Source organism: Phytophthora infestans, genomic scaffold (assembly GCF_000142945.1).
Source record: "Phytophthora infestans T30-4 supercont1.2 genomic scaffold, whole genome shotgun sequence".
Classification (NCBI taxonomy): Eukaryota; Oomycota; class Peronosporomycetes; order Peronosporales; family Peronosporaceae; genus Phytophthora; species Phytophthora infestans.
Window position 1 is genome coordinate 5,382,523 of NW_003303757.1, and position 143,458 is coordinate 5,525,980.

Here is a 143,458-nt window from a genome sequence, read left to right on the forward strand (position 1 = left end):
TATCCTATAAGTACTAAAGTTTCGATTGAGGCCGAAATATAAGTCACCAAAGCCTAAACTTTTTTTCAGCAGCTCCTACGACGATATAGTACGTGTGTGCGTATTGGCGCCTTCTACCAATGCTAACTAACGCGCACACAAACAGCGCCCTTTGCGTCGAGAGGCGCTCCGCGGCTGAATATGAGAGCAAAATGAAATTTGAACGGTGCATATAAGTACGATGTGTAGACCACATATAATATGTACACCACATATTGCGATTTTAGTGAATCGAGGCCGCCTCCGCTGCGCTCGGCAGCCAGTAGAACGCGCGTTTTAGCGTGAGGATTATTAACCCTAGCCCGTTACGGACGTTACAGACGGACAACACACTCCACTAGGGGGGTAAGACTAGCCGTTCGCCGCCGCTACGCGGCGGAGTGGCATGGTTTGTTGGAGATGAGGTGGCCGCAAATATAGTGCTTCTTGGTGTCGCGTGCTTTGTTGGCGTCGTTCAACCTAGTACGTCGTGGTTTCGTGTAGTCAACCACTTAACTATCCGTAATCTCATGTGGCTTTGTACAATATCGTGGTTTGATACGTTTCCGTTACCCCGTACTACAGGTTGAATGTCGTGTTCTTCAATGGTCTGTGCTCTTCCGTGTTCTTCTTGGTTTCGTGGCTCTCTGTTCACCCGTGGTCCACGCTGTTTGTGGATATGCGCTCTCTTTCGAGCTTATGCACTTTAGTACGACCTCTTTCGTGGCTCCTAACTATTCCCTGTTCTCAAACATTTACGCGGGCTGTACCGCTTTCGTGATACATAGGCATTCGTGGCCGTTGGCCTCCCATCACCGGTACTCTAACCAAAGGGTGCTATTCCGTGCTTTGGTGCCTCCATGCAGTCGTGTGGTTCCGTCGCCCGTGCATCGTGATCTCCTGATGAAGTGTCATCGACCGCGGTATCACGCTATCGTGCAATCACGGTGTCGTAATGCTGTCTATGGTATTGTGCTACGCAGTGTATCTGCGTTGTCCGTGTTATCGTGTTCTACTATGGCATCGTGCTCCACAGTGTTCAGTCGTGGTCTCCCCAAGCGCCCACCTCCCCGTTTATTTCGTGGCTGGTCCGCCGTCCGTGCAATCTAGTTCTAATGTAGTACTGTCCTCCGTGGCTCAGTAAGCTCAGGTTAAACACTGGTATCGTTCTCCGCGGCGCTGTGATTTTCCGTGTATAGCTCCGCGACTGCGTTCTCCCATGGCTTAGTGGCACAGTCCATGCTATCGTGCTAACTTGTAGTGTCGCGGTTGGTCTTTCGTCAATGCAATCGCTAGTTACCGTAGTATCGTGCTGTGATACTCGGTGAGCTCCGGTTCTAATCTTATATCGTGTCCTAATACCCGGTGATATCCCGCTTATGGTCTCCCGCGGGCTCATGTTTGGTCTGCTGACTGTGCTCCGTGTTCAACCGTGGTGCTACGGGAGACTTTCTGTCCGTGCACTATTACCGTTACGTGTTCTACCGTGGCTTCGAGCGTGCGTGCTCTTTCGTAACCCGTGCTTTTCAGCATGCTGGGGTGTCTATGGATTTAGTTCCCTTCTGTGGCCCGTACGCTCCCGTCATATTCTTGTCGTTCTGTCCTGTTGATGGCTGCGTGCACTTCCATATTTCACGCTACGTAAAACACTTCGTGGTTTGCATCGCCTAAGGCTTCTATCTTTCGTGCTTCGTGTTGCTCTTCTATCCCATCGTCTACATAGGGTGGGTCGATGTTCCTTCGGGCTTCGTGCTCTTGCTTAGTCACGTGCATCCGCGCTACCTTAAACACAATAGCTGTTCCCATTTTTTATGTACGCTACATATATTGTTGGAAAGTTTGCAGAATATCTGAAGGTCGCACACTACGCGCGCAAATACAAAGGAAGATGACACTTTTTTCCGGAGGCAGTGTGGGGTGCAGGGGTGTAAGCCACAATAGTCATATTTTAAAGCTTTCACATTATTATTAATAGTAGTACAAATGCTATTTATTATTAAACGCTGATATAATTATTATGTGTACTACTACTACAAATGACTGCAAGCAAAATATGAAATGGCTCGATAATAGTAATATGAAAAATAATATTGTAAGTTAAATTAGTACAGCAGTACTACGAAGCCTAAAACATCATTATATATCCAATAAGTACTAAAGTTCGATTGAGGCCGAAATATAAGTCACCAAAGCCTAAACTTTTTTCAGCAGCTCCTACGACGATATAGTACGTGTGTGCTCATCGGCGCCTTCTACTAATGCTAACTAATGCACACACAGGCAGCGCCCTTTGCGTGGCCTTGCGAACCGCAGCTGAAAATGAGAGCAAAATGACCATTGGGGGCCGCCTTCGCTGCGCTCGGCAGCTTTTTAGCCTATCGACGCCGCCTTCGCTGCGCTCGGCAGCCAGTAGAACGCCCTCATTAGCGTGAGTTTTATTAGCCCTACCCTCGGACGGACTTACGGACAGACAACACACTCCACTAGAGAGGTAAGATTAAAGCTGCCATGTCTCTTTCGTTCACCAATGAGAATCAGGATCAAACTCGAGTACGGCAAAGAGCGCTATCATGCCCTTCTGGACAGTGGTTGTTCACGGAGTATTATCAGCCGCGAGTCTATGCAGACAGTGAAAGAACAAGGAGTACACTGGCAGCCTCAAGTGTATCGTTGATTTGATAAAAGGTAGTACCGCAACTGAAGGGTCCATTACTGATCGCTTCCGGATACCCCAGTTCCAGCGTGATTCCATGATTACCCAAACATTTTAAATTCTCCCCACTCTTCGGGATGATATGGTCATTGGGCGAGACCGTATACCGGCCTAAGCCTGGTTGTGGATTTTGGTGCTGGAACCATGAGCTGGAATGGCAGCGATATGTCTATTGACACTGATGACGGCATCGAGGGCTCACCCAGCGCGCGTGGACTAGTTGAAGTAACGAAGCAAGAAGTTGATGAGCGCAAATAGGAGAAGAATTAGACATCAATTCCGCAGACCTTTTGCCAGAGCATCTTGACACAGCACTAAAGCACTGCTATTTAAAATTACTTGAAGAAACCTACACCCTGTACAGTGGACGACTAGAAATAATTCGGCTCCACGACTACATTTTGCCTTCAAGTAACGACTATCTGCCCTCGCATTCTAAATCGTACTTTGAACCGCGCAGTTAAGAGGATGCAGCACGATAGGAAATGGAACGTCTACTAAGGCTTGACGGGGCGAACAGATCTACACGACGCTGAGTCTGCGGCATCAGCTTTTTTCCCTGCTAAAAGTTAATACTCGTGGCCTTTCGTCGCCTAAACAAGTATCTTCGTCGCTCTCCGTTTTCTGTGCAAAAGACGCATGAAATTCTCCTGCGGCTCGGAGAAGGCACAGTGCATTTGCACTCTCGATGCAAACTGTGGCAGCATTCTGCCCTCCGTTCGGCTAATTCCAATTTAATTAATTGTCGATGTTTTTTTTACTGCACCGGACGAATACCAGGCGTGTATGTGCGTATTCTGTAAGATTTACCGTTATGATTTTCTACCTGTGTGGCATTCTCATTTCTTCAAGTACGAGACCGACCATTTGTAGCACCTAGACATTGTCATTATGCGTATGTGCAAGTTTGACGTGACCCCAACGCGAATAAATCTCCGCGATTCTGTGAATTATTTGGGGTTTACGCTGGCATCAGAAGGGATACGGCAAAAGCCAACAAAATCGAGGCGATACCGCAAATGGCCGAGCTTGTAAGGAAGAAAGAGCGTCGACGAATTCTAAGAATGATATCATACTATCGCGAAATGGTCCCGAATAACTCTCACGTCATGTTTTGCCTGATCGCGAAAAATGTGCCGCTTGTGTAGACGCTCGAAGTCGCAGCAGAGATTGTCAGCATGAAAGCAGCACTGACTCGCAAGGTGTGGCTAGTACTTCTTAGACTATTCGCGTACTTTTCACGTGTTTGTTGACGTAAGTGGTGGACCAATTTGGGGCCTGGTTGCTAAAACAAAAGGTGGACCATTGCGTGTTTCTCTCGATATCTAACCGGAAGTATTCTTTAACGGAGTAAGGACTGCTATCGGCTGTCGAAATATTGAAGGACTATTACACAATGCTTCTCGGCTTCCGTTGTCCACACCGATCATTGAAATATGTTGTACCCACAAGAGACTTCTTTACGGATAACCGATGGAAACTGTTGTTTGAGAAATACTGACTGTCTGTCAAGTACCCTATATTGGCGCAGATGCTTTCACACGGCTTTACCAAGCAAGCCACTGAAGACGAACTATTGCCAATTGAGGGAGAAGATGTTGCAGCTGCTGGACGCGTCGTGAAGCATTACCAACTGGAAGATGCAATCTGCAAGAATTCATTGGTCGGCTTAATGAAAACGAGACATATATTCGCTACGAACCGCTGTACGTGTGGAGTTGTGTTGTCAGAATAAAAGAATGTGTTTTGTTTTGGTACCAGAAGCGCTACGACAGAATATAGTCAAAATATATCACGACAAACGTTTTCACCCTGGTCCTGAGAAGCAGTACCAGTCAATGGCTACGTTTTGATGGCCAGGTATGGCGTCGGCTGTGCTGAAATATGTCAAATCGTGCATGGTGTGCAAGCGAGCGAAGTTTCATGGAGGACAGCAAAAGTATGGACGCATTCCAGCAGCTCCAGTATCAAACACTGACCGGTCGTTCGACGTTGTGCATGTGGATCTTGCTGGACCAGTATCTGGAAATTTCTTTTGCTTGACAGCAACTGAGCAACGTTTTCGCTAGCTTGAAGTGACAAAGCAAAAAAAAACATGGTGTAGGATAATGCGTCCTACAAATGTCCTAAACTGTCCTATTGATCCTTAAGTGTTTTTCATTAATTCGCAGCTCTGTCCTCAAAATGATATAATACTGTCGTTTATATTACGTCCTCAAACCTGTTGTGCGTAATATTATGTGTGCTACACCAAACTTTAGAAACACACCTTAGCCACCCAAACCAAAACAAGCTGCCGAGGACGACCATCTCACTCGAACTATGGAGAACGGAGAGTATTCGCTCTGTGCGAAGCGCACATGTACTGAAACGAGCACTATCTACTACAGTTGCAAGAAATTTCGACAAGGATGCAAAGCTTAAGTCATTGTGAGAGAGGGGGCTATAGTTGCCGACAAAAGCATGCGCACTTGCGCAGTGCGTCGGCCTGAGATGTTTACAGACGTGCGCCAGGAGGTGCGGCTGCAGCTCCAACACCGCAGCGTTCTAGACAGAGTGATGCCTCTCCCGGTTATCTCGCAGGAGGTGTACGACGGGTTGAGAGAGAGTTACATTGGAGACAAGACAGCGTTGACAATTATCCCGTGCTCTGCTGCCGTCAGCATTGTTAAGCACACGCACCAAGACAGCTCTGACGGCGACGTCTTTGAGACCATCGCCACGGAGCCTTTGTGCTGTGTCAGCGACGTGGAACGTCCAGGAAATGGTGCGGTACGAAGTTGATATCATGAACCGTACTAATAACCCATTGGAAAAGTACAACCGTGATTTTGCATCGCGGCTCGGTACTCATCCAAGCCTTCTTGCTTTTATTGAAGGAGCCAAGAAGGAGGCAGAACGCTACATTCGACTGATCGACGACATCAAGCACGGTCGCCAATCGGCTTCGCATCATGCACCACGGGTGAAACCGGCTGTTCCGACCAGCTATGCTTCTTTCGTCTAGAAACTGTAGTCGACGCGTGCCAGATAATGCGAAATCGCAATACAGTGTCAGGCCTAAACACATTCATGTAGAGGATATCCCATTAATAGTATGTCCTATTAGGACAGTGGTGCTGTCCCGTTAAGCCAAATAGATTTCGACAGAATTGTCCTACAACTGTCTTATTAGCAAACATAAATTTCGACATGATTGTCCTAAAACTTGTCGTAACGTCCTAAACTTGTCACTTTTTTGTTTGTCTCCAAGTAATCTATAGTCCGGTTATAGAACAAATAGGACGGTTAAGGACATTTGTAGGACGCATTGTCTTCTACCGAAAAAATCAGCGCAACAGCATTGAGTTTTGAATGATTGTGTCTATGACCCTTGCCCGAAGTTTGCTGTTATAACGGGGCTGGAGCAAGCGTTACTGACTTACATTATTAATATGAGGAAGCTCGCAATACTAGACTTAAGTGCTTATATTAAGGTAAATTCAACTTTGAAGTAGATTAGGTCCAGGGCGGAAAACCTGGCCTCATTTGAACTACTCAAGTGTTTGTCAATTTCTAATAGGCTGAAAGTCCCCCTTTCGAGCCAATCAGATATACACAAGGCAGCACGCGCTATCCGCGTGCTTTGCACCTACTTTTGTATATCAAACTATGTAGCTCTATCTACGTAACTTAAATGTTCACCCTCTGAGCTGCGCTTACGGCGTCGTGAGCGCAAGCGCAGTATTCTTCGAGGTAGATGACCTGTCGGGACCATGGGGCCAACGTTGAAGCCACTCGGCAAGACGCAACCGAGCGAGTACAAGTCAAGTACCAGCAACGGCGCCATGAGTACTTGCAAAAATGCATGGTGTATTCGAGGTCGTAGTCGGTGTCGCTTGTGTCGCGACAGCTCCCACGAGTTGTGTTTCAAGATCGTCAGCATTTCAGGTGTCGCCTAGGCGTCTTAGTCGTTGAAGTCGTCTTTAAATCCGTTGCCACGCGGTCTACATCATTTCTGGGCGCGTACACGCGAGCGAGGGTACTTGCGGAGCTGATCGCGACATTTGGACTTCACACACCGACACCATTGCAAGCGAGGCTTTGAACTCGTTCTCCACGTCTCAAACATCATGTACCAGACGACTACCCGGCTCCCACGTATCCTCTGCTGGTGAATATTCCAGTCAGCGGACCCGGTAGTGCCCCTCGGTCACTCGTTCTCGACGGCCGCTCGACGCCGGCGCATACACAGACCGCGTGTCACGGTCGACGATGTGCTCGATTATCCAGCGCTAAGCGCTGAACGCGTCAATCATTGGCGGCGGATCATCAAGGTGGAAGGCCTGATTGCGTGGCTGAAGCGTCGCTTCAAGGTCGGACTATTGAAGAGTCGCCGATTTCGTCGGCTTCGAGGGCTGACGAGGAGCCTTAGCGCTACGGTGTGGTACTGCACTCGGAACAGGCGGCGAAGAATACACGTTGGCTGTATGCGTGGGCGAGTGGGGCACCGCGTGCCGCACTGGGTGATCAGGAAGTGAAGGGAGGCACTCGCGATGATGCGAGTGCGCTGGCGCTCTCGAAGGATCGATGGAGATACAGATGAGACAAAAGGCGAGTGCGCTCAGCATTCCACAGCTGAACACGTCACAGCGCGACCAGCGATGTCATGAGCCAAGCCGTCGTTTTATCGTGGCGTCGGACCACGAGGTTATGATTTCAGCTCCGGAATATCTGCGAGGCAGTATGGCTCGAGACGTCCGACGTAAAACGTTGGGTAAAGCCGCATTGCAAAGGGGATATCAATCATAAAGGCGTCGCCGTGAGCTTGTATAACCTTAAATGGGCCAATAAATCTCGACGTCATTCGCTAAAATTAGAGTGTTTCGGGTATTTGGTCACGTTTTTCGCGGCTCGAATATACGGCTTTCGGTTCAGAGGGTCGTAATAGAATATTCTCTTGGACGCCAGCTTCAAAACAATGCAGCACCAGTGTGCATTACTGAGGTTCAGTGGCAGCAGTAACGCACCAATATCCACCTCATTCGTGTACGAAATAATACGAGCAAAAATCGTACTGGACAGCATGACTTCTCCGTTGTCCCTTGCGCATGACGGCATTGCAGTCACCGTCTGATTTCTAGCAAAACGGCAAGCTGGGTAACGGACGTGAGTCTGTCGCACAAAGTTTGGACTAATGTGTCTGTCAGCCATGACGGAGGTATGGCTCGGTGCGGCATTGTGTGCATATAGTTTGGTGCATTCGCAAGTTCCTCTATGTTTGTGTGGGGGTACGCATTGACAACGTCTCGGCAACTTTCCTTGTCTCGTTGTGATACTCAGCACCGAGCGCAGGAACTTTTAGCCAACGCAACCTACCACTTTCATTCTGTGAGGGCCGCGAAGTAAGACGGTAATGTTATATTTTGTTGTATTATATTTTCTTACAACGCAAGTTATCCTACGGTTTCCTTATGTTAATTAATAGCTGGATCTTTGTCAGTTACTTCAACCTCGATCCCATCTAAGCGTTACGCGCTGGACGGGGTGGTGGTGTCAGTCGAGCGTTCAATTGCATCGGAGCTCCCCGAACATTTTTAGCTAATGCTCGACCTGGTTCCCCCTACGTCGCCGTGTTTGCCAGCTACGAGTTAGACGGTAAGCTGAACCCCCTAGTGGAATGCGCGAGCCACCGGCTCAACTTCGCTGTTCAAGGCAATCTGGCAGCGCATGGAGACAAACCCTGGCAGCTGTGCAAGCGCTAATGATCAAGTTGCGCACCAACCCAATCGGCCAAACTGCGGTATGTACAATCTCTGTAAAATGATGTGGTCAAAAGTAAAAGACATTTTTTACTAATTATAATTTTGTCCTCTATCCCTTTTTTTACTCAGGCTAAAAACCATTTGCGACCGGTAATTCGCCAAGAGACGAAGTGGGGTCGGCCTTTGCGATGGTCAAGCGTTACTTCGATTAATCGGCATTGATGACGATGACATCATGGAGCTGCTTCCAGCCCCTGCAGCAAACAAACGCCTCCGCGGTCTCTGGCAAGAATTGCGGGACATCGGATCAGTAGCTAAAGCACTGCAAGGCCCTGAGGCTAACCTGCTGGACGAACGAGAGTGGTTTGACGAGTCAAGCCACAGTACGCATGATTCATTGGTAAGTTTATTTGCTACTTTATTTTTTATCTATATCAAATATTTGGTACCTTTTTTACGGAAGGTCCACGAGCGATTATTGTACACAGCCCAGACTTAGAGTCTTGGTGTGTTCGTTTGCTACGAGGCAAGGCCGAACGTCTGACGTCGGCTGAAAAGGCGGCGCTGTTACCGTTTGCACCTACTACGTAATATGATACGCAGACGAAGGCCAAGAGTCCTTTGTGGAGCACCTCCGCTAGCGACGCTGACACCAGGAAGATCAAGCTGAGTATGAGCAGCTGAAGAGCATCCCGCCGACCTCTAATGTCGCAAACGCTTCTCCAGCGTCGCCCGGGTGACGTTTGACCATCAACGGCAAGGGCGATTGCCACGCACCCTTCAAAACATTTTGTTCCTTTGCAAGAACTGGGCCTACTGGGATGCAAGCACCGTAGACATTTTGCAGTAATTCGTAGGTGCTGTAATTGGTCGTTCTAATTAGCAATTTTTTCATTATGGCATTATTTATTGTGGCTGGCTCAGGAATGTCGTTATTTATTGCTACAGAAGCAGAAGCGACATCGGATAATTCATTGGTCATTCTTGCTTCCCATAAATGTAAAAGCTATATTCGGAGGCCCTGTCGCGGACGTATGTGTAACCGCCGAGCGTATCCTTCAGGAAGGGTGGTTAAAAGCTGTTGTGTTACCGTGTGAGGTGAGCTCGACGTTAATGTACCGCTACGTTCTCGTTGTACATGCCTACAGACATTCCGATTATAGCGTTGCAATAGTATTGCTACTTTTCAGAGGAAAAAAAATGCGAAAATAAACTATTGGTGTGAGCTACATACTTTTTATGTGAAATATATGTTTTTGCCATAACCATCACAGAACTTCAGTAGATTACTTTCAGAGGTTCTTAGTCAATATAGTCTTTCTTTATTTTTGCATTTGCTGTTAAAGAAATCACTTTCGGAAACACTGGAATTCAGAATTACAACAATAAAATTTGTTCAGACTTGTACTTGATTGCAATTAGGATTTTTCCAGGATCGGTAATATACGGGGAACCAATTCGGCGTATATTTTTAAAAACGACGAGCGATAGGGAGGTGACACCGGGGACGCATCAGGAAGCATTGGCGATGGCGCACCGCACGAACGCGGCCACCGAGAAGGATCGGCCTGGCGCCGATAGCATCGCCCGATGCACATGCAGCTCGCGGCAGTGTTCCCGCGAGGAACTCGCTCCACTAACCCGCGAAGACGTAAGAAAAGGGGTATTGCGTCTAGCGGGGCAGAGATAGGCCTTAAAGCTCAAAACTACCGGGGAGAGGACGTGAAAGAGGCTTAAGCAGGTGCTACACAGGACGGCAACTAGCTGGACACAAACTCAGCCAGCGAGGAGAGGTACGACGAGCAGGATGCGATCATAGAAATTGCCCAGATCGAAGCAGATGAAGACGGCGACAACATCGCTGGTGACCATGACGAAGCTGAAGACGTGGACGATGCGACCGACAAGCAGTGCGCTGCAGAAGAAGAAGACACTGTTGGTGGGCAGGACGCTCAGGAAGAAGCTGCTGATGCGCTGGACTCAGAAGAGGAAGCGGTCAGCGATCACGAACCAGAGGAAGGAGCTGTCAGCGATCACGAAACAGAGGAGGAAGTGGATGACGAGGTGGGGGGGGGGAGAATGTAAGAAAGAATTGGATGAAGAAAGTCGAGAACAGGTTGGGAATGGAGAAACGGATGGCGCTGTGTCCGTCCAGGATTCCGTCCAGGCTCTTGTAATCACCAGCAGATCGCGTGCTCCTGCAGATGCGATTTAAGAAGTTGAGGTTGCACAGACTACGTGGCACAACGATTGGCAGGCGTTGTAGAGGTACTTCACCGAATAATAGGACCAGACACTGCAAGTCATCTCCTTCGATGAGACAATGGGACGTGCGAAGCGCAATATACGTTTAAAAAAGACGAAGAAGGGGACTGACGACTCGGCTCAAGTTCCAGAGGGGCATGGTCCTTCTCAGCGCACATACATCTGTACGCACGGATGGTCTCAAAGGAAGGCGCGAGGATCGGGGAAGCGTCTTCACCAGCACATTCGAGAGACGGACTGTCCATTTTGGTTTATGAATCAGTGGCAATGGCGTAAAGGCGTTTGGTAGCCAGGCGTCAATCTCGGCAGATTCTACCACAACCACGAGGATTCAAGAGAGACGTATGCTACGTATTCATGTACTCGTGATGTCTCTTATTTTGTGGTTGGTGCGCGTGTGGAAGGGATGCTTGTGGTTGGAGCGGTACGCTCTAAAATTTACGACTTCTTGGTCGAGCACGACCAGAACGTAATTAAAGCAGGCGTTGACAATATGGTGCAAGTTTTCGCGTCGCCGGTGTCTCCTCTGGCCGACAAGATCCTACTGCTGTTGAGGCTGACGCTTTAGCTGCTGCTGAGGTTGGAGCTTTAGCAGCTGCTGACCCGATGAAATGTACGAGTATTGCTGAAACTAAAATCGGAGAGACTGGAGTTATTTATTTTTGCACTGCGATTATGCGTTGAACGATCAATCGCTTCGTGGAAGTTCTGCTCGTCGACTGCACGCACAAAACGAACAGGATGCTGTTTGATTTTCCAGGGCTCTCGCGTATTTATAACAGGATTAATTCAGGGTTATGCTCAATGAACAGCAGCACTTAACGTTCATGACTTTTAAAGACTTTGGAGGAGGTGTAGTCGTGCAGCATTCTATGCTGGAAGCAAATGGAGACTGGCACATGGACTGTGCAATCGATCATTTCAAAGGCGCACACTCAGACGGCTTGTAACTGTTGCGAGCGATCGCTGTGAACAAGGATATGAACGAAGCTCGTTAACTGCAGTCTAACTTTCAAGAGGTGCGTGTATCAATAAGTCAGTTTTATGTGATTAAATGCCTGAAAGAGAAGAGATCGATACCTGAATTTGGCAAATTATCTGGTAACGACGCGTCACAGATCGAAGCAGCAGTGCTCAAACCGGTTTATGCGGTAAGTAAAGATGAATACGACCCCACTCGTGATTCACTGCGTCGTCTGAGCGCATGGATTGGACTCTCTGGTTTTGTGATTTTTTTACACGTTACTGGGGCTCGTGTCAAGAGATGTGGGTAATGCATGTTGCATTTAAGGTCCAAGCTACCTCACTTCCGGAACCACACTAATATTCGATTGGATGTTTATCTCGGGAAGCTGAAAGATTCCATTTACAGCAGCATAAGTACGGTATGGCGCAATGTGATGAGACAGTAGTTGCGAGTGATCGACGCGCTGAAGGTGAGTACAAGTACAAGTTGATGCGTGTTAGTAAACTAGTGAACACGAACTACGATGGAGAGATGACGAACTCTTTCTCTTTACAACGCACTACGTGGCCGAACAAATTGAGAACCAGTATGCTGAAGCACTGAGGCGGGGAGCTACTAATACGATACTCAAGACGATGAACCTGACGTTGTTGTCCTGTGTGGAGCAACCAGATCCCACCGCTTGTACTTCAATGATTGGAGATGCTCTTGTGAATGTGTGGTGTCGATGTGCCTCGTCAGTCGTTATGCAATTGCTTATCGTAAGGATATTCGTATCTCCGGGCCGCGTGCTGTGTTGACGTGAGGTTGGTAACACATGCTAATTGCTCGGGATTCTAAGGGCATCTCCAGCGGTAAGTTTTAACGTTGAGTTTTATAGGGAAAAATAAGGGGCTTTAATTACATAAGACTTCGCATTTCACCACCTACTTGCAACGGCAATTTTTATCACGGGTCCTACGCGAGGCGTTTCGACCAATCAGTAGCGATCGATCGCTGAGAGAAGCATGGAAGGTCTCCCCGTTTGCCACGGCCTACTGGATGCTGCCACTGGAAGCGACTCTGACGACGAGTTCTACCGGCGCGCGTATCGGCTCCCAGCCCAGAAGAGAGCAAAGCACAAGCATGGAGGCTCCAGTGAGGGAAAGCGTGCGGACAGGGCGCGAGGTCGGGAGCAGTGGGGAGCGAAACTGGTAGCCGATTATTTGGCGGACAAACCCACCTACAATGCTGGTAAGTTCACAGCACTCTCGTGGAGCTCTCATCCGTCTGACAGGTTGTATAATCTATTGCAGATTAGTTTAGAAGGCGCTTCCGTATGCGCAAAAGTCTTTTTGAGACTATCGTTGCTGCCCTTGTTGCCGACGATAGCTGCAACTACTTCCAGCAGAAGCTGAATGCTACGGACTTGCCTTGTTTTCTACCAGAACAAAAAGTGACGTGTGCGCTACGAGTGCTAGCTTATGGAGCATGTGCAGACCAGTTAGATGAGCTGATTAGCATGGCCGAATCGACTGTGTTGGAGACAATGAAAATATTTTGCAGCAGCATCAGACGATTGTTTGGGCCGGAGTACTTACGTAAGCCGACACAGCACGACCTGGAGACATTGTTAGACGAGAACGCAGCACGCGCCTCGCACTGGGTCCAGGGACGTCGCCAGCCAAGACCTGCGCAGCTGTACGGTCTCAGCGGCACTCCATTCAGCTCCCTTCCCCATGAGATCTTTGTACTGGTGTGTTGCGTGCCTTTGAAATGCTCGAATCTTCGCGCTCTTGTCGAAGTGTGTGAGCCACACAATCCTATAGAACTGAAGTCTTAACTTGAGACCTCGAGGAAGACTTTTGGGACCTGGTGAAGTTAAGACTCTCGTTAGGACCTGCCGCTGTGGACATAAGACTCGAGCTAAGTCTCAACTGCGCTACATTTGGCATAAAACCGCCTTTAAGACCTGCCGCTGGAGATGCCCTAACGGGACTGTAACATGATTGCAGATGGACCATCCAATCATGAAGCTACAACCTGTGCGCCAGCTTCGGTACAATGCATTTAACGAAGGATAAACCGCTACATCTCGTAAGAAGCTGCGTACAGATGCAGATCGTTACAGGGAGGCCGCAAGGGCAACACATTTGATTGTACCCGAGCTGGCGGATATGGAGGATGATATTGAATTCAATAATGTTGAGGTTAGGGCCCGTCACAGGGACCGCCTCTCCATCGTGCTCTCTATAAACTAATAATGAAGAGACACGGTATTTTTGACTCTAATAAATAATATACTAAAATGTCTGGAACATTTTAGTACGATGAATGGTAGCGGCAATTCTAGACTATGTTTCTGAATGCCGCATACTAATTTCTTGTTAGTAGCCCGCTACTTTCTTAAACATTAATCTTACTTCTTCATTTACCGAGTCCACCACATGCTCTTCTTCATTTACCGAGTCCACCACATGCTCTTCTTCTTTTACCAAGTCCACCACAAGCGTCTTCTCCTTCTACACTCAAGACTTCCTCTCCACTATGGCCGCCTAGACCACTCTACTTTTGTCCTCACTCCGTACTGTACTACCCTAACAACTCTGCGCATATCATCCCTCCAACAAATAAGATGCTTAGGTTCGTGCTCGAGCAATGGTGATCCGTTCGTCAAAAGCAGCTGGCACCTCTTATGAATACAGTACGCAACACAGTCAAGATCGTGAAGAAGATACAGAGACCAAATCTGGTGACAATGGAGCTCCTGATTTTAGAAGTGGAAGCTCTAGCAATAATGTTTTCCCTGCCACGATCAAAGTGCGTATTATTCCGAAGGCCCGAAAGATGGGGCGTCCGAAAATCAGAGGAGGACAACGGCTGCTAGCGAGAAGGCTGATCGCAAGTGGTACAAGACCGCCAAGAAAGGTCGTGCCACTATTACATTCAAGGTGTTTTGCTGTCAAAATAAATGTTAATTATTATTTACATAAATAATGTTATTGACCACGCTATGTTCGGAGGCCTTGGTCGGCGAAGTGCACAGAGTTGTACGGAATGCACGCAGCAGCTTTAGACCTGCATGTATTGTGCTTTGCAGATATAATGTTCATCCGTTTTATAGCCTTGGTCGAGCATGGTCGGAGCATAAAACCATGCGTAAAATTGAGATGGGAAGAGGCTGGCATCGATTTGTTTTATCTGGGATCAGATTACCATTTCAAAACGGCAAAAAGGTCCGATTTACAGTTATCGATGTGGATTTGGCGGTTGATCGATCCCGAGCGGTCGATTTGGCTGCCGTAGCTCAGCCAATCTAGCTAGATCGATTCGTACTTTTTATAGACCTCGATTTAATAAAACGACCTCTTTTTATTATAAATCGAGCATCAGGCTAAGTGATAAGGACAAAAGCAATGAAATGCACAACACGAATGCAGGATTGAGCGCAATATTTCTCATTGAACCACTCTTCATAACCACGTATTCTTTGAAAAAAAACAAATAACGAGACGCAGATCAAATATTTCTACCTATTTAAACTTGTTTCTAAAAAAGAATTTACAGGTGTTTTTTTGGCAAATCTACAGCCCATGATTTCTACACTATGATTTATACATGATTTGGTCCATGGCTGACCATGTTTGTAATTTAAAATATTTTCCCGTTTTAAAATACAGGCGGGAAAGCCAGTCATTTGTCTGACACGTGTCACGAGAAGGCGAACCGCTCGCCACTGCTGCCCCGCGCGTCCTGGCAAGACTCCGAGACCCCCGCCAACCGTCAGCGGCCTCTCTGCGCCTGTGACGACTGGCGAGAGCACGGCGCAGAGGAACAGCGACGAGGAACGAGTCGCGTGGCGAAGAGCGAAGCGGAGGGGGCGGCGAGAGTCCAACGATGGGGACTCGAAGGTAAGGCGTAGGAAGCAGCTGATGTGCCTCGAAGAAGGTAAATTGGAAAGTGAGATTGAAATGGTTAGCTGTTTGTCGGCTACGCGGAAGTGCTTGTTACCATTCCCTTGGTATCCTATGTAGGTATATGCATTTCACTATACTAGATTCTAAGTAGTCCTTGAGTCGAATCTTAAAGTAGCGTAGCGTAGTAGTGAACCGCGGTTCATTTGAACCGGGTCAGAATCTCCATAGTGAATTCAAATGAAAAAGATTGACTGTCATTGAAGTTCCATATTTGGCAATACTCGTCCAAACATGGTGATTGCCTTCCGGGTCAGGCGTGTCCGCTCATTGACAGCGTAAGAAGACAGTTGGCAGTCAGCATTGACAAGTAGGAAGAAAATAGAAGAAAGTAGGACGCATTGGTACCAACGTCATGGCCATCGCTGGCTGTGACGTTGGTGCGTCGTTACATCCTCCCGGACTTGACTGCTCGTTGACGCTTGTTGAAGTCGGAAACGAGAACCTTGCAATGCGACACATGGCGGATGTCTTTTTTGCGCTTCCAGGTTGCTTCGTGATCTGACAATCCGTGTTATTTCACAAGCCATTCAGGTTTGCGATTGCATTGAAGCTTGCGAAGATGCTTCTCGATGATGTGCATCGTTGCGCCAGTGTCGTCGTCAATAATCAGTCTTGAGGCCTTTGGGATAGAGCGAGTCTTAAACTGCGACAAGTTTTTAACGTAACGACTCAACACGTCCACATTGAACGTGGAATTTAGACGACTCATGCTTCGCGGAAGATTCAACTTGGCCATTCGGGTTCATCATTTTCACAATCTCGAATGGTCCAATCTTGCGAGCAGCGAGCTTAGCTCGTTTCCCATCAATGTGTTGAGTCACATGGGCGGAAGGAATGCGACGTGTATCCAGCATGACTAAGTCTCCTTCCTTGAACGTGATCGATGATCGCTTCTTGTCATAGTACTTCTTCTGACGTTCTGGGGCTTGAAGAAGATGCTTCTTTGCCAAATCAATGATATATTGGCGTTTGTCTTGGAACTGTTTCGCATATTCAACAATTCCACGCTGAATTTGAGTCATGGTACTGGGATTGCTCAAAGGATTCAGCGGATTCCGTTCTTTGCATCCAGTATCAACTTCAAAGGGCGACATACCGGTAGATGCGCTGACGAGAGTTGCATGAGCATACTCAATCGTTCCGAGATTATCCGACCAATCACGTCCGTGGTACGATATCATGCGGCGTAGAGCGGCTTCCGGGATCAGATTCTGACGTTCGGACTATCCATCGGCTTAGGCACGATAGGAAGTTGTCATGTGCAGACGAATTCCCTTTAGCTTAGCCAAGGATGACCAAAACTTGGAGACGAACTTGAAATCTCGATCGCTGATGATGATCGATGGTAAGCCGTGATGGCGAACAACGCAATCAAAGAAGTGATACGCAGTCTTCTGTGCATCATCAGTCCGGTTGCACGCACGATACTTCGGGCGCTTGGCCAACTTGTCTACAACAGTCAAGATTGCATCGAAACCATTGGAATCAGGTAATCTAGTGATAAAGTCCATAAAGACGACAGACCAGCATTCCTCAGAGATCGGAATGAGAATCATCTTGCCATTCTTGCGAGCATTACTGTGTTTCCGGCGAGTGCAAGTTTCACAACTTTGCACATAATTGCGAACGTCTTGGTCCAAGGTGGGCCTATGATACCATTGCAAACTACGAAGGTACGTTCGATGAGCTCCATGATGAGCAGCAATATTGAAGTCATGGAAGCAAGAGATGATGGAAGTTCGAAGATGATTGTCCTGAGTAAGCGGAACACACAAGCGCATCATCGTATAATACTTGCGGAAACATAAACCATTTTGTTTGACAAATGGTTGTTCCGGGTGCTTAAAACGATCTCCGTAGTCTGAGCAATGCGATATCCAGCAGCGAACTCTCTGCTAGCCGAATCAGACCAACCGAGCGAGCTCCAATTTTGAGCTTGTTGGGTCACCTTGGTGGCCACAACAATATTCTCAGCTGCAGCGACGGTACGTGAAGTTTCCACTGGTACATGTCGGCAAGCTTGAGTTAAGGTCGGAATATGGTGCGTGTAGTAACCAGCAGCAACATCCTCCCCACGAAATTGAGGGCGAGAGGGTGGTCGAACCAAATGTTGGTTAAGACTGCGGTAGTCGGTAATAACGCGTCGATTCGTCAGGTTTCGAGCTGCACGGGTATGGCAGCGCGCGGTACACTGATGAAACGAAACCGTATTGATTGCATGCTCCGAAGATTGACGCGACAACGCATCGGCAACCACATTGAGGTGTCCCTTAACGTGATGCAACTTGAACGTAAACTGTGCGAAAAACGTCAAATAGCGAGCTAATTTCGCTGAGACCTTCGGCTGGTGCAAAAACCATTTGCAAGCAGTGTTGTCCGTGTAGATATTAAATTCACGACCATATAGGTAGTGACGCCACTTGTCCAGCGCTAATAAATTAGGAAAGTTCTTTCTCGTGTGTTGGCCTATCAATATCGTGAGGACCAAGTTTCTTCGAGAAGAAGGCGATCGGATGATCTTGACCTGAAATGACTTGAGAGATAACGCCACCAACACAGTAGCCAGAGGCATCTTTTGTCACGATGAAACGTTCCTCGTAATCCGGTAGCTGCAACACGGGTGCTTCTTGAAGAGCGGATTTGATTTCCTCAAACGAATGCGTCTGTTCTGGATCCCGGCTCCAGACATGTTCTTTCTTGACAAGAGAACCAAGAGGCAACGCAATAATGGCGTAATCACGGATAAAGCGACGGTAATAACCTGCGAGACCCAAAAAGCTTTGTAGTTGCTTTTGGTTTAGTGGCGTAGGCCACTTTGCAATCGCTTCAGTCTTGCGAGTATCAACAGCAAGTCCTTTGGCCTTTGGCAGAAATCGTATGGCCGGGATCAGATTACCATTTCAAAACGGCAAAAAGGTCCGATTTACAGTTATCGATGTGGATTTGGCGGTTGATCGATCCCGAGCGGTCGATTTGGCTGCCGTAGCTCAGCCGATCTAGCTAGATCGATTCGTACTTTTTATAGACCTCGATTTAATAAAACGACCTCTTTTTATTATAAATCGATCATCAGGCTAAGTGATAAGGACAAAAGCATTGAAATGCACAATACGAATGCAGGAATGAGCGCAATATTTCTCATTGAACCACTCTTCATAACCACGTATTCTTTGAAAAAAAAACAAATAACGAGACGCAGATCAAATATTTCTACGTATTTGAACTTGTTTCTAAAAAAGAATTTACAGGTGTTTTTTCGGCAAATCTACAGCCCATGATTTCTACACTATGATTTATACATGATTTGGTCCATGGCTGACCTTGTTTGTAATTTAAAATATTTTCCCGTTTTAAAATACAGGCGGGAAAGCCAGTCATTTGTCTGACACGCGTCACGAGAAGGCGAACCGCTCGCCACTGCTGCCCCGCGCGTCCTGGCAAGACCCCGAGACCCCCGCCAACCGACAGCGGCCTCTCTGCGCCTGTGACGACTGGCGAGAGCACGGCGCAGAGGAACAGCGACGAGGAACGAGTCGCGTGGCGAAGAGCGAAGCGGAGGGGGCGGCGAGAGTCCAACGATGGGGACTCGAAGGTAAGGCGTAGGAAGCAGCTGATGTGCCTCGAAGAAGGTAAATTGGAAAGTGAGATTGAAATGGTTAGCTGTTTGTCGGCTACGCGGAAGTGCTTGTTACCATTTCCTTGGTATCCTATGTAAGTATATGCATTTCACTATACTAGATTCTAAGTAGTCCTTGAGTCGAATCTTGAAGTAGCGTAGCGTAGTAGTGAACCGCGGTCTATTTGAACCGGGTCAGAATCTCCATAGTGAATTCAAATGAAAAAGATTGACTGTCATTGAAGTTCCATATTTGGCAATACTCGTCCAAACATGGTGATTGCCTTCCGGTCAGACGTGTCCGCTCATTGGCAACTTAAGAAGACGGTTGGCAGTCAGCAAAGCCAAGTAGAAAGAAAATTGAAGAAAGTAGGACGCATTGGTACCAACGTCATGGCCATCGCTGGCTGTGACGTTGGTGCGTCGTTACAGCGCCTCCCTCCACGTCTGCCCGCAAGTATGCAGAATCTCTTATGCTCCATCATCTTCACTGACGCGTACAGGACGCAAACTAACTCTTCCTGCTGCTGAATCATGTTGTGTTGGACTATAGAGGCGTCTCATCCGCCCCAGAACCTGATTCCAGGCCTTTAATCGTCTCTGTGTTCGCTTTAAAGGCTCCGAAGTAGAGAAACCTCGAAGAGGTGCGAATATGTTTGTTGATTGGATATGGATGCAGCTGCTGCTGATGAAATGCCTGCAGCTCGCCCAGAATCGCTCATACGCGCAATACACCACCGTGAAGCAGTTGAGAAGCACGACCAGAGTTCTCTACGAAACGGTATGACACATCTTATACGATGTTCCTATGCGATGCATGTTCGATAACTAACTCTTTAACTAACTCTTTGTGAGCTACTGTCACTTAGTAACCACTGCATTACTGTCACTTGGTACTCGCTGGAGTTTCTGTTCAGGTATGTTTGATCCATGACCTTCGTGGCGATGATAGATAGTCAGGCTAAAGAGGTCTTCCATGTTTATTTCATGTTTCTCCCATGTATTGATGTTACACAGCATCATGGTTCGGACAAAGAATACCGCCAGCATCTTAAGAGCCCTGGACATGGAAGTATCGTCAAGTAGCAGTAGCGATGCGGACAATCTGCTCGATGACGATGAGCTGCAAGTCTCTTCTGGGAGTATGATGATGGCCGAGGCTGTGTTTGATGGCGTACTAAATGCTCAGAACACCGATGATATTGCGGGGCCAACCTGAGACGTTGGTGATGATAAGGCTGACCACATTTCAAAGGAGAATAGCGACGAGAATAGCGACGCTGTAGACAGTGGCGATCTTCAATCTTTCCACTGCTGCAGATGTCATCCCGGTGCTTCTCGTTTTAATTGATGGGTGTGCCTCGTTATTGATCGACCAAGAACAACTATCTACAGCTACGATAGTTTTGACAACCGGTCGAACCAGAACCTGCTCGCAGAGTTGGCGGAAGAAATTAAGCGGAAGGCTCTTTCAGTGGAGTACCATGTCGTCTCGGCACACAGCCCGATCCAAAAGGACAGCGATAACTGTGGTCTATTCATCATCTTGCACTTTCGGCGACGATTCGCTTAGGAAATGGGAAGTGATTACACGACAGTGGGATTGCTGCGCCGGCGATTCAATTATCAAGTAGTGGTGCGATAATGTTTAGGCCGTGACCCAACATGGGGAATACATGCTCAAAATAAAATACCTCACTCCGTAATATACTTCGGGGAAATCATGTACTTCCTCTGTCCGAAAATATAAGCGGGGCATCTGTTTAAACCGTGTCCGAAAATAAAAGCGGCATGCTTACAAATTCAAGTCATTTGATAGTACTGTCGAATTCCACCTAAGTACTCCCATACAAATGCTGTTGTTGTTGTCGGCCGCTGCAAACGAGACCGTAGAAATATTTAGGCACTCTACACGTGTGACGGGGTCACACAGCACCTTGCGCTAGAGGAAGTTATCTTCCGAGAGTATACAAACTCTCAGTGAACGGCAGTTCACAGGTCCCCTCTTTAATTAAAGAGAGCGAAGTGACCTAAATAAGGTAGATTGTAAACTGAGTATATTTATAGGTAGGTTAAGTTTGTGGTTAATACAAACTATCAGTTACCTATAGAAATGCAATGTCATTTAACCAATGGTTGGTTTTGAATGACCTTGGTACCTTGTACCAAATATCCCGGAGTATGACATGTCATACTCCTGAAGTGTGAAGTGTCACACTTCATGTAACCAGGGTACACTTAGTGCTACGTACCCCGTTACAACACGGCACCGCTAAACAGAGAATCTCACGTGCTACATCTCTACAGGTTTCTATGACATTCCGTGTAAAATTGACATCCTGGCGAAAGATTTTCAAATATCACATCTTCACCACGAACTTTGCATAACGATAACTTTGCGACCAGGTGGCCGATTTGCTTCAAACGTCGACCAAAACAATTGCCGTAAGCTAACCAGCAATTAAGACCAATCAGCTGCTCGTTTAAAAGTTTTCTGTTCTTAAAATTAATTTTGCCCGCCTATCCTGCTTATTTTTTCGGACGGAGGAAGTAGAAATCATAGTAACCATGGGCAAAATCCATGATTACTGTCCCCTAGCCCAAATGAAAAACATTGGGGGCGTGTTTTTTTGGCTAACGGTGTTTTTGAATCTGGCGGATAAAAAATGTAGGTACAGTACAATGAATTTAGAAGAGGGTTCTCTTATTTGTGGTTTCATTCGTTTTCACCAATGTAGGTTATGCAGTGGCACTAAGGGAATTGAAACTTTAGTGTTGACCGACGTCACTGCAACCTTCCGTCGACGGAGATGTCTTCCACATGACAAATTCATCAAGTACAGCCTGGTTCGAGCTGTTCAAGAACTTCCACGAAAGCATCGATCGATTTGCTTCCAGAGTTGAAAACCCGTAGTCGATGTAGTTTGAGGCTGCATTCCACGTCACGTTATTTGGATCGGGGGCCATGTCAAGACCCTCAACCGTTCCACAAGCACCACTCACAATGTAAACCGGCGCCTGGGGGTTGTCGTAGCGTGTGAAGTCACTCGAGACTCCATCCAGCACTGCAGTGCTGTTACGAATAGGAGTTTGCCGTTCGTAATAATGCTGATGACCCGTCAGCACCACATCCACCTTGTATTTGATGAGAAGGTCCTCAAACGCAGCCTGAATGTTAGCGTTTTTGTCTGCCGGCACTCCGTTCGGACAGCCGGACACATCGTAGAGCGGACGGTGCATACCGACAATGAGCCAAGGCACATTGGCTCGGTTCGCATCAGCTCTCTTGAGATCAGCCTCGACCCATGCCAATTGGTCTCCGAAGTTACCATTGCGAGGTGGGTCAGCGAATTCATTGCTAGGCTCACCCTTGTAGTCCGTCTCAGAAGAGATCGAAGTGAAGTGGATCGGCCCGTGCTCGAAGGAATACCACATGTTAAGAGTTCCACCAACTTCCTTCGACGGCATGTGGAATCGAGTATTGTAAGCCGTGAAATTACGGAGCATGTTCATCCGCTCAGCTGATGCAGCACAGGCAGGTGAGTGGCACTCGTACTCGTGGTTTCCAACCAATACCATATACGGAACTGAGCTCATTACTGGGGCCATCGAGTTCATCCATCCGTTGTAGACCTTCTCGTAAAAGAATCCGTCGAATTGGTCGGGCATCAGCCATGCGTCATCAGCGTAACCAATGTCACCGATGTGATACATCAGGTCCACGTTATCCGCGTTCAACGTGTTCACATAGGCAAGCGTGTCCTTTAACTCGTTGCCAGCCCCAAAGTCTCCGTAGATCACCATGTTGAACGTGCTGTCATCCGACGCACCACGAGCGGTCAAGAACGAATGTACGTCGCTGGTGTACTGCGCGTTGGCCTTGCTTCCCACCTTGTAGTAGTATTTAGTATGCGGTGTGAGACCGGAGACCATTGCATGGTGGTGGAACATGTTGTAGGTAGCATCATGATAGTAACTGGTTTGTGTCACAGTAGTGTCAACCAGCTCTAGGGCGTCTTCGGAACGTCCGACCCAAACGGAGCTGTCGTCGATCTTGGCGTACGTGGACCACGACACTGTCATAGCTGTTCCAGCATTCTTACCGGCGTACGCAAGGTGAAGTTGCTGGGGGTAGTAATCTACGTTGTCCTTGACACGGCATGGTTGAAAACTGTCACCGGTGGATTCGCATAGTGCCGTCGGTAAGCAGGTAATGGAGTCCCAGGTGCAATCGGTGTTGTTGAGAGTGACGGATGCACGCACAGTGGCGGCAGTGAGAGCCGCGAATCCAATAGCGATCACCTTCAGCATCGCAAGGCGTGTGCTCTTCCAGGCAAGTTTCGAAGTGACCCTGCTGACCGACAAAGGACCTTTGTCTCTGTCACCCCACACAGGTAAAGAGTCAGTCACATGATGCAACATTGGATGATGCACGTAATAGGGTTATCGTAAGCAGACAATCCCAGCTTGAATCCTTGCTCGATCGCTTGGTACATAGCCGACCTCGCCTTACTGTTGACTACTCGAAGTATTTGAATACAATGAAATGATGCAATACATGTACGTGTACTGGACGATGCAAACCGGTCCGAATAGCAGAATTTCTCGTTTACGTCGCGACGGTGATCAATGTTTATTCGAATACATCACAATGGACAGTTCCAGAAGTAAACGATGACCTGTCAGTTAGATCGACATCGGATCCTGCGTATTTGAGATCTCCTACTTCAGAGTGATCTCCTAATTCAGACTGCCCTCCAACCAATCACATATCGAGAATGGAACAGCGCACAAGTCTAGATCTCCTAATTCAGAGTACAAAAAACGTGCTAAACTGCAACTATCCACCCAGAAATTCGCAATGGCGCGCACTCCCCTCGAGAAATTCTAAAAAACGGTGTACGCAGCCATTCTCGGAGAATGGCTGCGTACACCGTTTTTTTTTAGGAAGAAAGTCCAATACAGTGGGATGTGTATCCCCTTCCCCGACCAGATGGACTGAGCCATTCCATGACCATCCCTCTGACCAGTGTGGGTTAAAGGCCAAAGGTTTCGGCCATTTGGCCTAAACCCCTATGGCCGATGGGCCTTTTGTCGTGGCAGATGGCCTAAAAGCCAAGAAAAGGCCATACATTTTACGTACTAATATTCAGTGAATTAGATTAATACGTTCAATTTATTACTGAGTAAAAGTGTGCTTCGTCATGTGTTCGAAGTGGTTTGAGAGCACAGCACTACCCGTTCGAGAATGAGGAGAAGCTCGAGGTCGGTTTCCCGGCCAATTCCGTGGCTAAAGATCTCGACCAGATCCGTGGCCGTTTCAACACGCTCATCGTGCTCTCCATGACACTGTTCTACAAGACCTCATCGTGAATGGTCTTGAGCTGGTCGCAAGATGATCAAGAGTCTCAAGAATTTCACGGACGCTGAGGAGATCCTGCAGAAGTACGGAGCTGATGCGCTGCGTCTGTACCTCATCAAGCCGCCTGTGGTGTGTACTGAGCCGCTTGGGTTTCAGTCCCTGTGATTTCATGGCATTTTCCGCGATATCTTTCTCCCGTGGTTAAACTTGGTTCGCATCTGCGCGTAGTAGGCCACTCACTTGCAACTTGAGACTGTAGTTGCCTCCGTTCCTGAACGTGAGGCTGCTCTGGATTCCTCGGTCGTGTTGGACTCGTGGATCATTGCCGGCTTGAACAACCTGATCAAGTTTGAACACAAAGTGATGAATCGACAACCGATGTACCATTCAATAATAATAAATGTCCGCTACTTAATTTGTGTTGGTACGTCTTGCTCTAGCCCCGTTGGCACCAAGCCCTGCGTTAAAACCGTACGGAATGTTCGGTCTGAAATCGACTGGCCAAAAGACTCCAAGCTCTTCCCGGTTAAAGTCTGCAATAAGCCTGTTCAGCAGGTCGTGTTCCGGCTGCCATGTTAGGCGGTCGTAATTCACCCAACTCACTAAATAAAAAACTTCTCCTGCTTGGTTTGTTTTTTTTCGCGTAAAGTGCATCCATCACAAACAGGTTGGGACCCTCTTCGAAATCGGAGCCATTGTCATCTGAGTCGGTATCATCTTCCAGAATTTCCATCGAAGGTGAGCACCACTGAGTTCGACGAGTCACTTCAGCCAGCTCTCCTAGCACCTGACGTCCCGCTTCTTGGGCGCGCTTTCGGCGTTTCTCGTCAGCTAGGACCTTCAGCTGCTTGGTGCGTTTTGTCGGACGCGGCATTTTGGGAAATGGCAACTATTTTATCATTTCAGTTTAATCACTATAATCTTATTTAATAGTATAAACATAATGATTCGTTCGTGTAGGATATAACTGATACTTTGGTAGTTGCCTTACGTAAAATGCTACTACTCCGCCAATATTTGAGCTATGAAGTCGGAGGCTATCATGCTGGTCTATAAAACTACGATCCACTTTACCCCGTTAACCATACTCATTTTGCTAAAATATTTTTACCAAAACAATTGTTATAAGTTCTGAGCATATTACTACGAACTTCAATTCACCCACCACTATCGGACAGCCGCTCCGCTTCCTGCTACGGTTATACAAGCCTTGTGTTCCTCCACGACGAACGAGAAAATAAAATGTTTTCAGTGAACTAGGAGATTAAAAACGAAGTTCAACAAAGAGAAGTTCTCTTAAAAGAGGAAATGTCACTGGTACTCAAACAGCTCTCGGAGGCTGGCTTTTTGACTACGAAACCCGGACAGCTTCTTTTCCTGGGGGAAGAATTTGTCATTCACGTCAGGGAATCGGACTATGACTGGGGCTGGAATTTCTTCAAATTCGTCGTCATTTTCCGGGGGTTGGTATCCGCCATTCCCAGCATGGATGTAAGGAGCTCCTCTTTCTTCTACTTCAGCGTAGCCGGCGGCAATTTCTTCATCCTCTAAAACGATCTTGAGGTATTCGTCCCATTGGGTTATCGTTGCTGGACCATCGACAGAATCACCAGGGTCCTCGTCATCACTCTCGGCATCATTGTTATTACCAGCAGGTTCTGGTTCTCGTTGTGGGGATGGTGTCAAAGGCCCAACGTGTGCATCTCGAAGAATTTCGCGTTCAGCAGGGTTGATAAGCAGCTTTTTACGTGGATCTCGAGCAGCATCTTTTTGCGCGCGCTGTCGCGCATGTTTTGCCACCGTCTGGAAGTCGAGTGCTTTTGTTGCCGACATGCGGTTGCGTTGGGCCGTGTGGATCAGTCCAAGCGCGCTAAAAAGTCTCTCACATGTTGCGGTGTTCACCGCGATGGATAGAATCGCTAATGCTAGTTTTGGAAGAAGACTTTCGGGCTTTTGCACAGCAACATATGTCCAGTATTCCGAAACCGACCCTTTGAATTCGCTTGGTCTCGTCCTCGTGAACTTGCGTTGCATCCAAGCAAACATATCACTTCTGAGAACACCAACATCTTCTGTAGAAAACAATCGTCAGTAATAATACACTGCGATTGCTGGTAGTGTACCAACACCAGAGATGGAAGTATTTGGTAGTGTGCGTGCTTCATCCGCGTAGGTCGGGTGAAGAGCAAATCCAAGCATAAAAAGCGGTTGTTCGCACTCCCTCCACCGTTCTTCGACGCATTTGACGAGCTCGTCGCCATGTCTAGAAAATCCTTTAAAGATGTCGCGGTACGACAGGACCACGTCTCCGACGGTGTTCTCATCACGCTGTAACCTATAGGAAGCGTATGATAGTGGCGAAATTACAGCTTCAGCAATTTTAAGGTCACTCCAAAATTTGGGATCGGTCCAAAGGAAAGTCTACGTCGCTTGCGTACTGCCGGTAGAGCATTTCGAGAGCGGACTGTACACGTAATAGAGACGCGAAACATCCCTGCATGGAGTTCCATCTCGTTTCGCACAATGTGCGTAAGCCCAGTGACCGCCCATAAAATTTCTTCATCAAATTGGTTGCACGCTTGAGCCATTTGGAAGATGAAGCGTTTAGGCACTTCACAGCGTCGGCCGCTTGCCCCGCCACTATTGGAAATGCAGTTTTCAGCACGGATCTGACCAAGTTGTTGACATCATGAGCGAAGCAAATGATAAAAACAATATTTGGCCATCGAATCGCCAAAATGCGCCGAGCTCGACCACATTGACCAGCATTGTCTGTTACACAGGCACCGATACTCCACCCGTCCTTAATAGCTCGTTTGATTATCGTTTCAAGATCTTCAGCAGTTGACAAGCCGTCGTGGCGATCATCACAAGGCTCAAGAGAGTAGGTGAGAACGACACCAAAAAGCGTCAGTTGAACACCTAATAGATGCTCTTTGGAGATATTTTTCCACACGTCAGACAAAATATTGATACGGCCTCCTGTTTCTTCTTGTAAGGCCCGAAGGGTTTCAGTGTCCTTTTCAGCGCAGCGGGTAGCATGTTCCTTTAGTACTCGACCACCTAAGACGCGTCTAGAGGGAAGAACGTCGCGGAGTCCTGGTGAAACTATGTCGAGAAAGCGTAAGACGGATTCTTGTTCGATGAATCGATCAGGAAGATGGTTGTCTGCGTGCATTTCTATCAACGAGAACTCAATCACCTTACGCTCACGTTGCGTAAATTGACGCCTGTGTTTCTTCTTCAATGGGGAGTGGCGCTTGGTGGAAGTAGAGCGTTTGTCTAGGAGTAATGACCGGCGAGCACGTGCACCTTGTGTCGTTCGGAGTTGGACAGTGGCGCTTCGATTAATAGATTGCGAGCGTGTCCTAGACGCAATAGACTCTGGAGTTGGCTGCTGCATAGCTGAGGGAGTCTCAGGTGGACTGGCATCGGTCCCTGCTGATACTGGCGATAAAGGCCGTAGTTGGGTCGCCTTATAGTTGATACATTCAGCTAAATGTGTCCGAAAGTTTCGCGCCCTACCCATTATCGCCCTCAAGAGCGCGGTGGTAACGTCATTATCGTAGGCAGCTCGACAAAACCTGCACTCGTGGTACGTATATCCTCCTTTTGCTTTCTCCAGCTCCCTCAGAGCAATGAAATGCACGCTTTCTGGACATCCTGGCCGTCCGCCGCGCCGACTTGTCATCTTGCACGCCGAGAATCAGGAGGATGTAATGAGTGCTTCGATACCGTCGAGCCTCGACTCGAGGCTACTTGGTGTTGTGTTCCTACTTGGTGGGGGGGATCTGCTGTGCCGCACATCGCAGTCTTCGACGTTGGTCAGGCCGTACCGGCCATGGCCTTTTGGCCTAAACGTCGAGGCGAAATTAGGTTTAGGCCAACTGTGGCCTAAACTGGTTTAGGCCGTCGTGCCAACACTGCTCTGACCGGCGACCCCCTCCTTCCGTTCATTTCAAATTCAATCCACACAGCGAGCACATGGCTTGGGTTTAGCCTCCGGAATGCCGCGCAGACACGCCCGCGCGCCAAAACGGAGCGATGAAGCATCCGGAAGTGAGGCTTCCAGTAGTAACGATAGTGACAGTGCTGCCAAAACTTCTAGATCATCGCTACGCCAGCGAGCCCCGACGCGCAAGAAGAAACGACCGAGCACGCATATTTCGCGTCGTAGAACCCGAAGTGGGGGTAAGCTGCCTAAACCCCGAAAACGTGACCATAGGAAGAGGCGCTCTCGCTCACACAGCCGTGAAATGTCTTCGGACGTCTCTGGATCTGACGCTATCAGCACCAATGACAGCTCCGAATCCTCCGGTGCGTCTGAACCGGACACTACCAGCGGAAACAACGCTACCGTTTCGAATCGTGGCTCTGGGGATGGTGATATCGTCGCTCATGATGATCTGGTTCACGTTTCGAAGATTGACGTGAAGATGTTCGATGACTGGAAGACACTGGAGGCGTACTTACGGAACTACGGTCGCTGAACATACCAGGTTTGGGTGCCAATCTCAAGTTGTGGCACAGTCTGAGACTGTATCACATTATTACAATGCTTATCATTGTATTCTTGTCGATTGATGCTCATTCTGTATTTAGGTTGTGTGATAGATATTTCTGTTCGAACAAATACACCCGTTCGCACAAGAACCAAAGAATCAGCAAAAGCAAAACCCCAGGCACCATTCTGCCAGAAGAAGTGCAGTTCAACAACAAGACCTACGTGTGTACACATTCTGAAAAGCCACGGTCTAACAGAGGTCAAGGCTCGCGCCCTAACCAACATTCAAGAAAAATCGGGTGTCCTGCCCAGGTATGTGAAGTCTTCGAAGTGAAAAATAACTGTAACTGATTTGTTTCGCGGTTAGATTAACGCATGTGTACGAGAAACTGGGAATTGGGAGGTTTGCATCACCGGACAGAAAACCGGGCATAGCCACGACATCAGCCAAGAGATCTATCAGACCTACCACGAAGCACGCAATGTCTCTGAGGGTGAGGTGATATCTACTATTCGAACGCTTCACAGAGCTGGAGCCAGTCGAAAGCGTATTCTCGAATACATAACAGAGAACAGTACCGTGGAACCTTCGATGAAGGATGTGCACAACCTGGTAGCTCGACTTCAGCAAGAAAGCTACGCGTTTCCAACGATTGAGGAGCGTATTCAATCCATCCTAGAGGATTTTTCTTCGCAGAGTGGGAATGTTGCAATGATCTACTTAAACGAAGAGGTACGTGCTACGTCTTCTAACTCTGTTTTACGTCCGCTAACCTCGAAGGTATTGTAATGAGGCAAGAGGGTCGCACAGTGTATATCCATCCAGTTTGTGCACATGCGATCCATGTTCAAGCACTTTCCAGAAGTGTTGCCGATTGACGCGACCCACGATACCAACTCCTCCAACTACAAACTATTTAGTTTCATGATTCATGATGCCATGGGCAAGGGCCAACATGTACAGGTGGGTTGTGCAATTACGCAGAGACTGGTCCACCGTCTAAGATTGTGTGCGATGCTGGGACTGTGGCTTACGATAACATTGATACTTACTATAGTATTGTTTTAATTAAACGCGTTTTTTTTTAACTTCGTAGCACTGCCTAGTCGAAACCGAGAGGAAAGAGACTCTTCGGCTTGGCTGTAGTCAGTTCAAGGAGTGCAATCCATCCTATGATGCGGTGGCAGTCATCATTATCGACAACGACTTTACGGAGCTGCCACTGTTAGAGGAGGATTTTCCTGGGGTCAGGATCTTAATCTGCCATTTCCATGCAGTCAAGGCTCTGCAGGAAGAAGTTTCAAAAGATGCGTACAACCTCGACGCGTGAACCAAGAAAGAGATGAAGAGACTAATCCAACTGGTGGTCAGCGCGCCGACCGAGACAGCGTACGACAAAATCATTTCCACAATGAAAGTGGTATTGAGGGTGGATGAGAAGGGGAAAGCTCTGGTTCAAATACCTCGATGCCAATTGGACGTCCTGTAAAGAGAAATGGAGCTCAGTATTTCGTGGCAACACTCCTCATATGGGAAACCAAACGAATAATAGGTCAGCTTTTGATTTACCAGTGAACTGTTGCTGATACTAACTGTTATCAATATATATAGACTGGAATCTAGCTGGCAGAAGTTGAAGACCCTCGTCAATAGGTCTTCTGCCTTGAATGACTGTGTAGTTTCCATTCTGTTTTGGCAGACGGTAAATGAGAAGATGTGGGCCCGAAATGTCAAGCGCATCGGTGTGTATATGAACGTGGAATACGATGCAGAGATGAACTTACTGCTCACCACCGTGTCTCGACACGCATTGGAGCTTGTGAAGCAGCAGTACGACTTCGCACTCCTCCCGACAACTGAATACCGACACTATCCCATGGGGTCGTATGTGATGATGCAATATTCTGCTGGAAAAGAAGACGACGTGCTAGACGAATACATGATGAATCCCAGCGGCTGGACATGCTCGTGCATTTTTCGTGTTACAAGACTATTGCCGTGCCGCCATATCATCTATTACAGAAAGGTTTCAAAGTGTAACAGTTTGGTTCCAGAGAGCATAATCCACCCACGCTGGTATCGTGAAGAGCTATCGGCGACTGAGACAGGGACAATATCTGGAGGACGATGAATTAACGAGTCCGTACGAAGTGCGCACCGTTCAGAGGCCGTGTATAGGACGGACCAAGACCGAACGTGAGAAGTTCAACGTGCTTTTTGGTCTTGGAAGACAGATTGCAGACGTGGGTTCTCGGTGGGGCACTAGGGCACATGAGACGCTGTCTAAGGCGATGATGCAATTCTTGGATAATGTTAAAGCTGGTCAGTGCCCCACTGTTAGCGTTCTTGAAGATTCAGAAATAAACCTGAATCTACAACGAGATGACGGCGAAGAACAGCGTGAAACAGAAGTGCTGGCGGATTCTCGTATTACGGACACAGCTACAGCTCAGTCTGAAACGGTTCCACAACCTGACTCTGATTCACAGCTTCAGACTGTGTTAGATGCTAACACTGATGATCAGGATATGGAGGAGGTCCGGTTGTCTCCTAAAGGAAGGGCGCTTTTATCGCTTATTGAAGAGATGGAGGATGACTCTACAAACAGTGATCAAGGTACTACTCGCTACGAGTGCGAATCTAAAATCATGTCTCGGGCTATGGACCAGTCTGAAACGGTGCACCAATCGGAAACTGGGTACCAATCGGAAACTGTGGACCAATCCAAAACGCTGTGTCAAGCTGTGAACCCTGATGGAGCTGCGGAGCAGTCAGAAAACGATGATGTATTCAAGAAGCGAACTGTGTCATTTCCAGATAATGATCCATCTAAACCGGAGAGTGTAAAACTAAGCTGGAAGGTGTCTAAAACAGCAAAGAAGTCGGGACGTCCAAAGATAAAAAGAGCAGAGCGAAAGAAGGAGACACTTGAAGAGCTTCGTCAGACGAATCGTCTAGTGGACGCCGTGGCTAATGGAGATACACCTTCGTTGTCAATACTGGAAGAGGCTGTTACAAATGGGACCACATATAAATTCGCGCCTGCGATGCGAGCACTTTCAATTATTCAAACGAAGCGAGCAAAAATTACGGTGATTCACCGGGAAAAAAAGCAGCCAACCTCCACAAAAAATGTGATGACTATGCTACCAAGGCAAATAATTGATGCGTGTGAGGTTCAAGTAGCCCTATTCCTGAATCGTTGGTTCAGCGACCATGAACATCGAATATCGCAACAGGATGAAACCGTGGTGACAGGAAGAGCCGCGTATGATGTGAAAACGCTCAAAGCAATGCGGTCGTGGCATACAGCGGTCTCGCACTTTGATATCATTGATGAAGCCATAAAATGATTGGAAGATTTTGATAACTCTCAATGGCAACCACGTGAAGCTGTGTGGGCTGAAGGAATACTAGAAAAAGACGATATTTGTAAGGGACTGAAGAACGTGGACGTACTTGGCGATTTTTTATGGGCTACATCGCTGTGAGGGAAAACAATGATCGAAGGGCCTTGTCTCGATACTGCGGTGAAAGCAATTGTGAAGCGCAACAGCGACAAAATTATTGTTTTTAGTATTCCTTCCGACGTGCTTCGCTTCCCCAATTTCGACGTCGAATCCATAAAACATCAAGCAGTCTGGAAAGACCTTGAAAATGCCAGAGCCAGTATGGATCTCGACAAGGATAGACTCCTTTTTTTCGCGGCGATAAACTATGGGCTTAATCACTGGTGCGCTGTGACTGTGGATTTAATTCCAACGAGGTGAAGGTTTACGATCCCCAGCAAGCTGGAGATAGGTTCAAGCAACTTCGAGCGTACTTGAAGAGTGAATTGCTTCCTCGGTTACCTCAACTGGAGTCTCCAAAGCGATTTCGATTCACGCGATGTCATTGGCTCACGCAAGTGGATAGCTACAACTGCGGTGTCTTCGTTCTAATGTTTTTTGAGCTGTGTATTCTCGGATATGACTTCGCGCCAAGTGATCTCGAGGGAAAAATTAGTCCTGGGATGCAGATCTATCGCTACCGATATCTTAGCCAGATAATAACTGCTATGTAAGCATGCTTTCTTTTACAAATTGAGTCGCCTTCATAATAAAATACGTCAGCAAACTGGCACGGGGCGAGCACCTTTTCGACTTGGGGACAAACATCATCAAGAATTAGAGGAAAATGACTCTTAGTTCAAAAATCTCACTTGACACCGACATTCACTCCTGTCAGGTGTTTCTATTCTACACGAAGCCGCACCGACTTCGTCCAAAATCGACTTGCTTATGCATGGAAAACTGATAATCAGATGGCGGCACCAACGTTGACTTTCCAGTCCCTTGACCCGGTTATGAACTCAAACTGTGTAAGACGGCTCGGAACGGTGCACCAGGTACACAGCCAAGAAAAAAAACGGTGTACGTAGTCTCTGCCCACTCCCCTCACGCTCGGCCAACGGAAAGGGAAAACCCGTATTTCTGGCACTGGCAAGCCTCCCAAGAAGTTCAAGCGCGTTGCCATTTCATACGCCTACAAGCTTTCGGTTGTGGAGGGAACCTGATTGGGAGCTGCTACGACAGTTGCTGGAAGAAGTGCCCGTAGTGCGCCATGCTGTGGATACGCGTCACGACAGAAAACTTCGTAGTTCCCGAAGAAGAACTTGATAACTAAATTGTTTTGTTTAAATAATACGTGATAGAGATGCGTCGGTACATGTACAGATCTTGTGTATTTTGCAACAATACAACTTCAAAAATATTGGGTCTGAAGTAGGAGATCTCAAATACGGTAATGTCTGGGCTCACATACAAAAAAGAGATTTGTCAAGCTGGACACAATTTACGGCCACCATTAGCTAGTGACACTAGCCTAGTGTCAATAGACCCATCCGCACTTTTTTTTACTATGGCAGACACCGTGTAGTCGTCGCGATCTTACATTTCAAAATTCTCCATCAATATGGATCAAACGGAGGTGCGAGTGCAACACGTTACATATAATACTATTGTGTACACCCCCATTCAACTACTGTGAGCTTTCGCTCTCTAGTGTCCATTTAATCGCCTACAGAAACTCAGCCCTTACAAATTTCTAGTCAGCCAAATGACACATGTTTTATTTTAAATAGGATTTTGTATTGGGCCGATGGTGGCCGTAAATTGTGTCCAGCTCAGACCTCGGAAAAAATAATTGCGGAACTGCAATTATTGTGTTTTGTTTATTATAATAGGTATTATTGCAAGCAGCAGAATCCAGTACAATAATATATTCCAGAAATATTGCAATACAATAATGGGTCAGAAGAAAAAGTCACTCCAACCAACTCTCGGTCAACGGGTTCAAGCAAACACGGAACCGCACGACGATTCAAAGACGGTTTATATATGCATAAGAATGCTGAGTGGTTTTGCAAGCTTCGTTTAACCTTGTGTCTCATGATATATAGCCGTTAGCCGCAGCAGACACTTACTACTCACTTTAAAACTTGAACCATGGTGGCGAGCCGTGACCTCAGCGCCTTCTTCTTCGAGCCTCAAAGCGAGGGGCTTCATCGGTGCAAGCTTTGCGGCACGGATCGAAAGCACCTTCCCGGCACAGGATACTCTAACCTTCTCTCACACCTGAGGAGCCGCCACGAGGACTTTCGTGCTCAGTACGACACCCACCATCGCAATCCTGAGCGCCTGCTTGAATCTTTCGGCTTCGTGTCCGAGGAGACATCCCACCGCTACCACTGGTTGCGGTGGGTTGTCGGGAGGAGCATGCCGCTGAGCGAGGTGGACGACGAGCGAACCAGGGCTATGGCCAAGTGGAGTGCAACCAATTCCAAGGCGGTCAAGGCCGACATGATTACGGTGGCGTCAAAACTGGGCTCTGTAATCGAGGAAGAGATGGAAAACGAGATCGGTATAATGTACGACGGCTGGACGCATGGCACCTTGCACTTCGTTGCGACTTACGGGCTCTATGTCGTCGGCGATCGGCTTCGACGCACGCTACTGGCGCTTTCGCCGCTCGACGGGGGGGGGTCAATATGCAAACGCTCACATTGATTTTTTTCGGAACGTGCTGGCGGTTTATAACAAAACCGTTGATATGATCGTGCTCATGGTTGCTGATAACTGCAACACCAACCGCAGTATCGCTACCAAACTCGGCATCCCATTGGTCGGCTGTGCATCCCATCGATTTAACCTGGCGTTTTAAAAACAAACCTTAACAGAACACGAATCACTGTTACAAAAGGCTAACAACCTCATGCAACAGTTACGTTACCCAAATAACGCCGCGCAACTTTACAAGCTCACCCCCCCCTTCTCGCCAAGACGCGCAATGTGATGCGCTGGTCTTCTACCTACGAGATGCTGAAGCGCTACGTCAAGCTCAGAGCGCACGTCCGCCAGATTGAAGCTGTCGAAGACCTTCTTCCGTCTACCCGCGAGCACAAGAAATTGTGCGCTTTGTTGGTGCACTTGACCAAGCTGGACAGTGTGTACAAGCGTCTGCAGAGCGACACGACCAGTATGGGCGAGGTACGTCTTCTTTTTGATTCGGCTCTCTTGGACTGCCCTATTATGGGGGAATACCTAAAACCAACTCAAAAATTGTCCATTCGCCCATTTTTGAAAATGGTCTGGTGAAGGTCGGCGCTGGGGAGAAGCTGTCGGCTGCCGAAACCGCGGCGCTCAAGTGGTTCGAGGGCCAGCAATCGACGCAGCGTCCATCGGAGACTCGACGCAAGCGCAAGCAGTGCGAGGACAACTAGGCTGCGCAGATCATACAGCAAAACAACCCGAAGAGACGCGCAGGTGGTGCAGTGTACACTACTCTAGTTGGGCAGGTATCGCCGACATCGAATGCGCGTGAGCGCTTGTTTTCCGAGGCCAAGTACGTCCTTACGCCGCAGCGCAGCAGCACGCTTCCAGCCCACTTCGAAATGCTCGCCTTCCTACGTGCCAACAAGGACATGTGGAGTGTCACAAGTCTTCTTTAGGTAAGCTGAGATGGTGTCTTCATTAATGCCTGCAACGAAGATATTGCCAATAATGGCGCCGTACTTATTATTGTTTTCTTGTTTATTGCCGTGATTATTATGGTAACGCCGGAGCGCCAATTTATTATGTAACTGTATTGTCCGAGGTCTGCTCCAGCTTGACAAATCTCTTTTTTGTATGTGAGCCTCCCTATAAAGTGCAAAAACGCGAGCGTTAGCACATCCTTGCTATTTTGAAGCATGTTTTGCAACTTGTGTGAAAACCGCACCGTCAAATAAAACAAATTGACTGAGTTATGGGGGTGGCCGTTTAATTGTGTCCAGGAGTATATTATAAAAGCGCTTTTATTTACTGTAGTATAAACTTTTACTACGTAGTATGTACTTTACTACGTAGTATGTACTTTACGATTATAAGTACCATAATTGCAGCGCCTTCGCTGCCCAAATACGTATTATTCTGATTCTTGAGGTTTTTAACTGATTCGTGAAAAATAGGTTCTATTTTGATAGAGCCTGTTTTCCACGAAGCAGATATTTCGATGGAGCTCCTAAAATTTGGCAGATTTAATGAATTAGCGATTTTTAGCGAAATTACGTTTTTCAACTCGAACACGGCTTTGAAACTTCATGTCAACGTTTTTTTCGCATGTTTACAAGTGTATAACAATTGAGACTTGTTGAACAAGGTTTATAAAGAATTGGAAATGTTTTAGCACAATGGAATGCGATGCTAGCCTATGCATTTGCCTAGCTTGAATGCTCTTGAGGCTATCACTCGCTGATGCTGGGTAAAGCAACTTTCCAAAGCGAAGCTTAAAATCAAGTCCAAAGCACATTAAGCTACGATCTGCGCTCGTACTGGGAGGACGTTACCCAACTATTTCCTCCAATGACAGCTCTACGGGTATATACTGTATAGTGCCAACGGTGGGACTATCAAGGGCCAACATTTACTGTCCGTTGCCGATGAGGACCTCCGAAGAGGCTTTCTTCTATTTTTTTTCTTTCTAGCTCTGCTCCCATATTGAAACTCCGAAGGCCGAGTCTTCGTAGTAAAACTAACATAAAATATCAGTCCACAATTTTCCGACTAAAAATCAAGCAAGCCACCCTCTGCAAGCCACGGTCGGCTGCTATTTGCCTTGAAACACGCCCCTCTCCGAGCGAAGGGCGCGCTACTCAGAACTTGTTTAAAGGCAAGTTCTAGATAAAGGTAAGTAAAAAGCAAGTGAACAAGCAATTAAGAACGTAAGAAGAGAAAAAATGAAGGAACCAAGCTTCTCTAAGAAGACGGTAGTCATCGAGGTGACGACCAAAGCTCAGACGGAAAAGGAATCACGGGAATTCGTAAAGATTGCTATGCCAAGGTTCAGTGGTGGATCGCCGCAAGTGGGCGAATCGTTTCAAGCGCGTAAGCAAGTTGAAGAAGTGTGATGCAGCAACATCTAATCCTCACTTGCGCCTCGTATTGGGCAACGAGGTTTTAGAGCTGTGGCGCACTCTGACGGATAAGAAAGCCATGGCCAAGGACGACGTGTTCAATGCAGCATTTGCAGAATGGGGGCGGCTGTTCGTATCGTGGACGTGCCATGCGCAGCTCGAGGAGGATCTACACATGTTTGCCAAACGTCGGAGCGAGACGGTGGCACGGTGTCGCCAACGCTTTCGCGACATCACTCGCATGCTGAACAATATCCCGTTGAGCGCGATTTGACTGGACGAATCGTCGGTGACACGCTTCTTCAAGCGCGCCATGCCGAACGCATGGAAGACATCGTATGAGGCGGGTGGAATCTTTGACACGATTCGCAAAACTGACGCTTATTTCGAGCGTCTCAACAATCTGAGAGACGCCAGAGCAAGAAACGTGGATCGTCAAAGATAAAGTAGAAATAGTCGAAGAGCCGTGACGAGCTGCACAAATCAATTCAGCAGTCAAAGACGACAAAACCTAAGCCAAAGCGTAACGAGAGTAGTGATAAGTGGTGCAAGCTGCACAAGGCGAGCTCCCACAGCGACAGCGAATGCTTCACGCAGAAGAAGAACTCGGTCGCTTCAAGTTGCTACAAGACCGACAAACGTTAGACAAAGAAAGACGAGTGTACCAGATTCGAGAACGCAAAATCAGACTACACCTACAGTGACGACAAGTGCAAGACCCTAACGAATACATTGTCTACCAAGGAGCTAACGCAACGTCTGATGAGACTTAACTTCCGACTTTCACAAACCAAGAAATATCGAGCTGTATCGGTGGATACGGGCTGTGAGATTATTTACATCAATTCCAGCCTTCTGGGGGCTAACAAGAAGCGGGGCGTTGTGATCATAGCGTCCCAGACACATTACGAGCAAGTCGAAGGAACAGTAAGTTCTGTTGGGTCGATTACAGTGACGTTTCGATTCATGGACCTGAAGGACGGGTGCCGCCTTAGCCACACGTAAGACGTTACCCCGGACGCGACGGACGAGACGGTCATCGGAAGATATATTTTGGCAAGGCTGGGACTGGTGGTCAACTTCCGCGACAGGACCATGAGGTGGACAATGACAAGGTGTCTGTCAGTACAAGTACCAAGTCCAAGGACATGAAGACGGACGAGAGCAACCCATGCCACCTGCATTGAATGCATTGTTCAAGATCGATACCAGGAGCGAGAGCCCCGAGATGCAAGCGAAAGCCGAGGACCAGCCGAATCCGATCATGGCAAGGAGCACTCCGATCAAACATACAGAGGACTGTCAAACAGTAAAGAGCCAAACCCTAGAAGAGGACCAAGTATCACCAACGGCGGAGATCTATGCTGCCGCTGCCGCTACGAGAATTTATTCTGTGATCAAGAAACAGCAAAAGGAGATCGCACACTATACCCACTACACCAAGATAGTTACACCAGCACAGCGCGTATATTCGAGTATGGAGCTGGAGCTCATGACAATAGTGGAATTACTGCGCAAGTATCGAGTGCAGATCCAAGCACTACCGATCGTGTTGAACACGAAGAGCAACAACCTGGATTATCTTGTTGCAAGCTGAAAGCGAATCCAGCATGAGCAAGAAGTGCTGAGGGGGTTCGATACCAAATGTAAGAGCCACAACGTACCCAGGGGATTTTAATTAGAGGTTGTGGATTCGACAGACAAGGCCAACGTCAACAAAGACGACCACATCAGCAAGCGGATTGTTATGCGCTCATCCCGAGCTAACCGCTAACTGGCATGGGAGTGTTTGGCGTGGCTAGTGCCAACGGTTGCAGTATCAAGACCATCATTTACTGCCAGTTACCGATGAGGGCCTGCGAAGAGGCTTTCTTTTATTTTATTTCTTTCTTTGTGACGGGGTCACACAGCACCTTGCACAGAGGAAGTGCTTAAGGGTATTTACTACCCGAGTGAGCGTTAGTCCACGTGTTCCCGGCCTCAGTGGGAATGATTTGCACTTGGAAGAGTAGATGTAAGACATGTATTTGTAAGTAAGCTTATCTTGGGTCCTTTACAAACTAACGGTCAAATATAGTGGATCTATGTACTAATGCCCTGACTGGCTCCTAGGGCACCTGGTACCGTGTACCGGGTATCCACAAGAGTAACGGGTCACTCTTTAAGTAACCTGGGGGTAAACCGTATTGTACACCGGTACATTCTCCCCCACTTAGCTTATTATCACTGATTCTCCAATCAGAAGTGAAAGAATTAAAACACCCAAACGTAAATTCTCACACTGAGCAGCCACGAGACTGTCGCGGCCTCAGTCACACCCATAGTGACTTGTACACTCAAAGCACACTGGAATTTGCATCCCTATGCTCAAAACAGTGTTGGCCACAAAGCCTACACTCAGACATGTCTTAGCGCCTGCGCTAGCGCGCGTATAGTGCTTTGGCACAGGGTGCAATTGCATCCGAACGTGTTACATTCACCCACGGGTCGCACAGGAGGACACGACAGTCCTCGCGAACGTGTCCGGAGCATAGTGTCTCCCGTGAGGGACGACACCGAGAAGTTCAACACCTGATCCAGCACTAGGGAGCTACCTCGGGCGGCTTCAGCAAGGCTCCATCCTTGCGGGGGGATCTTCTGTCACACTTCTCTTCGCGTCTTTGTCGTCATACCAACGGCTCGTAGGTATCCTTCATCGACACCGTGTTCCGTGATGGTACTCAGCTGTGATGCCGGTGTCTCCCAGTGACACCATGTACCTTTTGGTACTAACCTTTGGTGCGGTACGCCCACCACAAGGTTGGCATGTTTGACGGCAACAGCTTCTGCGGTGCTGTCGCCTGAACTGACCCATGGCCAGTGCTTACATCATGCACGACGCACAGTGTACAGGTACATTGACCCGTACACCAGATACGCAGTTTACGACACGTACCACAGCTACCATAAGTGCTCCGTGGACTTAATGTGTGTCATGCACGACGAGTGCACTTCGCGGAGCCCCCGGCAGCCTGCTCGACAGTAACCAGCGCCGATACATCGTACGTGCATTGACTCACAGCGAATACGCATAGAGCAGCATCGGGTCGTCGTATGGCGCATGTCCTTTGCACGCATACTAGTGTCTGTCATAGTCACCATGTACTCGACCGTGGTGGGTCATATCTCTCCACCATGCCACTGCGGTGTCGGTGTCTGGCATTGACACCGAGTACTCATGCGGTACCAAACCATGGTGAGGCAAGCCATCACCATGGTGTCATGCTCGGCGCGGCACCAGCTACGACTGCGTGCGTTGCCTCGACCACCATTTGATCAGTTGTGTGTGCACTCGTGCACCACACTTAGGTTATGGCTCCACGGCCCATTATACCCGGCGCGTTGCGTACATCACGTACCGCAACCGCTTTGTCAGCGAATGAGACGCTCCGTTCACCCTATTCGACAGGTCTTTGATGACCAAGGGACCTGTGCAGTGATTGCCCCAGCCCCCCCCCTTTCGCCTAGTGCGTGGCTGCATGCAGCCACAACACTGCTGATTCGCTCAGCGAATCCGCGGCACCTAGCGCCAGTGGCTTCCGTCGCCACTTTGACTTGTTCGGTTAGAGCTACCGCAGCTCTAACCCGGCTGTTCGCCTCCTGCCTGCAGTCGATGTACATCGATGCCTGGCTCCGTAAGGTCTTTCCGAGCCTCTCCCCCACTTAACTTGAGACAATTGAGTCTCTTGTGGCTTGTGATAGCCACTTGCAGCATGACGGCTACCTGCCTCGTGGGAAGTTAGAGAGGAAAGTTATTTTCGAGCCTTTTTTCACTTAATCTTGAGACTACTAAGTCTATCGTGGCTTGGGTAGCCATTGGCAGGCACGACGGCTATCTGCTTCGTGCACTGCGTCGGGGCTGACGGCCGCGTCGGCCGTGCCGACCGAAAGCATCCAGCCCTGTTCGGAACTATGTTACCCGCTTTAACTGTGGAACACTGTTACCCACCTTGGCTGCGGAACTGTGTTGCCCGCCTTGGTTGTCGAACTGTGTTACCCACCTTGGTTGCGGAACTGTGCTACCCGCCTTGATATGTGGAGCTATGTTACCCACATTGGAAGCGCATACAGTGACTTCCTTATTAGTTATGGTCTGAGTGACCTTCGGTGTTGGGATCGGCTAGTGTGGCAGGCTCACACACACCGGACAACGTTGGTGTCCACCGATCGAATCACTCGGAGTCCAGGGACTGGACTCCGAGTCGCTTGAAGCGACGTCGGCCTGAACAAGGCTCAAACCCAACTTGCGGTGGCTAACGTGACGAGGCACCTCGCTATCCACGTCGTAATGTCTCGTTGACGACATCAGATGCACTCAATATCTCCTGTGGTACTGTGTTACCCACACAGGAAGCATTGTCAATGCCTTCTTCTTCAGTTATAGTTTGAGCGACTGCGTGTGGTACTGTGCTACCAAAAAAGGAAGCGCATCCAGCGTCTTCCTCTTCAGTTAAAATCTGGGTGACCGTGTAGACCTAAGTTACCCATCTGGTTAGCACTAATCACTATCGAACCCCATATGGCGCGATAACCTTCGGCGTTGGACGCTGCTGGTGTAACAGGCTCACGCGCCGGGCATAAGATCCATGCCCGTGGCATTGCCGCTGCGGAGCATGACCTTGTTTTACATAGATCTGTCGGCGCGTCGACAGCTCCGTGATCCAGGCGCGGTCTGTATTAGGTACCCAAGGCATGACAGAGATGGGAACATGGCTCGCCAATACTCCGCCATAGACCTGGACTGACAGGCCCGTCCCAGCCTTGCTACACCAAAGTCCGGTCTGTGCCTTATGTTCTGCACAGCCATGTTGTTCGTGGCGAGAACTACACGCGACACCGCGGTGCGCGAGTTTATCGAGCTAAAACGTTCAGGTCCGTTAAGGACATTGGTACTTCCTTCACTGTACCAAAGGCTAGTCCATCAAGGACCAGCTCACGACAGTCACTCTGACATAGAGTGCAGTCGGGTGTCGCTATGCCAAGCGACGTCCTGGTGGCGCCCTAGAAATCATCATACGCTCAAGGGGTACCATTTATCAGCTCACCGCGTGTATAACCAGCAGCCCATCACTGCACTTCACCGATTTAAGAGAATCACGTCTCTCTGGGCTAAGTCCTGTGGTTTGCACAATCTGCACCCCCATCACGAAGCCTTAGCGCTTTTCAGTAGGGCATACTGCCGCTTCTGGTGGCCGGGGAGCCTTCGTCGACCTGGCCGTGGCCTGTACCACCGGACCTAGGGCCAACGAGCTGTCTGCTTCCCGAGGACTGGCGCGGGGCATACACGCTGGAAGTGTCCATGTCCGCCGCATCCGTAACAGCTGATTTAGCTCTCGGTCGAGATTAAGTTCATGGGCTCAGGCTTGCTGTACGCACCGGTACCAATGGGCTGTGTGATAGCAGAAGCAGCAGCGTCATTGCTGCAATGCTCCGCCTCCCGAGGAACGCCATCCTCATCGTGGCGACGTTCCTCTTCCCATGGAGTACCAGCCTGGTTGTGGCTGTACTTTTCTTGGAGGGCGACTCGTATCCCCTCCTCTATAGCTGTTGCTTGCACCCGAAATGGCTGGGTGCGAGCAGGACCGACCACCAGGCCGTCCATGAAGACTGATGTCTTGATGTCTTCAGGCAGAAGGTTCCCTGTCAGATATCCAACCAACGTGTGCATCTCTTGCACCTACTCATGTAGCTCACGTTTGCCTTGCTTACACGCAAGAAAGCGTGAGTGCTGGCGTAGCTCGTTGTTCGCCGGTAAAACCGCGGCTTAAAGCTGCTCACACAGCTGAGCCCAGGATGCAAAGCATCCGGGCGATGTCGTCTCCTTGGTGTATGCCCAGTGCTTGGCACGTTCACCAAGGTTAGGCAAAGCAAAAGCCACCCGAAGTGGCTCGTCCGAGATGAGACCCGCCTTCATGACGATCTCCACCTCACGGACCCAGAAGTGAAGGTTCTCTTCTTCCTTCCACCCAAACGCGGGGGTCTCGGCTTAGGCCTGGTTGCCTGGGGAGCGGCCATCGCGGCCTCCAAACTCCCGCGGACGTGAGCGATGAGACCACGCTCGTAGGTATCAAACGTAGCCACGCGCTCGTGTTGCTCGGCAGGCGTCGCCACCGCCAAGCTGCGAAAGACATCTTGTCCAAAGATGCCTCTCATCTTCCGAACAGACTCGTACTGTGAGTCGTTCAACCGAGAAAGCTCACTTCGGTCCTTCGTAGCTCAAACGTAGAGCGCACAGAGGGTTCAGGTAGTTTAATCTACCCACGAAGGCGTAGGATTGACTACAAGTGCAACCAAGTGTGACGGGGTCACACAGCACCTTGCACAGAGGAGGTGCTTAGCTATATTTACTACCCGAGTGAACGTTAGTCCACATGTTCCCGGCCTCAGTGGGAACGGTTTGCACTTGGAAGAGTAGATGTAAGACATGTATTTGTAAGTAAGCTTAGCTTGGGTCCTTTACAAACTAAAGGTCAAATATAGTGGAGCTATATACTAATGCCCTGACTGGCTCCTAGAGCACCTGGTACCGTGTACCGGGTATCCACAAGAGTAACGGGTCACACTTTAAGTAACCTGGGGGTACACCGGGCTGTACCCCGTTACATTCTAGCTCTGTTACCAAGTTGAAACTCCACTTCGTAATAAAAACTAACATAAAATATCAGTCCACAAATTTCCGAGTGAAAACCAAGTAAGCCACCCTCTGCATGCCACGATAGGCTGCTATTAGCCTTGAAAAACGCCCCTCTCCGAGCGAAGGGCACGTCAGTACTTTGCCTGCTACCCTGAACGGATGTATTTCCCTGTAGCAACGGAATCCGCTGCATTGAAGCTGAAAAGTGCATTAACCGCTTGAGCCCGAGGTAGTACCGTACCCCCTTGCTGCCTAAACGCTAGGCGCTCTAGCGTGTATCTGCGGGTAAGGGTTAGTAAGCAAAACAATACATAGTCTGGTAACGTGTATATGTGATAGACCCATGCTAAACCTAAACATCGTGAAAGACATCTTTCACTATGGTGTATGGTCCGAACTGACGCCTGAAAGTATACATGTTTGCACTAATAAAATGTATGATGAGAAGCAAAGTGAGTACATAATTGTGACAGAGTCGTTCAATTGCAGAGCGGAGACGTGTCCGGAAAGTGCATAACAGCGCCATCACAAAACATGTTCAGCGGACCAGAATTCTGTTCTATTAGTAATACAAAAATCAAAAGCAAACGACAGACGCAATTGATTTTCAATCCGTCGCCGCTGCGTTGGTTGAGCGACGGGCGCGCTTCTGCTGGCGGGAGTTGCTTACAATAGACTCGCTACTGGAATCCGCATCGCTGGCACTGCCTAGGGCCGGATGTTGCGCAGGAGCCCATGTTCCTGTACATCATGTACATACAAGTTACCAGACAGACCATTATGCCGCGTGTCTTCCTTCGGTTCTTCTTCCACCCCAGCTTTCCCCGGTTGACCCACACTGCTTGTAGACGGATTAAATTCTTTGTCTTCCTCAACTTGGTCACCAGGTTGGTTGTCGGCTTCGAAATGATACGACGCATTGCTGCTCAATTCGGCTTCTTCAAAGTCTGGATCCAAGTTTCTTTGACTAATCGGAGAGTCTTCAATACAATAAGACGCCACATACAAAATTAGTTCAGTTCAAACGTGTATCATACCAGATATTACCTCCTGGGCTTCCGATGGGATGTTCACTATTGCCGCTGGGAGAAAGAGCTGTGGCCTTGGGTGAATCAGCTTGTAGTGGGCTCTTTGGTGGACGTGAAGCAAGATTCAGTGATGTACCGGAAGGCGATGGTGGGGTCTTGTGTAGCGGACTTTCGGCACATAGACGAACTGGGGTGGTCTCGAGTAGTTGCCGTTGAGCCGGTGCGGGTGAATGTAATGGGGGACTGCCATCAGATGAAGAAGTATTCGAATTTAACTTTCAACATACACGATTAGCAAAATGTAAACGTGTATCATACAGCCCACAGTACACGTACGCTTCGCTGTCACAGTTTGGCAGCTTTCGCAGCGCTTCGACGTCCGACAGCATTCGCAGATCCATCACGTCCTGCCTGCTTCTTTGCTCGAAGAGCCGCTGCTCACTTAGCACAGTCAGTACAGATCAAAGACATCCAAAAAAATATTTAGAGCAGCTTAGGTCGATCTTGTCCAGGTACTTCATCAGGGCCTCCTCGCCAATACACACGTCCTCTCCTTCGACATCCTTGATCGTCTTTAGGTAGATAAAGTCGACGGAAAGGCCTGATGGCTTTTTTTAGGTCCAACCATCCTTTTTCATTTCACGCCATCGAGCCCGGAATGATGTGGGGCTCTTTGCTTGAGAGGGGAAATCCAGAAGTGAGCCGCAAAACTGTGCGGTGGGAGACGTCCACCCATGAACAATCATATGTAATTTGCTGCACGTGGACCTTACAAGATAAGGCCAGTTTCTAAACGTGGACCATACAAGCTAAGAAATATTACATTTGTTTTTTGTAAAGGTCTTTACAAGCTCCAACTCAGATAGGGGTAGGTGACGATTCCATGCTTTCCCGACAGATACTCCACACCAACATAAAGATTAGAAAGTGGGTTCAAGGGGTTAGTTTGTTCACAACGCTGATTTTCCAATTTTAATTAACAACGTTAGACTCACTTCAACAGGCAATATGTGTTGTATTAGAGCTGAAATCGTCTAGAAACGTCGCAGCCTGATTTTCTGTACGAGTGAGCTTCCGCCGCTTAAGGTGTTCTCCTTCTTGACGCCACTAGTCAGATTTACACTGGAATACCTGCCATAGCTTTCATTTGTTATAAATAATTTGCCAGAAAAACGAAACTTTTCTCCATGTGCATTGGTCTAAAACCTGCTCAAGTACTCCTGAGTCACACTAGGACAGCACCATTCCTTACGATGTATACATCTTCTCAATCTCTTCCTTATACATCTTCTCCACCACAGAGCGCTTGACTTTCATCGTAGGAGTCAACTCATTACCACCAATGCTAAAGTCACGCGGGATGATGATGAACTTCTGTACGTGCTGAGCCCGCGATGCAGCCCTCATGTTGGCACGCTTCATGCCGTTGCTGATGTACTGGCTGAATTTCTCACATGACTGGGCGTCAGAGACGGTGGTGGCGTCACTTCCGATCTCTTTGGCTACAGCCATTGTCCAGTCTATCGGTAGGTGCTGCAGTAGTAGCGTCCGGTTCTACTCGTAAAGAGCATAAGAAAGTCAAGTAGTTGCGCTTCTCTCCAATGACCATGACATTGGATAACGCTGGTAAATCTGCTTTGACCTCGTTTTCAATGAGCACAGGAGGAATGTTTTCATGAGCTCTTTGAGGCGTCCAGTAATGGAGAGGAACCCGTCCTCGTCGAGCTCGCCAATGTCTCCCGAGTAAAGCCATCCATTCTCATCGACGGTCTTCTTGGTAGCCTCTTCATCGTTAAGGTATCCCATGAAGACGTGGCGCCCAGTGTACTGGATCTCACCTGTGTCCGGATCAATTCGAGCTTGAGTTCCCTCCAGTGGTGGGCCAACAGTTCCCAGCTTCCACTTACTCGGCATACTGAAGGTGAGTGGTCCTGTGGACTCAGTCTGTCCGTAGAGCTCGTACAACGGCATGTTCAGAGAAGCGAAGAAGCGCATGACTTCTGGAGAGGTAGGAGCGGCACCAGTGAGGAAAGTGGTGCACTCATCCAGTCCCAAAGCGTGTCGAATCTTGCTGAGGATCAAATAATCGGCAACGGAGAACCGGATACCAAAGCCACTCGGAGTTGATCCATACTGAGTTTGCTCCAAGTAGGCCCAACTTCGTTCCATAGCCCACGTCAGCACCGACTTTTTGAGTCCTTCAGGGGCTGAACCAAGTTTCTCCTTGAGTGCGTCCATCATTTTCTCCCATACGCGAGGGACGCCACAGAAGTAGTGTGGTCGCACCTCTTGCAGTGTCGCCAACAACCCTCCACGAAGCGCATCTGGACCGGCAAAATACACTTCAGAACCGATGACCAAAGGTACGTGGATATCCAGCAGTTGAGCGGCACTGTGCGAGAGCGGCAAGAAACTCACACTTCGCTTCGCAGCACGTGCTTCTGGGTGGGCATACAAAGCTGCCTCGGTGATCCAAGTCAAGTTGTCGTGAGAAATCATAGCCGCTTTCGGTGGACCCGTCGTTCCAGACGTGTAGATGAGTGAGCAACAGTGGCCAGGCAGTTGGGCCTCCATTCTCTTCTCGACCAGGCTCACGTCAGCCGATTCGCCAAGTTTGAGAAACTGGGGGAACGAGTAGACTGGAACACGGTACTTGGTGTCGTTGGGTGCGTCATTGTCGCTCCACACCACTAGAGCCTTCAGCTCTGGGAGTTAGTCCAAGACCGACAAGTACTTGTCCAGTTGCACCTTGGCCGACACCACCACTACCTTGGCTTCGCAGTGCGATGAGATGTGCTGACATGCCTCGGCGTTGCTAGTGCCGTAGATGCCGGCAATCACGGCGCCGGCCAGAACTGTACCCATGTAGGTCAAAAGCCATTCGGGACAGTTCTCGCCCAGCACATTGACGGCCTCATGAGGCTGGACGCCTACTTGAATAAGGGCTCGTGCGAATTGGTGACTGGTGTCGTAGTACTGTTGCCAGGTGTGGGAGACCCACTCGCCGTCCTTCTTGATGCTGAGAGCTTTATCGTTCGGACATCTCGCGACGGTGGACTTGACGGTGTTGATGAGGGTGGTCGGCTCACGAGAAGCTTGGTCGATTTTACCGTTCGTGGGGCTGGGTACACGCACGGTAGCGAGTTCGTCGAGTCTCCAAACTCCAACCATTCTTGTGGAATGGGTCGGTGTTGGCGAAAGTGGAAGTGATCGGGTTGATTAAAATCTCCTGGATGGTTACGAAGAGAACTATAATAATCGATGACGTTGACGGGACCCAGGACGTAAACGAGTTGTGATGGTGAGTGGTTGTAAACAACAAATGAAAACCCATCTTGTTCATGACCATAGAGCCTAAACTTGTGTTGCGGTAAGCGAGTGTAATGCAACGGAGGTGAGATGCGAAGTGGTACAGTAGGGAGAGTATCGATGCGGATACACCGAACACCCCGTAACTCAAACAAACAATAAATAAACAAGTTTGCGAATCTTCTCGTACAGACAACAACTGGAGTTCGTGGTTACAGATTGGTCTTCGCCCCGTTCGTGTAGGTCACCTCTGTGGTTTTAATATATGATGCTTGGAGCGCCACTGGTACTGCTGCGATTGCTGACGGCGGGCTGCGAGGGTCCGTTCGACGCCAGTAGTTGTTTTGATCTACGTGCTCGCCCCGCTCCACATCGCGCTCGTGTCGCCGCATCAGCGCGTCACGCATCGCTTGTCGATATCCTCGCCAGGCCCAGTAGGCGTAGCCGACCACCAGCAGCATCGCCAGCACGACCAAACAGTACACAGCGATGTACACGCTCGTCATGGGCCGGTCTCCTTTGTTCTTGGAAAGTTTTCTTAAGCTGCGTTTCTTTTGTACCTACACAATATTTCCAAGGCTATTTGTTTTCCGAGTACTTCCCAAATATGAGGAGATGAATATTGACAGGTCCATGTATATGAATCGTCGATTGACAAAAGTGGACAACTTCAACATCGTTGGTCATATGAGTAACAAGTATCCGACAGTTGACGACTTGGCAGACAACAAGCAACCCTCAGCATGGCGAGGGCAGTCTGGACGCTGGAGGAGCTGTGGTGGCTGGTCCAGGCCTGGGAGGGGGTTGTAAATGAGAGAAGGAATGCTGGTGGGAAGAAGAAGAAAATGGGCAACATGGAGTTCAACCGCTTGATTCACGAACGCTTCGTAGCACTCGCAGGTGGCTCCAGTCCCCGCAGTATTTCAACAATTATGAATAGGAAGGATGTTCTCCAGAGCTCTTTCGAGTTCATCCGATCGTTCGTAGGCAATAAGGAAACAAGTGGGGGGTTGGACTGGTTTGCGTTGCCCACAAGCAACCAGCGCGAGTTGATGAAAACCGCTGGGGGTAAGCGAGTGCAGCCTATCGAAGAGCGTGTATTCAGCACGCTGAATAAAATTCTGAAGAACGAATCGGCTATGGCGGAGCAGAGCGGCGAAAGTGACAGCGAGGGCTACGATTATTCCAGTGAAGGTGACAAGTTTGAGAAGGGCATGAGAGCGAAGAAGAAACCAGCCCCTAAGAAAGTAACCAAGCATAGATCGAGTGGTGGGAAGCGCGTTCCAGTGAGTAAGAGTGCTCTGGAAGATGAAACGGGGGTTATGTTAAGCCAAAAGGAAGAGAAGCATTCAAAGGAAAAGCGTCGACGCGTTTCCAGCAAACTTGCGTCATCGAAAGTTGGAATGAAGGACGTTTTGGAACGTCAAAGCGATGTGCTGGCAGGATTCCTTGAAAAGCGCGCGGATGAGCGCTCTTAAGAGCACGAACGAAGTCGTCAAGAGCGAGAAATGGACCAGAAGTTCTGGGCAGCCGAGACCGCAAAGGACCGTGCTCTTCTGCGCGAACTGTTCTCGGCCAAGTAAGCTTCGTAGGCCGTAAGTAACTCTTCGTCTTTATAAGATGCCCTTTCTTCTTTATGCTCTTAGTTGCCGTCTAATGCTCATTTTTAAAAAAAATTAAGCCTCATAGTAGCAGCGATCGCAGACGCGAACTGGCACATTGATCCCAAATTCTGGAATTGACTTGAACTTCTGCGAGCAGCCTTCACACACGAGAGCGCCGCAGCGTCGACAGTTGTGCTGGTCTCGGTTCTGCTGCGCCTCACTAGAAGACGTCGAGTTCCACGTGAACGGCGAGTCGCAGCACATACAGCGAGTCTTGGTGCTAAAAGGGACCCACTCCGGCAGCGCAGGCTTGGCACGACGTGCGTCACGCACAATACGCAGAGCACTTAAATAGTTGCACCCCAAGTGGTCACTCAGCATGTTCTGCTGCACTGGGATATGAGAGAGTTCTTCACACTTGCGGTCCACGTGGACAGCTTCGTAGATGCCCTTATAGAAGAAAATGTGCGTCACCTTGCCAGGGATATACAGCTCCTTGGGGTCATCCACCAAAGTCGTCACCAACTCTGCAGCCACTTTTTTTTCTTCTTGACGCGCCTTGTCTGAAGGCTCGAGTTGTTCGTCTTCAGAGCTTTTGTCGCCAGCCTTATCGAGTTGATCAATCAAATTTGTCCGCGTAAGAGTCCAGGACGAGACGCCTTCGTCTTTATCGTCGTCCTTAGCTTTCTTCTCTGCCAAAGTGGGTTTATCTGTCGGAGAGATGGCCTTGTCTCGATTCGCAAGCTTCCCTTTTCTCTGATCAGCAGCTTCCGTCGCCCACTCGCGCTTTCTGGGCGCCCACAGCGTCTTTGCGCGGTCTTTGAACGCTTCCAAGTCCTCCGACGCAGTGCCACGCCAACATCCTTTAAAGTTCTTGAGTTCTTCGACCAATTTCATCACATTCGACGCTTTGGCGCGAGGCACAATATCATCTCGAAGCACGATGGAGTGGACGAAGGTGTCGCACGACTCAGCCACACCCAAGTTTACACACGCAGGGACAGCGTACGCAAAGCATTCGAGATCTACGAACTCCTTCTGCAGCATCACCGACAGCAACGCCGCACAACCAGCTCCGAGAGAGTGACCAGCGAACACTATGTGATATCCTTCATTATGCAGTACACGAAGAGACTTGACGATGCGGTCCTTGATCCACATGACAGCTTTCAACATGCCGTTATGCGCGAAGGCGTCTACAAAGCCTCCGGTCGCCTCGCTCTGCGGTGCACCTGGCGAAGACAGGCCGATTTCCTCTGGACACGCCTGGATATCGGTCAGTGCGTCTTGAACAGACTTGGAGCCGCGGATCAGCACGAGAGCTGTCTTGGTCTCCTTACTGCCCAGTAGAGCGAACGACGGGTGACGGACATCTTGGTCCTGGACGTGTGCATAGATCAGCGAGAATCCCTGCAATCGACTGATGCGCTGTATATCCAGAACATCCAGCTCGTAGATGCCATGCAGCGCTAAGGGCGCGTACTTCAGCACCTTCGTCAAGAACTCGTCCGAGACTGGTTCGCATCCGTTGTGGCTTGTCTTCTCTCCTTCCGGCTCCGCTCCACGGTCTCCTCGGTTCATCGCCATGAAATAGTAGGTACCAATAGCTGCATCTTGGAAGCCAAGGTCGTCCAAGTCGCCCAGCAAGCCTTTCAGCGTTGAAAAGGACTGCATGAACTCGTTACGCAGAATAAAACCAATCAAGCCAGCTCGGCCGTATTTGCGTAAGAAATCGGCGCTCACGACTGCCATTTTCGCTGCGGCACCGATCGGAGCGGACTTTGCAGCGACGAGTGTTCCTCCAGCAGCACGCATGATCTTGTCGACTGCTGTGTCGGTGGCTGTGTTGTAGTACACGATGAGCTTGTCGTCCAGGTAGTCCTTCACACGTTCAATGCGCCACTGTACGAGCTGCTGGTCGATCTTCTCCATCAAAATGTAATGGCAGTTCTTGCACAGCTTGGATGGAGTTGTGTGGCCGTACGCGCGAATGATCGCAGACTCGGGTAAATGGTCTCGACAGAAGGACTCGGAGCAGTAGCCGCATTGATACCGGAACTTGGTCATTCCAAACTCGACGTCGCATTCTTTGCACTGTTTTGACTCGGTGAGCTCCGGAGGAGACAGATACTTCGGGATGCTGTCTTGACAGCATGTCACCAGTGATCTCTCGACAGGAGACAAGTCTGGGAATCGCTTGGACAGCATTGATAGCACCTCCGTGTCGTCCTCGTCCAGACTCTTCGTACCGTTCTTGTGTCCTTTGCGTGTCGGTAGAGTTTGAGGCTCCGCGGAAATGGCAGCTGCAGTGGCTGCTTGGGCCATCTCCAATCCAAAGAGTGACGCCTCTCTAATTGACTGTACAGTGCCATACACTGCCTGCTTCGACGATGACCCGGCTAAATTAATGGCCGACGACGGCAAAGACACGACTGCAGACGAGAATCGGCCGAAGAATCCAGAAGATCTAGCCGGCTCGCTGCGTTTTGCCGAGGTGTTTCTCTTACTGTCTTCTCCGTCAGGCGGCGGGAACAACACGTTGTCTTTCTCATCAGCTTCCTTAGCTGATGAAGCTGTGCTTACGTGGTCCTCTCGTTTCTTCACTTCAGTCGAAGCAGATTTTGCGTCTTCTTTACTTTCGTCTGCGTTCTCTTCCTCCTTCTTGTCGGACGGGAAGAGCGTCTGCCACTCGCCCGTTTTAGAGGCTTCTTCCCCTCCAGAAGTGGCGTTCTCGGTCTTAGAGCTCGCAGATTCGGCTTCTTTCTGTTCGTCTTGTTTGTTTCCCATCCAGACTCGAGTGCGAACGGCACTGGAGCGCGTCATGGGGCCTAGTGTGTCGTTGAACTTCTTCCCATAGAGCCAGCCTTCATCGTCGTAGTCTTCGCCCTTGTAAACCGTCCATACGAACTCCTTCTGCTCGTCTGTACTGGAGCAAGCCTCTTGGTTGGTTGTAGACCAGGCGGGAGGGTCCTCCGCGTACAAACGCGCCGACCACCCCTAAATGATACGAACAGGATAAGGATATGAGCACCGTGTATTTCTCTGGAAAAAGAAAAATGGGTTTGGGAGAGGCGAAGAAGGATTGAGGAAACGTATACACACCACAATGGGGTACCACCGCTGATTCTCGATCACCTCCGGCATGAAGACACAAGGCGCTACGGAGCCAATTCTTCAGTGGTTTCTTCGACGAGTCACTGCCATCGGCGGTGGAATCAGAAATGCCTTACTAAGGCCAAGTGTTGCGAGAATGATTGTAGCTCGTGCTTCGTCCCACATCGGTTGCACGAAAGTTGTGCTTCACTGGTGCAACATTTATTACAAACTTGGAATTTGTAGGGAATGTTAAACGGGATGCTATTGGCCACAGACGCGAATCCTCCATCTAGCTAGCAATGGTGTCGTCGTCGTCCGTGCTGCGTCTGTACCGTGAGATGCTACGCAATGCAGCCAATTTTGAGGTCCGTGTCCTGCAACCCTGCGTCCTCTCTCTCGGTTGCAATATTTATCTGCTGCTTGTAATTTCGAGGCTTCGATTGAACTAAACCAGACTTGTGCTGCCCATGACCTAAACAGAACTACAACTTCCGCGCCTACGCCACGCGCCGCGTCAAGGAGGAATTTCACAAGAACAAAGTACTGAAAGTCGGCAGTCCTGAACAGGAGAAAGCGCTCCAGCTCGCGCGTGAGCAGGCCGACGTATTGTGCCGCCAGGTCGTCGTTTCCAAGCTGTATCCACCTCATGTCAAGAGTGTTATGGAGACACTGGGCAAGTAAGGGTAGATAAACACGGAATACTCTTTTCAGGTGTACCGGTATATGCAAAATGACAGTCCAAGTTGTAAAACTACTTTGGCACCATTGCGGACTCTGCATTGTTAAAGTGACCGCCACGCTCCATTGATGATAATACTACGTAGTATAAAGCGGATGATCGACTGCTTAAGTTTGGAGCAAACTCGGTAAAGCGGCTGCAGCGAATCATCCTTGCGATATCTTGGTGGTTTTCATCGTAGCGTGAGATGGACGCAAAAACCTCTCCCAATCAGGTCAGGCTCATCAGCGATGAGGTGATCTGCCCGCGTTTCGTTAACTCGTGACGAGCCTGGCTGCATGTTTGATAAAGAAGTCATTAAAATAACACCGAAGATACGGGCGCCGTAGCTTTTCGTGAGAGCAACCCACGAATTCGCGTACCTCGTGGACTCGGCTAAAACTAAGTCTCGTGCAGCTTACCTATTCAGTCGCGTACCGATAAGTCGTATCATTCATCGTTTGCGTGAGAATACACGAAAGTTACCCGGTACCAATCGCGGGTCGATTTGCTCAAGCTACAGTATCGGTACAAAAACTATTCTGAGATGATCACTGATGGTGGCGGATCGCAAACGCGTGCCGTGGTGAGTGCCGTGACGGCACTTGCGGACGGCATCCAGAAACCAAGTTGATTTCATCACGGAAAGAATAATTTTTTGAAGGACGGGTCAACATTGTTTTGCTCTGCAAAGACAAATTTTGCATATCACAGTCAGTAGTACTGAGTCAGTACCGAGAATTGGTGAGGTTATATCATTGTTGTCGAGATTATTTCTTCCCGTATTGCATGCACACTACTACAGTCCAATTGATTGGGAATACTGTTAAAGTGTATTAGTCCACGTTCGATCAGCCAGAAGGCCACCCAACAAGATGCTTGCGCGACCATGTTTCGTTTGTCTGCAGTGTCTGGAGCACGCGCTCCAACGCACAAGTACACTTGACAAGAGGCTCTCAGCCGGACTCACTTAATGCTGCAAGAAGGTATCACCTTTCGAGTTGTGGTCCCAGACTCCCACTCATGACAAGACCACCACATTCCGTGGTGGTGGCCATTGCGCTTAATCGACACAAGCATTTTCATTCTTGGTTTTGCGCCCTACATCTCAAACCATGGCCTTCCAAACCCCAACTCCAACAGCGGCATCCAAGGTCAAGTCGCCTGACAACTACTTCGACCTCAAGACTCCGGAAGACACCAACGCGATGAACGCGATACTCCAGCCGATGATCATGTAAGGGCGACGACGGTACCCGAAGATCGGATAAATGTCCGAGAAAGCTGATAGGAAAACGCGTAGAACTCGAGGAATCCGCACCAACGCCCTGGCTGTTGCCACGAGTAGGCCGGACATGTACAGGTAGTTGTTCATGACAGCGTACAGGATGCTCAGACTCATTCCGTAGACGATCGTGACGCAGCAGAAACTGACCAGGACACCAATGTTGCGAAGCGACCAGATAGACGGTACGCCTCCAGCGCGTAGAGCTCCACTCTCGATATCGCCATATTCCTGCACTTGTTCACGTGGGCCATGGTACATGATACGTCCGTCGTTCATGATCAAGATATCGTCAAAGAGATTGAACACTTCCGGTGGCGGTTGTAGGAGAGAAACAACGATGTTTGCTTGCTTCATCATGGCCGTGATTCCCCTCGGAGATCCGTACTACGAAGACGCCTCGCTGCAAGACATCGACCTCGCCGATATGACTCCAGAACAACTGGCGCTCGTGCACACGGACGCTCCACACCGCGGCAACAAGTTCATTTTCCTCTTCATGCTCGCCAATTTGGGCGCTGTGATTGCCTATGGTCCGACATACGGCATCTTCATTGAGCTCTCACAACGCGAGCCTGAACACATCCGTGGTCGTCTCCAGACGAACGTCTTCATGGTGCGCAACGCTCTGGCGATCGTGACTGCTTTCTTGACCGGCTTGTGCCTGAACAGCACTGAGTACGGTGGCACTTTTTCCTGGACGATCGGGTTTAACGGCATCATGTGGATCTGCACCGCTGCGACGGTCATCACCATCCCCTTCTGCTGGTTCTGCGTCACCGAAGAGAAGGTGGAGCAGGCCAAGTCCATCGGCACCTTCTACAGTACAAGGAGATCTTCGAGACGATCCAAAAGGAGCCGTTTTATCGCCTCTTCATCTTCCGCTACTTCACCAAGATCTTCGCTGCAGTGTCGGTCACAGCATCCAGCAACATCCAGTCCATTTACGCGGGCGTCACACCACTCAACGATGGCATTGCGGCTTGTATCAGTCAAGTCTTGATCGTGGCTGGGGTCTTCTCAATCAAAAAGTGGGGTCGACAGCTACTTCGAGGTCGGCCAAAAAGCTCTCAAGAAAGACGACCATGCTGTCCATATGGACCTCACATACGCCTACCTCATCGCATACGTGTTTAACACTGCGGCGGTGGCGTTCGCGTTCTTGTTGCCTCGACAGAAGCACGAGGCTCAAGCGATGAAGCAGACTGGGTACAATAGCAAGCTGATCGGGGCAGCAGCCGTCGTGATCTTCCTCTTCTCCGTGGCTTGGGCTATCATGACCAATCAGCTGTCGCTCTGGAGCTCGACCTCGTGTCTGCGTATTGCTGGTGGTAGCGGGTGCTAAGATCTGCAGTTGGTGTTGCGCGAGCCACCTCTAACCAGATTTGAGATAGTTTAAAATCTTGCTTCTGTGAGAGAAAAAAAAAACAATTGCTGGTTGTGTCCGCTGCACTGTTTGATAGATATCACTTCACGGCAACGTACAGTAGACGTAGTGTTAGCCCAGCAGTAGCGAGAACGTTCACCGGCCTTGTTCGTAGAAGATGCAACACGTTGCATTTAGCATTAAGGAGGAACAAATGTGGCCATCTACAGGTCATCGTCGATGTCATCAAAAGCTTCGTCGATCCTGCCCCACAGCGCATTGGCAGCAGTGAAATGGTCTGTTGCTGGGTCGATCTCGAACCGAGCGATCCGTTGTTTAGCTGGTACGTGGATATCTGATGTCGCCACCGTCATATACGGTTATCACTATCATCAGTGTCTAATAGCTCAGCACAGTTCAACAGCATCTCCGTACCGCCAGCAATTTGCGAGCTACTAAAGTCCCATCGAATGCCCGTCACTGACGCGTAGAGGCTCATCTGGTTCCTGGTCATCACAAAGACACAAAAGGTCAGCCGACGTCTTCTGCATGTACAGTAGTCAGCTGTCTTCGCTTCGCACTTTGCTACGGGGATGTCGTTTTGGTGTTCAGCGTTGTACTGCAGCAGCTCTTGTCGTGCCTCTTCGTACTTGTCCAGCAGCACGGCCAGCGACTCCTTCGACGTCGTATCATCCCCAACGCAACGCAGCACAAATCGGGTCAAGGAAAACTGGCCGACAGCTCCAAACTATTCACATGGAACATGCAACTACTGCAACAAATAGATAGGAAGAGAAGGATATTGTTCGTTGAGGCGGAAGCGGTCCAGCTGCACGGTCATCTCTCTCTTGATAGCTTCCAGCTCCTCCAGTTTCTTGTGCAGCTGCTCGTTGCGTTGCTTGGCCATTTGATCCTTTTCCTCCCACTCGCTCAGGTTTGCGCGCAGGTCTGGCAGTACATCATAAATATAAGACAAAAAAGCAATAATAATTTGCAGTACTTTTGCTTACGTGCAAGCTGTCGTTGTGCCGCGCTCTGGCGGCTTTGGAGCGAGTGAGCGATGTCCTTGCGCTTCTGCACGAGCGCGCGCAGTCGAGCCGCGTCCTTCAGCGCGTCTTCGTGAAACACACTCTCTACCTTGCTGCATATCTCCTGTATCTCGGCCCAAGACTTGCCGTCCGCACTACGTGCCGCCATAATTCAAAATTTACAAGTGCACAAATCAATTTTTTTTGGAAATAGTCCAAATTGTGCATCGACGTCGAGCACCCAGTCACTTTTGATACTGCACGATGTCGTTCCGGTCTCTGCTGGAGGCGGCCATGGGCGATGCCCAGGACCTTTCGGCGGACGAGGTGGGGCGCATCGACGCACAGGTGGACATGCTGGATGAAGAATACCAACAATCTGACGGTCTAGAAGAGAGTGACGACGCGTACGTGCCGCCGTCCAGCGAGGACGAAGGCAACGGTGGAGAACGAGAAGAGGAAGACTCAGACATTGAGCACCAATTATGGGGAAAGTCTCGCAAGCGCAGACGACGGGGGGGCCGACAAGGTCGTCGACGTCGACGTGGCGGACACACGGGCAAACGCAGCGTCACAGCCACCAAAGTGCCTCCAGAACTGGCCAATGTACTGGGTGAAGCCAACATGTTGTACGCTTCCCATCAATACGACGAGGCTATTACACTATTGAAAGACTTTATCAAGAAGGCCCCGACTATCCCAGACCCGTATCACACGCTTGGTATGATCTACGAAGACCGACAGGACCGGATTAAGGCTTTGCAGTTCTTTTTGATTGCATGCACATTGACCCCGCAAGACGCGGAGCTCTGGAAACGCGTCGGTCGTATTGCAAAGGACGAGAAGAACTTTGACCAGGCTTTGTTCTGCTTCAAGAAGGCGAGCAGCGCAGACCCGAAAGATAAAGAGGCGCTGTTCAGTTATGCAGAGCTGTGTCGAGAACAGGGCGACAATCGACGAGCAGCCGAAGTGTTCAAGAAGCTCACAGTACTGATCCCAAACGACTTGTCGTTGTGGATTCAGATTGCTGAGGCCTATCATTGCAATGAGCAAGAAGACGAGGCGGTGGAGGCTCTGAAAATGTGCATTGAGAAGGCGGCGACGCTGGATCCAGCGAGGAATCAGCACTCTTCGAAGTACGAGCTTAATGCAGTGAATATGCTGGCGGATTTGTACATTACGCTGAAGAGATATCGCGAAGCTATTGATGTGATCCATCATCTCCACTCACGGTATGCCTCGACTCAAGACCCTGAGCAAGTGGAGGGCGACCCGGGTGGCCTGCCGCTTGATATTGCCGTAAAATACGGTATCTGTCATCTTTTCGAGCGAGATTTCACCACGGCTATGTCCATGTTCACGCATTTATTCGCCCAGGACGTGGAAGTGTTTGGCGATCTGTACCTGGACGTGGCGGATGCGTACATTGCGCTAGGAGATCAGGATCGAGAGGCTGCAGCGATTCTGCAGCAGTTGTTAGGGCGTGAGGAGTTTCCGGTTGAGCAGATCTGGATAAAGTTTGCAGCGTGTCACGACCGACTGGGGATTTATGACGTTGCTGTGGAATATTACGAGAAGGCGTTGGCTCACCAACGCTCGTCACCGGACTTGACTGTGGAGCCGGAATTGATGCTGCAGGCTATGCAGGCTACACGGAAGAAAAATAGACCAGTAGAGGGTATCGTGCTGCTTAAAGAGTACTTGCCAGAGACCATGTGTCCTCCGATCCGACCTTACTGGATCAACACGTCTCGTAAGGGTAAGGATCGAGACTCGGGCTCGGTACTAGACGAGAAAGAGGCCAAAGGAGATGCAGACAGTGATGCTGACGAGCTGGAAGAAGAAGCGGAGGATGAAGAGGATGCCGAAGAGCAAACTCGTATGGAAATGGCCCACGACCCGTCCCTGTCCGTTGATGCGATGGAAAATGGTATTCGTCTGAAACTCCTGATTGAGTACGGGCATCTGAAGAAGCTGTCGGGTGAGGCTGAAGTGCTGTGCCAAGTCGGCATCCCCATCATCTTGACTTCTCTTAGCCAGACGTCATTCCGATTGTCTGGTCGCGTGAAGAACCCACTGGTAGAGCCTCAAGACGTTATTTCAGAAAGTGACGCGCAGTCGATGGGCTTCCAGGTGTTGAAATCCGAGTACCTGGTGGATATCACTGACGCGAGACAGCGCGAGTCGTTCATGGGCATCGTCATGCGTGTGGCCCAACAAATAGTAATCTCGCGTGCGCTTGGCGAACAACAGTACTACAATTTGGTGATCGATGTTGCCCAGACACTGACGGAGTTGGGTAAGTACGTGGCAGCGATCGAGCTATTGACGGATGTGAACACGTCGGATAAAATCTCCAAGCCTACTCTGCGCTTCGAGCTTCGGTTCTTAGCGCTGGTGATTGCCCTGGAGTTTAAGGAGAACCGCATGGCATACGAGTGCGCGCGCTTGAATATCATGGAGGACCCGCACAATCTCGGCTACTGGAACCTGTTCTCGCGCGTGATCGCTATCACGGGTGTTTTCTCGTGGCATCAGAAGTTCTTAGCGAAGCTGCTGCGTGACGATCCCGAGAGCTACCCTGCTATTTTGCTTGCTGGCCATCAGTCGTCGGCCTGGGATATTGCGTCGCTGACGGTGGGTGAGCTGACGCTGGCTCACCAGAAACACCCAAATGATCCGCTGACGCTCTTCTGCATCGGCTTGGCGTTCCTCTCGGCCTCGATGCAACGGACTATCAACGACCGACAACACACTGTAGCAAAGGCCTTTGCGTTCCTGCAGCAGTACGAGCGAGCCCGTATCACCGGCCCAAGTGATATTATTTCGGATATTCGTCACGTCGAGGCCTGGTACAACATCGGTCGCGCTCACCAACAACTGGTATGTCGTTTGATTCATGTTAATGGTGTGGAGAATATGTTTTTTTCTGACAAAATATTTGTGGTGGTTCTACTGCAGGGTTTGTTTCACTTGGCAATCCCGATGTACGAGCGAGTGCTGCGGTTCTTTGAGGAGAGCAAAGAGCAAAAGCGCGAGGTGCCACCGGAGTACTTGTTGTGTCGAGAAACTGCCTACAACTTGTCCCTCATCTACAAACAAAGGTACCCAGTTTTTGCTTGTTTCCAGACAAGTCGCTGACCATTTCACTTGCCGTTTTTGTAGTGGTGCTAATGACTTGGCCAGATACCTCATTGCAAAATATTTAACCATCCAATAGCTTGTGAACACTCCAACAAGTATTTTTAATCAAAGAGATTGAACATTTCAACAAACCGAGAGGAGATGCAAACGACTCAGGATTACTACGTGTAGTATGAAAGCAAACTTTACAGCTAAACAAATATTCATAGGGGGAGTCGAACATTAAAAACTGATCAAAAAAGTGAGCAGAGACGTGTTTAATTTGTTAGCAGAAGAGTGCTCAAAAACTGAGCATAGAGAGCAAAGGGGGAGTCGAAAATGACGCACTTAAGTGAGAAGAAATCCCATCCCTACAAGTCGTAGGCCACGATACGAAGATCCGGGGATGCCAAAGCTTAGTGATCGCCAGCGATTTCTACGGGAGATCCACAGTGTGTTGGCTGTAGCTGCACTGGAGGAAGCAGACAGTGACACGTTGGGCATATCCACTGCTGATACCGAGGTCCACGATGAGAAGTTTCTCTTCTCTGAAGTTGATGCTGTTTCTGATGTTCTTCTACTAGTGCAATCATCCCGCTATCTTGTTGCCCGAGAACGCCTCCCCAAAGCTACTGTCTTCCTCGCCGATACATTTTTCACTCAACCCCGGATTCCGAGTTCCGAGTGATAACGCGAATGGATAAAAACAGCTTCCAGCGCGTTCTCATCCGAGACAGCCCGGTGTTTGCCACTACTGCACATTGCAAGCAAGCTCCAGCTTGGTTTCAGCTTGTTGTTGCTCTGGATCGGTTCGGGAATTATGGCACGGGGGCATCGCTTAGTCGGTCTAAGCGATTATGGGGAATTGGAAAAGGGACTGCCGATGATTACACCGATCGAGTTGTTTGTGCTCTAAATGAGTTGGCGGGACGTTTCGTCCGATGGCCAAGTGCGGCTGAACGGAGAAAGTCATCACGCCACATGGGGAGCATGGGCTTCCTCGGTTGTGTGGGCTTTATAGACTGCACTACGATTCCTCTCCCTCAGAAGCCAGCAAAAGACGGCGAGTGTTTTTTATAGAAAGAAACGCTACAGTTTGAATGCTCAAGTTGTATGCGACCCCTGGCGTCGAATAATCTCGTTTCTCAGTGGATGGCCAGGCTCGTGCTCGGACAGCACTATCTACCAAGAAGTGTCCCTCTCGAAGCCTGAGCTGAAACATCGCTTCTTTTGCAGTGGGGAATATTTACTTGCAGACTCGGCATACCCTGCCGATCTCTACTACAACACCATAGTTCCTTCCTACAAGTCGAATATGCGAGGATCCGACATTGAAGAGTTCAATATTTGTGTCGCGCATGCCCGGGTTGTCAATGAGCATGCCATTGGCGTGCTAAAGAACGGATGGAGCTCACTTAAGGAGGTACGAACGCAGCTCAACCATGATGACAGCATGAAAAGCATTTTGAGGTGGATTACGGCTTGTATCATTCTGCACAACATGCTGATCGACTTAAACGATGAATGGAGTGACTCGGAGTGCTCGTCGAGTGAAGAAGATGATGATGACGATGTACCGGTAATGTACGATTCCAACGATGACGACCCATATCTGTTTCGGCGAGAGGTTAAGCGCCGCGCAGTTGCTGAAGGACGCCAGCCCGGAGGAATTCTGTGGTATCGGGAGCAGCAAACTCTACTTTGAAGCTTAATTTAACCTAGATGCGAGCAAGCATAGTTCAGGGCTTACTTGTCAATACACAGCACATCATATTGAGCTTGAAGGATCAACTTCACTTAGCAATGATAAATCGACGATGTGTATATTTTTTAAAATGCAATAAACGTTTTCGAACGGATCCGCAGTGACTCTTCTCGATTCCTCGGTATTGAAAATGATCGAGACGTTCTCCGCTTATCCAAACAGCCGCAAAAATGCCTCGATCTCCTTCTCAGTCTTGTTTTGGCGGAGCAGCTCAAGCACAAGCTCATGCTTGCGGACCGAACGCCGCTCTTCGTATTCTTGCTTACGCTGCTCAGTTTCTACAGCGCGTTGATGACTTTCCGCTTCTTGCTTCGCATTCCATTGGCGACGGTCCTCTGCCAGCTTTTTGTTTAAGTTGTCAGCTTTAGCTTCCGTATTACGCGCGTACGCCGTTGAGAGCGAAATGCGAGTATCATTAGCGGTCGTGGAGCGTTTGGTTTGGTTCGTGTCTTTTTCATCTACTTTGTTGCGTTTCATATCTTGTACAAGTGCCGAGTTTGTTCGTTTCGAAGATGCAACGCTCTTTCCGGCCCGCGCAGTTGAACTCGGTTGCTCGTTGCATGTCGTCACTGCACTTTGTGATAAACGTTGCGATTTCTTGGAAGTCCGTTAAACTTGGCTGATCGATGCATGGCGTCAATGCGCTTTGGGACGAGCGTTTCGATAGCTTCGTAGCTCTGCTCGACGAAAGTTTTTCCTGGAGTGCTGGCCGACTCCTCGTCCGCTGCTGCAAGTCTTGAGGCTCCGCGCCAGCAGTACCATCCGTGGGAACATTCGCGGATGTTTGGGTTAGCTCACTCGCATCAAGCGACGCAGGTGGTGTTGGCGTGGCCATCGAGGCCAAGGTCGATTGTGCAAGAAGGGAAAAGGTCAGGTCGCCGTCACTCCATCCATCGGTCATGCTGGTGCCCTCTTTAAAGCTACTGTCCTCCGCGTGATCACTTACATCGCTCGCCACCACGTCACTCTCATCAGTGTCAGGTAAACCGAGCTCCACCGTGGCCGATGGCGTAACATTCGCTTTTAGACCAAACATAGTCTTCATCCTACTAAAGTGAGGACACATTTGTTCCAGTTTTTGTGGGATTGACATCCCTTCGGCAAGCTCACGGCGAGATATTCCCATTCCCGTCTCGGTGTGACTTGCCTTCAGTGTTCGCTTAAAGCGGCGCATGTAGGTTTTCCAGCGCTGTTGCATATTCCGACCCGTTAGTCCCACCGCACGCAGCGCATCATTGTCAGTCTTGCTAATAACATGTTTCGATAGTGCTCTGAAAGCGTCAATTTTCTTGACCTTTGGCTTTCCACCGATGCGTATCTTGTCACCTGAACCGTGAACAGCCGCAAAGTTGTCCTCGACCTCCATCCACACAATAATGAGATAGTCGTCTCGCGAGAGAGGGATACTTCGGTTTGTTTCCTCGTTCTCAATCATGTCAGCTGGTGTCGTCGTCGCCATTGCGTCCTGCAAATGACCATGTGTCCCATGCACACGTCGTTTAGTGTCTACATCATCACCACGGCCGTTTAGCTTAAGGAACATCGGCTCTTACTCGTACGTATGAAGAAGAACGTGGATTGACAACTGAAAAAAATAGCGGTAGGTGGCGCCAAGTACCGCCTGAAGGGAACCAAGGAACGAATGAACGACGGGACCTGCTCACTTATCAAAACTGCTCAGTTCAAATATAAGCCACCTCCAGAGGTGGCTTACTTTGAAAGTGAGCATCGCTGTCAAAATTGTGAGCATAATCCGAAGAGAATTTTTAGCACGTTTTTTGCAATGTTCGACTCCCCATGTTGTTTTAGCTTTAAATCAAAAAAGCAAAACTAAAAACAATAAATAGAATCAAATTTTGCTTTTATAATTCTTGTTTTGACAAAAGCAAAAACAGAAATAAAAATGGAGCTGCTTTCTTTGAAATGTGCTTTGTTGAAAAAAACCTGAAAGCAGTGAGCACTTTTTTTAAAGTGAACATTTCTTTTATTTTTTTAAGACAATAATTGCTAAGGAAAAAGCAAAAAGAACTGTTCACTCTTGAATTTCAGAAACAAGAGTGAATGACGACAGGGGAAGATCTATGGCAGCAGATGCTGCGCGACTGCTCCGTGCGGTCCAAGCTGCCGGTAGCCAACCTTCTGGTGGTGGGCGACGCGGAGAGTGGCAAGTCGGCGCTGCTGGCGCGTCTGGATGAGGCTAAATCGACTCCCTCGGAGACAGCTGACGAAACGCACGCTGTGGACACGCTGTTGGCCTTCAAGACACTCGATGTGCTAGACCCACGCGCGAAGGAGAGCGGTGGCGATGCCTCTGGTACTGAAAATGCGGCTACACGTTCTGGAAGCGGTAAAAACTCATTTCTAACTGCGCTTTATGTGTTTCAGAGGACGTGATAGCGCATATCGGCACGTGGAGTCTTAATGACTTGAGTCTAAAGGACCTCATCAAGATCGCAGTGAAGCCCCAGACGCTGCAAAAGGTGAGAGTTTTAGACGAGTGCTTAGATGGGGAAATGAGGCGAATTAGTTAACGAAGTGGGCAATTATTTGGTAGACGGTGGTGGCCATTGTGCTGGACCTTTCGCGGCCCTGGACCATCAAGAGCTCGCTGGAGCAGTGGCTGTCGGCGCTGGAAGGACATTTACTGGAACAGATCAACCAGCTGGCTTCGGAGACGAGGAACGAGCTGTACGCAGCCATCAAACAGCACATTTTGGCCTACGAAGACCCGGTATGGAGTGGAGGACGAGCTGCTGTAGTGATTGGATACTGATTTTTAAGTATTGATTGTCTTTACAGAGTGTCGACCACTCTGCACCGACGCCCATGGACACGTCTACGAGTGAATTCGTAGGTATTTTTTGTTTAAAGCTGAAAGAAAATGTCCTCACCTGTAAGTTTTCTCCATTTAACAATAGATGGAAGAAGGCGTGTTGTCGAAGAACTTGGGTGTGCCTCTTGTGATTGTTGTGGCCAAGGCGGATGTACGTATTGATGCTGGCGCGACCAGAAGGTGTGCTTGAGTCTTTTTATCACTGTTTTGCTGCATTGTTTCTAGCTACGTCCAGAAAATTCTGTCAAAATGGACTACATCGAGTACACGTTACGCCAGTTCGCGATTCGATGTAAGCCGCGTCGATATGTTTGTGTTGCTACTAAAATAAGTGCCATTTATTAAAACGCGACTGTGCAGACGGCGCGTCGGTGGTGTTTACCTCTGCCAAAACTGAAGCCAACGTCGATACACTTCGCAAGTATATTCTGCACCGTGCGTTCCCGTCCCAGTTCAAGCTCACGGAGCCTCCGCAACTAGTGGACCACAACAGTATTTTCATCCCGTCGGGCTACGACTCGTTCGAGCTGGTGAACCAGAGTCTTGTGGGCTCGCAGGCGCGCTGGCCCACTGACAAACCGTTCGAGAAAATCGTCCTGGCGCCGACCGAAGACACGGAGGATGCTGCTGCCGTGCTGGCTAGTGATATTCGTGTGGACAGTCACGACCAGTGGCTGGAAAAGCTGGAGAAGGCCGCCGGCGCTGGTCTGGAAGAGCTGCAGAAGCAAAGTATTGAAGCCGGCAAGAAGGCGGAGCAGGCAGCAGTCGCGCGTCGCGCTGCCGCTGATCGCCGTAAACGTGAAGAGAAGGACGTGAGCTCCAAGCACCTGCAGAACTTCTTCAACAACCTGCTCAGCCGGCCTGAGAAGACCAGATCTTCTCGGTCTATGAGCGACAAGAAGGTAAATGTAGTTGTTCGTTCTAACGTGTGAGTGCTGTCTAATGTTCCTTTTTGTTGTGTTGACAGAAGGAGAAGAGTGACCAGTCGTTGGGAGAGCAGGAGACAAAGCGCTCCGCTGTTTAGAACCCGCTCTTGTCATTTTATCTTCAGTGTTTGCGTCATTTCCTGCTACTCATTGTCTGGTAGTAGACAGCGAGGCAAATACACTGAGCAGGAGCTCGTTGAACGCGCTACCAGATGAGTCTAAGCGTGTCGTGGTATCCTGACGTTTCCTTGCTGTGCACGTCTGTTGTTCCTGCTAGGCATGTGAACGAGCCAAGTGTGATCTGTGTGTGTCTATTGCGTTTCTATTAATCGTCTCGTAAAAGTTCTTCGACGCTATGGAGCGAGTCTCGATTGTGAGTGGCAGTTCTGGATTCATGAGGTGGAAACGACGGCGAGTGGGTGAATAACAAGGAGTGGATACTGTTGACGGGCGTGGGAGTGTCCAAGGCCAGATGCAGGGACTGCCGCCGTTCCTGCACGCGAGATAAGCGTCCTTGTGTGTCTCGGAGCATTTCGACCAATCGCTGGATCTCTTCCAAGTTGACATTCATGCTGTCCAGCTCACTGTTGACCGCGATGCCGTCTTCCGTTTGGAAAGAATTGTAGCGCGACGGCTTGCCACCGGAAGCCGCCCCTGATGACGACGTGCCTGGGGGTCTCTCTTCTGCAGCGCCGTTGACAAAGGAGATTCTGTTTGTCCCTCCTTCTGGGCCTTCCACGATACTACTGACGTCTACAGCGTGTGCATTGTCCAGGATTTTGACATTATAAAGCCGTGCTTTCAAGCGGGTATCCAGTCGGCGCTTTTCAGCTTCGGCAAATAGCCGGTCGTGAATATGTGGATACGCCTCGAAGATTTCCTCGGCGTCGTTCCTCTCCAGCGATTTCAACTCGCAAAAAGTGCCTGCGATCACTGTACAAGAGCGCGTCGTATGCCGCAAGAGACCGATCTCGCCGAAGAAACTCCCTTGCTTAAGTACGACGAGAAGACCTTCGTTATCGGGTGAGATGACTTTGACTTTCCCGCGACTGATGATAACCATCGAGTTGGCCGGGTCGCCTTTGTGGAAAACGACGTCGCCGCGCATGTATAGCGCCGTCTTCAGCCGCATGACGCACTCTGCCAGACACGAATCGGAGCAGTCTTGGAAGAGCGGAACAGTGGCGATGAGGTTCCGATGGATGTACAGCGCGATTTCAGCGCGTAAAGCTGGCGAGAGGTCTTCGTCCTCGTAGATGGCCTTCTCGTATCGATCGGACGTGTTCTTCATGCGCCAAAGAGTCTCGTAGTAATTTCTCGCGCTTTTTCGTAACTCGCTAGGCACGTGAAGCGCCTTCAGGTCGCTCATAACCATCCGAACTTTTTCCTGGTATTGCAGAGCTCGAGAACTAGAGCCGATCACTCCCGCTGTAATGCTCGCAAGTGTGAGACATTGGAACAAGAAGCCCACAACGCCCAGGAGAGCACTCACGAACTGCCACTTGGGTTCGACTGTTGCTGCGGAGATATTTAGCATCAGAAGCACAGCGGAGTACAGTGCCTCGTTGTAGGCGAGCTGCTCGTCTTCCACGTCGGTTAAGCCCAACATTGGTCCGGCCCAGAGACAAGCGACCCAGTGGATGAAGGAGATATAACACGCAAACACTTGGACAGCATACGCGAACTTCATGTACTTCCTGCGCCATTGAGAGTGTGAGGTTGCAATTGGGAAAAAAACAAAAAGTAGCCGCAAAAGACTTACTGAACGAATTTGATAAGTCGAGTGACACGGAAAAGTTTCTGGGTGGACAACAGACATTTAGTTTGACAGGGGAAAAAAACTACTGACCAGGTTGCTGATCGTACCGGGACTTTCATATATTTCACAGAAGCCTTGAAAGCTTTCCGCTCAACACTGGAGATGCCGGTAGTGTTGAAGCTGATGATATATTCGACGGGGATCGACCCGATGACGTCCACGATAAACCAGGACTGTTAAAAGCAAGTTTAGTCGCGTTGATAAAACTTTACATTAAACCGATTAAAGCACCCACTTTGACGTAGTGCTTAGCGACCAAATGGCTGTCCATGATGACCTCGGTGTCTTCTACGTATCCAGTTCTGCAATTGAACGTCAACTTTTTGAGTTTAGCCAGAAGAAAAACATCATCGTCCGTACCGGAAGTTTAAAATGACATCTATCAGATAAATTGCATCGGTAGTCTTGTTGAAAGCGAACCAATACCAGAGATCGCTATCTCCGAATGCAATCGTGTAGGGTACACGCCAGATGAGTAGGATAGTCGTGATAGCGAGAAGAAGGTCCCAGCAGTATCGGAAGAGAGAATCCGGCAGCAGCATGTACTTGTACGTGCGGTTGGAGCGAGCGAGACGAACTAGACGCTCCTGCTCCGCCACTTTGAGCGATACTCGGTTGGACGCCGGCACCACCTCACCACGAGCTCCACCCAATGCACCACGCCACACGCGTCCGGTTCTCCCCGTGTGATGATCTTCATGAGGATACGCTTTTCCTGCAGCGTCACGGGAGACGGCACCACCTTCGACTACGTTCCACATGCTATGTCAGACACGTACACACTCTGGATGCCGCTAACCCCAATGAGTTGGCTGCTCGAAAACTGACCAAGCTCGATAAACGAACGCAGCCAATCGCGAAAGCTATTTTCAAGTCTTACGGTTGTGTCAAGAGCGGTTGAACTTTAGATGCAGACTACTTGACGATTCAAGAATAATAGCAGCATGCACTGGTGTATTCATGTTGCGCACGATCTTTTTACAAGCTAGCAACCGCGTACATCTGCTCGATCTCCCCGCTGTACTTCTTCTCCACCACTGATCGTTTCACCTTCATCGTGGGGGTGAGCTCGTTGCCGTCGAGAGAGAAGTCGCGTGGGATGATGAAGAACTTCTGAAGATGCTGAGCCCGAGAGGCGGCATTCGAGTTGGCTCGTGCCATGCCCTCTTCAATGTGCTTCTGAAACTTGTCACACACCTGCGCTTCCGGAACGGTAGTCGCACTGCTTCCGATCTCCTTGGCCACAGCCAGAGCTGTCTTGTCCAGCTTGTCGGTGGGCGCTCCAGTAGCGTCAGGCTCCACTCGCAGTGAGCAAAGGAAAGTTAGGAATTTGCGCTTTTCGCCGATAACTATCACGTTTGCCAGCACCGGGAGCTCCGCCTTGAGAGCGTTTTCGATCAGAACAGGAGGCACATTTTCACCTCCGGACGTAATGATGATCTCCTTGATACGTCCAGTAATGGACAAGAACCCGTCCTTGTCGATCTCACCAACATCACCCGAGTACAGCCAGCCATCGTCGTCGAGAGTTGCCTTGGTGGCCGCTTCGTCCTTCAGGTACCCCATAAAAATGTGACGACCCGTGTATTGGATCTCGCCAGTGTCCGAGTCAATTCGAGTCTTCGTGCCTTCCATCTCGGGACCGACACTGCCGATCTTCCATTTCTCTTGTGTGTTGATGGAGTGAGGCCCCGTGCACTCGGACTGTCCGAACAGCTCGTATAGAGGGATGTTGAGAGTGCTAAAGTAGCGAATTACGTCTGGAGCAATTGGAGCAGCGCCAGTCAAGAAGGTGGTGCACTCATCCAGTCCAAGAGCGCTACGAACTTTGCTCAAAAGCAGATAGTCTGCAGCCCAGAAAGTCAAGCTCAAGCCTGTCGCTCCATACTGCGATTGGTCGGCGTTTTTAGCGCCTTTACTCATCGCCCATGTCAACAGTGACTTCTTGAGTCCTTCCGGTGCACCACCGAGCTTTTCCTTTAGAGATTCCATCATTTTCTCCCACACGCGAGGCACTCCGAAGAACAAGTTGGGACGGACTTCTTGAAGTGTTCCAAGCAGACCACCGCGTAGAGCGTCTGGGCCTGCAAAGTAGACTTCAAATCCGATCGCCAGTGGCAAGTGGATGTCCAAGATTTGAGCCGCAACGTGGGAAAGTGGTAGGAAACTCACGATTCGCTCAGCGTCTCCCAGAGCTGGCAGAGTGTTCATAGCTGCTGCCACAGTCCACGTCAAGTTGTCGTGGGAAATCATCACAGCTTTCGGAGGGCCCGTCGTGCCGGAAGTGTAGATGAGCGTGCAGCAGTGACCAGGTAGCTGAGCTGCCATCCTTTGGTCCAACAAACGCTCTTCCACGTTTTCACTCAGACGAAGGAAGTCGCTGAATGAGTAGATTGGGACGCTACAGTTGATGTCACGGGGTACGTCGGTCTCGTTCCACACAACGAGAGCCTTCAACTTGGGGAGCTGCTCCACCACGGACAGATACTTGTCCAATTGTGCTCTGTCGGACACCACCACTACCTTGGCGTCGCAGTGCGCGGAGATGTACTGACAAGCTTCGGCGGTACTGGTAACGTAGACTCCGGCGATAACCGCGCCAGCCATAATGGAGCCCATGTTCGTGAATAGCCACTCCGGGCAGTTGGGTCCGAGCACGTTGACCGCTTCGTGAGGCTCCACGCCGACATGGATGAGGGCTCGCGCGAACTGCTGACAGATTTCGTAGTACTGTTTCCAGGTGTGGGTGGCCCACTCGCCATCCTTCTTGATGCTGAGTGCTCTTCCATGCGGTAGGCGAGACACAATCTCTTTGAATGCATCCAGAACTGTGACTGGTTGGCGAGAAGCGATGTCGTTGCCACTTCCTGGGGTGGTGACACGCACTGGTGCGAGTTGATCGGTCTTCCAAACTCCCATTGTCTTTGACTTAGTTGGTGTGCACTGGATGTCGGCAGTTGAGAAGTGAAGAACTCAACTCGTAGAGGATGTGGGGCCTATCCGAAAGATCGATGGACTCGTGCCAACATGCTACCGTTTTCACCTGATTATGCGGAAGTACATATGTACTGTATACGATACATGTATCCGCTTCGCAAAAGTCTTGCAGTCTGTATTGGGAATCCCAATTTGGGATTTGGGATAGGCTGGGACAAATCACACTCGTACAGTAGAAGCTCTGGGCTTTGCCGTGTTTGCGATTTGAGGTGTCCGTTTGCAATTGTACGGTGTGCACATGTACAGTACTGCACCCCGTTTTCGCGGGGGTGGACCATATAGGATTTGCAAGTAAATCATATTTAAGCATATAAACCTCAGTTCATTTGGATTCGGATCATCACACCCGGCAGTTTATCAAAGGTCCAAGTGCGCGAAAACGGGGTGCAGTACTGTACCGACATTGTGTCCAGCAACCAAATTGGTTGTTGGACAGACTCCACGTAGGTGTTTATTACCAAACACCTACGTGGAGTCTTCAAACTTTAATCGGCGGAGAGTGTTCTTGAAAGAAACTCTTCTTAACTCGTCTTAACGGCAATTCGCGTTTACTCATACTATACATGTAGTACATGTACGCTGTAATGACTTTACATTCTCGACGGAGACGCAATCGTGATACATAATGTATGAACTTGTATTAATACATGTACATATTCTCGCTTACATGTAAACGATCAAACGTTTATTAGGCCCTGGTCTAAGTAGAAAAAACCGAAACTCGTTCTGAAATTATTAGGCCCTGGTCTAAGTAGAAAAAAACGAAACTCGTTCTGAAATTTCTGCCTTTTGATTGGCTGAGAGCAGAGCGAGCGTTCCGAGTTTATACCGTTCTGTGTGGGGTCCTCAGAACACCTTGTGGAGGTCGGAACGAGTTTGCTGTCTCTGCCACAGTAAATTCCGCTCCAGTCGTTCTGATCCAACCCAATCCCTTCTACTATTCTCGGAACAAGTTTACTTAGACCAGGGCCTTACGATTCACTGTACCGGGTAATGCACTGCAGTCTCAGTGACTCACACTTCATAGACAGCTTTATGCAAATGCAGTCCACGTTTATTAATACCTTTGGGGCCCAAATTGGCCTTTGTCGTCGTTTGGATGCCGGCATCGGGAAACTTGCGACAGGATTGCTCAACACTTCTCCACCTCCACACCCATCGAGCTATCATCGGGTGGCGATCGAAGAAGGAAACCCAGAGTCTAAGCGATACCGAGGTGGCACTCGCTGCGGTTGAAGGCACCCACCTACAGTAGCCAAAGCTTTGTTAAAGTTGATTTTGCTTGAAGGGGGATTTCTGAGCCATGCTCCGTCCAAAATGGCTGTTGAGGTGCTGGTATTGTATGCTGGGTCGAAGAATGGGTAAATCCCGTCGTCGCACCCAGGATGCCGAGGGTAGTCTTGAAGGTAGCAGTTTCTTTGGCATAAGCAGAGCTCAAGTACTCGGTGCTTCCCTGCACGGACGGTTCCTTGAGCACTCAAGCGCAGTTTGGTCGTGGAAACGATGCTGAGAATGTCTGTCGCTTTCACACCGTTCATCAGGTTTTCGTGGCCAACGAGAACTGCTTCTGCGGCACCAGGATAATTCTGCCAACGTTGTCGATTTCGGGTCATGAATACGCCCAAATGCAGCTTTACGTTGTTCTTGCCGCGTACTTCGTCACAGACACTCCCCACTCGCACGCACCTACTACTCGCAATATTATTAAGTACTTTGAAATCATAACGAGGTCAGTGTCGACCGATGCTGCCAGTTTGGTCGCATTGAGGGTCTCACCTCCTGTAGTGGGTAGGCCAACGAGTGCATCGGGCTGTATGTCGTTACCATGTTAGCGTATGCGGCCGACGCATGCACGGGGTTCTCAGTCGTAATTGCCGCAATAAACGCGAACAAAACCTTTGCGAGCATCGAGTTCCGGACGGCGCAGATTGAAGTGTGAGCTACGCACGACGAATCGCACAGCGTCTCTAGGCTGCAAGAAAGGCGAGCAGTGTTACAGTACGCCCTGATGATATGATATTCGCAAGCTTCGACAATTTAAAGTGAAGAGGCTTAGAAACAGCTCCTGGCGCTTTCAACCGCTGGACGCTGGAGCTAACAAGGTCTAACAAAGGCTCGATATGCGCTCATAACGACTGTTGAAAGCACAGTCAGCAAGCCGTAAAATTGGTTGACTTAAACGGCCGCTGTGGGGTCTGCGTTCGTGCCCTTGTACAGCTCGATCAACTTGTCTCCAACCTGCTTCACTTCCTCTGCGTCGCGACCTTCCACTGTCAGACGCGTGTTGAAGCTCGTGTCGCGCGTCCCTGTTTTTTCCTCTGTCAGGTTCACGTAGCTGCCCAGAATGACGCCCGGGTGTTCATTCTGCACCTTTTTGAGGGAGGATGCAATGGTGCCTTCGTACTCCAGCGTGTTCACCTGGAGAAGGATATTTGTCTTAGCTCTTACGCAAAATCATAATAAAAAATACGAGCAAAACGTACAATGACCCGGTGGATGGGCACGCCGACAAAGTGTTCTTCGTTACAAGTCAGCATGTCCTTGACCATGGACGGGATTCCAGGTAGGATGTACACATTGTGTAGAACTGCAATTGGAGTCCAGCCAGACGACGGCAGCAGCTTGCAACCTACGGGTAAAATCGCCATACGCTTGACACTGTCATCAACTTGAATGTTGGGGTATCCGAACTTCTTCAAAGCAGCAAAAGTTACATCGTGGAGCTCTACACCCACACCGAACGCTTTCGCCTAGAATGGCCCAGATTATGAGAACAATAAAGTATCAATTAATACCTGCCATTTCATACGTACAATGCTTTCGTAGGTGATGTCGTCATGTGTGGGTCCGATGCCTCCCGTTGTGAAGACGTAGCCACTCGGACCCACGAAATCCGACAGCTCCTGGACAGTCTTGATAATGGCGTCCTCCTCGTCGGGGACCACGACTACGCGCTTGAGATCGACGCCTCGACGTAACATGAGCTTCGCAATGAAGTTGGAGTTGGTGTCGAGCGTCTGGTAAGGTACAGACGTTAGCACATGGTGATCAGAAAGATCTCGTAGTAGTCGTCGCGAACCTTTCCGGTGAGAACTTCATTGGCGATCACGCAGACAGCAGCACATGGCGCTGTGAGGGGGGCGGTCGAGGCCATGGTGCGAGCAGAGAGAGATGCAGTGTAGCGAGGGGATCGGAGAATGCTAAGTGGTTTAAAGCTGATTAATACAAAAAAGATATTAATAGAATAGAACTAAAATCGTTTTGGGAGCAATTGCCAGAAAAAGGGTCAAATGCCATAGAGTCCAAAAATTGGATAGTAGAGAGCTTTTTTTAGTTTCTGGAGCTAGTCCAAAAACTAAAGTCCAGAAACTAAAGTTCTCCAAGTATAAAGGTTTCTGTGCAGCATTGGTTTCATTTAATGCTATCTACACGGCATTCCTGACCTTCCTGTGCAGCAACAGCATGGGTCATCTACGTTACCACTCCTTGGCAATAGGGCGTTGTGCCGAAGGTCGGATAAAGTAGTACTTTATGAACTAATATTCTGGAATAAAAGTACTATAATAAAAAAGAATCGAAGGGAGAGATGACATTAAGAGTTTGTGGGTCAAATCCAGCTGTCGTCCCCTCTAGATATTTATCCCCCCTCTGCGTTCTGCCCACAACGCATCTTGCATCTTCGACGTCTCGAACTCATGAGCGCGCGCAGCGACAGCGGCCATAGCCGCAACAGCAGCACGGCCAGCAGCGGTCTAGCGCCGCCACCTCCAGGCAGCGCCCCCATGCCGCCCAACCCCAGCGCAGGTGCAGCCTATCGTTTTCTGTAGCGAAGGGAAATCGTGCCACTAACCTGCGTTTATGACCCAGGTCGCTTTTCGCTGCTCGACCAGGTCTCCCCCGAAGTGACGCAGAGCAACCCGTTGCACCAATTGCTGCAGCACCAGCACCAGCTCCCTGCGCCTCCTTCTCAGCCAATGAGCAGTCCGAACCAGTTCCTACAGCAGTTCCTGGCCTCGTCCTCCAGCTCCATGCCTATGACTATCAACCATATGCGTCCCATGCCTCCTATGAGCGCCCCGAACTCGCTTTTACCCCACTTCCAGCCGAATCTGCCAGTCCATGGAGCCTTCCCGCCTCCCAGATCGGCTCCTTTGCCTCCTGCCTTCTCCCAGTTCCAACCTGTACCTAGTCTCTCTTCCACCGGTGGAGGGGTACACCCTGCTGGTCCACGCAGTGCCACAACTGTCTCAATGGACGGCAGTCGCAGTAACGGAGCTGGCGGGTCCGCCTCCAGCTCACTAACAGGATCCCCCAGACGTGCAGGTACCGCAGGATTCGGAGCTGCTGACGCACCCACGTCACCTCCAGGCGTTAGACTCAGTGGAGAGAACATAGAGTACCAGCCACGTGGAGATAACGGTGACAGCAGATCGCTGGAAGTCATGCCGATCACGCTCTACAACTCTGAACGCATCTCTCAATTGGGCAACTTGATCTCAGTGAACGAGCACTTTATTTCGTACCCGATCAGGAACGGCTTGATCCGTGTGATCAGCCAAAGCTCAGTGGACAGACTTTTGCTTCGGAAGCACGAGCATCACGCAGTCACGGAGCTGGCTTTTTTCAGTAGCAAGTCGGATTTATTGCTAAGCTCCGGAACGGACCACCATATCGCCATTTGGGCCATTCAGAATGATCCCATGAGTCGCGAATTGATCAAATTGGTGCCTACACAGGCGCAGCGTGTCAAGTGGCATCCGTCGGACTCGAACAAGATCGCTATTGCTAATGGCAGCGTGGTGCTGATTGCTGACCTGTCGGGGGTGGACGCTGACGGCTCGGGCGCTGACAACTTGTACGACATCAGTGTGGTGTGCGGCCAGACGTCTGGTCAGATCAATGACATGGCGTTCTCGCTTGGTAACGGCGAGTGTGTCGTCACGGCGGGCAGTGATGGCTTCGTGCAAGTGTATCGCGTGCAGGACCGACTTCCTGGTCAGCCAGCTGAGTTTATCCAGCGCTTCGAGCCGTTCAATGGTGAAGCTGTCAACAGTCTCCACTTCTATGGTGGCAACTTCCTGAATCAGCCTGGACTTTTGATCGGCGGTGAAGCCAATACCCAGCTATCGCTGTGGAATGCGGCGCTGACGGAGAATACACCTCCCGTGTGCTACCAGACAGTGACGCTGCGTGATGAAACCCTGACAGACTCGTCGCTGATCCACGAGACGATACTGGACCCGACGACGCAGTTTTTGTTCGTGGCTGACCGCAGTAAGCCGTTGGTCTACGCCTTCCACCTGGCTCCCAGCTCGGACGCCCGCACACCACGTCGATTCGACAACGTAACCGACTTCGCGCTAGCTTATCCAGTGCTCAGCATGGGGTTACTGAACCGTACGAGTCAAAGCCAACCAGCACGTGACGGCAGTGGTGTGTCCTCACCACTGGGTGGACTGAACTTCACTATGCAGCTTTACTGTCTCCAGACACAAGCCATTCAGCGGTATCACGTGGGTGCCAAAGAATGTTACATCCCTGGAGCGCGTGCCTCGATCGAGGACGAAGTGGAAGCTAGCGAGAACGTTGGACAGACTGTCGGTGCTGTGACGACTGAAGGAGAATACCAGACCACAGCCGAGTCTCCACGTGCTGCGCCTGCAATTCCTGCTCCCGAGACAGAAATTGATGCTCAGGCCCCTGAAGACGACGACGAAGAAGAAAACAGCAGTACTGACCAACATGCTCCTCTTCGCACAGGTCCCAATGGACTACCTCGGGCTCCGTCGTCGCCTGGTGGTCGGAGCACTCGAAGCACTCGTAGCACTGGCGCTCGCTCGCTGCATCTCGCCACCAGTGACGATGCCGTCTCGATTTCCGCGTCTTCGCTAGCTGGTGACGATGGGATGCTGCCTAACTTGCGCTTTTACAACCGCTCGTCGCCGTCTTCCTCCGTTCGTGCATTCCAGGACGAATCTTCTGTGCAGTACGACCCGTCTATTGATGACACAGCGAGCGAGACGCAGCAGCAGACACTTCTAGCTTCGCTTCGTCGTATGGAGGCGGCACAGCTGCAGCGCGATGAGGAGCTCCGTGAACAGATGCGAGTAGTTATGGGCACTATGGGCAACCACCTGACAGCGCAAGTGTCGACTCAAGTGGAGAAGTCTATTCAGAAGCAGCTGCAGTCCGTGCTGGTGCCTGCGATGGGTCGCATTGTCTTGCACACGATGGAGAACAACTTTATGAAGCCTGTGCAGAACGGATTCCAGCATGTGATCAGCGAGAAACTGATCCCGTTGATGGAGCAGAAGCTGGATGACTCTCTGGCAACGACGCTACCTGATCAGCTGGCTAACGGCGTCGATGATATGGTACAGCGTGTCGTGGAAGATGTTCGTCAGCCGGTGCGTGAGTCGTTCCGCGAGTGTTTCCAGGACATTTTGATCCCGTCGTTCCAGGCTGCCACGCAGAAGATGTTCGAGCAGATCAACGACACGTTCGTGCAGGGCACACGCAGCGCATTTGAAAGCAGTGGCCAAAACACCAGCAACGCGAAGGTGGCAAGTCAACTGGAGCAGCTGACGAAGGTGGTGGAAAGCTTGTCCCAGCAGGTGGAACAACTGAGCTCTGCTGTTAATGCTGGAGCTGTGGATGGCGCAATCGCCCCTACTGCCCAGTCGGCTGAGGAGCTTCAGCTGGAGGCTCAGAAGAACACTGTACTGGACTGTCTGTCACAAAATGACTGGGAGGAGGCGTTCAAGTTTGCACTCGGTGCCCAGAACGTGAACCTCGTGGCGTTCACGTGCCAGCAATGCGACCCTCGTCTTGTTCTCAGCAGCCGTCCGCCCAAGCTCTCGCAGATGCTGATCTTGTGTCTGGTTCAGCAACTGGGTGCCGACCTCGTGGATGACTTAGAGACGAAGCTGAACTGGCTGCGTGAGTCGCTCCTAGTGATGGACGTGCGTGATCAAACGATCGCAGGATTTGTGACGAGTGTTCTTCAGGAGTTGCAGACAGGTCTCAACAGCGTACCTGCGGAGTTCCGTGATTCGCAGTATACACTGCTGCACCATGTACTCAACTCGATGCTCAATTCGGCGTAAGTGGTCAACGTAAGGTAGAACAGTGTCAAACAAAATAACAAGGGTTGTTTTCGGGTTTATCTTCATCTTATTTTCGGGGCTTATACAAAGATTCGAGGATTCTAGTTTTCGGATGTAGCCATGAATTCCCCGTCGAAGAGTTTCGCGACTGTGTCGCTGACTTCTTGGACTTCAGCTTCGTCGCGGCCTTCAATGGAGAGGCGAGTGTTGAAGCTCGTGTCTCGTACACCTGTCTCGTCCTTCGTCAGGTTCACGTAGCTGCCGATCGCAATGTTCGGATGTGCGTTCTGGACTGCTGTCAATTGAGTCGCAATATCACCTTCCAATCTCGAAGTTTTGACCTTTAGCAGCAGCGGAGAACGTCAGGTTGGTGAGGTTTGTAAGGATTTAGTGGATTCACTTACGATCGCACGGAAGATTGGTACACCAACGAAGTGTTCTTCGTTTGACGTGAGCATCGAGCGCACCATCGACGGGATACCAGGCAAAATATACACGTTCTCGACAACAGCAATAGGCGTCCAGAAGTCTGTCGTCAACGTCTTGCAACCAGCCGGAAGCAACGCCATTCGCTTGCGTCCCTCTGTCATCTCTCCTCCACGGTTCGCCATAGCATCTTCCAGCCCTTTCAATGTATCTTGATGGTACTCAACGCCAAGCCCAAACGCTTTTGCCTACAGAAAAAAAAAACAGCGATGACAATCAGGAAAAGGTACACAGCAAACCCCACTTTCATCTCAAGCAAAGCTGGCATACCACACTCTCGTAGGTGATGTCATCATGGGTGGGTCCGATGCCCCCTGTCGTGAACACGTAGCCACTGGGGCCCACCATCTGCGATAAATCCTGCACAGTGGACACGATGGTCTCCTCCTCATCGGGGATCACCACGACGCGCTTCAGATCGATGCCCCGACGGAACATGAATTTGGAGATCCAGTGCGAATTGGTATCCAGCGTCTGCAGATAGAAATTGGTGGAGAAAGATGTAAAACCTTAGTACAAACAGCAACAATTTTGATCGAATAAAACTGATACGTTCAGTGGACCTTTCCGGTGAGGACTTCATTGCCGATGACGCAGACGGCGGCGCGCGGGGCCGGTATGAGAGTCGACATGGGGCAGGTAGAGAGAGCAGTTGGATGCTTCGGTCTGCAGCTTCGATGTAGCATAAGGCGTTGGGCGAGCCGAACGTGCCACATTCTTTGTAAATCGCCGCAAAAAAACTCCGGTTAAAAGGAAAAGGGCTAATAAATAGGTACCACCTGGTACCTACAGTACTGTGGTTTCATCAATTTTGCAGCACGATTTGCTGTGTTAACTCAGGGGGAATTTAAACTTGGTCCGATTTAGCTACCGACTGATAAATGTAGCAATCAGTGAAATGTCCTCGCTACCACCGTCCTGAACAGCTGCTGATGATGCGTACTACTGCGACCGACTGTTTTTCTATTTCGGCTGCTGGAATGTGACGGGGTCACACAGCACCTTGCGCTAGAGGAAGTAGCGCTTCCATTGACATAATGAAAACAAAAGTTTCGCATAAATACTTATGCTTTGTATGGATACCCTAACCCGATTGACGCTTCTGTACGAACTGCAAATCTCAGGAAACGGAAGCTGCTTCCGACTTACTTGCTTTTTGTATTAAGTCTCTGTCTGAAGTAACTTCCGCGTCCAGAAACAACAAAATATGCAACTCTCGATTGCATGTCCAATCGGAGCACTTTGTTCTATTTGTTTTGGCGAGCACAGAAAATGTGGAAAAAAATATTGAATGTGCAAAACGTTCGAAGGTGAGCAAAAATTAGTTGTAGAAGGCCTCGAGTGCGTAAAGGAATTGACAAGTTCAAAAGTACTATGTGGTTTTGACGAGACTGAGAGTACTAAGACAAGACTAAAAATACTACAGCAAGACCAAAAATACTGATGAAAGAATATATTGGTTGCACTATAGGTGGGTATGTTTCGACTTAACAACCCGACGCTTCCTGTCCAGGCGAATGCACCGTGCTAGCGCATCGATTGTAAGAACATTCAGGTTAAACTCGGCGGAGTCTTTCTGCCAGTGCTTCGTGTAATATGCACTATACATTGCCAGTATAGAATCGGTCGCGTTTTTGGCATCTGAAGCTCCCATTTGAGCAGCGAAATATCTCACATCACTCCCAATGAGCTTGGCAGCACTCAGCGGCTAGCCAAAACACCACTCCGCGATACTTGTTACCTTGCTCGTCTGTGAGTACCATCCACTTGTCAGGTCCTGCTGCGTCTCGACGTTTGTATCCTCCGTAGTAGTTTGCTACAGCTGCGCGAATCTTCTCTGCGGCTTGGTTAGAAACCAAAGCGGATGCAGAGACACTTTCCATGAAGGCGACTAGTAGAGAAGGTAGCTCGTGATGTCGCGTAAGCGCTGGGTTGGGATGCTCATTGGCGATACAAAACTCGCAGAACTTCCTGAAATATGATGCATACACATTCCTTGTGTCCTGGTTAATCACGTGTGTTGCTGTGTCGATACCGCCTTGTAACAGCTCTTGGAATGATGCGGGGTGTCTTGCCATAAATACGATAGACACTGGCTGGGTATATGCATGTCGTCCAGCCAAAATAACAATGAGCTGCAGATCCAATCATTTAAAGATTCGTACTTTTAGTCTTGTTTAGTATTTAGAGTCTTGTTTAGTACTTAGAGTCTAGTTTAGTACTTAGAGTCTTGTTGTTAGGGGGTAAATCCGATTGGTTAAAATTAAAACAAAAAATATTCCTTAATCTTCTTTACTATCCTTCTTCACTATCCGAATCAAAACCAAACACCTCCCGAAAGCGACGCTCGTCCGTCATATCCTTCTCCTTTTCCTTCATCTTGTTCTCATATATCTTGCCTTTCTCGATAAAGCCCGCCACATATATTCCTTCAAACTCAGCTAAACTTGCACAATTCTTGCCTTCTTTGCAGCTGTCAATTTCATCTTGAATTGGAGCTCTGAGAGCTGCGTTTTAAGCCGGTATCTCCTCACAGCTGGTAAGCCACTGCTTGACGCGCTCGCTATACGTCGTTCGTAAATAGGCAAGATATTTTTGAAGGCGGACCCTCTCTCCAAAAATAGTATGGGCGTCCGCATCGAGCATTTGTGCCTTGTACTGACCGAATAATTTGCATGTTTCTTGAAGCAATATCTCAACAGGCTCTCCTTGAAACTCTGGTGGCATCCAATGGCGCTTGTCACGATGCAGAAGAAGGTAGGCCTTTCGGAGCCACGTCTTTGACAGCAAGTCGATTTCGTCCATCTAATAACAAAAGGCAGTCAGTGTTAGTGTTTAGCTGAAAGCTTACCGGGATATCTTTACCTGAGCAAAAATGTACTCAAACAGCGGTCCGTTTTGACTGAGCTTCTTAAGGAGGTGTTGTCGTAGCCCTTTCGGCTGTGGCTTGTCAGGGACAGCGCCGTGCTCCACCTCTCTAAGCTCCTGTCGGAGCGCTGTCATTATTAGATACAAATCGTAAGTACCACAATTGTGTATAAAATATAAGATACTCACGGTACCTTCGAGTTTCTGGAATAGTTGTGTAGCGCGGCGAGAACGCTGCTCGGAGACGCGCTTGGCGCGGTGCTTAACCCACGACCTCTTGCGAATATCAACCCTGGATTCACGCGCTTTTATCCCCTTGCACTTCTTCGCGTGCTTTGAGAAGTTCGTGCGAGATATCGATCTCTCACACTTCACGTATTCTTTTGTCGTGGCGCTGCCGTACATCACCTTTGTCATTTTGTTATGAGTATTTGCAGAAATTGCGTCCAGGCTGGCCATTGCTTTTTAGATGTGATATTCGATGCTGATTGGCCAAAACTATTTTTGCATGGGTTGTTTTTGAGTTGCGTCAGTGAAAGAAGTTGGCTTCCGTGAGTTTACAAACTCTCAGTGAGCAGTAGTTCACATTGTGAACTGTGAATCGCAGGTCCCTTTTGTCTAAGGGACCGAAGTGACCAATTTAAGGTAAGCTGCATACTGTATGTATTTATAGGTAGGCTAAGCTTGAGTTAAATACACAAACTATATATCACCTAGCGCAAAGCTATGTCATCAGCCAATGGTTGGCCTCTGACGACCCTGGTACCATGTACCAGATATCCCATAGTGTGACGTGTCACACTTCATGTAACTTAGGGGTACACTTGAAATTACGTACCCCGTTACATCCTCAAACTATCCACAAACTCAAACTACCAGCTTGCCACAAAACGCAGCTGCCACGTCACTAACGCACACACGCCAAAAACAGAACACAAAATAAAATACATCCTGTACCAACACACGAAACAACACCATCCTATCACCGACACAACAACGACCGGACACGCACACTCGCTACCCCGTCAAGTCCGCTTCCTATCAGCCATGAAGCTCCAAAGATCAGGCTCATGGGTCACGCTGATACTATGCGCTCACTGCTACCTCGGCTGCTACGCTAACGATCGGTCGAATGCGGGGTCCAGCACCTAACAAGTGCTCAGGAGATCGCTGGGACGCGGACGGAGTCATATCAACACACGCACATCACATCATCCACCCGCGCAGCAAGCGTTTGCTGTGCCTGTACATCCACATCTGCCCGCGCAATAAATGCAGTGCCCACCGCCTTGCGCAATTTTACATTAAATCAGATCCTTTGGTTCGTCGAGTGCGGAACTAGACATAGGCTGTGCGAAACCAAGTTGCAAGCTGATGTGTTGCCGCACACCCTGTTCTCCTTCTGTCATTGCTGTTTATCTAGCACTACACGGAAACGCAACGTCTATTGCCCATATACATGCTGTTTTGACTCACTAACACCATCCTGAACAGCTGCTGTTGATGCGTACTACTGCGACCGACTGGACGTATCTGTTTTCTATTTTGGTTGTCGCTTGGTCTTGGGAGCTCTGCACAAGTATTGCATATGCTTATAGATGCTTAGTGACCTTGCCACGCTGCTGCACCGAATATATAGTGGTGGCAAAAAGGCAAAAGTATATTATCTCCCTTTCGTCGAGTGTTATGCTTCTCATCGGTGTGTGTGAGCTGAGGACGGTGGATGGAATTCGTTGATATAGCATACGCGAGCAAGCGAGTTGAACAAAAAAGAAGGCGAGACTAGCAACAAGGGCCGTTGACCCGCGCTGGTGCACAACACACGAAACAGTAGCAACAAGCACTGTAGTCGCGTGTGCTGGTCTCGAGACAGACGGGTTCAGAAGCAGCGTGGAAAAGGCATGCCTCCGCCCGGGATTGAACCGGGGACCTTCTGTTTACAAGACAGATGCTCTACCACTGAGCCACACAGGCGTAACTCTTCCTATTCACACTTACATCGTACACAAACTCAAACCAACAACTTCCACAAACTCAAACCACCAGCTTCCACAAACTCAAATCACCAACTTCTACAAACTCAAACTACCAGCTTGCCACAAAACGCAGCTGCCACGTCACTAACGCACACACGCCAAAAACAGAACACAAAATAAAATACATCCTGTACCAACACACGAAACAACACCATCCTATCACCGACACAACAACGACCGGACACGCACACTCGCTACCCCGTCAAGTCCGCTTCCTATCAGCCATGAAGCTCCAAAGATCAGGCTCATGGGTCACGCTGATACTATGCGCTCACTGCTACCTCGGCTGCTACGCTAACGATCGGTCGAATGCGGGGTCCAGCACCTAACAAGTGCTCAGGAGATCGCTGGGACGCGGACGGAGTCATATCAGCACACGCACATCACATCATCCACCCGCGCAGCAAGCGTTTGCTGTGCCTGTACATCCACATCTGCCCGCGCAATAAATGCAGTGCCCACCGCCTTGCGCAATTTTACATCAAATCAGATCCTTTGATTCTTCGAGTGCGGAACTAGACATAGGCTGTGCGAAACCAAGTTGCAAGCTAATCTGTTGCCGCACACCCTGTTCTCCTTCTGCCATTGCTGTTTATCTAGCACTACACGGAAACGCAACGTCTATTGCCCATATACATGCTGTTTTGACTCACTAACACCATCCTGAACAGCTGCTGTTGATGCGTACTACTGCGACCGCCTGGACGTATCTGTTTTCTATTTTGGTTGTCGCTTGGTCTTGGGAGCTCTGCACAAGTATTGCATATGCTTATAGATGCTTAGTGACCTTGCCACGCTGCTGCACCGAATATATAGTGGTGGCAAAAAGGCAAAAGTATATTTTTCTTCCTTTCGTTGAGTGTTATGCTTCTCATCGGTGTGTGTGTGAGCTGGATGGAGTTCGTTGATATAGCATACGCCAGCAAGCGAGTTGAACAAAAAAGAAGGCGAGACTAGCAACAAGGGCCGTTGACCCGCGCTGGTGCACAACACACGAAACAGTAGCAACAAGCACTGTAGTCGCGTGTGCTGGTCTCGAGACAGACGGGTTCAGAAGCAGCGTGGAAAAGGCATGCCTCCACCCGGGATTGAACCGGGGGCCTTCTGTTTACAAGCCAGCTGCTCTACCACTGAGCCACACAGGCGTAACTCTTCCTATTCACACTTACATCGTACACAAACTCAAACCACCAACTTCCACAAACTCAAACCAACATTCTCCACAAACTCAAACCACCAACTTCCACAAACTCAAACTACCAGCTTGCCACAAGACGCAGCTGCCACGTCACTAACGCACACACGCCAAAAACAGAACACAAAATAAAATACATCCTGTACCAACACACGAAACAACACCATCCTATCACCGACACAACAACGACCGGACACGCACACTCGCTACCCCGTCAAGTCCGCTTCCTATCAGCCATGAAGCTCCAAAGATCAGGCTCATGGGTCACGCTGATACTATGCGCTCACTGCTACCTCAGCTGCTGCGCTAGCGATCGGTCGAATGCGGGGTCCAGCACCTAACAAGGGCTCAGGAGATCGCTGGAACGCGGACGGAGTCATATCAGCACACGCACATCACATCATCCACCCCGCGCAGCAAGCGGTTTGCTGCTGCCTTGTACATCCCACATCCTGCCCCGCGCAATAAATGCAGTGCCCACCGCCTTGCGCAATTTTACATCAAATCAGATCCTTTGATTCGCTGAGTGTGGAACTAGACATAGGCTGTGCGAAACCAAGTTGCGAGCTGATGTGCTGCCGCACACCCTGTTCTCCTTCTGTCATTGCTGTTTATCTAGCCCTACACGAAAACGCAACGTCTATTGCCCATATACATGCTGTATTGACTCACTAACACCATCCTGAACTGCTGCTGTTGATGCGTACTACTGCGGCCGACTGGACGTATCTGTTTTCTATTTTGGTTGTCGCTTGGTCTTGGGAGCTCTGCACAAGTATTGCATATGCTTATAGATGCTTAGTGACCTAGCCACGCTGCTGCACCGAATATATAGTGGTGGCAAAAAGGCAAAAGTATATTTTCTCCCTTTCGTCGAGTGTTATGCTTCTCATCGGTGTGTGTGAGCTGAGGACGGTGGATGGAGTTCGTTGATATAGCATACGCGAGCAAGCGAGTTGAACAAAAAAGAAGGCGAGACTAGCAACAAGGGCCGTTGACCCGCGCTGGTGCACAACACACGAAACAGTAGCAACAAGCACTGCAGTCGCGTGTGCTGGTCTCGAGACAGACGGGCTCAGAAGCAGCGTGGAAAAGGCATGCCTCCGCCCGGGATTGAACCGGGGACCTTTTGTTTACAAGACAGATGCTCTACCACTGAGCCACACAGGCGTAACTCTTCCTATTCACACTTACATCGTACACAAACTCAAACCACCAACTTCCACAAACTCAAACCACCAACTTTCACAAACTCAAACCACCAACTTCCACAAACTCAAACTACCAGCTTGCCACAAAACGCAGCTGCCACGTCACTAACGCACACACGCCAAAAACAGAACACAAAATAAAATACATCCTGTACCAACACACGAAACAACACCATCCTATAACCGACACAACAACGACCGGACAAGCACACTCGCTACCCCGTCAAGTCCGCTTCCTATCAACCATGAAGCTCCAAAGATCAGGCTCATGGGTCACGCTGATACTATGCGCTCACTGCTACCTCGGCTGCTACGCTAACGATCGGTCGAATGCGGGGTCCAGCACCTAACAAGTGCTCAGGAGATCGCTGGGACGCGGACGGAGTCATATCAGCACACGCACATCACATCATCCACCCGCGCAGCAAGCGTTTGCTGTGCCTGAACATCCACATCTGCCCGCGCAATAAATGCAGTGCCCACCGCCTTGCGCAATTTTACATCAAATCAGATCCTTTGATTCGTCGAGTGCGGAACTAGACAAAGGCTGTGCGAAACCAAGTTGCGAGCTGATGTGTTGCCGCACACCCTGTTCTTCTTCTGTCATTGTTGTTTATCTAGCACTACACGGAAACGTAACGTCTATTGCCTATCTACGTGCTGTTTTGACTCACTAACACCATCCTGAACTGCTGCTGTTGATGCGTACTACTGCGACCGCCTGGACGTATCTGTTTTCTATTTTGGTTGTCGCTTGGTCTTGGGAGCTCTGCACAAGTATTGCATATGCTTATAGATGCTTAGTGACCTTGCCACGCTGCTGCACCGAATATATAGTGGTGGCAAAAAGGCAAAAGTATATTTTCTCCCTTTCGTCGAGTGTTATGCTTCTCATCGGTGTGTGTGTGAGCTGAGGACGGGTTGATGGAATTCGTTGATATAGCATACGCGAGCAAGCGAGTTGAACAAAAAAGAAGGCGAGACTAGCAACAAGGGCCGTTGACCCGCGCTGGTGCACAACACACGAAACAGTAGCAACAAGCACTGTAGTCGCGTGTGCTGGTCTCGAGACAGACGGGTTCAGAAGCAGCGTGGAAAAGGCATGCCTCCGCCCGGGAATGAGCCGGGGACCTTCTGTTTACAAGACAGATGCTCTACCACTGAGCCACACAGGCGTAACTCTTCCTATTCACACTTACATCGTACACAAACTCAAACCAACAACTTCCACAAACTCAAACCACCAGCTTCCACAAACTCAAATCACCAACTTCTACAAACTCAAACTACCAGCTTGCCACAAAACGCAGCTGCCACGTCACTAACGCACACACGCCAAAAACAGAACACAAAATAAAATACATCCTGTACCAACACACGAAACAACACCATCCTATCACCGACACAACAACGACCGGACACGCACACTCGCTACCCCGTCAAGTCCGCTTCCTATCAGCCATGAAGCTCCAAAGATCAGGCTCATCGGTCACGCTGATACTATGCGCTCACTGCTACCTCGGCTGCTGCGCTAACGACCGGGCAAATGCGGGGTCCAGCACCTAACAAGTGCTCAGGAGATCGCTGGGACGCGGACGGAGTCATATCAGCACATGCACATCACATCATCCACCCGCGCAGCAAGCGTTTGCTGTGCCTGTACATCCACATCTGCCCGCGCAATAAATGCAGTGCCCACCGCCTTACGCACTTTTACATCAAATCAGATCCTTTGATTCGTCGAGTGCGGAACTAGACATGGGCTGTGCGAAACCAAGTTGCGAGCTGATCTGTTGCCGCACACCCTGTTCTTCTTCTGTCATTGTTGTTTATCTAGCACTACACGGAAACGTAACGTCTATTGCCCATATACATGCTGTTTTGACTCACTAACACCATCCTGAACAGCTGCTGTTGATGCGTACTACTGCGACCGACTGGACGTATCTGTTTTCTATTTTGGTTGTCGCTTGGTCTTGGGAGCTCTGCACAAGTATTGCATATGCTTATAGATGCTTAGTGACCTTGCCACGCTGCTGCACCGAATATATAGTGGTGGCAAAAAGGCAAAAGTATATTTTCTCCCTTTCGTCGAGTGTTATGCTTCTCATCGGTGTGTGTGAGCTGAGGACGGTGGATGGAATTCGTTGATATAGCATACGCGAGCAAGCGAGTTGAACAAAAAAGAAGGCGAGACTAGCAACAAGGGCCGTTGACCCGCGCTGGTGCACAACACACGAAACAGTAGCAACAAGCACTGTAGTCGCGTGTGCTGGTCTCGAGACAGACGGGTTCAGAAGCAGCGTGGAAAAGGCATGTCTCCGCCCGGGATTGAACCGGGGACCTTCTGTTTACAAGACAGATGCTCTACCACTGAGCCACACAGGCGTAACTCTTCCTATTCACACTTACATCGTACACAAACTCAAACCAACAACTTCCACAAACTCAAACTATCCACAAACTCAAACCACCAACTTCTACAAACTCAAACTACCAGCTTGCCACAAAACGCAGCTGCCACGTCACTAACGCACACACGCCAAAAACAGAACACAAAATAAAATACATCCTGTACCAACACACGAAACAACACCATCCTATCACCGACACAACAACGACCGGACACGCACACTCGCTACCCCGTCAAGTCCGCTTCCTATCAGCCATGAAGCTCCAAAGATCAGGCTCATGGGTCACGCTGATACTATGCGCTCACTGCTACCTCGGCTGCTACGCTAACGATCGGTCGAATGCGGGGTCCAGCACCTAACAAGGGCTCAGGAGATCGCTGGAACGCGGATGGAGTCATATCAACACACGCACATCACATCATCCACCCGCGCAATAAATGCAGTGCCCACCGCCTTGCGCAATTTTACATCAGATTAGATCCTTTGATTCGTCGAGTGCGGAACTAGACATAGGCTGTGCGAAACCAAGTTGCGAGCTGATCTGTTGCCGCACACCCTGTTCTTCTTCTGTCATTGTTGTTTATCTAGCACTACACGGAAACGCAACGTCTATTGCCCATATACATGCTGTTTTGATTCACTAACACCATCGTGAACAGCTGCTGTTGATGCGTACTACTGCGACCGACTGGACGTATCTGTTTTCTATTTTGGTTGTCGCTTGGTCTTGGGAGCTCTGCACAAGTATTGCATATGCTTATAGATGCTTAGTGACCTTGCCACGATGCTGCACCGAATATATAGTGGTGGCAAAAAGGCAAAAAGTATATTTTTTATCTTTCGTCGAGTGTTATGCTTCTCATCGGTGTGTGTGAGCTGAGGACGGTGGATGGAGTTCGTTGATATAGCATACGCGAGTAAGCGAGTTGAACAAAAAAGAAGGCGAGACTAGCAACAAGGGCCGTTGGCCCGCGCTGGTGCACAACACACGAAACAGTATTGGCCTGGCCATTGAAGAAGATACAACTCTATCAGGAGCACTACACCAATCCCTACTAACGTTTCAAGCTCACCAAGTCACTATAAAGTGCGATTTTTGGTTTTACATCTGCTTTTGGGCTTGTTTTTTACTCAATTCGAAGTTGTTTATGCGTTATTAATACTTTTCGTAGGGGCTAAAAACGCGCGAGTGTTCAATGTGGATAGTCCACGAAATAGTCAGCATCCATTGGTTGAATTAAAAAACATATGCCTTTTTATCGAGCGACTACTGAAGAAGATACAAGTCATTATAACCACAATCAGTATGAGACGGGGCGTATATTAAGTTATAAAAATATCTAAAAACTGTAAATCACGACGTTGTCATCTTAAACTGCGACAGTTTGTTCAACGACACCACCTTCGATCTCGTCACTACTGGACTCCATGTTGTCCACTTCACTTCCTCCGTCATTCTCATCGTCATCTGTCACCATGGGACAGGAGTCAGGTGCTTTGAAGTAGTGATCTTCAAATTTCTGGACATGTCAGTAGAATTTTGCCAATTTTCGTCCGTAACTTTAGCGATCTCCACGTCCACCTTAGCGTCCAGCTCCCGAGCATTGTTAGATGGATCTAGGGCTATTCGGTTCTTCATCGACCCCCAAACCATCTCGATCGGTTGAAGGTCGGGATGGTAGGGGGGGGGGTAGTATAATAAATGGTCGTGTAGTGATGCAAGCCGTTGTGCCTCATAAATCGGGGCAGGTCGGTGTGGCTGAACACGCATCAATAACTGCGCAATGATATCACTCTCGTTGAAGTCGATTTCTAAATGTACATATGTGATTAACAATATTAGTGCTAAAAAATAACAATAAACTTAGAAAATAACAATAAACTTACTGCGTTCTTTCAACCACGCCTGAATGGCAGCCTTTTCCACTTTTTGGTTGGAGAGGGGTTGGTTATCCGCTTGTGATATGAGGCCCCGTCCATATGAGTGTTGCACGGACCGAATTTATCTTTAAGCGTGTTGCAAAGTTTCAAAAACCAAGACTCAAAAATCTGCGAGTCGAAATTGCCGTGATACTCGATTGGATCTGCCCCTTTCCGCTTTTTTGATGAAGAATCCCAATGTTTAATGGATTCTTCGATAAACTGTCCGTGAATGCCACTTTGAGAACGTGTTGTTGCTCCTGTACGAGCATATTCGTCGCAAGTAATTATACCTGCAGCTACAATTACAATTCTAAAAATTAGTACTAAAATACGAATGTTAGAAAAAAAGCAAATCAAACATTACCTAGCTCCACGCCCGCTTTTGGATTTTCTTACTTTGTCCTCTGTCAACCACGTTTTGTTGGCAACGTGGCTGACATTGACGTAAGACTCGTCCAGAAACACCTCCGGCCGTACTGGATTCTTGTTGGAGTCTCGGTTTGAAAGTTTTTTTGTAAATAGGTAGCGCGAAAAGCTACATTATTCTCCTTCTCTACTAGAAAATTGCGAATTTTGCCCCGGACATGAAAAAAACATTCGTTTGAGCAATCGGCGCATAGTGCGAGCTGAAATCTTATTTTTTCTGCCCATGACTTTTGCCACGTGATTTGAAATCAATTGAGCTGTAATTGGGCGAGTCGCTTCGTTTTCGGCTATCACAAATTCCCGGATTATCCCCTTCAACTCTGGTGATGAGTACTTGTTGACGGCCCCACGCTTAGTATTTTGCGGCTTTAGCAAAATATAAAATTAGATAGGTAAGTGTTATTTAACCGTTAATAATCACAATAACATCAAAGCACGAAAATTCAACAAACATCGTCGAACTTGGTGCCGGGATTCTTGTTCCAGAACGCCATGACGCGTGCAACAGTGGCCGTTGAGATGCCAAGATACACGGCTACACGATGCCGGGTCTCCACGCCCCCAGAACGTCCTGCTTTTTCCTCAGCGATGAAATATGCATGAGCCTGCACAATCATGCACTTTTCTTGAGGGGTCAGCGGCTTGCCTCGACCCATTCTTTCTCGTAATGACACTCCATTAGCCGCCCTGAACGCTCTTTAAATAAACATGTACTCCTTCAAATAGAATCTGGAGGACTCCAGGTTCTCCAAGGTCAAAGCTGACGAAAATATAAGCAGATTTGATGCCATGTTTAAAAAACATTTCTGAGTTGTATCTTCTTTAATGACCAGGACAATAGCAACAAGCACTGTAGTCGCGTGTGCTGGTCTCGAGACAGACGGGTTCAGAAGCAGCGTGGAAAAGGCATGCCTCCGCCCCGGATTGAACCGGGGACCTTCTGTTTACAAGACAGATGCTCTACCACTGAGCCACACAGGCGTAACTCTTCCTATTCACACTTACATCGTACACAAACTCAAACCAACAACTTCCACAAACTCAAACCACCAACTTCCACAAACTCAAACCACCAACTTCTACAAACTCAAACTACCAGCTTACCACAAAACGCAGCTGCCACGTCACTAACGCACACACGCCAAAAACAGAACACAAAATAAAATACATCCTGTACCAACCAAAACACGAAACAATACCATCCTATCACCGACACAACAACGACCGGACACGCACACTCGCTACCCCGTCAAGTCCGCTTCCTATCAGCCATGAAGCTCCAAAGATCAGGCTCATCGGTCACGCTGATACTATGCGCTCACTGCTACCTCGGCTGCTGCGCTAACGATCGGTCGAATGCGGGGTCCAGCACCGAACAAGGGCTCAGGAGATCGCCGGGACGCGGACGGAGTCATATCAGCACATGCACATCACATCATCCACCCGCGCAGCAAGCGTTTGCTGTGCCTGTACATCCACATCTGCCCGCGCAATAAATGCAGTGCCCACCACGTTGCGCAATTTTACATTAAATCAGATCCTTTGGTTCGTCGAGTGCGGAACTAGACATAGGCTGTGCGAAACCAAGTTGCGAGCTGATGTGTTGCCGCACACCCTGTTCTCCTTCTGTCATTGTTGTTTATCTAGCATTACACGGAAACGCAACGTCTATTGCCCATCTACGTGCTGTTTTGACTCACTAACACCATCCTGAACAGCTGGTGTTGATGCGTACTACTGCGACCGACTGGACGTATCTGTTTTCTATTTTGGTTGTCGCTTGGTCTTGGGAGCTCTGCACAAGTATTGCATATGCTTATAGATGCTTAGTGACCTTGCCACGCTGCTGCACCGAATATATAGTGGTGGCAAAAAGGCAAAAGTATATTTTTCTCCCTTTCGTCGAGTGATATGCTTCTCTTCGGTGTGTGTGTGTGAGCTGAGTACGGTGGATGGAGTTCGTTGATATAGCATACGCGAGCAAGCGAGTTAAGCAAAAAAGAAGGCGAGACTAGCAACAAGAGCAGTTGACCCGCGCTGGTGCACAACACAAGAAGCGGTAGCAACAAGCACTGCAGTCGCGTGTGCTGGTCTCGAGACAGACGGGTTCAGAAGCAGCGTGGAAAAGGCATGCCTCCGCCCGGGATTGAGCCGGGGACCTTCTGTTTACAAGACAGATGCTCTACCACTGAGCCACACAGGCGTAACTCTTCCTATTCACACTTACATCGTACACAAACTCAAACCACCAACTTCCACAAACTCAAACCACCAACTTCCACAAACTCAAACCACCAACTTCCACAAACTCAAACTACCAGCTTGCCACAAGACGCAGCTGCCACGTCACTAACGCACACACGCCAAAAACAGAACACAAAATAAAATACATCCTGTACCAACACACGAAACAACACCATCCTATCACCGACACAACAACGACCGGACACGCACACTCGCTACCCCGTCAAGTCCGCTTCCTATCAGCCATGAAGCTCCAAAGATCAGGCTCATGGGTCACGCTGATACTATGCGCTCACTGCTACCTCAGCTGCTGCGCTAGCGATCGGTCGAATGCGGGGTCCAGCACCTAACAAGGGCTCAGGAGATCGCTGGGACGCGGACGGAGTCATATCAACACACGCACATCACATCATCCACCCGCGCAGCAAGCGTTTGCTCTGCCTGTACATCCACATCTGCCCGCGCAATAAATGCAGTGCCCACCGCCTTGCGCAATTTTACATTAAATCAGATCCTTTGGTTCGTCGAGTGCGGAACTAGACATAGGCTGTGCGAAACCAAGTTGCAAGCTGATGTGTTGCCGCACACCCTGTTCTCCTTCTGTCATTGTTGTTTATCTAGCACTACACGGAAACGCAACGTCTATTGCCCATCTACGTGCTGTTTTGACTCACTAACACCATCCTGAACAGCTGGTGTTGATGCGTACTACTGCGACCGACTGGACGTATCTGTTTTCTATTTTGGTTGTCGCTTGGTCTTGGGAGCTCTGCACAAGTATTGCATATGCTTATAGATGCTTAGTGGCCTTGCCACGCTGCTGCACCGAATATATAGTGGTGGCAAAAAGGCAAAAGTATATTTTTCTTCCTTTCGTTGAGTGTTATGCTTCTCATCGGTGTGTGTGTGAGCTGAGGACGGGTGGATGGAATTCGTTGATATAGCATACGCGAGCAAGCGAGTTGAACAAAAAAGAAGGCGAGACTAGCAACAAGGGCCGCTGACCCGCGCTGGTGCACAGCACACGAAACAGTAGCAACAAGCACTGTAGTCGCGTGTGCTGGTCTCGAGACAGACGGGTTCAGACGCAGCGTGGAAAAGGCATGCCTCCGCCCGGGAATGAGCCGGGGACCTTCTGTTTACAAGCCAGCTGCTCTACCACTGAGCCACACAGGCGTAACTCTTCCTATTCACATTTACATCGTACACAAACTCAAACCACCAACTTCCACAAACTCAAACTATCCACAAACTCAAACCACCAACTTCTACAAACTCAAACTACCAGCTTGCCACAAAACGCAGCTGTCACGTCACTAACGCACACACGCCAAAAACAGAACACAAAATAAAATACATCCTGTACCAACACACGAAACAACACCATCCTATCACCGACACAACAACGACCGGACACGCACACTCGCTACCCCGTCAAGTCCGCTTCCTATCAGCCATGAAGCTCCAAAGATCAGGCTCATGGGTCACGCTGATACTATGCGCTCACTGCTACCTCGGCTGTTGCGCTAACGATCGGTCGAATGCGGGGTCCAGCACCTAACAAGTGCTCAGGAGATTGCCGGGACGCGGACGGAGTCATATCAACACACGCACATCACATCATCCACCCGCGCAGCAAGCGTTTGCTCTGCCTGTACATCCACATCTGTCCGCGCAATAAATGCAGTGCCCACCGCCTTGCGCAATTTTACATCAAATTAGATCCTTTGATTCGTCGAGTGCGGAACTAGACAAAGGCTATGCGAAACCAAGTTGCGAGCTGATCTGTTGCCGCACACCCTGTTCTTCTTCTGTCATTGTTGTTTATCTAGCACTACACGGAAACGTAACGTCTATTGCCTATCTACGTGCTGTTTTGACTCACTAACACCATCGTACTACTGCGACCGACTGGACGTATCTGTTTTCTATTTTGGTTGTCGCTTGGTCTTGGGAGCTCTGCACAAGTATTGCATATGCTTATAGATGCTTAGTGACCTTGCCACGCTGCTGCACCGAATATATAGTGGTGGCAAAAAGGCAAAAGTATATTTTCTCCCTTTCGTCGAGTGTTATGCTTCTCATCGGTGTGTGTGTGAGCTGAGGACGGTGGATGGAGTTCGTTGATATAGCATACGCCAGCAAGCGAGTTGAACAAAAAAGAAGGCGAGACTAGCAACAAGGGCCGTTGACCCGCGCTGGTGCACAACACACGAAACAGTAGCAACAAGCACTGTAGTCGCGTGTGCTGGTCTCGAGACAGACGGGTTCAGACGCAGCGTGGAAAAGGCATGCCTCCGCCCGGGAATGAGCCGGGGACCTTCTGCTTACAAGACAGATGCTCTACCACTGAGTCACACAGGCGTAACTCTTCCTATTCACACTTACATCGTACACAAACTCAAACCAACAACTTCCACAAACTCAAACCACCAACTTCCACAAACTCAAACTACCAGCTTGCCACAAGACGCAGCTGCCACGTCACTAACGCACACACGCCAAAAACAGAACACAAAATAAAATACATCCTGTACCAACACACGAAACAACACCATCCTATCACCGACACAACAACGACCGGACACGCACACTCGCTACCCCGTCAAGTCCGCTTCCTATCAGCCATGAAGCTCCAAAGATCAGGCTCATGGGTCACGCTGATACTATGCGCTCACTGCTACCTCGGCTGCTACGCTAACGATCGGTCGAATGCGGGGTCCAGCACCGAACAAGTGCTCAGGAGATCGCTGGGACGCGGACGGAGTCATATCAGCACACGCACATCACATCATCCACCCGCGCAGCAAGCGTTTGCTGTGCCTGTACATCCACATCTGCCCGCGCAATAAATGCAGTGCCCACCGCCTTGCGCAATTTTACATCAAATTAGATCCTTTGATTCGTCGAGTGCGGAACTAGACATAGGCTGTGCGAAACCAAGTTGCGAGCTGATGTGTTGCCGCACACCCTGTTCTCCTTCTGTCATTGTTGTTTATCTAGCACTACACGGAAACGCAACGTCTATTGCCCATATACATGCTGTTTTGACTCACTAACACCATCCTGAACAGCTGCTGTTGATGCGTACTACTGCGACCGACTGGACGTATCTGTTTTCTATTTTGGTTGTCGCTTGGTCTTGGGAGCTCTGCACAAGTATTGCATATGCTTATAGATGCTTAGTGACCTTGCCACGCTGCTGCACCGAATATATAGTGGTGGCAAAAAGGCAAAAGTATATTTTTCTTCCTTTCGTCGAGTGTTATGCTTCTCATCGGTGTGTGTGTGAGCTGAGGACGGTGGATGGAATTCGTTGATATAGCATACGCGAGCAAGCGAGTTGAACAAAAAAGAAGGCGAGACTAGCAACAAGGGCCGTTGACCCGCGCTGGTGCACAACACACGAAACAGTAGCAACAAGCACTGTAGTCGCGTGTGCTGGTCTCGAGACAGACGGGTTCAGAAGCAGCGTGAAAAAGGCATGCCTCCGCCCGGGAATGAGCCGGGGACCTTCTGTTTACAAGACAGATGCTCTACCACTGAGCCACACAGGCGTAACTCTTCCTATTCACACTTACATCGTACACAAACTCAAACCACCAACTTCACAAACTCAAACCACCAACTTCCACAAACGCTAACTACCAGCTTGCCACAAGACGCAGCTGCCACGTCACTAACGCACACACGCCAAAAACAGAACACAAAATAAGATACATCCTGTACCAACACACGAAACAACACCATCCTATCACCGACACAACAACGACCGGACACGCACACTCGCTACCCCGTCAAGTCCGCTTCCTATCAGCCATGAAGCTCCAAAGATCAGGCTCATGGGTCACGCTGATACTATGCGCTCACTGCTACCTCGGCTGCTGCGCTAACGACCGGTCGAATGCGGGGTCCAGCACCTAACAAGTGCTCAGGAGATCGCTGGGACGCGGACGGAGTCATATCAGCACACGCACATCACATCATCCACCCGCGCAGCAAGCGTTTGCTGTGCCTGTACATCCACATCTGCCCGCGCAATAAATGCAGTGCCCACCGCCTTGCGCAATTTTACATCAAATCAGATCCTTTGATTCTTCGAGTGCGGAACTAGACATAGGCTGTGCGAAACCAAGTTGCAAGCTGATCTGTTGCCGCACACCCTGTTCTCCTTCTGTCATTGTTGTTTATCTAGCACTACACGGAAACGCAACGTCTATTGCCCATATACATGCTGTTTTGACTCACTAACACCATCCTGAACAGCTGCTGTTGATGCGTACTACTGCGACCGCCTGGACGTATCTGTTTTCTATTTTGGTTGTCGCTTGGTCTTGGGAGCTCTGCACAAGTATTGCATATGCTTATAGATGCTTAGTGACCTAGCCACGCTGCTGCACCGAATATATAGTGGTGGCAAAAAGGCAAAAGTATATTTTCTCCCTTTCGTCGAGTGTTATGCTTCTCATCGGTGTGTGTGTGAGCTGAGAACGGGTGGATGGAATTCGTTGATATAGCGTACGCGAGCATGCGAGTTGAACAATAAAGAAGGCGAGACTAGCAACAAGGGCCGTTGACCCGCGCTGGTGCACAACACACGAAACAGTAGCAACAAGCACTGTAGTCGCGTGTGCTGGTCTCGAGACAGACGGGTTCAGAAGCAGCGTGGAAAAGGCATGCCTCCGCCCCGGATTGAACCGGGGACCTTCTGTTTACAAGACAGATGGTTTACCACTGAGCCACACAGGCGTAACTCTTCCTATTCACACTTACATCGTACACAAACTCAAACCACCAACTTCCACAAACTCAAACCACCAGCTTCCACAAACTCAAACCACCAACTTCTACAAACTCAAACTACCAGCTTGCCACAAAACGCAGCTGCCACGTCACTAACGCACACACGCCAAAAACAGAACACAAATTAAAAATACATCCTGTACCAACACACGAAACAACACCATCCTATCACCGACACAACAACGACCGGACACGCACACTCGCTACCCCGTCAAGTCCGCTTCCTATCAGCCATGAAGCTCCAAAGATCAGGCTCATGGGTCACGCTGATACTATGCGCTCACTGCTACCTCGGCTGCTGCGCTAACGATCGGTCGAATGCGGGGTCCAGCACCTAACAAGTGCTCAGGAGATCGCTGGGACGCGGACGGAGTCATATCAACACACGCACATCATATCATCCACCCGCGCAGCAAGCGTTTGCTCTGCCTGTACATCCACATCTGTCCGCGCAATAAATGCAGTGCCCACCGCCTTGCGCAATTTTACATCAAATTAGATCCTTTGATTCGTCGAGTGCGGAACTAGACAAAGGCTGTGCGAAACCAAGTTGCGAGCTGATCTGTTGCCGCACACCCTGTTCTTCTTCTGTCATTGTTGTTTATCTAGCACTACACGGAAACGCAACGTCTATTGCCCATATACATGCTGTTTTGATTCACTAACACCATCGTGAACAGCTGCTGTTGATGCGTACTACTGCGACCGACTGGACGTATCTGTTTTCTATTTTGGTTGTCGCTTGGTCTTGGGAGCTCTGCACAAGTATTGCATATGCTTATAGATGCTTAGTGACCTTGCCACGCTGCTGTACCGAATATATAGTGGTGAAAAAAAGGCAAAAGTATATTTTTATTCCTTTCGTTGAGTGTTATGCTTCTCATCGGTGTGTGTGTGAGCTGAGGACGGGTGGATGGAATTCGTTGATATAGCATACGCGAGCAAGCGAGTTGAACAAAAATGAAGGCGAGACTAGCAACAAGGGCCGCTGACTCGCGCTGGTGCACAACACACGAAACAGTAGCAACAAGCACTGTAGTCGCGTGTGCTGGTCTCGAGACAGACGGGTTCAGAAGCAGCGTGGAAAAGGCATGCCTCCGCCCGGGAATGAGCCGGGGACCTTCTGTTTACAAGACAGATGCTCTACCACTGAGCCACACAGGCGTAACTCTTCCTATTCACACTTACATCGTACACAAACTCAAACCACCAACTTCCACAAACTCAAACCACCACTTTTCACAAACTCAAACCACCAACTTCCACAAACTCAAACTACCAGCTTGCCACAAAACGCAGCTGCCACGTCACTAACGCACACACGCCAAAAACAGAACACAAAATAAAATACATCCTGTACCAACACACGAAACAACACCATCCTATCACCGACACAACAACGACCGGACACGCACACTCGCTACCCCGTCAAGTCCGCTTCCTATCAGCCATGAAGCTCCAAAGATCAGGCTCATGGGTCACGCTGATACTATGCGCTCACTGCTACCTCGGCTGCTGCGCTAACGACCGGGCAAATGCGGGGTCCAGCACCTAGCAAGTGCTCAGGAGATCGCTGGGACGCGGACGGAGTCATATCAACACACGCACATCACATCATCCACCCGCGCAGCAAGCGTTTGCTGTGCCTGTACATCCACATCTGCCCGCGCAATAAATGCAGTGCCCACCGCCTTGCGCAATTTTACATCAAATCAGATCCTTTGATTCGTCGAGTGCGGAACTAGACATAGGCTGTGCGAAACCAAGTTGCGAGCTGATCTGTTGCCGCACACCCTGTTCTCCTTCTGTCATTGCTGTTTATCTCGCAGTACACGGAAACGCAACGTCTATTGCCCATATACATGCTGTTTTGACTCACTAACACCATCCTGAACAGCTGGTGTTGATGCGTACTACTGCGACCGACTGGACGTATCTGTTTTCTATTTTGGTTGTCGCTTGGTCTTGGGAGCTCTGCACAAGTATTGCATATGCTTATAGATGCTTAGTGACCTAGCCACGCTGCTGCACCGAATATATAGTGGTGGCAAAAAGGCAAAAGTATATTTTTCTTCCTTTCGTCGAGTGTTATGCTTCTCATCGGTGTGTGTGTGAGCTGAGGACGGGTGGATGGAATTCGTTGATATAGCATACGCGAGCAAGCGAGTTGAACAAAAAAGAAGGCGAGACTAGCAACAAGGGCCGTTGGCCCGCGCTGGTGCACAACACACGAAACAGTATTGGCCTGGCCATTGAAGAAGATACAACTCTATCAGGAGCACTACACCAATCCCTACTACCTTTTCAAGCTCACCAAGTCACTATAGGGTGCGATTTTCGGTTTTACATCTGCTTTTGGGCTTGTTTTTTCTCAATTCAAAGTTGTTTATGCGTTATTAATACTTTTCGTAGGGGCTAAAAACGCGCGAGTGTTCAATGTGGATAGTCCACGAAATAGTCAGCATCCATTGGTTGAATTAAAAAACATATGCCTTTTTATCGAGCGACTACTGAAGAAGATACAAGTCATTTTAACCACAATGAGTATGAGACGGGGCGTATATTAAGTTATAAAAATATCTAAAAACTGTAAATCACGACGTTGTCATCTTAAACTGCGACAGTTTGTTCAACGACACCACCTTCGATCTCGTCCCTACTGGACTCCATGTTGTCCACTTCACTTCCTCCGTCATTCTCATCGTCATCTGTCACCATGGGACAGGAGTCAGGTGCTTTGAAGTAGTGATCTTCAAATTTCTGGACATGTCAGTAGAATTTTGCCAATTTTCGTCCGTAACTTAAGCGATCTCCACGTCCACCTAAGCGTCCAGCTCCCGAGCATTGTTAGATGGATCTAGGGCTATTCGGCTCTTCATCAACCCCCAAACCATCTCGATCGGTTGAAGTTCGGGATGGTAGGGGGGGTAGTATAATAAATGGTCGTGTAGTGATGCAAGCCGTTGTGCCTCATAAATCGGGGCAGGTCGGTGTGTCTGAACACGCATCAATAACTGCGCAATGATATCACTCTCGTTGAAGTCGATTTCTAAATGTACATATGTGATTAGCAATATTAGTGCTAAAAAATAACAATAAACTTAGAAAATAACAATAAACTTACTGCGTTCTTTCAACCACGCCTGAATGGCAGCCTTTTCCACTTTTTGGTTGGAGAGGGGTTGGTTATCCGCTTGTGATATGAGGCCCCGTCCATATGAGTGTTGCACGGACCGAATTTATCTTTAAGCGTGTTGCAAAGTTTCAAAAACCAAGACTCAAAAATCTGCGAGTCGAAATTGCCGTGATACTCGATTGGATCTGCCCCTTTCCGCTTTTTTGATGAAGAATCCCAATGTTTAATGGATTCTTCGATAAACTGTCCGTGAATGCCACTTTGAGAACGTGTTGTTGCTCCTGTACGAGCATATTCGTCGCAAGTAATTATACCTGCAGCTACAATTACAATTCTAAAAATTAGTACTAAAATACGAATGTTAGAAAAAAAGCAAATCAAACATTACCTAGCTCCACGCCCGCTTTTGGATTTTCTTACTTTGTCCTCTGTCAACCACGTTTTGTTGGCAACGTGGCTGACATTGACGTAAGACTCGTCCAGAAACACCTCCGGCCGTACTGGATTCTTGTTGGAGTCTCGGTTTGAAAGTTTTTTTGTAAATAGATAGCGCGAAAAGCTACATTATTCTCCTTCTCTACTAGAAAATTGCGAATTTTGCCCCGGACATGAAAAAAACATTCGTTTGAGCAATCGGCGCATAGTGCGAGCTGAAATCTTATTTTTTCTGCCCATGACTTTTGCCACGTGATTTGAAATCAATTGAGCTGTAATTGGGCGAGTCGCTTCGTTTTCGGCTATCACAAATTCCCGGATTATCCCCTTCAACTCTGGTGATGAGTACTTGTTGACGGCCCCACGCTTAGTATTTTGCGGCTTTAGCAAAATATAAAATTATATAGGTAAGTGTTATTTAACCGTTAATAATCACAATAACATCAAAGCACGAAAATTCAACAAACATCGTCGAACTTGGTGCCGGGATTCTTGTTCCAGAACGCCATGACGCGTGCAACAGTGGCCGTTGAGATGCCAAGATACACGGCTTCACGATGCCGGGTCTCCACGCCCCCAGAACGTCCTGCTTTTTCCTCAGCGATGAAATATGCATGAGCCTGCACAATCGTGCACTTTTCTTGAGGGGTCAGCGGCTTGCCTCGACCCATTCTTTCTCGTAATGACACTCCATTAGCCGCCCTGAACGTTCTTTAAATAAACATGTACTCCTTCAAATAGAATCTGGAGGACTTCAGGTTCTCCTATTTCAAAACTGACGAAAATATTAGCGGTTTTGATGCCATGTTAAAAAAACATTTCTGAGTTATATCTTCTTTAATGACCAGGACAATAGCAACAAGCACTGTAGTCGCGTGTGCTGGTCTCGAGACAGACGGGTTCAGAAGCAGCGTGGAAAAGGCATGCCTCCGCCCGGGATTGAACCGAGGACCTTCTGCTTACAAGACAGATGCTCTACCACTGAGCCACACAGGCGTAACTCTTCCTATTCACACTTACATCGTACACAAACTCAAACCACCAACTTCCACAAACTCAAACCACCAACTTCCACAAACACAAACCACCAGCTTGCCACAAAACGCAGCTGCCACGTCACTAACGCACACACGCCAAAAACAGAACACAAAATAAAATACATCCTGTACCAACACACGAAACAACACCATCCTATCACCGACACAACAACGACCGGACAAGCACACTCGCTACCCCGTCAAGTCCGCTTCCTATCAGCCATGAAGCTCCAAAGATCAGGCTCATGGGTCACGCTGATACTATGCGCTCACTGCTACCTCGGCTGCTGCGCTAACGATCGGTCGAATGCGGGGTCCAGCACCTAACAAGTGCTCAGGAGATCGCTGGGACGCGGACGGAGTCATATCAACACACGCACATCACATCATCCACCCGCGCAGCAAGCGTTTGCTGTGCCTGTATATCCACATCTGCCCGCGCAATAAATGCAGTGCCCACCGCCTTGCGCAATTTTACATCAAATTAGATCCTTTGATTCGTCGAGTGCGGAACTAGACATAGGCTGTGCGAAACCAAGTTGCGAGCTGATGTGTTGCCGCACACCCTGTTCTCCTTCTGTCATTGTTGTTTATCTAGCACTACACGGAAACGCAACGTCTATTGCCCATATACATGCTGTTTTGACTCACTAACACCATCCTGAACAGCTGCTGTTGATGCGTACTACTGCGACCGACTGACCGTATCTGTTTTCTATTTTGGTTGTCGCTTGGTCTTAGGAGCTCTGCACAAGTATTGCATATGCTTATAGATGCTTAGTGACCTTGCCACGCTGCTGCACCGAATATATAGTGGTGGCAAAAAGGCAAAAGTATATTTTTCTTCCTTTCGTCGAGTGTTATGCTTCTCATCGGTGTGTGTGAGCTGAGGACGGTGGATGGAGTTCGTTGATATAGCATACGCGAGCAAGCGAGTTGAACAAAAAAGAAGGCGAGACTAGCAACAAGGGCAATTGACCCGCGCTGGTGCACAACACACGAAACGTACAGAAAGAGCACTGTAGTCGCGTGTGCTGGTCTCGAGACAGACGGGTTCAGAAGCAGCGTGAAAAAGGCATGCCTCCGCCCGGGAATGAGCCGGGGACTTTCTGTTTACAAGACAGATGCTCTACCACTGAGCCACACAGGCGTAACTCTTCCTATTCACACTTACATCGTACACAAACTCAAACCACCAACTTTCACAAACTCAAACCACCAACTTCCACAAACTCAAACTACCAGCTTGCCACAAAACGCAGCTGCCACGTCACTAACGCACACACGCCAAAAACAGAACACAAAATAAAATACATCCTGTACCAACACACGAAACAACACCATCCTATCACCGACACAACAACGACCGGACAAGCACACTCGCTACCCCGTCAAGTCCGCTTCCTATCAGCCATGAAGCTCCAAAGATCAGGCTCATCGGTCACGCTGATACTATGCGCTCACTGCTACCTCGGCTGCTACGCTAACGATCGGTCGAATGCGGGGTCCAGCACCTAACAAGTGCTCAGGAGATCGCTGGGACGCGGACGGAGTCATATCAGCACACGCACATCACATCATCCACCCGCGCAGCAAGCGTTTGCTGTGCCTGTACATCCACATCTGTCCGCGCAATAAATGCAGTGCCCACCGCCTTGCGCAATTTTACATTAAATCAGATCCTTTGGTTCGTCGAGTGCGGAATCAGACATAGGCTGTGCGAAACCAAGTTGCCAGCTGATGTGTTGCCGCACACCCTGTTCTCCTTCTGTCATTGTTGTTTATCTAGCAGTACACGGAAACGTAACGTCTATTGCCTATCTACGTGCTGTTTTGACTCACTAACACCATCCTGAACAGCTGCTGTTGATGCGTACTACTGCGACCGACTGGACGTATCTGTTTTCTATTTTGGTTGTCGCTTGGTCTTAGGAGCTCTGCACAAGTATTGCATATGCTTATAGATGCTTAGTGACCTTGCCACGCTGCTGCACCGAATATATAGTGGTGGCAAAAAGGCAAAAGTATATTTTTCTTCCTTTCGTCGAGTGTTATGCTTCTCATCGGTGTGTGTGTGAGCTGGGGACGGGTGGATGGAGTTCGTTGATATAGCATACGCGAGCAAGCGAGTTGAACAAAAAAGAAGGCGAGACTAGCAACAAGGGCCGTTGACCCGCGCTGGTGCACAGCACACGAAACAGTAGCAACAAGCATTGTAGTCGCGTGTGCTGGTCTCGAGACAGACGGGTTCAAAGGCAGGTGGAAAAGGCATGCCTCCGCCCGGGAATGAGCCGGGGACCTTCTGTTTACAAGACAGATGCTCTACCACTGAGCCACACAGGCGTAACTCTTCCTATTCACACTTACATCGTACACAAACTCAAACCACCAACTTTCACAAACTCAAACTATCCACAAACTCAAACCACCAACTTCCACAAACTAAAACTACCAGCTTGCCACAAAACGCAGCTGCCACGTCACTAACGCACACACGCCAAAAACAGAGCACAAAATAAAATACATCCTGTACCAGCACACCAAACAACACCATCCTATAACCGACACAACAACGACCGGACAAGCACACTCGCTACCCCGTCAAGTCCGCTTACTATCAGCCATGAAGCTCCAAAGATCAGGCTCATGGGTCACGCTGATACTATGCGCTCACTGCTACCTCGGCTGCTGCGCTAACGACCGGTCGAATGCGGGGTCCAGCACCTAACAAGTGCTCAGGAGATCGCTGGGACGCGGACGGAGTCATATCAACACACGCACATCACATCATCCACCCGCGCAGCAAGCGTTTGCTGTGCCTGTACATCCACATCTGCCCGCGCAATAAATGCAGTGCCCACCGCCTTGCGCAATTTTACATCAAATTAGATCCTTTGATTCGTCGAGTGCGGAACTAGACATAGGCTGTGCGAAACCAAGTTGCGAGCTGATGTGTTGCCGCACACCCTGTTCTCCTTCTGTCATTGTTGTTTATCTAGCACTACACGGAAACGCAACGTCTATTGCCCATATACATGCTGTTTTGACTCACTAACACCATCCTGAACAGCTGCTGTTGATGCGTACTACTGCGACCGACTGGACGTATCTGTTTTCTATTTTGGTTGTCGCTTGGTCTTGGGAGCTCTGCACAAGTATTGCATATGCTTATAGATGCTTAGTGACCTTGCCACGCTGCTGCCCCGAATATATAGTGGTGGCAAAAAGGCAAAAATATATTTTTTCTCCCTTTCGTCGAGTGTTATGCTTCTCATCGGTGTGTGTGAGCGGAGGACGGTGGATGGAATTCGTTGATATAGCATACGCGAGCAAGCGAGTTGAGCAAAAAAGAAGGCGAGACTAGCAACAAGAGCAGTTGACCCGCGCTGGTGCACAACACACGAAGCGGTAGCAACAAGCACTGCAGTCGCGTGTGCTGGTCTCGAGACAGATGGGTTCAGAAGCAGCGTGGCAAAGGCATGCCTCCGCCCGGGATTGAACCGGGGACCTTCTGTTTACAAGACAGATGCTCTACCACTGAGCCACACAGGCGTAACTCTTCCTATTCACACTTACATCGTACACAAACTCAAGCCACCAACTTCCACAAACTCAAACCACCAACTTCCACAAACGCTAACTACCAGCTTGCCACAAAACGCAGCTGCCACGTCACTAACGCACACACGCCAAAAACAGAACACAAAATAAAATACATCCTGTACCAACACACGAAACAACACCATCCTATCACCGACACAACAACGACCGGACACGCACACTCGCTACCCCGTCAAGTCCGCTTCCTATCAACCATGAAGATCCAAAGATCAGGCTCATGGGTCACGCTGATACTATGCGCTCACTGCTACCTCGGCTGCTGCGCTAACGACCGGTCGAATGCGGGGTCCAGCACCTAACAAGTGCTCAGGAGATCGCTGGGACGCGGACGGAGTCATATCAGCACACGCACATCACATCATCCACCCGCGCAGCAAGCGTTTGCTGTGCCTGTACATCCACATCTGCCCGCGCAATAAATGCAGTGCCCACCGCCTTGCGCAATTTTACATCAAATCAGATCCTTTGATTCGCTGAGTGTGGAACTAGACATAGGCTGTGCGAAACCAAGTTGCGAGCTGATGTGCTGCCGCACACCCTTTTCTCCCTCTGTCATTGTTGTTTATCTAGCACTACACGGAAACGTAACGTCTATTGCCTATCTACGTGCTGTTTTGACTCACTAACACCATCCTGAACTGCTGCTGTTGATGCGTACTACTGCGGCCGACTGGACGTATCTGTTTTCTATTTTGGTTGTCGCTTGGTCTTAGGAGCTCTGCACAAGTATTGCATATGCTTATAGATGCTTAGTGACCTTGCCACGCTGCTGCACCGAATATATAGTGGTGGCAAAAAGGCAAAAGTATATTTTTTATCTTTCGTCGAGTGTTATGCTTCTCATCGGTGTGTGTGTGAGCTGAGGACGGGTGGATGGAATTCGTTGATATAGCATACGCGAGCAAGCGACTTGAACAAAAAAGAAGGCGAGACTAGCAACAAGGGCAATTGACCCGCGCTGGTGCGCAACACACTAGTAGCAACAAGCACTGTAGTCGTGTGTGCTGGTCTCGAGACAGACGGGTTCAGAAGCAGCGTGGAAAAGGCATGCCTCCGCCCGGGATTGAACCGGGGGCCTTCTGTTTACAAGCCAGCTGCTCTACCACTGAGCCACACAGGCGTAACTCTTCCTATTCACACTTACATCGTACACAAACTCAAACCACCAACTTCCACAAACTCAAACCACCAACTTCCACAAACTCAAATCACCAACTTCTACAAACTCAAACTACCAGCTTGCCACAAAACGCAGCTGCCACGTCACTAACGCACACACGCCAAAAACAGAACACAAAATAAAATACATCCTGTATCCAACACACGAAACAACACCATCCTATCACCGACACAACAACGACCGGACACGCACACTCGCTACCCCGTCAAGTCCGCTTCCTATCAGCCATGAAGCTCCAGAGATCAGGCTCATGGGTCACGCTGATACTATGCGCTCACTGCTACCTCGGCTGCTACGCTAACGATCGGTCGAATGCGGGGTCCAGCACCTAACAAGTGCTCAGGAGATCGCTGGGACGCGGACGGAGTCATATCAGCACACGCACATCACATCATCCACCCGCGCAGCAAGCGTTTGCTGTGCCTGTACATCCACATCTGCCCGCGCAATAAATGCAGTGCCCACCGCCTTGCGCAATTTTACATCAAATCAGATCCTTTGATTCGTCGAGCGGAACTAGACATAGGCTGTGCGAAACCAAGTTGCGAGCTGATGTGTTGCCGCACACCCTGTTCTCCTTCTGGCATTGTTGTTTATCTAGCACTACACGGAAACGCAACGTCTATTGCCCATGTACATGCTGTTTTGACTCACTAACACCATCCTGAACAGCTGGTGTTGATGCGTACTACTGCGACCGACTGGACGTATCTGTTTTCTATTTTGGTTGTCGCTTGGTCTTGGGAGCTCTGCACAAGTATTGCATATGCTTATAGATGCTTAGTGACCTTGCCACGCTGCTGCACCGAATATATAGTGGTGGCAAAAAGGCAAAAATATATTTTTCTCCCTTTCGTCGAGTGTTATGCTTCTCATCGGTGTGTGTGAGCTGAGGACGGTGGATGGAGTTCGTTGATATAGCATACGCGGGCAAGCGAGTTGAACAAAAAAGAAGGCGAGACTAGCAACAAGGGCAATTGACCCGCGCTGGTGCGCAACACACGAAACAGTAGTAACAAGCACTGTAGTCGCGTGTGCTGGTCTCGAGACAGACGGGTTCAGAATCAGTGGGAAAAGGCATGCCTCCGCCCGGATTGAACCGGGGACCTTCTGTTTACAAGACAGATGCTCTACCACTGACCCACACAGGCGTAACTCTTCCTATTCACACTTACATCGTACACAAACTCAAACCAACAACTTCCACAAACTCAAACCACCAGCTTCCACAAACTCAAACCACCAACTTCTACAAACTCAAACTACCAGCTTGCCACAAAACGCAGCTGCCACGTCACTAACGCACACACGCCAAAAACAGAACACAAAATAAAATACATCCTGTACCAACACACGAAACAACACCATCCTATCACCGACACAACAACGACCGGACAAGCACACTCGCTACCCCGTCAAGTCCGCTTCCTATCAGCCATGAAGCTCCAAAGATCAGGCTCATGGGTCACGCTGATACTATGCGCTCACTGCTACCTCGGCTGCTGCGCTAACGATCGGTCGAATGCGGGGTCCAGCACCGAACAAGGGCTCAGGAGATCGCTGGAGCGCGGACGGAGTCATATCAACACACGCACATCACATCATCCACCCGCGCAGCAAGCGTTTGCTGTGCCTGTACATCCACATCTGCCCGCGCAATAAATGCAGTGCCCACCGCCTTGCACAATTTTACATCAAATTAGATCATTTGATTCGTCGAGTGCGGAACTAGACATAGGCTGTGCGAAACCAAGTTGCGAGCGGATGTGTTGCCGCACACCCTGTTCTACTTCTGTCATTGTTGTTTATCTAGCACTACACGGAAACGCAACGTCTATTGCCCATATACATGCTGTATTGACTCACTAACACCATCCTGAACTGCTGCTGTTGATGCGTACTACTGCGACCGACTGGACGTATCTGTTTTCTATTTTGGTTGTCGCTTGGTCTTAGGAGCTCTGCACAAGTATTGCATATGCTTATAGATGCTTAGTGACCTTGCCACGCTGCTGCACCGAATATATAGTGGTGGCAAAAAGGCAAAAGTATATTTTTCTTCCTTTCGTCGAGTGTTATGCTTCTCATCGGTGTGTGTGAGCTGAGGACGGGTGGATGGAGCTCGTTGATATAGCATACGCGAGTAAGCGAGTTGAACAAAAAAGAAGGCGAGACTAGCAACAAGGGCCGTTGACCCGCGCTGGTGCACAGCACACGAAACAGTAGCAACAAGCACTGTAGTCGCGTGTGCTGGTCTCGAGACAGACGGGTTCAGAAGCAGCGTGGAAAAGGCATGCCTCCGCCCGGGATGGAACCGGGGACCTTCTGTTTACAAGACAGATGCTCTACCACTGAGCCACACCGGCATAACTCTTCCTATTCACACTTATATCGTACACAAACTCAAACCACCAGCTTTCACAAACTCAAACTATCCACAAACTCAAACCACCAACTTCCACAAACTCAAACTACCAGCTTGCCACAAAACGCAGCTGCCACGTCACTAACGCACACACGCCAAAAACAGAACACAAAATAAAATACATCCTGTACCAACACACGAAACAACACCATCCTATCACCGACACAACAACGACCGGACACGCACACTCGCTACCCCGTCAAGTCCGCTTCCTATCAACCATGAAGATCCAAAGATCAGGCTCATGGGTCACGCTGATACTATGCGCTCACTGCTACCTCGGCTGCTGCGCTAACGACCGGTCGAATGCGGGGTCCAGCACCTAACAAGTGCTTAGGAGATTGCCGGGACGCGGACGGAGTCATATCAGCACACGCACATCACATCATCCACCCGCGCAGCAAGCGTTTGCTGTGCCTGTACATCCACATCTGCCCGCGCAATAAATGCAGTGCCCACCGCCTTGCGCAATTTTACATCAAATTAGCTCCTTTGATTCGTCGAGTGCGGAACTAGACATAGGCTGTGCGAAACCAAGTTGCGAGCTGATGTGTTGCCGCACACCCTGTTCTCCTTCTGCCATTGCTGTTTATCTAGCAGTACACGAAAACGTAACGTCTATTGCCTATCTACGTGCTGTTTTGACTCACTAACACCATCCTGAACTGCTGCTGTTGATGCGTACTACTGCGACCGACTGGACGTATCTGTTTTCTATTTTGGTTGTCGCTTGGTCTTAGAAGCTCTGCACAAGTATTGCATATGCTTATAGATGCTTAGTGACCTTGCCACGCTGCTGCACCGAATATATAGTGGTGGCAAAAAGGCAAAAGTATATTTTTTATCTTTCGTCGAGTGTTATGCTTCTCATCGGTGTGTGTGTGTGAGCTGAGTACGGGTGGATGGAATTCGTTGATATAGCATACGCGAGCAAGCGAGTTGAACAAAAAAGAAGGCGAGACTAGCAACAAGGGCCGTTGACCCGCGCTGGTGCACAGCACACGAAACAGTAGCAACAAGCACTGTAGTCGCGTGTGCTGGTCTCGAGACAGACAGGTTCAGAAGCAGCGTGGAAAAGGCATGCCTCCGCCCGGGATTGAACCGGGGACCTTCTGTTTACAAGACAGATGCTCTACCACTGAGCCACACAGGCGTAACTCTTCCTATTCACACTTACATCGTACACAAACTCACACCCACCAACTTCCACAAACTCAAACCACCAACTTTCACAAACTCAAACCACCAACTTCCACAAACTCAAACTACCAGCTTGCCACAAAACGCAGCTGCCACGTCACTAACGCACACACGCCAAAAACAGAACACAAAATAAAATACATCCTGTACCAACACACGAAACAACACCATCCTATAACCGACACAACAACGACCGGACAAGCACACTCGCTACCCCGTCAAGTCCGCTTCCTATCAACCATGAAGCTCCAAAGATCAGGCTCATGGGTCACGCTGATACTATGCGCTCACTGCTACCTCGGCTGCTGCGCTAACGACCGGTCGAATGCGGGGTCCAGCACCTAACAAGTGCTTAGGAGATTGCCGGGACGCGGACGGAGTCATATCAACACACGCACATCACATCATCCACCCGCGCAGCAAGCGTTTGCTGTGCCTGTACATCCACATCTGCCCGCGCAATAAATGCAGTGCCCACCGCCTTGCGCAATTTTACATCAAATTAGATCCTTTGATTCGTCGAGTGCGGAACTAGACATAGGCTGTGCGAAACCAAGTTGCGAGCTGATGTGTTGCCGCACACCCTGTTCTCCTTCTGTCATTGTTATTTATCTAGCACTACACGGAAACGCAACGTCTATTGCCCATATACATGCTGTTTTGACTCACTAACACCATCCTGAACAGCTGCTGTTGATGCGTACTACTGCGACCGACTGGACGTATCTGTTTTCTATTTTGGTTGTCGCTTGGTCTTGGGAGCTCTGCACAAGTATTGCATATGCTTATAGATGCTTAGTGACCTTGCCACGCTGCTGCACCGAATATATAGTGGTGGCAAAAAGGCAAAAGTATATTTTTCTCCCTTTCGTCGAGTGTTATGCTTCTCATCGGTGTGTGTGTGAGCTGAGGACGGGTGGATGGAATTCGTTGATATAGCATACGCGAGCAAGCGAGTTGAACAAAAAAGAAGGCGAGACTAGCAACAAGGGCCGTTGACCCGCGCTGGTGCACAGCACACGAAACAGTAGCAACAAGCACTGTAGTCGCGTGTGCTGGTCTCGAGACAGACAGGTTCAGAAGCAGCGTGGAAAAGGCATGCCTCCGCCCGGGATTGAACCGGGGACCTTCTGTTTACAAGACAGATGCTCTACCACTGAGCCACACAGGCGTAACTCTTCCTATTCACACTTACATCGTACACAAACTCAAACCACCAACTTCCACAAACTCAAACTATCCACAAACGCAAACCACCAACTTCCACAAACTCAAACTACCAGCTTGCCACAAAACGCAGCTGCCACGTCACTAACACACACACGCTAAAAACAGAACACAAAATAAAAATACATCCTGTACCAACACACGAAACAACACCATCCTATCACCGACACAACAACGACCGGACAAGCACACTCGCTACCCCGTCAAGTCCGCTTCCTATCAGCCATGAAGCTCCAAAGATCAGGCTCATGGGTCACGCTGATACTATGCGCTCACTGCTACCTCGGCTGCTGCGCTAACGATCGGTCGAATGCGGGGTCCAGCACCGAACAAGGGCTCAGGAGATCGCTGGAGCGCGGACGGAGTCATATCAACACACGCACATCACATCATCCACCCGCGCAGCAAGCGTTTGCTGTGCCTGTACATCCACATCTGCCCGCGCAATAAATGCAGTGCCCACCGCCTTGCACAATTTTACATCAAATTAGATCATTTGATTCGTCGAGTGCGGAACTAGACATAGGCTGTGCGAAACCAAGTTGCGAGCGGATGTGTTGCCGCACACCCTGTTCTACTTCTGTCATTGTTGTTTATCTAGCACTACACGGAAACGCAACGTATATTGCCCATATACATGCTGTTTTGACTCACTAACACCATCCTGAACAGCTACTGTTGATGCGTACTACTGCGACCGACTGGACGTATCTGTTTTCTATTTTGGTTGTCGCTTGGTCTAAGGAGCTCTGCACAAGTATTGCATATGCTTATAGATGCTTAGTGACCTTGCCACGCTGCTGCACCGAATATATAGTGGTGGCAAAAAAGCAAAAGTATATTTTTCTTCCTTTCGTCGAGTGTTATGCTTCTCATCGGTGTGTGTGTGAGCTGAGGACGGTGGATGGATTTCGTTGATATAGCATACGCGAGCAAGCGAGTTGAACAAAAAAGAAGGCGAGACTAGCAACAAGGGCCGTTGACCCGCGCTGGTGCACAACACACGAAACAGTAGCAACAAGCACTGTAGTCGCGTGTGCTGGTCTCGAGACAGACGGGTTCAAAGGCAGGTGGAAAAGGCATGCCTCCGCCCGGGAATGAGCCGGGGACCTTCTGTTTACAAGACAGATGCTCTACCACTGAGCCACACAGGCGTAACTCTTCCTATTCACACTTACATCGTACACAAACTCAAACCAACAACTTCCACAAACTCAAACCACTCAGCTCCACAAACTCAAACCACCAACTTCCACAAACTAAAACTACCAGCTTGCCACAAAACGCAGCTGCCACGTCACTAACGCACACACGCCAAAAACAGAGCACAAAATAAAATACATCCTGTACCAGCACACCAAACAACACCATCCTATAACCGACACAACAACGACCGGACAAGCACACTCGCTACCCCGTCAAGTCCGCTTACTATCAGCCATGAAGCTCCAAAGATCAGGCTCATGGGTCACGCTGATACTATGCGCTCACTGCTACCTCGGCTGCTGCGCTAACGACCGGTCGAATGCGGGGTCCAGCACCGAGCAAGTGCTCAGGAGATTGCCGGGACGCGGACGGAGTCATATCAACACACGCACATCACATCATCCACCCGCGCAGCAAGCGTTTGCTGTGCCTGTACATCCACATCTGCCCGCGCAATAAATGCAGTGCCCACCGCCTTGCGCAATTTTACATCAAATTAGATCCTTTGATTCGTCGAGTGCGGAACTAGACATAGGCTGTGCGAAACCAAGTTGCGAGCCGATCTGTTGCCGCACACCCTGTTCTCCTTCTGCCATTGCTGTTTATCTAGCAGTACACGAAAACGTAACGTCTATTGCCTATCTACGTGCTGTTTTGACTCACTAACACCATCCTGAACTGCTGCTGTTGATGCGTACTACTGCGACCGACTGGACGTATCTGTTTTCTATTTTGGTTGTCGCTTGGTCTAAGGAGCTCTGCACAAGTATTGCATATGCTTATAGATGCTTAGTGACCTTGCCACGCTGCTGCACCGAATATATAGTGGTGGCAAAAAAGCAAAAGTATATTTTTCTTCCTTTCGTCGAGTGTTATGCTTCTCATCGGTGTGTGTGTGAGCTGAGGACGGTGGATGGATTTCGTTGATATAGCATACGCGAGCAAGCGAGTTGAACAAAAAAGAAGGCGAGACTAGCAACAAGGGCCGTTGACCCGCGCTGGTGCACAACACACGAAACAGTAGCAACAAGCACTGTAGTCGCGTGTGCTGGTCTCGAGACAGACGGGTTCAGAAGCAGCGTGGAAAAGGCATGCCTCCGCCCGGGATTGAGCCGGGGACCTTCTGTTTACAAGCCAGCTGCTCTACCACTGAGCCACACAGGCGTAACTCTTCCTATTCACACTTATATCGTACACAAACTCAAACCACCAACTTCCACAAACTCAAACTACCAACTTCCACAAACTCAAACTACCAGCTTGCCACAAAACGCAGCTGCCACGTCACTAACGCACACACGCCAAAAACAGAACACAAAATAAAATACATCCTGTACCAACACACGAAACAACACCATCCTATCACCGACACAACAACGACCGGACACGCACACTCGCTACCCCGTCAAGTCCGCTTCCTATCAGCCATGAAGCTCCAAAGATCAGGCTCATCGGTCACGCTGATACTATGCGCTCACTGCTACCTCGGCTGCTACGCTAACGATCGGTCGAATGCGGGGTCCAGCACCTAACAAGTGCTCAGGAGATCGCTGGGACGCGGACGGAGTCATATCAGCACACGCACATCACATCATCCACCCGCGCAGCAAGCGTTTGCTGTGCCTGTATATCCACATCTGCCCGCGCAATAAATGCAGTGCCCACCGCCTTGCGCAATTTTACATCAAATCAGATCCTTTGATTCGTCGAGTGCGGAACTAGACATAGGCTGTGCGAAACCAAGTTGCGAGCTGATGTGTTGCCGCACACCCTGTTCTCCTTCTGTCATTGTTGTTTATCTAGCACTACACGGAAACGCAACGTCTATTGCCCATATACATGCTGTTTTGACTCACTAACACCATCCTGAACAGCTGCTGTTGATGCGTACTACTGCGACCGACTGGACGTATCTGTTTTCTATTTTGGTTGTCGCTTGGTCTTGGGAGCTCTGCACAAGTATTGCATATGCTTATAGATGCTTAGTGACCTTGCCACGCTGCTGCACCGAATATATAGTGGTGGCAAAAAGGCAAAAGTATATTTTCTCCCTTTCGTCGAGTGTTATGCTTCTCATCGGTGTGTGTGTGAGCTGAGGACGGGTGGATGGAATTCGTTGATATAGCATACGCGAGCAAGCGAGTTGAACAAAAAAGAAGGCGAGACTAGCAACAAGGGCCGTTGGCCCGCGCTGGTGCACAACACACGAAACAGTATTGGCCTGGCCATTGAAGAAGATACAACTCTATCAGGAGCACTACACCAATCCCTACTACCTTTTCAAGCTCACCAAGTCACTATAGGGTGCGATTTTCGGTTTTACATCTGGTTTTGGGCTTGTTTTTTCTCAATTCAAAGTTGTTTATGCGGTATTAATACTTTTCGTAGGGGCTGAAAACGCGCGAGTGTTCAATGTGGATAGTCCACGAAATAGTCAACAGCCATTGGCTGAATTAAAATACATATGCCTTTTTATCGAGCGGCCACTGAAGAAGGTACAAGTCATTTTAACCACAATGAGTACGAGACGGGGCGTATATTAAGTTATAAAAATATCTAAAACTGTAAATCACGACGTTGTCATCTTAACTGCGACAGTTTGTTCAACGACACCACCTTCGATCTCGTCACTACTGGACTCCATGTTGTCCACTTCACTTCCTCCGTCATTCTCATCGTCATCTGTCACCATGGGACAGGAGTCAGGTGCTTTGAAGTAGTGATCTTCAAATTTCTGGACATGTCAGTAGAATTTTGCCAATTTTCGTCCGTAACTTTAGCGATCTCCACGTCCACCTTAGCGTCCAGCTCCCGAGCATTGTTAGATGGATCTAGGGCTATTCGGTTCTTCATCGACCCCCAAACCATCTCGATCGGTTGAAGGTCGGGATGGTAGGGGGGGGGGGTAGTATAATAAATGGTCGTGTAGTGATGCAAGCCGTTGTGCCTCATAAATCGGGGCAGGTCGGTGTGGCTGAACACGCATCAATAACTGCGCAATGATATCACTCTCGTTGAAGTCGATTTCTAAATGTACATATGTGATTAACAATATTAGTGCTAAAAAATAACAATAAACTTAGAAAATAACAATAAACTTACTGCGTTCTTTCAACCACGCCTGAATGGCAGCCTTTTCCACTTTTTGGTTGGAGAGGGGTTGGTTATCCGCTTGTGATATGAGGCCCCGTCCATATGAGTGTTGCACGGACCGAATTTATCTTTAAGCGTGTTGCAAAGTTTCAAAAACCAAGACTCAAAAATCTGCGAGTCGAAATTGCCCGTGGTAGTCGATTGGATCTGCCCCTTTCCGCTTTTTTGATGAAGAATCCCAATGTTTAATGGATTCCCCGATAAACTGTCCGTGAATGCCACTTTGAGAACGTGTTGTTGCTCCTGTACGAGCATATTCGTCGCAAGTAATTATACCTGCAGCTACAATTACAATTCTAAAAATTAGTACTAAAATACGAATGTTAGAAAAAAAGCAAATCACATTACCTAGCTCCACGCCCGCTTGTGGATTTTCTTACTTTGTCCTCTGTCAACCACGTTTTGTTGGCAACGTGGCTGACATTGACGTAAGACTCGTCCAGAAACACCTCCGGCCGTACTGGATTCTTGTTTGAGTCTCGGTTTGAAAGTTTTTTGTAAATAGATAGCGCGAAAAGCTACATTATTCTCCTTCTCTACTAGAAAATTGCGAATTTTGCCCCGGACATGAAAAAAACATTCGTTTGAGCAATCGGCGCATAGTGCGAGCTGAAATCTTATTTTTTCTGCCCATGACTTTTGCCACGTGATTTGAAATCAATTGAGCTGTAATTGGGCGAGTCGCTTCGTTTTCGGCTATCACAAATTCCCGGATTATCCCCTTCAACTCTGGTGATGACTACTTGTTGACGGCCCCACGCTTAGTATTTTGCGGCTTTAGCAAAATATAAAATTAGATAGGTAAGTGTTATTTAACCGTTAATAATCACAATAGCATCAAAGCACGAAAATTCAACAAACATCGTCGAACTTGGTGCCGGGATTCTTGTTCCAGAACGCCATGACGCGTGCAACAGTGACCGTTGAGATGCCAAGATACACGGCTACACGATGCCGGGTCTCCACGCCCCCAGAACGTCCTGCTTTTTCCTCAGCGATGAAATATGCATGAGCCTGCACAATCATGCACTTTTCTTGAGGGGTCAGCGGCTTGCCTCGACCCATTCTTTCTCGTAATGACACTCCATTAGCCGCCTTGAACGCTCTTTAAATAAACATGTACTCTTTCAAATAGAATCTGGAGGACTCCAGGTTCTCCAAGGTCAAAGCTGACGAAAATATAAGCAGTTTTGATGCCATGTTTAAAAAACATTTCTGAGTTGTATCTTCTTTAATGACCAGGACAATAGCAACAAGCACTGTATTCGCGTGTGCTGGTCTCGAGACAGACGGGTTCAGAAGCAGCGTGGAAAAGGCATGCCTCCGCCCCGGATTGAACCGGGGACCTTCTGTTTACAAGACAGATGGGTTTACCACTGAGCCACACAGGCGTAACTCTTCCTTTTCACACTTACATAGTACACAAACTCAAACCACCAACTTCCACAAACTCAAACCACCAGCTTCCACAAACTCAAACCACCAACTTCTACAAACTCAAACTACCAGCTTGCCACAAAACGCAGCTGCCACGTCACTAACGCACACACGCCAAAAACAGAACACAAATTAAAAATACATCCTGTACCAACACACGAAACAACACCATCCTATCACCGACACAACAACGACCGGACACGCACACTCGCTACCCCGTCAAGTCCGCTTCCTATCAGCCATGAAGCTCCAAAGATCACGCTCATGGGTCACGCTGATACTATGCGCTCACTGCTACCTCGGCTGCTGCGCTAACGACCGGGCAAATGCGGGGTCCAGCACCGAACAAGGGCTCAGGAGATCGCTGGAACGCGGATGGAGTCATATCAACACACGCACATCACATCATCCACCCGCGCAGCAAGCGTTTGCTGTGCCTGGACATCCACATCTGTCCGCGCAATAAATGCAGTGCCCACCGCCTTGCGCAATTTTACATCAAATCAGATCCTTTGATTCGTCGAGTGCGGAACTAGACATAGGCTGTGCGAAACCAAGTTGCGAGCTGATGTGCTGCCGCACACCCTGTTCTCCCTCTGTCATTGTTGTTTATCTAGCACTACACGTAAACGTAACGTCTATTGCCCATATACATGCTGTTTTGACTCACTAACACCATCCTGAACAGCTGCTGTTGATGCGTACTACTGCGACCGACTGGACGTATCTGTTTTCTATTTTGGTTGTCGCTTGGTCTTGGGAGCTCTGCACAAGTATTGCATATGCTTATAGATGCTTAGTGACCTTGCCACGCTGCTGCACCGAATATATAGTGGTGGCAAAAAGGCAAAAGTATATTTTTCTTCCTTTCGTCGAGTGTTATGCTTCTCATCGGTGTGTGTGAGCTGAGGACGGTGGATGGAATTCGTTGATATAGCATACGCGAGCAAGCGAGTTGAACAAAAAAGAAGGCGAGACTAGCAACAAGAACAATTGACCCGCGCTGGTGCACACCACACGAAACAGTACTGTAGTCGCGTGTGCTGGTCTCGAGACAGACGGGTTCAGAAGCAGCGTGGAAAAGGCATGCCTCCGCCCAGGATTGAACCGGGGACCTTCTGTTTACAAGACAGATGCTCTACCACTGAGCCACACAGGCGTAACTCTTCCTGTTCACACTTACATCGTACACAAACTCAACCACCACTTCACAACTCCAACAAACCACCAACTTCCACAAACGCTAACTACCAGCTTGCACAAAAACGCAGCTGCCACGTCACTAACGCACACACGCCAAAAACAGAACACAAAATAAAATACATCCTGTACCAACACACGAAACAACACCATCCTATCACCGACACAGCAACGACCGGACACGCACACTCGCTACCCCGTCAAGTCCGCTTCCTATCAGCCATGAAGCTCCAAAGATCACGCTCATGGGTCACGCTGATACTATGCGCTCACTGCTACCTCGGCTGCTGCGCTAACGATCGGTCGAATGCGGGGTCCAGCACCGAACAAGTGCTCAGGAGATCGCTGGAACGCGGATGGAGTCATATCAACACACGCACATCACATCATCCACCCGCGCAGCAAGCGTTTGCTGTGCCTGTACATCCACATCTGTCCGCGCAATAAATGCAGTGCCCACCGCCTTGCGCAATTTTACATCAAATCAGATCCTTTGATTCGTCGAGTGCGGAACTAGACATAGGCTGTGCGAAACCAAGTTGCGAGCTGATGTGTTGCCGCACACCCTGTTCTCCTTCTGCCATTGCTGTTTATCTAGCACTACACGTAAACGTAACGTCTATTGCCTATCTACGTCTTGTTTTGACTCACTAACACCATCCTGAACAGCTGCTGTTGATGCGTACTACTGCGACCGACTGGACGTATCTGTTTTCTATTTTGGTTGTCGCTTGGTCTTGGGAGCTCTGCACAAGTATTGCATATGCTTATAGATGCTTAGTGACCTTGCCACGCTGCTGTACCGAATATATAGTGGTGGAAAAAAGGCAAAAGTATATTTTTATTCCTTTCGTTGAGTGTTATGCTTCTCATCGGTGTGTGTGTGAGCTGAGGACGGTGGATGGAATTCGTTGATATAGCATACGCGAGCAAGCGAGTTGAACAAAAAAGAAGGCGAGACTAGCAACAAGGGGCGCTGACCCGCGCTGGTGCACAACACACGAAACAGTAGCAACAAGCACTGTAGTCGCGTGTGCTGGTCTCGAGACAGACGGGTTCAGAAGCAGCGTGGAAAAGGCATGCCTCCGCCCGGGAATGAGCCGGGGACCTTCTGTTTACAAGACAGATGCTCTACCACTGAGCCACACAGGCGTAGCTCTTCCTATTCACACTTACATCGTACACAAACTCAAACCACCAACTTCCACAAACTCAAACCACCAACTTCCACAAACTCAAACCACCAACTTCCACAAACTCAAACTACCAGCTTGCCACAAAACGCAGCTGCCACGTCACTAACGCACACACGCCAAAAACAGAACACAAAATAAAATACATCCTGTACCAGCACACGAAACAACACCATCCTATAACCGACACAACAACGACCGGACAAGCACACTCGCTACCCCGTCAAGTCCGCTTACTATCAGCCATGAAGCTCCAAAGATCAGGCTCATGGGTCACGCTGATACTATGCGCTCACTTCTACCTCGGCTGCTGCGCTAACGACCGGTCGAATGCGGGGTCCAGCACCGAACAAGTGCTCAGGAGATTGCCGGGACGCGGACGGAGTCATATCAACACACGCACATCACATCATCCACCCGCGCAGCAAGCGTTTGCTGTGCCTGTACATCCACATCTGCCCGCGCAATAAATGCAGTGCCCACCGCCTTGCGCAATTTTACATCAAATTAGCTCCTTTGATTCGTCGAGTGCGGAACTAGACATAGGCTGTGCGAAACCAAGTTGCGAGCTGATGTGTTGCCGCACACCCTGTTCTCCTTCTGTCATTGTTGTTTATCTAGCACTACACGGAAACGCAACGTCTATTGCCCATATACATGCTGTTTTGACTCACTAACACCATCCTGAACAGCTGCTGTTGATGCGTACTACTGCGACCGACTGGACGTATCTGTTTTCTATTTTGGTTGTCGCTTGGTCTTAGGAGCTCTGCGCATGTATTGCATATGTTTATAGATGCTTAGTGACCTTGCCACGCTGCTGCACCGAATATATAGTGGTGGCAAAAAGGCAAAAGTATATTTTTCTTCCTTTCGTTGAGTGTTATGCTTCTCATCGGTGTGTGTGTGAGCTGAGGACGGTGGATGGAGTTCGTTGATATAGCGTACGCGGGTAAGCGAGTTGAGCAAAAAAGAAGGCGAGACTAGCAACAAGAGCAGTTGACCCGCGCTGGTGCACAACACACGAAGCGGTAGCAACAAGCACTGCAGTCGCGTGTGCTGGTCTCGAGACAGACGGGTTCAGAAGCAGCGTGGAAAAGGCATGCCTCCGCCCGGGATTGAGCCGGGGACCTTCTGTTTACAAGACAGATGCTCTACCACTGAGCCACACAGGCGTAACTCTTCCTATTCACACTTACATCGTACACAAACTCAAACCACCAACTTCCACAAACTCAAACCACCAACTTCCACAAACTCAAACCACCAACTTCCACAAACTCAAACTTCCAGCTTGCCACAAAACGCAGCTGCCACGTCACTAACGCACACACGCCAAAAACAGAACACAAAATAAAATACATCCTTTACCAACACACGAAACAACACCATCCTATCACCGACACAACAACGACCGGACAAGCACACTCGCTACCCCGTCAAGTCCGCTTCCTATCAGCCATGAAGCTCCAAAGATCAGGCTCATGGGTCACGCTGATACTATGCGCTCACTGCTACCTCGGCTGCTGCGCTAACGATCGGTCGAATGCGGGGTCCAGCACCGAACAAGTGCTCAGGAGATCGCTGGGACGCGGACGGAGTCATATCAACACACGCACATCACATCATCCACCCGCGCAGCAAGCGTTTGCTGTGCCTGTACATCCACATCTGCCCGCGCAATAAATGCAGTGCCCACCGCCTTGCGCAATTTTACATCAAATTAGATCCTTTGATTCGTCGAGTGCGGAACTAGACATAGGCTGTGCGAAACCAAGTTGCGAGCTGATGTGTTGCCGCACACCCTGTTCTCCTTCTGTCATTGTTGTTTATCTAGCACTACACGGAAACGCAACGTCTATTGCCCATATACATGCTGTTTTGACTCACTAACACCATCCTGAACAGCTGCTGTTGATGCGTACTACTGCGACCGCCTGGACGTATCTGTTTTCTATTTTGGTTGTCGCTTGGTCTTGGGAGCTCTGCACAAGTATTGCATATGCTTATAGATGCTTAGTGACCTTGCCACGCTGCTGCACCGAATATATAGTGATGGCAAAAAGGCAAAAGTATATTTTTTTCCCTTTCGTCGAGTGTTATGCTTCTCATCGGTGTGTGTGTGAGCTGAGGACGGGTGGATGGAATTCGTTGATATAGCGTACGCGAGTAAGCGAGTTGAGCAAAAAAGAAGGCGAGACTAGCAACAAGAGCAGTTGACCCGCGCTGGTGCACAACACACGAAGCGGTAGCAACAAGCACTGCAGTCGCGTGTGCTGGTCTCGAGACAGACGGGTTCAGAAGCAGCGTGGAAAAGGCATGCCTCCGCCCGGGATTGAACCGGGGACCTTCTGTTTACAAGACAGATGCTCTACCACTGAGCCACACAGGCGTAACTCTTCCTATTCACACTTACATCGTACACAAACTCAAACCACCAACTTCCACAAACTCAAACCACCAACTTCCACAAACTCAAACTACCAGCTTGCCACAAAACGCAGCTGCCACGTCACTAACGCACACACGCCAAAAACAGAACACAAAATAAAATACATCCTGTACCAACACACGAAACAACACCATCCTATCACCGACACAACAACGACCGGACACGCACACTCGCTACCCCGTCAAGTCCGCTTCCTATCAACCATGAAGCTCCAAAGATCAGGCTCATGGGTCACGCTGATACTATGCGCTCACTGCTACCTCGGCTGCTGCGCTAACGACCGGTCGAATGCGGGGTCCAGCACCTAACAAGTGCTTAGGAGATTGCCGGGACGCGGACGGAGTCATATCAGCACACGCACATCACATCATCCACCCGCGCAGCAAGCGTTTGCTGTGCCTGTACATCCACATCTGCCCGCGCAATAAATGCAGTGCCCACCGCCTTGCGCAATTTTACATCAAATCAGATCCTTTGATTCGCTGAGTGCGGAACTAGACATAGGCTGTGCGAAACCAAGTTGCGAGCTGATGTGCTGCCGCACACCCTGTTCTCCCTCTGTCATTGTTGTTTATCTAGCACTACACGGAAACGCAACGTCTATTGCCCATATACATGCTGTTTTGACTCACTAACACCATCCTGAACAGCTGCTGTTGATGCGTACTACTGCGACCGACTGGACGTATCTGTTTTCTATTTTGGTTGTCACTTGGTCTTGGGAGCTCTGCACAAGTATTGCATATGCTTATAGATGCTTAGTGACCTTGCCACGCTGCTGCACCGAATATATAGTGGTGGCAAAAAGGCAAAAGTATATTTTTTCCCTTTCGTCGAGTGTTATGCTTCTCATCGGTGTGTGTGTGAGCTGAGGACGGGTGGATGGAATTCGTTAATATAGCGTACGCGAGTAAGCGAGTTGAGCAAAAAAGAAGGCGAGACTAGCAACAAGAGCAGTTGACCCGCGCTGGGGCACAACACACGAAGCGGTAGCAACAAGCACTGCAGTCGCGTGTGCTGGTCTCGAGACAGACGGGTTCAGAAGCAGCGTGGAAAAGGCATGCCTCCGCCCGGGATTGAACCGGGGACCTTCTGTTTACAAGACAGATGCTCTACCACTGAGCCACACAGGCGTAACTCTTCCTATTCACACTTACATCGTACACAAACTCAAACCACCAACTTCCACAAACTCAAACCACCAACTTCCACAAACGCTAACTACCAGCTTGCCACAAAACGCAGCTGCCACGTCACTAACGCACACACGCCAAAAACAGAACACAAAATAAAATACATCCTGTACCAACACACGAAACAACACCATCCTATCACCGACACAACAACGACCGGACACGCACACTCGCTACCCCGTCAAGTCCGCTTCCTATCAACCATGAAGCTCCAAAGATCAGGCTCATAGGCCACACTGATACTATGCGCTCACTGCTACCTCGGCTGCTGCGCTAACGACCGGTCGAATGCGGGGTCCAGCACCTAACAAGTGCTTAGGAGATTGCCGGGACGCGGGACGGAGTCATATCAGCACACGCACATCACATCATCCACCCGCGCAGCAAGCGTTTGCTGTGCCTGTACATCCACATCTGCCCGCGCAATAAATGCAGTGCCCACCGCCTTGCGCAATTTTACATCAAATCAGATCCTTTGATTCGCTGAGTGCGGAACTAGACATAGGCTGTGCGAAACCAAGTTGCGAGCTGATGTGTTGCCGCACACCCTGTTCTCCCTCTGTCATTGTTGTTTATCTAGCACTACACGGAAACGCAACGTCTATTGCCCATATACATGCTGTTTTGACTCACTAACACCATCCTGAACAGCTGCTGTTGATGCGTACTACTGCGACCGACTGGACGTATCTGTTTTCTATTTTGGTTGTCGCTTGGTCTTGGGAGCTCTGCACAAGTATTGCATATGCTTATAGATGCTTAGTGACCTTGCCACGCTGCTGCACCGAATATATAGTGGTGGCAAAAAGGCAAAAGTATATTTTTCTCCCTTTCGTCGAGTGATATGCTTCTCTTCGGTGTGTGTGTGTGAGCTGAGTACGGTGGATGGAGTTCGTTGATATAGCATACGCGAGCAAGCGAGTTAAGCAAAAAAGAAGGCGGGACTAGCAACAAGGGCCGCTGACCCGCGCTGGTGCGCAACACACGAAACAGTAGCAGCAAGCACTGTAGTCGCGTGTGCTGATCTCGAGACAGACGGGTTCAGAAGCAGCGTGGAAAAGGCATGCCTCCGCCCGGGATGGAACCGGGGACCTTCTGTTTACAAGACAGATGCTCTACCACTGAGCCACACCGGCATAACTCTTCCTATTCACACTTATATCGTACACAAACTCAAACCACCAACTTCCACAAACTCAAACCACCAACTTCCACAAACGCTAACTACCAGCTTGCCACAAAACGCAGCTGCCACGTCACTAACGCACACACGCCAAAAACAGAACACAAAATAAAATACATCCTGTACCAACACACGAAACAACACCATCCTATCACCGACACAACAACGACCGGACACGCACACTCGCTACCCCGTCAAGTCCGCTTCCTATCAACCATGAAGATCCAAAGATCAGGCTCATGGGTCACGCTGATACTATGCGCTCACTGCTACCTCGGCTGCTGCGCTAACGACCGGTCGAATGCGGGGTCCAGCACCTAACAAGTGCTTAGGAGATTGCCGGGACGCGGACGGAGTCATATCAGCACACGCACATCACATCATCCACCCGCGCAGCAAGCGTTTGCTGTGCCTGTACATCCACATCTGCCCGCGCAATAAATGCAGTGCCCACCGCCTTGCGCAATTTTACATCAAATCAGATCCTTTGATTCGCTGAGTGTGGAACTAGACATAGGCTGTGCGAAATCAAGTTGCGAGCTGATGTGCTGCCGTACACCCTGTTCTCCCTCTGTCATTGTTGTTTATCTAGCACTACACGGAAACGCAACGTCTATTGCCCATATACATGCTGTTTTGACTCACTAACACCATCCTGAACAGCTGCTGTTGATGCGTACTACTGCGACCGACTGGACGTATCTGTTTTCTATTTTGGTTGTCGCTTGGTCTTGGGAGCTCTGCACAAGTATTGCATATGCTTATAGATGCTTAGTGACCTTGCCACGCTGCTGCACCGAATATATAGTATATTTTTTCCCTTTCGTCGAGTGTTATGCTTCTCATCGGTGTGTGTGTGAGCTGAGGACGGGTGGATGGAATTCGTTAATATAGCGTACGCGAGCAAGCGAGTTGACCAAAAAAGAAGGCGAGACTAGCAACAAGAGCTGTTGACCCGCGCTGGTGCACAACCACGAAGCGGTAGCAACAAGCACTGCAGTCGCGTGTGCTGGTCTCGAGACAGATGGGTTCAGTAGCAGCGTGGCAAAGGCATGACTCCGCCCGGGATTGAACCGGGGACCTTCTGTTTACAAGACAGATGCTCTACCACTGAGCCACACAGGCGTAACTCTTCCTATTCACACTTACATCGTACACAAACTCAAACCACCAACTTCCACAAACTCAAACCACCAACTTCCACAAACGCTAACTACCAGCTTGCCACAAAACGCAGCTGCCACGTCACTAACGCACACACGCCAAAAACAGAACACAAAATAAAATACATCCTGTACCAACACACGAAACAACACCATCCTATCACCGACACGGCAACGACCGGACACGCACACTCGCTACCCCGTCAAGTCCGCTTCCTATCAGCCATGAAGCTCCAAAGATCAGGCTCATGGGTCACGCTGATACTATGCGCTCACTGCTACCTCGGCTGCTGCGCTAACGACCGGTCGAATGCGGGGTCCAGCACCTAACAAGTGCTCAGAAGATTGCCGGGACGCGGACGGAGTCATATCAGCACACGCACATCACATCATCCACCCGCGCAGCAAGCGTTTGCTGTGCCTGTACATCCACATCTGCCCGCGCAATAAATCCTTGCCCACCGCCTTGCGCAATTTTGCATCAAATCAGATCCTTTGATTCGTCGAGTGCGGAACTAGACATAGGCTGTGCGAAACCAAGTTGCGAGCTGATGTGTTGCCGCGCTCTCCTTCTGTCATTGTTGTTTATCTAGCACTACACGGAAACGCAACGTCTATTGCCCATATACATGCTGTTTTGACTCACTAACACCATCCTGAACAGCTGCTGTTGATGCGTACTACTGCGACCGACTGAACGTATCTGTTTTCTATTTTGGTTGTCGCTTGGTCTTGGGAGCTCTGCACAAGTATTGCATATGCTTATAGATGCTTAGTGACCTTGCCACGCTGCTGCACCGAATATATAGTGGTGGCAAAAAGGCAGAAGTATATTTTTCTCCCTTTCGATGAGTGTTATGCTTCTCATCGGTGTGTGTGAGCGGAGGACGGTGGATGGAATTCGTTGATATAGCATACGCGAGCAAGCGAGTTGAACAAAAAAGAAGGCGAGACTAGCAACAAGAGCAGTTGACCCGCGCTGGTGCACAACACACGAAGCGGTAGCAACAAGCACTGCAGTCGCGTGTGCTGGTCTCGAGACAGACGGGTTCAGAAGCAGCGTGGAAAAGGCATGCCTCCGCCCGGATTGAACCGGGGACCTTCTGTTTACAAGACAGACGCTCTACCACTGAGCCACACAGGCGTAACTCTTCCTATTCACACTTACATCGTACACAAACTCAAGCCACCAACTTCCACAAACTCAAACCACCAACTTCCACAAACGCTAACTACCAGCTTGCCACAAGGCGCAGCTGCCACGTCACTAACGCACACACGCCAAAAACAGAACACAAAATAAAATACATCCTGTACCAACACACGAAACAACACCATCCTATCACCGACACGGCAACGACCGGACACGCACACTCGCTACCCCGTCAAGTCCGCTTCCTATCAGCCATGAAGCTCCAAAGATCAGGCTCATGGGTCACGCTGATACTATGCGCTCACTGCTACCTCGGCTGCTGCGCTAACGACCGGTCGAATGCGGGGTCCAGCACCTAACAAGTGCTCAGAAGATTGCCGGGACGCGGACGGAGTCATATCAGCACACGCACATCACATCATCCACCCGCGCAGCAAGCGTTTGCTGTGCCTGTACATCCACATCTGCCCGCGCAATAAATCCTTGCCCACCGCCTTGCGCAATTTTGCATCAAATCAGATCCTTTGATTCGTCGAGTGCGGAACTAGACATAGGCTGTGCGAAACCAAGTTGCGAGCTGATGTGCTGCCGCACACCCTGTTCTCCCTCTGTCATTGTTGTTTATCTAGCACTACACGGAAACGCAACGTCTATTGCCCATATACATGCTGTTTTGACTCACTAACACCATCCTGAACAGCTGCTGTTGATGCGTACTACTGCGACCGACTGGACGTATCTGTTTTCTATTTTGGTTGTCACTTGGTCTTGGGAGCTCTGCACAAGTATTGCATATGCTTATAGATGCTTAGTGACCTTGCCACGCTGCTGCACCGAATATATAGTGATGGCAAAAAGGCAAAAGTATATTTTCTCCCTTTCGTCGAGTGTTATGCTTCTCATCGGTGTGTGTGTGAGCTGAGGACGGGTGGATGGAATTCGTTGATATAGTGTACGCGAGTAAGCGAGTTGAGCAAAAAAGAAGGCGAGACTAGCAACAAGAGCAGTTGACCCGCGCTGGTGCACAACACACGAAGCGGTAGCAACAAGCACTGCAGTCGCGTGTGCTGGTCTCGAGACAGACGGGTTCAGAAGCAGCGTGGAAAAGGCATGCCTCCGCCCGGGATTGAACCGGGGACCTTCTGTTTACAAGACAGATGCTCTACCACTGAGCCACACCGGCATAACTCTTCCTATTCACACTTATATCGTACACAAACTCAAACCACCAACTTCCACAAACTCAAACCACCAACTTCCACAAACGCTAACTACCAGCTTGCCACAAAACGCAGCTGCCACGTCACTAACGCACACACGCCAAAAACAGAACACAAAATAAAATACATCCTGTACCAACACACGAAACAACACCATCCTATCACCGACACAGCAACGACCGGACACGCACACTCGCTACCCCGTCAAGTCCGCTTCCTATCAGCCATGAAGCTCCAAAGATCAGGCTCATGGGTCACGCTGATACTATGCGCTCACTGCTACCTCGGCTGCTGCGCTAACGACCGGTCGAATGCGGGGTCCAGCACCTAACAAGTGCTTAGGAGATTGCCGGGACGCGGACGGAGTCATATCAGCACACGCACATCACATCATCCACCCGCGCAGCAAGCGTTTGCTGTGCCTGTACATCCACATCTGCCCGCGCAATAAATGCAGTGCCCACCGCCTTGCGCAATTTTACATCAAATCAGATCCTTTGATTCGCTGAGTGTGGAACTAGACACAGGCTGTGCGAAACCAAGTTGCGAGCTGATGTGCTGCCGCACACCCTGTTCTCCCTCTGTCATTGTTGTTTATCTAGCACTACACGGAAACGCAACGTCTATTGCCCATATACATGCTGTTTTGACTCACTAACACCATCCTGAACAGCTGCTGTTGATGCGTACTACTGCGACCGACTGGACGTATCTGTTTTCTATTTTGGTTGTCGCTTGGTCTTGGGAGCTCTGCACAAGTATTGCATATGCTTATAGATGCTTAGTGACCTTGCCACGCTGCTGCACCGAATATATAGTGATGGCAAAAAGGCAAAAGTATATTTTCTTCCTTTCGTCGAGTGTTATGCTTCTCATCGGTGTGTGTGTGAGCTGAGGACGGGTGGATGGAATTCGTTGATATAGCGTACGCGAGTAAGCGAGTTGAGCAAAAAAGAAGGCGAGACTAGCAACAAGAGCAGTTGACCCGCGCTGGTGCACAACACACGAAGCGGTAGCAACAAGCACTGCAGTCGCGTGTGCTGGTCTCGAGACAGATGGGTTCAGAAGCAGCGTGGAAAAGGCATGCCTCCGCCCGGGATTGAACCGGGGACCTTCTGTTTACAAGACAGATGCTCTACCACTGAGCCACACAGGCGTAACTCTTCCTATTCACACTTACATCGTACACAAACTCAAACCACCAACTTCCACAAACGCTAACTACCAGCTTGTCACAAAACGCAGCTGCCACGTCACTAACGCACACACGCCAAAAACAGAACACAAAATAAAATACATCCTGTACCAACACACGAAACAACACCATCCTATCACCGACACAACAACGACCGGACACGCACACTCGCTACCCCGTCAAGTCCGCTTCCTATCAACCATGAAGCTCCAAAGATCAGGCTCATGGGTCACGCTGATACTATGCGCTCACTGCTACCTCGGCTGCTGCGCTAACGACCGGTCGAATGCGGGGTCCAGCACCTAACAAGTGCTTAGGAGATTGCCGGGACGCGGACGGAGTCATATCAGCACACGCACATCACATCATCCACCCGCGCAGCAAGCGTTTGCTGTGCCTGTACATCCACATCTGCCCGCGCAATAAATGCAGTGCCCACCGCCTTGCGCAGTTTTACATCAAATCAGATCCTTTGATTCGCTGAGTGTGGAACTAGACATAGGCTGTGCGAAATCAAGTTGCGAGCTGATGTGCTGCCGTACACCCTGTTCTCCCTCTGTCATTGTTGTTTATCTAGCACTACACGGAAACGCAACGTCTATTGCCCATATACATGCTGTTTTGACTCACTAACACCATCCTGAACAGCTGCTGTTGATGCGTACTACTGCGACCGACTGGACGTATCTGTTTTCTATTTTGGTTGTCACTTGGTCTTGGGAGCTCTGCACAGGTATTGCATATGCTTATAGATGCTTAGTGACCTTGCCACGCTGCTGCACCGAATATATAGTGGTGGCAAAAAGGCAAAAGTATATTTTCTTCCTTTCGTCGAGTGTTATGCTTCTCATCGGTGTGTGTGTGAGCTGAGGACGGGTGGATGGAATTCGTTGATATAGTGTACGCGAGTAAGCGAGTTGAGCAAAAAAGAAGGCGAGACTAGCAACAAGAGCAGTTGACCCGCGCTGGTGCACAACACACGAAGCGGTAGCAACAAGCACTGCAGTCGCGTGTGCTGGTCTCGAGACAGATGGGTTCAGAAGCAGCGTGGAAAAGGCATGCCTCCGCCCGGGATTGAACCGGGGACCTTCTGTTTACAAGACAGATGCTCTACCACTGAGCCACACAGGCGTAACTCTTCCTATTCACACTTACATCGTACACAAACTCAAACCACCAACTTCCACAAACTCAAACCACCAACTTCCACAAACGCTAACTACCAGCTTGCCACAAAACGCAGCTGCCACGTCACTAACGCACACACGCCAAAAACAGAACACAAAATAAAATACATCCTGTACCAACACACGAAACAACACCATCCTATAACCGACACAACAACGACCGGACACGCACACTCGCTACCCCGTCAAGTCCGCTTCCTATCAACCATGAAGATCCAAAGATCAGGCTCATGGGTCACGCTGATACTATGCGCTCACTGCTACCTCGGCTGCTGCGCTAACGACCGGTCGAATGCGGGGTCCAGCACCTAACAAGTGCTTAGGAGATTGCCGGGACGCGGACGGAGTCATATCAGCACACGCACATCACATCATCCACCCGCGCAGCAAGCGTTTGCTGTGCCTGTACATCCACATCTGCCCGCGCAATAAATCCTTGCCCACCGCCTTGCGCAATTTTGCATCAAATCAGATCCTTTGATTCGTCGAGTGCGGAACTAGACATAGGCTGTGCGAAACCAAGTTGCGAGCTGATGTGCTGCCGCACACCCTGTTCTCCCTCTGTCATTGTTGTTTATCTAGCACTACACGGAAACGCAACGTCTATTGCCCATATACATGCTGTTTTGACTCACTAACACCATCCTGAACAGCTGCTGTTGATGCGTACTACTGCGACCGACTGGACGTATCTGTTTTTCTATTTTGGTTGTCACTTGGTCTTGGGAGCTCTGCACAAGTATTGCATATGCTTATAGATGCTTAGTGACCTTGCCACGCTGCTGCACCGAATATATAGTGATGGCAAAAAGGCAAAAGTATATTTTTTATCTTTCGTCGAGTGTTATGCTTCTCATCGGTGTGTGTGTGAGCTGAGGACGGGTGGATGGAATTCGTTGATATAGCATACGCGAGCAAGCGACTCGAACAAGAAAGAAGCCGAGACTAGCAACAAGGGCCGCTGACCCGCGCTGGTGCACAACACACGAGACAGTAGCAACAAGCACTGCAGTCGCGTGTGCTGGTCTCGAGACAGATGGGTTCAGTAGCAGCGTGGCAAAGGCATGCCTCCGCCCGGGATTGAACCGGGGACCTTCTGTTTACAAGACAGATGCTCTACCACTGAGCCACACAGGCGTAACTCTTCCTATTCACACTTACATCGTACACAAACTCAAACCACCAACTTCCACAAACTCAAACCACCAACTTCCACAAACGCTAACTACCAGCTTGCCACAAAACGCAGCTGCCACGTCACTAACGCACACACGCCAAAAACAGAACACAAAATAAAATACATCCTGTACCAACACACGAAACAACACCATCCTATCACCGACACAACAACGACCGGACACGCACACTCGCTACCCCGTCAAGTCCGCTTCCTATCAACCATGAAGATCCAAAGATCAGGCTCATGGGCAACACTGATACTATGCGCTCACTGCTACCTCGGCTGCTGCGCTAACGACCGGTCGAATGCGGGGTCCAGCACCTAACAAGTGCTCAGGAGATCGCTGGGACGCGGACGGAGTCATATCAGCACACGCACATCACATCATCCACCCGCGCAGCAAGCGTTTGCTGTGCCTGTACATCCACATCTGCCCGCGCAATAAATGCAGTGCCCACCGCCTTGCGCAATTTTACATCAAATCAGATCCTTTGATTCGCTGAGTGCGGAACTAGACATAGGCTGTGCGAAACCAAGTTGCGAGCTGATGTGCTGCCGCACACCCTGTTCTCCCTCTGTCATTGTTGTTTATCTAGCACTACACGGAAACGCAACGTCTATTGCCCATATACATGCTGTTTTGACTCACTAACACCATCCTGAACAGCTGCTGTTGATGCGTACTACTGCGACCGACTGGACGTATCTGTTTTCTATTTTGGTTGTCACTTGGTCTTGGGAGCTCTGCACAAGTATTGCATATGCTTATAGATGCTTAGTGACCTTGCCACGCTGCTGCACCGAATATATAGTGGTGGCAAAAAAGCAAAAGTATATTTTTCTTCCTTTCGTCGAGTGTTATGCTTCTCATCGGTGTGTGTGTGAGCTGAGGACGGTGGATGGATTTCGTTGATATAGCATACGCCAGCAAGCGAGTTGAACAAAAAAGAAGGCGAGACTAGCAACAAGGGCCGTTGACCCGCGCTGGTGCACAACACACGAAACAGTAGCAACAAGCACTGCAGTCGCGTGTGCTGGTCTCGAGACAGATGGGTTCAGAAGCAGCGTGGAAAAGGCATGCCTCCGCCCGGGATTGAACCGGGGACCTTCTGTTTACAAGACAGATGCTCTACCACTGAGCCACACAGGCGTAACTCTTCCTATTCAGACCTTTACTCTGTACACAAACACTCAAACCACCAACTTCCACATATTCAAAACCGCCAACTTTCTTCTAATGCTAAACTAACCAGCTTTGCCACAAAAACTGCAGCTCGCCACTGTCACTAATCGCACACACCGCCAAAAAACAGAAACACAAAAATAATAATACATCCTGTTACCAACACACGGAAACAACCACCATCCTATCACCGACACAACAACCGACGCGGGACACGCACACTCGCTACCCCGTCAAGTCCGCTTCCTATCAACCATGAAGATCCAAAGATCAGGCTCATGGGTCACGCTGATACTATGCGCTCACTGCTACCTCGGCTGCTGCGCTAACGACCGGTCGAATGCGGGGTCCAGCACCTAACAAGTGCTCAGGAGATCGCTGGGACGCGGACGGAGTCATATCAGCACACGCACATCACATCATCCACCCGCGCAGCAAGCGTTTGCTGTGCCTGTACATCCACATCTGCCCGCGCAATAAATGCAGTGCCCACCGCCTTGCGCAATTTTACATCAAATCAGATCCTTTGATTCGCTGAGTGTGGAACTAGACATAGGCTGTGCGAAACCAAGTTGCGAGCTGATGTGTTGCCGCGCTCTCCTTCTGTCATTGTTGTTTATCTAGCACTTCACGGAAACGCAGGCGTCTGTTGCCCATATACATGCTGTTTTGACTCACTAACACCATCCTGAACAGCTGCTGTTGATGCGTACTACTGCGACCGACTGGACGTATCTGTTTCATATTTGGGTTGTCACTTGGTCTTGGGAGCTCTGCACAAGTATTGCATATGCTTATAGATGCTTAGTGACCTTGCCACGCTGCTGCACCGAATATATAGTGATGGCAAAAAGGCAAAAGTATATTTTCTTCCTTTCGTCGAGTGTTATGCTTCTCATCGGTGTGTGTGTGAGCTGAGGACGGGTGGATGGAATTCGTTGATATAGCGTACGCGAGTAAGCGAGTTGAGCAAAAAAGAAGGCGAGACTAGCAACAAGAGCAGTTGACCCGCGCTGGTGCACAACACACGAAGCGGTAGCAACAAGCACTGCAGTCGCGTGTGCTGGTCTCGAGACAGATGGGTTCAGAAGCAGCGTGGAAAAGGCATGCCTCCGCCCGGGATTGAACCGGGGACCTTCTGTTTACAAGACAGATGCTCTACCACTGAGCCACACAGGCGTAACTCTTCCTATTCACACTTACATCGTACACAAACTCAAGCCACCAACTTCCACAAACTCAAACCACCAACTTCCACAAACTCAAACTACCAGCTTGTCACAAAACGCAGCTGCCACGTCACTAACGCACACACGCCAAAAACAGAACACAAAATAAAATACATCCTGTACCAACACACGAAACAACACCATCCTATCACCGACACAACAACGACCGGACACGCACACTCGCTACCCCGTCAAGTCCGCTTCCTATCAACCATGAAGATCCAAAGATCAGGCTCATGGGTCACGCTGATACTATGCGCTCACTGCTACCTCGGCTGCTGCGCTAACGACCGGTCGAATGCGGGGTCCAGCACCTAACAAGTGCTTAGGAGATTGCCGGGACGCGGACGGAGTCATATCAGCACACGCACATCACATCATCCACCCGCGCAGCAAGCGTTTGCTGTGCCTGTACATCCACATCTGCCCGCGCAATAAATGCAGTGCCCACCGCCTTGCGCAATTTTACATCAAATCAGATCCTTTGATTCGCTGAGTGCGGAACTAGACATAGGCTGTGCGAAACCAAGTTGCGAGCCTGATGTAGAAGACCCACTTCAAGCCGACTGCGATGACATCGCCGAGAAGATGGTACACGCTATCAACAACTCAAGAGATTCGACTCGGCGAGAAACCCCTGTTTTGACTCACTAACACCATCCTGAACAGCTGCTGTTGATGCGTACTACTGCGACCGACTGGACGTATCTGTTTTCTATTTTGGTTGTCGCTTGGTCTTGGGAGCTCTGCACAAGTATTGCATATGCTTATAGATGCTTAGTGACCTTGCCACGCTGCTGCACCGAATATATAGTGATGGCAAAAAGGCAAAAGTATATTTTCTTCCTTTCGTCGAGTGTTATGCTTCTCATCGGTGTGTGTGTGAGCTGAGGACGGGTGGATGGAATTCGTTGATATAGCGTACGCGAGTAAGCGAGTTGAGCAAAAAAGAAGGCGAGACTAGCAACAAGAGCAGTTGACCCGCGCTGGTGCACAACACACGAAGCGGTAGCAACAAGCACTGCAGTCGCGTGTGCTGGTCTCGAGACAGATGGGTTCAGAAGCAGCGTGGAAAAGGCATGCCTCCGCCCGGGATTGAACCGGGGACCTTCTGTTTACAAGACAGATGCTCTACCACTGAGCCACACAGGCGTAACTCTTCCTATTCACACTTACATCGTACACAAACTCAAGCCACCAACTTCCACAAACGCTAACTACCAGCTTGCCACAAAACGCAGCTGCCACGTCACTAACGCACACACGCCAAAAACAGAACACAAAATAAAATACATCCTTGTACCAACAAAACGAAAAAACACCGTCCTATCACCGACACAGCAACGATCGGGACACGCACACTCGCTACCACGTCAAAGTCCGCTTTCCTATACACCATGAAGATCGCATAGATCAGGCTCATGAGTCACGCTGATACTATGCGCTCACTGCTACCTCGGCTGCTGCGCTAACGACCGGTCGAATGCGGGGTCCAGCACCTAACAAGTGCTTAGGAGATTGCCGGGACGCGGACGGAGTCATATCAGCACACGCACATCACATCATCCACCCGCGCAGCAAGCGTTTGCTGTGCCTGTACATCCACATCTGCCCGCGCAATAAATGCAGTGCCCACCGCCTTGCGCAATTTTACATCAAATCAGATCCTTTGATTCGCTGAGTGCGGAACTAGACATAGGCTGTGCGAAACCAAGTTGCGAGCTGATGTGCTGCCGCACACCCTGTTCTCCCTCTGTCATTGTTGTTTATCTAGCACTACACGGAAACGCAACGTCTATTGCCCATATACATGCTGTTTTGACTCACTAACACCATCCTGAACAGCTGCTGTTGATGCGTACTACTGCGACCGACTGGACGTATCTGTTTTCTATTTTGGTTGTCACTTGGTCTTGGGAGCTCTGCACAAGTATTGCATATGCTTATAGATGCTTAGTGACCTTGCCACGCTGCTGCACCGAATATATAGTGATGGCAAAAAGGCAAAAGTATATTTTCTTCCTTTCGTCGAGTGTTATGCTTCTCATCGGTGTGTGTGTGAGCTGAGGACGGGTGGATGGAATTCGTTGATATAGCGTACGCGAGTAAGCGAGTTGAGCAAAAAAGAAGGCGAGACTAGCAACAAGAGCAGTTGACCCGCGCTGGTGCACAACACACGAAGCGGTAGCAACAAGCACTGCAGTCGCGTGTGCTGGTCTCGAGACAGATGGGTTCAGAAGCAGCGTGGAAAAGGCATGCCTCCGCCCGGGATTGAACCGGGGACCTTCTGTTTACAAGACAGATGCTCTACCACTGAGCCACACAGGCGTAACTCTTCCTATTCACACTTACATCGTACACAAACTCAAACCACCAACTTCCACAAACTCAAACCACCAACTTCCACAAACGCTAACTACCAGCTTGCCACAAAACGCAGCTGCCACGTCACTAACGCACACACGCCAAAAACAGAACACAAAATAAAATACATCCTGTACCAACACACGAAACAACACCATCCTATCACCGACACAACAACGACCGGACACGCACACTCGCTACCCCGTCAAGTCCGCTTCCTATCAACCATGAAGATCCAAAGATCAGGCTCATGGGCAACACTGATACTATGCGCTCACTGCTACCTCGGCTGCTGCGCTAACGACCGGTCGAATGCGGGGTCCAGCACCTAACAAGTGCTCAGGAGATTGCCGGGACGCGGACGGAGTCATATCAGCACACGCACATCACATCATCCACCCGCGCAGCAAGCGTTTGCTGTGCCTGTACATCCACATCTGCCCGCGCAATAAATGCAGTGCCCACCGCCTTGCGCAATTTTACATCAAATCAGATCCTTTGATTCGTCGAGTGCGGAACTAGACATAGGCTGTTCGAAACCAAGTTGCGAGCTGATGTGTTGCCGCACACCCTGTTCTCCCTCTGTCATTGTTGTTTATCTAGCACTACACGGAAACGCAACGTCTATTGCCCATATACATGCTGTTTTGACTCACTAACACCATCCTGAACAGCTGCTGTTGATGCGTACTACTGCGACCGACTGGACGTATCTGTTTTCTATTTTGGTTGTCGCTTGGTCTTGGGAGCTCTGCACAAGTATTACATATGCTTATAGATGCTTAGTGACCTTGCCACGCTGCTGCACCGAATATATAGTGGTGGCAAAAAGGCAAAAGTATATTTTCTCCCTTTCGTCGAGTGTTATGCTTCTCATCGGTGTGTGTGTGAGCTGAGGACGGGTGGATGGAATTCGTTGATATAGCGTACGCGAGTAAGCGAGTTGAGCAAAAAAGAAGGCGAGACTAGCAACAAGAGCAGTTGACCCGCGCTGGTGCACAACACACGAAGCGGTAGCAACAAGCACTGCAGTCGCGTGTGCTGGTCTCGAGACAGATGGGTTCAGAAGCAGCGTGGAAAAGGCATGCCTCCGCCCGGGATTGAACCGGGGACCTTCTGTTTACAAGACAGATGCTCTACCACTGAGCCACACAGGCGTAACTCTTCCTATTCACACTTACATCGTACACAAACTCAAGCCACCAACTTCCACAAACTCAAACCACCAACTTCCACAAACGCTAACTACCAGCTTGCCACAAAACGCAGCTGCCACGTCACTAACGCACACACGCCAAAAACAGAACACAAAATAAAATACATCCTGTACCAACACATGATATTTTTTTCTCACAAAAAAATCGTCTGCTGTAACTAACATCGTGCCTCAGTACCACCAGGTAGCAGCTAAAAAATTCTATGTAAGACAAAAATACTTCTAATTAGACTACAAATGGTGTCTCGTGGACCATTTGGCGCTCTCGATCCGCTCAATGTCAGCTCGATTATGCGGCAGTTCAAGCTACCATTGCGTACGCCAGTTGTCAGTGCAGGTACGGAGCGAGTTCATTATAAAGATCCCATCGAGAGAATGTATTCCTGAAAAGCGTCTCGCCTCAGTAGTCTTACACAATACTGTTCTTATTGACGCTGCACAATAAAGACGCAATTTAAGTGTATGCCTTGTTTCGATATTGTACAGCGTCATCATCCAGCTTATGTATCGACTCGGTTAAATAGCCTCATCGCCTCTTCCTCGATTACCCAGGCTGGGCACCTTTATCAGCGTCAAGTCTCGTTCTTGAGCACATGTTTCTCCGCTCGGAAAATAAATCACCTTTCCAAAAATATTTCGCAGCGCTCCACCTCGTTCTTTTTCATGATTATAAAGTTTGCGGAGGGCTGCTGATCCTTCTGCAAAACAGGTGCGTGCCCGTGGATACTGTGCCGCCACCTTAGCTGTGCCAAGCAAGACTGCATTCGAGGAGCTGTGACCTTTGAAACGATCATAGAACCGGGATTTAATGATATAATTGCTCAACTGCGGGTGTGCTTGTTCCACCACATCAGTGTAGCTGCAGGCGCTCTTGTTCGCCATTTCAGCAGCAATTTCGTAAAGACTACTGAGTCCGTAAGCCACTGCCGAGACGTTTGCCTCGAGTATGCGCTAGACTTGATTCACGACAGCGGACGTCGTTGAGCGACAAGCGTGAGGACTTCGTCGCATTCATCCGCCCGATACACAGGCCGGCATCAGCAAACTGGACATGTTAGATACCTTCACTATCGCATGCAATAATCGGGGGCCGTTGCAAGGTGTCTAGCAGCTAACGTTACCATCAGCAGGCATTCCAGCGCACACCAACGTCTGTCACCGCACGAACGCCAGCAGCGTCGCTCCTTATGTCCCTGCTGATCTTGCGAAGTGAGCGATGGCAAATGGGCGGGAGATTCAAACAGCCAACAGTTTTGCCGGGAATTTATTGCCTTAGGCGGGAATCAGTTATGCTTAATGGTACATTGCGTTAACACTTTTACAAGGGTCTGGAGTTTAAGCAGTCTGTAATCGTATTGTAAGGTGATTTATTTTCCGAGCAGAAGTATTTAGACTTCACCGATTTCAACGTTGACTGATCCTATTTCGTGCTCTGACTATACTGTCTCGGTTTTACATGCATTAGGTAGCGTCACACTATCACACCATAATTAACTAAGTGTAATTGAGAGACAAGTATTTTGAAACAGGCTGAAACTTGAAGGGGACACGAAACAACACCATCCTATCACCGACACAACAACGACCGGACACGCACACTCGCTACCCCGTCAAGTCCGCTTCCTATCAACCATGAAGCTCCAAAGATCAGGCTCATGGGCAACACTGATACTATGCGCTCACTGCTACCTCGGCTGCTGCGCTAACGACCGGTCGAATGCGGGGTCCAGCACCTAACAAGTGCTCAGGAGATTGCCGGGACGCGGACGGAGTCATATCAGCACACGCACATCACATCATCCACCCGCGCAGCAAGCGTTTGCTGTGCCTGTACATCCACATCTGCCCGCGCAATAAATGCAGTGCCCACCGCCTTGCGCAATTTTACATCAAATCAGATCCTTTGATTCGCTGAGTGCGGAACTAGACATAGGCTGTGCGAAACCAAGTTGCGAGCTGATGTGCTGCCGCACACCCTGTTCTCCCTCTGTCATTGTTGTTTATCTAGCACTACACGGAAACGCAACGTCTATTGCCCATATACATGCTGTTTTGACTCACTAACACCATCCTGAACAGCTGCTGTTGATGCGTACTACTGCGACCGACTGGACGTATCTGTTTTCTATTTTGGTTGTCGCTTGGTCTTGGGAGCTCTGCACAAGTATTGCATATGCTTATAGATGCTTAGTGACCTTGCCACGCTGCTGCACCGAATATATAGTGATGGCAAAAAGGCAAAAGTATATTTTCTTCCTTTCGTCGAGTGTTATGCTTCTCATCGGTGTGTGTGTGAGCTGAGGACGGGTGGATGGAATTCGTTAATATAGCGTACGCGAGTAAGCGAGTTGAGCAAAAAAGAAGGCGAGACTAGCAACAAGATCAGATGACCCGCGCTGGGGCACAACACACGAAGCGGTAGCAACAAGCACTGCAGTCGCGTGTGCTGGTCTCGAGCCAGATGGGTTCAGAAGCAGCGTGGAAAAGGCATGCCTCCGCCCGGGATTGAACCGGGGACCTTCTGTTTACAAGACAGATGCTCTACCACTGAGCCACACAGGCGTAACTCTTCCTATTCACACTTACATCGTACACAAACTCAAACCACCAACTTCCACAAACTCAAACCACCAACTTCCACAAACTCAAACTACCAGCTTGTCACAAAACGCAGCTGCCACGTCACTAACGCACACACGCCAAAAACAGAACACAAAATAAAATACATCCTGTACCAACACACGAAACAACACCATCCTATCACCGACACAACAACGACCGGACACGCACACTCGCTACCCCGTCAAGTCCGCTTCCTATCAACCATGAAGATCCAAAGATCAGGCTCATGGGTCACGCTGATACTATGCGCTCACTGCTACCTCGGCTGCTGCGCTAACGACCGGTCGAATGCGGGGTCCAGCACCTAACAAGTGCTCAGGAGATTGCCGGGACGCGGACGGAGTCATATCAGCACACGCACATCACATCATCCACCCGCGCAGCAAGCGTTTGCTGTGCCTGTACATCCACATCTGCCCGCGCAATAAATGCAGTGCCCACCCCCTTGCGCAATTTTACATCAAATCAGATCCTTTGATTCGCTGAGTGTGGAACTAGACATAGGCTGTGCGAATGCAAGCTGCGAGCTGATGTGTCGCCGCGCTCTCCTTCTGTCATTGTTGTTTATCTAGCACTTCACGGAAACGCAGCGTCTGTTGCCCATATACATGCTGTTTTGACTCACTAACACCATCCTGAACAGCTGCTGTTGATGCGTACTACTGCGACCGACTGAACGTATCTGTTTTCTATTTTGGTTGTCGCTTGGTCTTGGGAGCTCTGCACAAGTATTGCATATGCTTATAGATGCTTAGTGACCTTGCCACGCTGCTGCACCGAATATATAGTGATGGCAAAAAGGCAAAAGTATATTTTCTCCCTTTCGTCGAGTGTTATGCTTCTCATCGGTGTGTGTGTGAGCTGAGGACGGGTGGATGGAATTCGTTGATATAGTGTACGCGAGCAAGCGAGTTGAGCAAAAAAGAAGGCGAGACTAGCAACAAGAGCAGTTGACCCGCGCTGGTGCACAACACACGAAGCGGTAGCAACAAGCACTGCAGTCGCGTGTGCTGGTCTCGAGACAGATGGGTTCAGAAGCAGCGTGGAAAAGGCATGCCTCCGCCCGGGATTGAACCGGGGACCTTCTGTTTACAAGACAGATGCTCTACCACTGAGCCACACAGGCGTAACTCTTCCTATTCACACTTACATCGTACACAAACTCAAGCCACCAACTTCCACAAACTCAAACCACCAACTTCCACAAACGCTAACTACCAGCTTGCCACAAAACGCAGCTGCCACGTCACTAACGCACACACGCCAAAAACAGAACACAAAATAAAATACATCCTGTACCAACACACGAAACAACACCATCCTATCACCGACACAACAACGACCGGACACGCACACTCGCTACCCCGTCAAGTCCGCTTCCTATCAACCATGAAGATCCAAAGATCAGGCTCATGGGTCACGCTGATACTATGCGCTCACTGCTACCTCGGCTGCTGCGCTAACGACCGGTCGAATGCGGGGTCCAGCACCTAACAAGTGCTTAGGAGATTGCCGGGACGCGGACGGAGTCATATCAGCACACGCACATCACATCATCCACCCGCGCAGCAAGCGTTTGCTGTGCCTGTACATCCACATCTGCCCGCGCAATAAATGCAGTGCCCACCGCCTTGCGCAATTTTACATCAAATCAGATCCTTTGATTCGCTGAGTGTGGAACTAGACATAGGCTGTGCGAAACCAAGTTGCGAGCTGATGTGCTGCCGCCACACCTGTTCTCCCTCTGTCATTGTTGTTTATCTAGCACTTCACGGAAACGCAGCGTCTGTTGCCCATATACATGCTGTTTTGACTCACTAACACCATCCTGAACAGCTGCTGTTGATGCGTACTACTGCGACCGACTGGACGTATCTGTTTCATATTTGGGTTGTCACTTGGTCTTGGGAGCTCTGCACAAGTATTGCATATGCTTATAGATGCTTAGTGACCTTGCCACGCTGCTGCACCGAATATATAGTGATGGCAAAAAGGCAAAAGTATATTTTCTTCCTTTCGTCGAGTGTTATGCTTCTCATCGGTGTGTGTGTGAGCTGAGGACGGGTGGATGGAATTCGTTGATATAGTGTACGCGAGTAAGCGAGTTGAGCAAAAAAGAAGGCGAGACTAGCAACAAGGGTCAGTGAGCCCATGCTGTGTGCAACACCAGAATCAGTAGCAGCTAGCACGTATTCGCGGTATCTGCCCTGAGACAGACGGGTTCAGAAGCAGTGTGGAAAAGGCCATGCCTCCGCCCGGGATTGAACCGGGGACCTTCTGTCTACAAGACAGATGCTCTACCAACTGAGCCACACCGGCATTACTCTTCCTATTCACACTTATATCGTACACAAACTCAAACCTCCAACTTCCACAAACTCAAACCACCAACTTCCACAAACGCTAACTACCAGCTTGCCACAAAACGCAGCTGCCACGTCACTAACGCACACACGCCAAAAACAGAACACAAAATAAAATACATCCTGTACCAACACACGAAACAACACCATCCTATCACCGACACAACAACGACCGGACACGCACACTCGCTACCCCGTCAAGTCCGCTTCCTATCAACCATGAAGCTCCAAAGATCAGGCTCATGG

At 49.3% G+C, this 143,458-nt stretch overlaps 20 protein-coding genes across 20 annotated transcripts; 8 read left to right on the forward strand and 12 right to left on the reverse strand.

Moving 5' to 3' along the window:
- Positions 1–7,300: 7,300 nt before the first annotated feature.
- Positions 7,301–8,311, forward strand: PITG_01984 (uncharacterized protein; the record flags this gene model as incomplete). The annotated part of the gene is made up of 3 exons (XM_002908523.1): positions 7,301–7,487; positions 7,921–7,941; positions 8,199–8,311. 3 exons carry the CDS (start codon positions 7,301–7,303, stop codon positions 8,309–8,311), a joined length of 321 nt encoding a protein of 106 aa, XP_002908569.1.
- A 13,737-nt stretch (positions 8,312–22,048) lies between these two features.
- On the reverse strand, positions 22,049–23,613 carry PITG_01985 (iron/zinc purple acid phosphatase-like protein; the record flags this gene model as incomplete). Its single annotated transcript, XM_002908524.1, has 1 exon — positions 22,049–23,613. One exon carries the CDS (start codon positions 23,588–23,590, stop codon positions 22,049–22,051), a length of 1,542 nt encoding a protein of 513 aa, XP_002908570.1.
- A 1,061-nt stretch (positions 23,614–24,674) lies between these two features.
- On the forward strand, positions 24,675–25,220 carry PITG_01986 (uncharacterized protein; the record flags this gene model as incomplete). Its single annotated transcript, XM_002908525.1, has 3 exons — positions 24,675–24,774; positions 24,901–25,021; positions 25,082–25,220. 3 exons carry the CDS (start codon positions 24,675–24,677, stop codon positions 25,218–25,220), a joined length of 360 nt encoding a protein of 119 aa, XP_002908571.1.
- A 1,291-nt stretch (positions 25,221–26,511) lies between these two features.
- PITG_01987 (uncharacterized protein) lies at positions 26,512–27,204 on the reverse strand (the record flags this gene model as incomplete). The annotated part of the gene is made up of 4 exons (XM_002908526.1): positions 26,512–26,522; positions 26,585–26,713; positions 26,765–27,030; positions 27,080–27,204. The coding sequence occupies 4 exons, from the start codon at positions 27,202–27,204 to the stop codon at positions 26,512–26,514; spliced, it is 531 nt and encodes a 176-aa protein (XP_002908572.1).
- Positions 27,205–46,526: 19,322 nt separating this feature from the next.
- PITG_01988 (long-chain-fatty-acid-CoA ligase, putative) lies at positions 46,527–48,449 on the reverse strand (the record flags this gene model as incomplete). Its single annotated transcript, XM_002908527.1, has 4 exons — positions 46,527–46,719; positions 46,921–47,116; positions 47,186–47,975; positions 48,027–48,449. The coding sequence occupies 4 exons, from the start codon at positions 48,447–48,449 to the stop codon at positions 46,527–46,529; spliced, it is 1,602 nt and encodes a 533-aa protein (XP_002908573.1).
- Positions 48,450–48,799: 350 nt separating this feature from the next.
- On the reverse strand, positions 48,800–49,048 carry PITG_01989 (uncharacterized protein; the record flags this gene model as incomplete). The annotated part of the gene is made up of 1 exon (XM_002908528.1): positions 48,800–49,048. One exon carries the CDS (start codon positions 49,046–49,048, stop codon positions 48,800–48,802), a length of 249 nt encoding a protein of 82 aa, XP_002908574.1.
- Positions 49,049–49,330: 282 nt separating this feature from the next.
- PITG_01990 (uncharacterized protein) lies at positions 49,331–49,994 on the forward strand (the record flags this gene model as incomplete). The annotated part of the gene is made up of 2 exons (XM_002908529.1): positions 49,331–49,877; positions 49,966–49,994. The coding sequence occupies 2 exons, from the start codon at positions 49,331–49,333 to the stop codon at positions 49,992–49,994; spliced, it is 576 nt and encodes a 191-aa protein (XP_002908575.1).
- Positions 49,995–50,199: 205 nt separating this feature from the next.
- Positions 50,200–53,335, reverse strand: PITG_01991 (uncharacterized protein; the record flags this gene model as incomplete). Its single annotated transcript, XM_002908530.1, has 2 exons — positions 50,200–53,188; positions 53,294–53,335. 2 exons carry the CDS (start codon positions 53,333–53,335, stop codon positions 50,264–50,266), a joined length of 2,967 nt encoding a protein of 988 aa, XP_002908576.1.
- Positions 53,336–53,570: 235 nt separating this feature from the next.
- On the forward strand, positions 53,571–54,101 carry PITG_01992 (uncharacterized protein; the record flags this gene model as incomplete). Its single annotated transcript, XM_002908531.1, has 2 exons — positions 53,571–53,652; positions 53,768–54,101. 2 exons carry the CDS (start codon positions 53,587–53,589, stop codon positions 53,966–53,968), a joined length of 267 nt encoding a protein of 88 aa, XP_002908577.1.
- Positions 54,102–55,648: 1,547 nt separating this feature from the next.
- On the forward strand, positions 55,649–56,293 carry PITG_01993 (uncharacterized protein; the record flags this gene model as incomplete). The annotated part of the gene is made up of 1 exon (XM_002908532.1): positions 55,649–56,293. One exon carries the CDS (start codon positions 55,649–55,651, stop codon positions 56,291–56,293), a length of 645 nt encoding a protein of 214 aa, XP_002908578.1.
- A 587-nt stretch (positions 56,294–56,880) lies between these two features.
- Positions 56,881–57,170, reverse strand: PITG_01994 (uncharacterized protein; the record flags this gene model as incomplete). Its single annotated transcript, XM_002908533.1, has 2 exons — positions 56,881–57,011; positions 57,092–57,170. 2 exons carry the CDS (start codon positions 57,168–57,170, stop codon positions 56,881–56,883), a joined length of 210 nt encoding a protein of 69 aa, XP_002908579.1.
- A 255-nt stretch (positions 57,171–57,425) lies between these two features.
- PITG_01995 (uncharacterized protein) lies at positions 57,426–57,563 on the reverse strand (the record flags this gene model as incomplete). The annotated part of the gene is made up of 1 exon (XM_002908534.1): positions 57,426–57,563. The coding sequence occupies one exon, from the start codon at positions 57,561–57,563 to the stop codon at positions 57,426–57,428; it is 138 nt and encodes a 45-aa protein (XP_002908580.1).
- A 385-nt stretch (positions 57,564–57,948) lies between these two features.
- Positions 57,949–60,825, forward strand: PITG_01996 (transcription factor, putative; the record flags this gene model as incomplete). The annotated part of the gene is made up of 3 exons (XM_002908535.1): positions 57,949–58,254; positions 58,339–60,567; positions 60,646–60,825. 3 exons carry the CDS (start codon positions 57,949–57,951, stop codon positions 60,823–60,825), a joined length of 2,715 nt encoding a protein of 904 aa, XP_002908581.1.
- A 3,838-nt stretch (positions 60,826–64,663) lies between these two features.
- Positions 64,664–66,547, forward strand: PITG_01997 (dynein 1 light intermediate chain, putative; the record flags this gene model as incomplete). The annotated part of the gene is made up of 8 exons (XM_002908536.1): positions 64,664–64,919; positions 64,958–65,052; positions 65,127–65,303; positions 65,372–65,422; positions 65,491–65,556; positions 65,631–65,697; positions 65,766–66,307; positions 66,373–66,547. 8 exons carry the CDS (start codon positions 64,664–64,666, stop codon positions 66,427–66,429), a joined length of 1,311 nt encoding a protein of 436 aa, XP_002908582.1.
- Positions 66,548–66,656: 109 nt separating this feature from the next.
- On the reverse strand, positions 66,657–68,021 carry PITG_01998 (Voltage-gated Ion Channel (VIC) Superfamily; the record flags this gene model as incomplete). Its single annotated transcript, XM_002908537.1, has 2 exons — positions 66,657–66,965; positions 67,071–68,021. The coding sequence occupies 2 exons, from the start codon at positions 68,019–68,021 to the stop codon at positions 66,657–66,659; spliced, it is 1,260 nt and encodes a 419-aa protein (XP_002908583.1).
- A 68-nt stretch (positions 68,022–68,089) lies between these two features.
- Positions 68,090–68,692, reverse strand: PITG_01999 (Voltage-gated Ion Channel (VIC) Superfamily; the record flags this gene model as incomplete). Its single annotated transcript, XM_002908538.1, has 4 exons — positions 68,090–68,131; positions 68,198–68,323; positions 68,386–68,452; positions 68,511–68,692. 4 exons carry the CDS (start codon positions 68,690–68,692, stop codon positions 68,090–68,092), a joined length of 417 nt encoding a protein of 138 aa, XP_002908584.1.
- A 392-nt stretch (positions 68,693–69,084) lies between these two features.
- Positions 69,085–71,069, reverse strand: PITG_02000 (long-chain-fatty-acid-CoA ligase, putative; the record flags this gene model as incomplete). Its single annotated transcript, XM_002908539.1, has 2 exons — positions 69,085–70,551; positions 70,609–71,069. 2 exons carry the CDS (start codon positions 71,067–71,069, stop codon positions 69,129–69,131), a joined length of 1,884 nt encoding a protein of 627 aa, XP_002908585.1.
- A 2,216-nt stretch (positions 71,070–73,285) lies between these two features.
- PITG_02001 (uncharacterized protein) lies at positions 73,286–74,301 on the reverse strand (the record flags this gene model as incomplete). Its single annotated transcript, XM_002908540.1, has 4 exons — positions 73,286–73,565; positions 73,631–73,897; positions 73,961–74,164; positions 74,227–74,301. 4 exons carry the CDS (start codon positions 74,299–74,301, stop codon positions 73,323–73,325), a joined length of 789 nt encoding a protein of 262 aa, XP_002908586.1.
- A 525-nt stretch (positions 74,302–74,826) lies between these two features.
- On the forward strand, positions 74,827–78,253 carry PITG_02002 (enhancer of mRNA-decapping protein, putative; the record flags this gene model as incomplete). Its single annotated transcript, XM_002908541.1, has 2 exons — positions 74,827–74,951; positions 75,015–78,253. 2 exons carry the CDS (start codon positions 74,843–74,845, stop codon positions 78,251–78,253), a joined length of 3,348 nt encoding a protein of 1,115 aa, XP_002908587.1.
- A 362-nt stretch (positions 78,254–78,615) lies between these two features.
- On the reverse strand, positions 78,616–79,480 carry PITG_02003 (uncharacterized protein; the record flags this gene model as incomplete). Its single annotated transcript, XM_002908542.1, has 3 exons — positions 78,616–78,927; positions 79,010–79,213; positions 79,303–79,480. The coding sequence occupies 3 exons, from the start codon at positions 79,369–79,371 to the stop codon at positions 78,616–78,618; spliced, it is 585 nt and encodes a 194-aa protein (XP_002908588.1).
- Positions 79,481–143,458: the final 63,978 nt, after the last annotated feature.